The sequence below is a fragment of the Danio rerio genome, chromosome 19 (genome assembly GCF_049306965.1).
Source record: "Danio rerio strain Tuebingen ecotype United States chromosome 19, GRCz12tu, whole genome shotgun sequence".
Classification (NCBI taxonomy): domain Eukaryota; kingdom Metazoa; phylum Chordata; class Actinopteri; order Cypriniformes; family Danionidae; genus Danio; species Danio rerio.
Genome location: NC_133194.1, coordinates 7,899,323 through 8,016,556, shown reverse-complemented (window position 1 = coordinate 8,016,556; position 117,234 = coordinate 7,899,323). Strand labels below are relative to the sequence as shown.

The 117,234-nt window shown below is 36.9% G+C and overlaps 6 protein-coding genes and 2 long non-coding RNA genes across 13 annotated transcripts; 1 reads left to right on the top strand and 7 right to left on the bottom strand.

Moving 5' to 3' along the window:
* Nucleotides 1-5,198: 5,198 nt before the first annotated feature.
* flot1a (flotillin 1a) lies at nt 5,199-24,354 on the bottom strand. 2 transcript variants are annotated; one of them, XM_005159441.5, is made up of 13 exons: nt 24,189-24,354; nt 22,536-22,585; nt 22,375-22,450; nt 22,191-22,281; nt 20,369-20,512; nt 17,196-17,315; nt 15,189-15,284; nt 14,946-15,098; nt 13,241-13,422; nt 12,172-12,217; nt 10,219-10,356; nt 9,914-10,078; nt 5,199-7,609 (listed from the first exon to the last, which is right to left on the bottom strand). In XM_005159441.5, the coding sequence occupies exons 2-13, from the start codon at nt 22,576-22,578 to the stop codon at nt 7,592-7,594; spliced, it is 1,272 nt and encodes a 423-aa protein (XP_005159498.1). In that variant the 5' UTR covers nt 22,579-22,585; nt 24,189-24,354; the 3' UTR covers nt 5,199-7,591. The 2 variants fall into 2 exon arrangements, with proteins under 2 accessions (XP_005159498.1, NP_570988.1); NM_130913.1 differs by having other exon boundaries at nt 7,304-7,366; nt 24,189-24,246.
* Nucleotides 24,355-27,341: 2,987 nt separating this feature from the next.
* On the bottom strand, nt 27,342-34,314 carry si:ch73-367f21.6. Its single transcript, XM_017352375.4, has 2 exons — nt 34,054-34,314; nt 27,342-30,273 (listed from the first exon to the last, which is right to left on the bottom strand). Exon 2 carries the CDS (start codon nt 30,266-30,268, stop codon nt 28,802-28,804), a length of 1,467 nt encoding a protein of 488 aa, XP_017207864.1. The 5' UTR covers nt 30,269-30,273; nt 34,054-34,314; the 3' UTR covers nt 27,342-28,801.
* Nucleotides 34,315-39,255: 4,941 nt separating this feature from the next.
* Nucleotides 39,256-52,179, bottom strand: si:ch73-367f21.4. Its single transcript, XM_073931824.1, has 3 exons — nt 52,041-52,179; nt 47,033-48,525; nt 39,256-41,136 (listed from the first exon to the last, which is right to left on the bottom strand). Exons 2-3 carry the CDS (start codon nt 48,507-48,509, stop codon nt 39,575-39,577), a joined length of 3,039 nt encoding a protein of 1,012 aa, XP_073787925.1. The 5' UTR covers nt 48,510-48,525; nt 52,041-52,179; the 3' UTR covers nt 39,256-39,574.
* LOC100004582 (uncharacterized) lies at nt 51,151-107,748 on the top strand. Of its 4 annotated transcripts, none has more exons than XM_073931455.1 (9): nt 51,151-51,542; nt 83,399-83,457; nt 89,536-89,556; nt 89,962-90,237; nt 90,588-90,884; nt 93,400-93,687; nt 96,142-96,320; nt 103,119-103,211; nt 105,851-107,748. In XM_073931455.1, exons 2-9 carry the CDS (start codon nt 83,412-83,414, stop codon nt 106,253-106,255), a joined length of 1,605 nt encoding a protein of 534 aa, XP_073787556.1. In that variant the 5' UTR covers nt 51,151-51,542; nt 83,399-83,411; the 3' UTR covers nt 106,256-107,748. The 4 variants fall into 4 exon arrangements, 3 of the variants coding, with proteins under 3 accessions (XP_073787556.1, XP_073787555.1, XP_001343843.5); XM_073931454.1 differs by lacking the exon at nt 51,151-51,542 and adding an exon at nt 70,773-71,638; XR_012394884.1 differs by lacking the exons at nt 51,151-51,542; nt 105,851-107,748 and adding exons at nt 80,555-80,690; nt 103,686-104,419 and having other exon boundaries at nt 103,119-103,555.
* On the bottom strand, nt 54,322-58,133 carry si:ch1073-127d16.1. Its single transcript, XM_021468269.3, has 2 exons — nt 57,927-58,133; nt 54,322-55,763 (listed from the first exon to the last, which is right to left on the bottom strand). Exon 2 carries the CDS (start codon nt 55,746-55,748, stop codon nt 54,384-54,386), a length of 1,365 nt encoding a protein of 454 aa, XP_021323944.1. The 5' UTR covers nt 55,749-55,763; nt 57,927-58,133; the 3' UTR covers nt 54,322-54,383.
* Nucleotides 60,460-70,724, bottom strand: zgc:162972. The gene is made up of 2 exons (XM_021468205.3): nt 69,532-70,724; nt 60,460-62,759 (listed from the first exon to the last, which is right to left on the bottom strand). The coding sequence occupies exons 1-2, from the start codon at nt 70,588-70,590 to the stop codon at nt 61,365-61,367; spliced, it is 2,454 nt and encodes an 817-aa protein (XP_021323880.1). The 5' UTR covers nt 70,591-70,724; the 3' UTR covers nt 60,460-61,364.
* Nucleotides 74,904-77,097, bottom strand: LOC137488562 (uncharacterized). Of its 2 annotated transcripts, none has more exons than XR_012394885.1 (2): nt 76,510-77,097; nt 74,904-76,350 (listed from the first exon to the last, which is right to left on the bottom strand). It is a non-coding gene; the product is annotated as an uncharacterized lncRNA (long non-coding RNA). The 2 variants fall into 2 exon arrangements; XR_012394886.1 differs by having other exon boundaries at nt 74,904-76,334.
* On the bottom strand, nt 91,061-99,405 carry LOC141379003 (uncharacterized). The gene is made up of 3 exons (XR_012394887.1): nt 97,232-99,405; nt 94,858-97,101; nt 91,061-94,473 (listed from the first exon to the last, which is right to left on the bottom strand). It is a non-coding gene; the product is annotated as an uncharacterized lncRNA (long non-coding RNA).
* Nucleotides 107,749-117,234: the final 9,486 nt, after the last annotated feature.

Below are 117,234 nucleotides of genomic sequence, written 5' to 3'. Positions count from 1 at the left end.
GTTTGGGATTATATTCTGTATTAGGGCGTGCGAGAGATCTGCAGAGTGGATGGCAACGTCAACAGCCTCAAGCCTGGTTTTTACTTCTGCGTCAAGTGATCGGCGTGACCCATGGTGCATGCAACGCGTGTAGCTGTGCATTCATACTTGTGTGCGCTGTTTCTGTTGCACTGCAATTTGCTTCCGAAATGCTAGTTGGCAGTAGGTGTTTATGTTCCTTTGTGTCGAGTTTCTTCGCTGGGGTTTGGTTTTTTCTGAATGTTTTTTTAATGTACAAGTGGTTCAAACTCGCTCATTTTGAGGCAGGAACCAGCGGATGTGCAACAACTTTAACCATAAGGCAGTGGTTCTCAAATTTTTTTCATCAAGTACCACCTCAGAAAAAAATTGCCTCTTCAAGTACCACCATAATGAGCAGTATTGAAATATAGTAGCGTAGTAGGCCCAGTAAAGCAGCTACAACTCTGCACAGTTTAAAAAAAATGTGGCAGATTACCTTAGAAATATAGGCTATATGTCATATATGGCTTATTATGTACATAATTTTTGATACATTTTTAAATGTGTGTAGCATGTACATCACATATTTAATTCCTCCGCGTACTACTAGAAGGAAGCCTGCGTACCAATAGTGGTACACGTACCACAGTTTGAGAACCACTGCCATAAGGTAAACGCAAAGCAACAGCCTCCATCCGGAGCTCCTTGTAAACACTCGCTCCAGCGGATTTGCTCGTCTCTTGGTCCCGCCCACACTTGTCTGCGCTTTCATGCTGACCAATCACAGAGCTTGCGCTATGCGTAGTTACATTTTTGAAGAGGTGCGCGTCAGCGAGGGCTTTGCAACCACACGTAGGCTGAGCTTTAGCATACGCTTGACACTGAAGTATAAATCTGCCGTAAGGTATCAAGAAATTTGTGCTGCCCATTACATTACAAACCACAGGAGAGGGTGAATTCCTCAGCAGGATAGCGCCACTTCTCATACCTCAGCCTCAACATCAAAATTCCTGAAAGCAAAGAAGGTGTTTCTGGATTGGCCAGCCCAATCACCAGACATGAACATTGTTGAGTATGTCTGAGGTAAGATGATGGAGGAGGCATTGAAGATGAATCCAAAGGAACTTGATGAACTCTGGGAGTCCTGCAAGATGCTTTCTTTGCCATTCCAGATGACTAATAATAAGTTATTTGAGTCATTGCAGAGATGTATGGATGCAGTCCTCCAAGCTCATGGGAGTCGGACACAATATTAATTATTTCTCCACAGCAGCATGACTTTATATTTTATACTGGACATTATTTCTGTTAAGTGACAAGACTTTTGTCTAAGCAAAGTCAGACCTTACTGTCCTAATTAAATAATAAAAAATCAAGGCATGATCATATTTTATTTTGGTAAAATAAGCGTAATCTAGAGGCCTTCGACTTTCATATAAGCCACTTCTGATACCAAATGATCAACTAGAAGTCAAGTTATTATATACTGTTCCTAAAACTTAGATAGGCGACAAGACTTTTATCAGGTGGTGTTTAACATCATCAGAAATGTCTTTTTTTAATCCTAAGTCGTCAAGTCATTTTATATTTTCATGATCCTCCCTAAAATGAGTCTTTCGTTTTGTTAAGAAAGAAAGGGCGGGAAAAAATTGGTTACCAGGTACTATTTAGTAGTGTTTTTTAAAAAAAAAAAGAAACTTTAATACCAATTATTATATTAACTGTTCTTTTATATGCAAATATTCTCATCATCATTATCAATTGGGAGTTATTCTATACGTGTGTGCGCGTGTGTGTATATAGAGACGACGTGTTCATTCATAAAAGGGAAGGATTGTCTTTCTGGTCCAGCCGAGATATGATTTTTACAAAATGTATTAAAAAGGCAACGTTAGAGCTCAGAGTACGGGATGTTAACATATTGCTAAACCATCCAATCGCTGACCTCCGGGTGTCCAGGAAGCAGCCAGATGATTGGCCGGTCCTTCATGTATAATCCTTGTTGTATCCATATATGTCTTTTGGAGAGAAAAAAATAACACGGTTCTCAGATATTATTATTCTTATTATTATTAATGTTACTTCTGTCACTCCTAATACTTATTAACTACTCTTTAAGAAGACTCTTTGCTGTATAGATCAACACTCATTCATCTGACGTAACTGTTTCTCCTAATATGAACAATAACAACAATAAAAAACAGATAAACATGCTTTTTCTCTGGGATATGTAATGTGTTTGGAGTTTAAAAAGATGTTGTATCAGTTAGTTAATGCATGCCTTGTTGATTTGGTGTTTGTTTTTGTTGTTATCAGGCAGATTGTGAGGAATTTAAGCAGATTGTGAGGAGCTTTTGCTTATGTGGAGAACTAGTTAGTCAAGGAAGAAGACATCGGGATCGTGTACATCGAAAAGGGTAAGTTAACAAGTGATTATAATTATGCTTTCAAATGTTTATTTACAGTTGAAGTCAGAATTATTAGCCCTTTTGTATATATATATATATATATATATATATATATATATATATATATATATATATATATATATATATATATTTATCAATTTCTGTCATTATATATATATATATATATATTTATCAATTTCTATATATATATATATTTATCAATTTTTTTTCAACACATTTCTAAACAATAGTTTTATTAACTCATTTCTAATAGCTGGTTCATTTTATCTTTGCCATATTTTTACTAGACATCTTTCAACATAATAATATTCAGCTTTAGGTGACATTTAAAGTCTTAACTGGGTTAATTAGGCAAGTCAGTGTAATTAGGCAAGTCATTGTATAACAATGGTTTGTTTTGTAGGCAATCGGGAAAAAAAAGCTTAAAAGTGCAGTATGTAAGTCTGACACCCAGTGGTTGAACTAGGTATTGCACTCCTGGATCAAACCCATTTTCACTCAGCGGTTCCTCAACGAGTCCACACAAGCGCAGGTTGCCAGATTTAAGTATGTCTGACTATTGAGCCTAAAGGCTGATTTGAACCATTTTCTAACTAAAAGCAATATTTTGGAATATTTTCCATATTAAAAAGATTTTTTTGTCCAAACCAACACCTGAAATTTCTATTTTAGAAACAGCTTTTATTTCTCATAGGCGAACAATGATCACCTCAGGTACACATCATGTGCTTATTCAGCGTTAATCAATAATAATGTGATTTTCTATGATATTTATTGCCGTACTACTGAAAGCAGCAGCAGATAGTTCACAGATCTTGAAAAATAAAATAAACCATTTGAAATTGAACTTTAGAACTGTGACTCAGTGCAAGCCAACACAAATCAGCGCGTCAGTATCTACATTTAATAATGTTAAAAAGGTTTCATTTGTATTAGTTAGATTACAAACTTTATATATTCGTTGGAGTGCAGTGAGTGCATTATTCTGTGCTTCTGAATTGCTGCATTTAAATTTCCATCGTGTTTCGTCTGATGCAAACAGCTTAATTGCATATCTTTGCAAATCTCATCATGTAGCACAGGGGTTCTCAACCTTTTTCACTTCAAGGCCCACCTTTTTCTCTGAATTATTTTTTAAAGGCCCAAACTGATTGTCTAGAGAAAATGTTTATTTTAAATCTTTATTTATTAATAAAACATTTATTTTGCCTTCTATTGTTCTCTTATATTTCTACATCATTGTATAAAAAATTGAAACATTGTGCATGTGTATAAATATATATAATATAAAATATAAATCTTAATAGTTAAAAAAAAAAAAGAACAGAGGTTCAAAGCTCCTGAATTCTTTACTTCAGCAAAGGAACCTGACAGGACTACAGGAGATGGCAAAAAAAAAACTGCTGATGCTTTGAATTAGACTGACTTCTATTCATCTATTGATCTATATCCATTAAAATAAACAACCTAACCATAAATGTAAAATACAGTAAAAAATCTGTTGAAACACATCGATCTGAAGGTGGCCTGGCTTGTAGCTGGACATTATTGGCCTGTATGGACACGTGTCAGTTATAAAACTCTCGCAAGACGTTAATTTGGACAACTATGCGGATATTTTAAAGTGTTTACAAAGAGAGAGCATGCACAGTTTATGAAGCAAAAGAATTGTGCGACTTTCATACAGTATGAGTCGCAGACGTGAGGCACGTGCGAGCTGGTGATTATAACTCGAATCATCATAACCTTTTGCGTGAGTTTGCTTTATACAACTCAGAACATACAGTCCCAGTTGACGCGCAGCGGTTGGAAATTTAAGATAATATTAAGCTATCTCACAGCCCACCTGCAGGATCGCTGAAGCTCACCGGTTGAGAGTCCCTGATGCAGTATGTTTTTAGAACACGGAGGTTACAGTGGCCCAATCCTAATTCTATTTTTGTATACCTTCCCCTTGTTTCAGGCAGGATCAAGAAAATAAAAATGACAACGCTTTAGGATTAAAAAAAAGAAATCTCTGACGATGTTTTACACCACCTGATGCAAGTCTTGTCGCCTATGCAAGTTTTTGGAACAACAAATTATAACTAAACTTCTAGTTGATCATTTGGAATAAGAAATGTCTTATTTAAAAGACAAAGGCCTATAGACTACGTTTATTTAACCTGCGTCTCATTTCAGAGGTTGCTACTGTCCACCGGAGGTCGCATTTCAGTCACAAACTCATGCTTAGAGAGCCATCATGACTGAATGAATGAAATATGCTGTTTTCCACCGAGGCAACCCGGGGTGCTGAGATAATATTGGCTAAACTGGCATTGGGTGGGTTAAAGAAAACAAAACAAAGAGACATTCTGGCACACACATTATTAAAGCAGAATATCTGACTTCAGCATTACTTTTCAGATAAACAAGAATGCTCACTTGGCATGTTTTTTAAATATCTGCCAACATATTATGGTATTTTTATGCCTTAGAAGATTCAAAAACTTACATACAGCACCTGTAAGGGGGCTAATAGTATTGATCTTAAAATGGTGTTTAAATTTTTTTTAATCTGCTTTCATTCTAGCTAAAAAAAACTTTCTTTAGAAGGAAAATAAGAAATACTGTAAAAAATCCTTACTCTGTTATACATCATTTGGGAAATATTTGACAAAAGAAAGAAAATTAATAATGACTTTAACATTAACCTTCATAGCTCCAAACTCTACGAAAATGATGCTTGCGTTTAGTTTTTTAGGTTGACAGAGTGAGACCGAACAGATATGACTTTAGTTAAATGTTTATTTTAGTAGAGAGAGAGTTTACTTTAAGGCATTTATAGAAGCACAAATAGACAGTAAAGCAGTTTTGGTTTGTTAGTCTTTGCATGCATGTTGAAACTGCAACATTTCACATGAGTGATTGATATTAGTATATAGATACTGTATAAAATAGAAAAAAGCATCTATTGACAAATATAGGTTTTCTTACCCGCAACCTTATCCTACATAGTGTCTAATGCCCAAGCTAGAATACTAATAATCTATCCAAACATTACGGTATATGCTTAAAGGGATAGTTCACACAAAAATGAAACATCTGTTATCCCTTTATGGAGTTCTTTCTTCTGTTGAACACAAAAGAAGATAATTTGAAGAATGTTAGAAGTCTGTGACCATTAACTTCAATAGTAATAAAGGTTACAGATTTCCAACATTTTTCAAAATATCTTCTTTTAAGTCAAATGGAAAAAAGCACCTTTGGAAGAATTTGAGTAAAAGGGGAATGAAGTGAACTATCCCTTTAACAAACATCTTACCACAAATAGTAAATAAACAGGCCTTCATATTTAGCGTTCATAAGATGCATCAGAAATATCAGCCATAATAATCCATTAATCATGAAGAGTGTAAAAATGTGTGTCGTAAATGTGGGGTTAGTTCAGTTTGCGTTACGTAACAACATCTAGTAAACACCGTAACTGTGTATACATCGTAATAATGTTAGTAAATATTAAATGTAATGAACATATTATGACGTGTTTTATGAAATGTGCATTAAAAAAACAATATATTGTACTGACATTTAAACACTTAAAAAACAACATTCACAACAATCATGATGTAATCAAAGATTTACATAGTATAACCAATATTGAATACTGTATAATTAAAAACAAATCATCAACTAGAATCATATTTAATAAAAAGTATTGAACGTAATATCTCTTTTTATGTAATATTCAAGCCATTTTACATGGGTAGTTCACACAAAAATTCAAAATTGTCATTATTTTTTAACTCTTTACTTGTTATAAACCTTCTTTCATCTGTTAAACACAAAAAAAGATACTTTGAAGAATGTTAAAAACCTGTAACCATTGACTTCTATAGTATTTATTTTTCCTACAATTGAAGTCAATGGTTACCGGTTTTCCGCTTTTATCAAAATACGTCATCATGTTTATAATAATAATAATAATAATAAAACATTTTATTTAGGAATGCGCTGTTGTTAAACTCAAAGCCCTTCATATCAGTGTTTCTCAACCACGTTCCTGGAGGACCACCAGCACTGCATGCTTTGATGTCTCCTTTGTCTGTCACACCCATTACAGGTCTTTCAATCTCTACTAATGAGCTGAAGATCTGAATCAGGTGTGTTTGGTTAAGGACACATGGGGAAATGTGCAGATCTGGTGGTCATCCAGGAACGTGGTTGAGAAACACTGCTCTATATAACCACTCGTAAATAATGAGCAAATTTGAACTGTTGGGTGAACTATCCCTTTAAATAGTCTTTATCTAAATCCTCCGATGAACACAGATAAATAGAACAAACATGTTTCCCTGGTAAATCTAGTCCTAAAAAATTTGCTACATGGCCACAATATCATCAACATGGCCTTCTTTAGGACGAAACAGTACAGATTTCTATATTCAGACTCTTCAGTCAAGCGTGAAAACACTTCAAACGACAGCACAGAGCATTAAAATGACAGATCTGTCAAATAAATAGAATAATTACCGACCTACAGTTCTTCTAGACATATAAAGACACTCGATTGTTCGATATAATATGAATAAACACTTCAAACACTGGCAGTATCTTCAGAGTACTATTTGAACCTATAATAATGTAGTCGTGTCTAACAAATATAGCTAAAACACACACCGCTGAGGTAAAGTGAAAGTATTACACTCACAGAAACAGAAACGTGTTTCCCTTCAAGTTGCTTTGGCTTTTCCCATGGAAAGCTCAGCTATGATAACAGCTCTGAATGCACTGGCCACATGTAAAAGCACTCTATAGGGAAAAACGACTGGTGAATGTGATAAAAGCTGCGTCGACTAATGGCTTTCAGTGGATACTTGGACTTCACTGTCTTATTATGATTGCATTACAAAATATAAAGAACAGCTTTCTTCCCTGGAGGTTTTGATTTCAATGCACTTTGGGTTTTGGCAGCAAGGCAAAGACAGACAGGAAGTGGAGAGAGAGAGAAACATGGGAAACAATAGAGATATAGTGGAAGATAGGAATGATGAAGGTAGAAATGGACTTATTGAAAGAGGAGGAAGTTGGAGAAAACGAACATGAAGGAAAATGTGAGAAGTCAGAGAAAAATGTAAAAGATTTCTGAAGCATGCATACAGTATTCATGTCGGAGAACTGCTTCAGCCGGTTCGGGCCACCTAAAGAGAAAGAGAAATGCGGAGTCAGTAAATATATATATTTATGCACAAACTACATATTAATTAAATTAGGGACGGGCAGTATGACCAACATTTTAATTAATGGGATGTGAAAGTTTGTATCATGGTAACAATATTGTTCACGATGAAGTTTTTTTTTTTTAAAATAAAGGTAGTTATTCCAGAAAATGGAAAGAAAGGCTTTATGTACAGGGTTTAAACGGTCATGGAAAACCTGGGGTCTTTTCTTCGTACCGCGCTTAAATGATCTAAGATGATTTGGCAGATCCTGGATCTTTTAATCTTGATAAGTGATCTCTGGCTAATTTGGTTCTTCAAATAAGTTTGTGAATCAGATTAAAATATCTGGATAAACTGATCTGAGATCACTGCATGTGTTGTGAAGGACAGATATATTGATCCACAAAATTATGATCAGGAATGCAACAATTGGCTGACGGCACGGCAGCGTTATGACATCATCTAATTATTATTGAATTATCCATGTGAGTAAAATTACATCAAATTCATAGTAAATGATTTGAATGAATTTTCCACATTTGTGGTGAGCTGCAGGTTTTGCACTTTCATGTGTGGAGTGATTTAAGCAATTTATTTAGCTTTACATTTAGAGCTAATTTTCTTTATTAAAGTAGCCTAAGCCTATTCAAGTTTCTTAATTGGCATAAGGAATAACTGGCTGTTTAATTTAATTGAGCATCAAAAATAGCATTTTAATATTGGTAAAGGTGTCTGCAACATTTAAGAACCATTAAATCACCATCATATTATCTGTTAAAACATGTGCATGACTGCATAAATTATTTTCCTAAAAAAAAAAAAAACAGGTTTGAGCTACCAGACCTGTTGCTATGACTAAAATTCTGAGTTTTGAAGAACGAAACGATCCTGGATTGTTTCAAATCATCAATAACCAAATCCAGCTAACTGAGTAATCAATGTATTAAGAATGGACCCCCGGAAAAGTCTTAGAAAAACAGATAAACCAAACCCAGAAAGTTGTGGAAATTAGTTTACAAATATATAATTGAATACAAATCTATTCTATCCTTGGTCAAAAACGTGCTCTCACATTATTAGTGCTGTGTAAGCATAATCTAAATTAGTTTTACATAGATATAAATAGAAATTTTAACTAAATAGTTGCATGTTTTATTATATTGACGTAAAAAATTTGAACATTCATTGTTTTTCTTATTATTTACAATGTATACGTAGAAATTACATGACACATTAGATCCTAGCAATTTACTTGAAAGTCCTAGATAAGTCACCGAATTTTAGTAACAAAATTGTGTATGAACCCTGTATCTAACACATCAGCTTGAATATTAAAGAAAAGAAGTGGAGTTGATCTCCTTTGCTAATTTTGTATTTTGTTTTGGACCTTATAAATATAGTAAACAAAATATGACTTTACATGAAACAACAAATGCCACTGTGTGTAACATTTCAGTTTTTATAAACATTCCTTAAGTAACATCTTCTTACAATATCAAATATATGTAACTGGAAAAAAAAGGTATACATGAAAATATAAATATGTAAACACTAAGGAAATATCTTTTCCTTAAAAAAAAATAAAATCGTGTATAAATATATAGAAACTAAGCGAGCACTTCTTGTTGAAAACATGGAGTGTCTTTCTAAGCCTCACGCATGGCACACGTGCATTAGCCACGCCCACTTATTTACATTTTATGTTTCTATCCACATTTATTTACAAGCACTGTATGATGTTACATAAACCAAAGGTTAAGCAGCCATCTTGGTACTGTTTTTATACTGTTTTATGATTACTTTGTTTTTGTTTTTTTATGTACTGCTTGACCCATAATGTTTTTTAGCCAACTATATTAACCTTGTTCTTCACATGCGAGTAGGAGCAGCCATTGAAATATTTTTGACTCAAGACTTCTAGTTCAACTCCATTGATTTTTTTAACATTAAAAACAGCTTGTTATGCTGCTTGTGCTTGATGGTGCAAACTGATCTTTCAACATTATATTATTCTACTTTTTATCTAGCCTTGAACACACTTGTTTGTAGAACAAGTAGTTTGACCGTTTTCTGCCATTTATTATGCCTAGTCCATTTCTACCTTAGGCAACTGAATCAAAAGTTCTAAGTTCTAAAACAATCGCAAAAACAAGCGCACTTCCACAATGAAGAATAAGGTCAATAGTGTAAACAATATAGTATCAACATATTCACACTCCAGTACAGTCACTTGTATTAAAACTACTTTAGTGTATAATTTGAAATAATAATAATGATTTTGACCTGGGAGATGTTAACGCCGGTCAGTTTCTCGATGGTTTCAGGCAGTTTGGTCATGATGTCGAGGACTTCGCCTGTCAGTTTAGCAGCACCAATCTCTGAACCTCCGCTGGAGACCATAGTCACCTTATTTGTAGCTGACAGAGGCTTACTGATCTCATCAGCCATCTAATGAAGAGAAAACATACAATTTACCATTAATACAGGACATCAACTCAATCAACTGCTTTCTGCTTATGTTGACTTGCAAAACGTTTCTATATTGCCTCCACACATGCAGAGAAGTCAACTCAAATATTGCGTCTTACCATTGGAAGTTTCTCCAGCAGCATGTCCACCATTGCACCTTCTTTGTAGTGCTGGAAGGCTTCAGCTTTCTTTGCCATCTGCTCTGCTTCAGCACGACCTTTAGCCTCCACAGCGTACGCTTCTGCCTCTCCTCTCACCTGACCACAGTAAATTGAGTTCATATCTGAATTTACCCCAGAATATCATCATCTGCCTTTATTTTCTCACTTTCCACTTGTTTGAGTTCCTTCTTTTGTTGAACACCAGATTATTTTGAAGAATGCTGGAAACTAGTATCCATTGACTTCCATTGTACTTCCAGTGGCTAACTTGTTCCAACAATCATCAAGATATCTTTGTGTTCAAAAGAAGAAACTCAAAACTCTGAACACTTGAGTAAATAGTGAGTAAACTTTTATTTTGGGGTAAACTAACCCTTAAAGTTAAAAACATATTTATTTACTTAAGTTTTTCGTCTTGTTCATAATTATTTGTCATACATACACTGCAAAAATCCTTTTCTTCAATTTTTTTTGTCTTGTTTTTAGTCCAAATATCTAAATAGTCTTCAATCTAGAAGCATTTTCTAGACCAGCACAAGTTAGGCTGCATTTACACTGCAGATCTTGATGGTCAATTCCGATTTTGTGACTGTATCCGATTTGTTTGCTGACCTGCTTACATCATCTTTCAACACACGGCAGAGACGCAATGATCAGGAAAAAAAAAAGCAGGCGCTGACTAACAGCTGATAATTAAAGAGTCTATAATAAATATAATATAATGTCTATGGCATGATTTATGCATGTGATGTATGCACTAGTTTATATTGGTTACGTGGCGGACACTGCTCTCTCTCGCTCTCGTTAACATGCTTATACCTGTGCTATACAACAATATAAAAGCTGTTTTAGTCCTCGTGTATGAGATTTAAGGTTTGCGTCTCTGCTGAGGTCTGTTCTGAAATGAAAGTGTCAGACTTGACGTCACTCGCTACGGTTTTTAATGACGTGCGACTCTCATTGACAGGTGAAAATCCGTTCTACCTGCTTACACTGCAGACACGAGAACACAGATCTGATTCATATTGGATAAATTTCCACATATGAACAAGGCTTGAATCTGATTTGAGTAAATTGGAGTCCATGTGATTTGTTCCTGCTTACATGTACATGGGCCATATCAGATCTGTGCCACATGGGAGAAAACAAATCGGAGTTTATTCACTCGAACAGTGCAGTGAAAATGCGGCCTTATTGTCTTGTTTTCAGAAATAATATGCCAAAATTAAGTAGGTTTTTCCTTTAATTCCTAGGCCTTGGTGACCACATATGTGGACAGCACATGTGAGTTCTTAAGTGACTATTTAAAATATTTAGAATGTTTTATATTTTGTTACAGACATACAGTGTCATCCTTCATTTTGCAGCATATGAAATGTCCCAAACACTATTTTTAACTGTCCAAAATGGGGAAAAAATTTTTTTTTTACTCTCTGAAAGTCAAAATATGTTCAAAAATGTTCCATGTTAAACATGCATTACAAAACAGGCAGGAAAAAGTGTTTTATGTAAATCCGGACCACAAATCCACATATTTGGACATCATTTTTCTCTTAAAGTACATCACATCAAAAGATGATACTTAGGTTTTATTCTGAGTAGGTTCCAATAAGCCCATATAGCAAAGAAAAATAAAAATGCATGTAAAAAAAACACCTTTGGCCTTAAGACGTTAAAACAAGCAAAGTAATTGTGTTTTTCCTTTTGATATGAGATTATTTAGCTTGTTTTATGCAAAAAAAAAACCCTACTTAATTTTGGCATATTATTTCTGAAAACAAGAAGATGCTTTTTGCTTGCGTAGAAAATTCTTCTTGATCAAATACTTTTTTAGAAATTTGGACTAGAAACAAGACAAAAAATGTAAGAAAAGCATGCTGTTCTGAATGACAAATATGATAAATCGCTTACTCTGATGGATTCAGCCTCTGCTTCTGCCTCCATGATGAGCTGAAGGCTGTTGAAGAGCATTAAATGGTCAAGTTAGTGTCAGGGTAGTGTAATGGGCTGTTGAATTATTAGAAAATAATGCACATTGGAATCAACTGTTTCCCTCATACTGCGTTAATGTTACGGCAATCACAGGCATTGATCTAATTCTGTATTTTAAGACATTTGTCTGGTTTTTGTCTACGAAACAACTGTGTGTAGGAAAGTTTCTTAGGCCATGCCCTCACGTACATGGGTACTTTTTTTTTTTTTTAAGTTTTCCCCGCTTTAGTTTAAAAAAGAATCCACATGAGAACACAAAAATGCTCTGTGATGCATGTTAAGGGCACACCGAAACCAAAAGGCAGAGATAATGACACTTTTAGTCTGGTTAAGTTTTTGTCGCTAGTAGATTCTATATACAAGACAACGCAAACTTGAGAACAGAAGTGGATTTTCATTTGTGCCTTGGTGCATTTGCCACGTATTTGCAACATTTTAATTTTCTGCATTTGCTATGAACCTAGCCGAGTTGCCCTTTTAGAAAGGAAAAAAGAGCGTACACGCTGATGTGATGAGGTAAAAACTCCAGTTATAGTGTCCACATGACCACACTGTACCTGGAGTTTCAGAATGTCTTCACCCTTAGCTGGAGTTTTCATAAAATTTTTGTTTTAGTCACACGTTTTCGTGCAGAGAAACAGCAAAACTGTGGAAAAAGATGCGTTTTTGAAAATACCCATGTTCGTGTGGACAGGGCCTTACACTTCTCATGCAAATCCTTGTGTTTTGATTAGATCTGTGACTTTTGTAGGCGGTACCGTAACCTAAAATAATAGAAATTGTTAGGTGTAGTGGTGATGTAACTGTAATGCAGTTTAGTTGTGCGTTTGTTATATAAAATAATCACAATTAGCATGATGACACTGGTGCAAAATTGTTAGTGTCATATCTATCTATGACGATTTGAGGAAATGTTGGCGTTTGTTTAAATTCACTTTCATTTTCTATTTTAAGTAAACGTAAGAAGTTGAACTGGTGCGTATCTCACCGCTCGGCTTCAGCCAGTTTCTCCAGGCGGTATCGCTCGGCCTCGGCGGGCTTCTTGACTTTGGCCTCCAGCTCCTTCTCTTTGCGTGAGATCTCCTGCTCCTGCAGCGTGATTTGTTGCGATCGCTCCACCACCAGCACCTGCATCTTCTCCTCCTCGATCCGCTGCTTTGTCTTCGCCACCTAGACAAAAGTACAGCACAGTGTTTTTGCAGTGGATTGTGAACACGTAAATTTCAAGTAGATGTAAATTTCACTAATTTTGTAGGTTATTTCCAGACTTTATGAATAAGTAGTTCATCAGACATGAGGATCTAATCCTAAATTATACATGTTCTTTAAATACTGTTGTTTTATTGTTAGCGGTTGTGCGAGTTTTCTGATCACCAGAAGGTTAAGCAAAGGGCTTAGATCTCGACCATGCGAAAAAGTAGTGAAGTCGTGAATAAATGACATAAAAGGTAGTTGAGAGAAACATGTGGAAGATTTGAAGGAACAAAACACGCTATTATCAGACGGAGCATCATCAGTATTTATTTTTTAGAGCAGTGGTCACCAAACTTGTTCCTGGAGGGCCGGTGTCCTACAGATTTTAGCTCCAACCCTAATTAAACACACCTGAACAAGCTAATCAAGGTCCTGCTAGGTATACTTGAAACATCCAGGCAGGTGTGTTGAGGCAAGGTTGGAGCTAAACCCTGCAGGGACACCGGCCCTCCAGGACCAGGATTGGTGACCCCTGTTTTAGAGTAAAATATTGATTTCATTTTAGTCTCTTAGATGCGCTGTGGTTGTGTGTGAGACCATGTTGGACACAAATATATGCAACAAGCATAGGTGAAGTGACATATTTGTCCTATTTTCTCTATTTTATAAATATGATATCTGCATATTCTTTGTGTCTTTGTGATTTTTTGTTTTGTAGAACAGGCTGTATGTCCATATATGTGAACTTAATTTCCGGAGCTATCATCATAACGTACACATGAAAACTCACAGCATGTTCACGAATCACGACAATCCGTTAAAATAAAAGTCTAGTTTAATTTTACTTTTTAAAGGGTTAGTTCGTGCAAAAATGTCTTTTTCTTATGTTGAAGATATTTTGAAAAATGTTGGAAACCTGTAACCATTGACTTCCATAGTATTTGGAGTGTTAGTATGAGTATTTTCAGTTTACTTCAGGTTATCTTCTTTTGTGTTCCTCAGAAAAAACTCATAAAGATCTGGAACCACTTAAGGGAATGTAAATAGAGTATTTTTTCGTTTTTTGTGAACTAACTCTTTGAGTAAAAAAAAAACTTAAAACATTTTATAGGGTTCCTAAAATTTCAATTTTGTTGACTTTTATATCATTTGTTGTTTACAATAAAGTGGACATGACTTTTTTTTTTTTATAATTATTTTTTCGGGATTTTCATCTTTATTTTTGATAGTACAGTAGAGAGAATTGACAGGAAGCATGGGGAGCAGAGAAAGGGGAAGCATAGGACCGCGAGGCGGAATCGAACCCGGGTCGCCGCTGGACATGACTTTTGATTACTAAATATATTTTAGTACAAAGTGAAAATGGAGCAACGGTATCCAAAAGAAATCAAATAATAATAATCAAATGAATTCCATAGAGCCCTACTAATATGTGTTTTAAGGACTAGAAGGTCTATTAGATCATAAAGGGCTACCAAAAGTCTTTTCTGTGTTTTTACCTGGAGCTGATAGGCCATTTCAGATTCCGCTTTTTTGGTGAAGACCTCAATGTCGTAGATGGCCTTCTTCAGCTCGTAGTCTCTCTGCGCTTTAGCCATCTCGATCTCATTCATGTACTGAGCAGACACCTTCTCCTGCATAGCATGAGCCTCCTATAAGAGAAAGTGAGAAATGAAGAGGTATAATCAAATACTTATGAGGTGATATTTAGAAAGTAGCCTGTATTTAGAGGAAAGTCTCACCCTGATTACTGCATCTCTTTTGTTCTTAGCTTCACCGATACGAGCATCCTTCTGCACTTGTGCAGTACGGGCCTTTCCCAAAGAGTGCAGGTAATCCTGAACAACAACAAAAAAAGACTTGATTCAACACATCTCGTGGTTTTAAGCCATTTAAAGGATTATTTCACCCAGAAATGACAATGTCTTCTCTCCTGTTGTTTAATAGTATGGTTAGCTAAGCATAAACAATTGAATCGAATTAGACCATTAGCATCTCACTCAATAATAAAAAGAGTTTCGATCATTTTCCTGTTTAAAGCTTGACCCTGTACTTTTTATTTTCTGTCTGTCTTAGTGTATGATGAATCTACAGACAGGTCAAGCTTTAAATGGGAGAATTATTAAAACTTTTTTTTTTAGCTAGAAGCTAATGGTCTAATCTGATTCAATGATAAAGGATTGTTTCATTATATTCATCTTCTTTCATGTTGTTTAATAATATGGTCTGCACCACGCTCTTGCTTTGTTTAGGTTGTTGGCAGCTTATTTCAAGTATATTAAATAGTTTGGTTTTATTTTACATTCTTCATTAAGCAAAACTCAAGGCATTCCCCACTGTGTAAAAACCATTTACTACCTCCACCCTCTTTAAAGTCTTCAATCACCTTTAAGTCATTAATTATTCAATTTTCAACCATTAAAGAGTCATATTACTTCCATATACATATTGGACAATATTGATCATGAGATGTATCACATCCTCAAAAAGACATCACCGTCATTAAAGAAAAAGGATAGATTGTTCAGAAAACTCACATACAAAATCATGTAATCATCAGTTATTCTATTTCACCATCACCCAAACTGTATAACAATGAAAAATCCAACAACTAAAATCATCAAAATATACAGTCATTGTTTTCTACATTGTAAATTAAAGATCTGAAACCTTTGTGGTTTTCTTTCCTGAAAAAAACAAGTAAAATAAAAACCCATTAATATGAAATATTTATATGAGTGCAGATCACTACTACTTCCATTCCGACTCCTATTACCTTCGTTCCTCTTCAGAACACAAATTAATATACTTTAGATGAATCCTGGAGCTCTCTGACCCTACACAGACAGCAGTAATACTAGGCTAGAGTGCAGAAAGAAACTAAAAACCTTGTCGAAACATTTCATGTGACTTCGGTGATCCAGCTGTAATCATATGAAGCTCCAAGAACACTTTTGTGTGCTCAAAAACTGCAAATATGACTTTGTTCTCCTCCAGGGCCGGAGTGGGACTCCTTTTCAGCCCTGGAGTTTCAAGCTTCAGACCGGCCCACCTCAGTTCACGACTGACTATATTGAAATAAGGTCATTTCCAATTCAGTTGCTAATTAAACTATCACGTCTTTTTTGAGAAAACAGCTGCTTTAGAACTTCAAATGTTCAACAACCCTGACAGTATTTTATGTCTTAACAATAAAAATGCAAAAACAAATTACTCAGACGAGGATCAAACCCGGGTTGGTGGTGTTGAAACCTAACGTGCTAACCACTCGACCACAACAGTTACATGACAATCAACCTGCAGGCTGCATGTTGATCACGAGGCTGCGAGAAAATAGATAAAAAGAGCAGAGCTGCGGTAAAATATTGAATAAGAAGACTGTGGTCAAGTAAATAAATACATTCATTTAAAAGTGTGACTGCTGTAAGCAACAGATTCTGGAGCTAGGGACACCGGCCCTCGCGGCCAAAAAATGGACCGGCCCACCGGGAATTCTCCCGATCCTCCCGATTAGCCAATCCGGGCCTGTTCGCCTCTATCTGTCGCATTTGGTCAGGGTGTAAGTTTACTACAGGAATGAGGGAGCTCTAAGATTTGATCTAAAATATCTTAAATTTTGTTACAATGATGAATGAAAGTTGTGGTATTGAAACGACATAAGGGTAATTTGTAATTGTTCATTTTTAGGTGAACTAACCCTTCAAATACTGAAATTGATAAACACGGTGACACAAATAGGGCTAACAGACCTGGTCATCGTGAACGTCTTTGAGTGTGTAGCTGACCACACTGATGCCCATGTTCACCAGGTCAGATGAAGCCACCTTGAACACCTGCTCGGAGAACTTCTTGCGGTCTTTGTAGATCTCCTAAAGATGTCAAAGAAGTGTTAAAGTACTCAAGAAATCAAACTAAACATGATTTTGTTAGCTCACATTGCCAGATTTTTGTTGAACAATTAATCTCTTCATGTCATTAAGAAAAAAAACAGTTTGCCCTTCTAATCTTTAATTAAAATCTGAAAATGCACTTCCTGTTTGTTTTCAGTTTAATTTTTTAGATTAAGTGATTTTGAGGTAATGGGCATGGCTTACACACTTAACCACGCCCCTTCAACTGTCAGTTTTGACAATAAAAAAATGGTGACAAGGTGGCGTCTGTTAGGTTGTAATAATTCTTTCAAAACCCTGTTGCTGATCTTTCCTTTTTTTTTTTCCTTTTGTTTTTTATTCGTTTTAACAAAACGGAACAAACAGATCAGCAGAGGCATCACATACAACTTTTTCATTCTTCTTATACAGTCGTTTTATAGTACAGGTTACTCTCCCATTTGCCCCCACCCCAACCCACCTGTAAAAGGTACTGTATTATAAGCATAAACACCAACATAGTTTCCTTCAAGTCCATATGATTCAGCCTTTTACAATCTGTAATGTGCGGTCCAAACTAAATATTACACATATATAATATACATATACATGTACATATATTGAAAAAAATAAAGTAATAATAAAAATAAAAATATAAATAAGGGGAGGGGGGTTCGAACTCATTGCAAAGCATTTTCTAGCAAATTATATATTTTCTGTATTCTTATATATAAACAATTTTGACCAATTTTTATAACATTTATCCATGTTTAGTTTTAAAGAAAAGGTGAGTTTCTCCATTTCAAACATATTATCTACAATTGTTATCCACTCATCCTTTGTTGGTGGAATCTCTTCCAACCATTTCTTGGTTATTACTTTTTTACTAGCAACTAATAGTATTATGAGAAGGTATTTGTCTTGTGCATTAAAATCGGTTTGTATGTTTCGTAAATATATAGTACCAAAGCTATGATCAATCTTAAAACCCAGTATTGATTCAATTTCAGTGACCACCATTAACCAATAAGATTGGATTGCTGGACAATTCCAGAATATATGATAATAATCAGCCATAAAATTGTTACATCGTCTCCAGCAACGTGGAAGTTACCATTCTGTGAGTTGCTGATCTTTCTGAATGAAACGTTTACTTTACTACATCCATTCAGTCCAAGCCACGCCCACTGTTTTCTTTTTTAATATTCTGTTTCCCTAGTAACTGCATCACAATACAGAAAAAAAATAACAATCGCAGCGTCCGGTTCATGCGAACTTTAAAGTCACTACACTGAATAATGTTTATAATAATTCAGTGAATTTATTGGAGAACCAGTAACTGCACCATAGTTGTGGCAGAACTGGAAGATATACATTTACACTGCATTAAATGACTAATGTAGACATGTATTCATGGAATATAATTACAGTTAATTATTGTTATAATTATTATAAAGCTATAACATATCGTGAAAGAGCAGGGGTGTAACCCCGGTGTCCTGGCCAAAGTCCCTCTATCCGATCATGGCCTCCCAATCATCCCCTTCAACCGAATTGGCTCTATCACTGTCTCTCCACTCCTCCAACAGCTGGTGTGGTGAGCGCACTGGCGCCGTTGTCCTGTGGCTGCCGTCGCACCATCCAAGTGGATGCTGCACACTGGTGGTGGTGTGGAGAGACCCCCATCATGATTGTGAAGCGCTTCGGGTGTATGGCCATACACAATAAATGCGCTATATAAATACACATTACATTACATATGGATTTGTATTCATAATTAATGCATTCAGGCTAGTGTTTATCATAGAAACCACTTAGTTACTGGTTAGGTTGTAACAACATGGTAATGGGATGATATATGCACATTTTAACCTATGATTATGATCACCTAAAGATTTATATACAAAAACTTCTTTCAATACGAGTTTTCTAAATATGAATAATGTGAATATTATATCTCAGATTTGTGAAATGTTGATCTGGTTGACATGTTTGTGATGTTCTGACAAAGCGCCACAAAAGTAAGCTTACTGTTTTTGTTTACTTTTCACTCAAAATGTTAAGACCTTTAAACCATACCTGTCAACACTTCAGTTTTTTTCCGCGAGTCTCCTGTATTTCACACTCATCTTCTGCCACTCTGCCGTTTTGTTATTTCTTCCAGAAAACTCCCATAATTACATTTCAACCTTTTGGTACTCCTCAACTTTGGTATAATCCCGCTGCTAGAGCATGGTCAATGGTTCATTTAGTAACACCACAAACCCGCAACAGCCCCCGCCTACACCTTTATTACTTGGATACTACCATCACGTCTATTCTCCCATCCCAATTACATTTATCATGATGACCATCAATATCGACTGATACAGAATATTTTATTGTGATATTTTTATCACCTTTACACAGGAAAAATATTGAAACTTTTTTTTTTTTAACGAAATGCTAATGGTCTAATCCAATTCAATCATTTATGCTAAGCGAAGCTAAAAGTGCTCTAGTCAGACCTGGAGATCAGCTGAATGGATACAAAAATGGCAAAACTCAACTAAACTCAAATAAAACAATCTGCCTTTAAACTTGATATGAATAAAGATTTTACATTGATCATGATAATCATTGATATTGACTGCTACAAAATTTATATATATATATATTTTGTGTTCAAAAGTATATGAAACATGCAATACAGATTTTGAACTTTTTCTTTATTATATACAAACAAATAAAACTTGTTGCACGCATATACATTTAGGTTCTATTAAAATATATTTATAATATTAAAATAAAATACAAATAAATAATAATATACAAAAGGAATTAGGAGAAGGAAAGAGAGAGATCAGGGAAAGTTCTACTCCAAAAATAACGAAGGGTTTATTTTTTAATGTGATCTAAAATAGCTTGCCAAGTACGATAAAACATATCAGTACTTTCTTTTTGAAACAAAATATTTTATAGTGATGTTTTATTTGGCTGTATTACCCATTCCAAATACGCAGAGTGCCATATTTTTGCATGATGAGCACTGTTTGCACACTGTATGCATTTACCTCCACAGTGAGGTGAGCAATGATGGCTCTCTGGTGGCCCTCCAGCGTTTCCAAGGCGATGTGGGCAATTTCACTGTCTGACTTGCCCAAAAACATCTGACACGCTGCAGCCAACATCTGCTTATTCTGTCCTTGAATCTTCATCTGAGGGAGAGAAACAATTCTGTTTGTCCATATAAAAATCAAGAACATCTGACTATCTACAGAAAGATTAAAGAAACACTCCACTTTTTTCATAAATAGACTCATTTTACATCTCCCCTAGAGTTAAACATTTCAGTTTTACCATTTTTGAATCCATTCAGCCAATTTCCAGAGCACTTTTAGCTTAGCTCATTGAATCAGATTAGTCCATTAGCATCTCGCTCAAAAAGAAAAAGTTAATTTTCCAGCTTGACCCTTTACTTTTCGATTTTCGTTGGTCTTGGTACATGATAGAACTACTGAAGATAGTACAGAAGCTTCAAATAGGAGAATTATCCAAACTTTTTTTTTTTGTGAGCCAGATGCTAATGTTCTAATCCGAATCAATGATTTATTAGCTAAGACAATGTAACCCCGCCAGTCCTACGCTACCCAACCCACTCCGAGCTGGTATCGAACCGGCGACCTTCCGCATGGGAGTCGCGTGCTCTAACAAGGAGGCTAGAGACCATGGCCTCTAGTGTCAGTCGCTAGAGCACCTTTACAGGTCAGAGGAGTGAGGTTTACCTGCACAGTACACACTAGCTGGCCTCCGTTACACTCACCCCCGTTAAGGCTGATTTATACTTCTGCGTCAAACACCGGCGTATGCTACAGTGCTGACGCATAGCCCTTCGCCGTGGCCGTCACTGACGTGCACCTCTCAAAAAATGTAACTACACGTCGCAACGATGCGTAGCGCAAGCTCTGTGATTGGTCGGCTTGGTAGCGCTGACGAGTCGGGGCGGGACCGGGAGCTGCACAAATGCCGCGAACCCAATGTAGCGATTGTTTACAAGTGTGAAGTCCCGTGAAGGAGCTCGGGATGGAAAGTTTTGTTTTGTGTTTACCTCATAGTTAAAGTTGTTGCTCGTCCGCCAGTTCCTGCCTCAAAATGAGCGAGTTTGAGCCACTTGTACATCCCGGAAGTGTTCAGGAAAAGCAAAAAAGCAGCGAAGAAACTCGACACAGGAACATTTACACCTCACTGCCAACTAGCGTTTCGGAAGTGTTAATGCAGACCAACAGAGACAGCGCGCAGAAGTATAAATGCACAGCCACGCGCGTTGCATGCGCCGTGGGTTACGCCGGTCACTTGACGCAGAAGTATAAACCAGGCTTAAACCTCACTCCCATCCGGGTCACGGCACCAATGTAACCCCACCGGTCCTACACCGCCCAACCCGCTCCGAGCTGGTATCGAACCGGTGACCTTCCGCATGGGAGTCGGTTGCTCTAACAAGGAGACTAAAGACCATGGCCTCTAGCGTCTGTCGCTAGAGCACCTTTAGAGGTCAGAGGAGTGAGGTTTACCTGCACAGCACACACTAGCCTCCGTTACTCTAAGCTAAAAGTGCTACCACCAGATCAAAAGTAAGACTAAATAGATAAAAAAATGCTAAAACTCAACTGTTTAACTCTAGGTGACCTGTAAATGAGCCTATTTCAAATATATATATATATATATATATATATATATATATATATATATATATATATATATATATATATATATATATATATATATAATAAAAGACAATCTGGGACATTTTAAATAAACAAAAGAACATTTCGAATTTCCTAAACTTTAGATTATGTTTGCAGCCTATTTGAGAGTGTGTGCATGTTAATTATTAACCTGTGCGATTCCAGTGACGGAGATGGGCACTCCATGACGTGTGTACACTTTGTCGCTTTTTACATTCAGCGTCAGAGTATTCAGAGAGATCCTGAGATCGAAAAGAAAGATAGAAAAAGATCATACTCGTTATGAAAACCATGCATGCAATAATATACAAACAGACACACAGAGAGGATCATACCTTTGAATCTGCTGGACGCATGGAAAAACAAACACTCTCCCACCAGAGATCATGACTGGTGGAGAACGGCAGAAACCTGAAATTGAAGTCACGTCATGCAGGTTAAGATGTTTTTATGTTCTCTACTGGATATATAGACACATGGTGATATTTAGTCTTACCTGACACCACCATTGCCTCATTGGGACCGCAGGTATAAAACATTTTTAGACTGTTGAGAAAACAGAAAGATGAAAACAGCAGAATACAGTTACAATCACTAGGGAACTATACAGTTGAAGTCAGAATTATTAGCCCCCTTGTTTATTTTTTCCCCCAATTTCTGTTCAACAGAGAGAAGATTTCTTCAACACATTATTAATAACTGATTTATTTTATCTTTGTCATGATGACAGTAAATAATATGACTAGATATTTTTCAAGACACTTCTATACCGCTTAAAGTGACATTTAAAGGCTTAACTAGGTTAATCAGGTTAACTAGGCAGGTTAGGATAATTAGGCAAGTTATTGTATACCGATGGTTTGTTCTGTAGACTATCAGGAAAAAAATAGCTTAAATGGGCTAATAATTTTGTCCTTAAAATGGCTTTTAAAAAATTTAAAACTGCTTTTATTCTAGCCGAAATAAAACAAATTATAAAAACAAATGTATTAATATTATTAAACAACAAATACATGACAATAGAACAAACAAAACAATGCCACAGTGATAGAAGGTAAATAATACTAACAAAAAATAACAGTACAAAAAATAAAAGAAATAAAACAAACACAAAAAACAAGAGTATAAATAATGAAATAAAATTCTTACAATAACAAACAAGCAGGACCTTTACATTAATCAAAAAAATGAAGTAAACAGAGCACAAATGGACAGTTTTAATGGCTTTTCTATGAGCAATATGTTGAATACTACAAAAGCCATTTATCAGTTCTTTATAAAACAAAGTGAAGCAGGGTTTTTTCTTTGAAAATTTTCGCTTATGATTACAAAAAACAAAATTCATAGATTAATAACAAAAACATTATTTAGATTATCATAATTAAAATATGCAAACATTACGTTTTCAAAACGCAAATTAAAATTAAATAATAATTTTTTTATAAAGACAGAAGCATCATACCAAAGTTTAACATAACCACAGTTTCCAAATGCAAAGAACAAAAAAAGCAATTTATATCAATCAATATCCTTTTAAAATTCGCATTCCTCCTCAATCCCTGTCATACATTTAGCAAAGCTTAAGTAGCTTTATCGATCGCTGCTTCTCGGAAATGGTGGGCTTGCCTTGATAATTAAGTTAAGCATAAACGGAAGAGGAATACAAATACAAGAAACATACAAGAAATACCTGCCAGAGCACTAAATGTGACAGATGAAAAATTAAGTGCATTTCTACTAATTTGATATCAAATACACAACCGTTAATTATAATTTATTTCGTAGATTCTTTGAATGAAAAAAAAATGCATTTTTACGTATTATATCGTCTCTCTAGTCTCACGGGCTGGGCGCATTGGGAGGTGCCTCCATAATTATATTAGAGCTATAATATTCATATTTTTTAAACGTTGCCTAATATCGTACCCTACTGAAAGAACAAAAGCAAAATGTATTTTCTTTGTCGAATAAAAGCCAAAACTTGAAAAACAACGAACAAATAAACAGTATTTCGCCTATAAATTCGCTATATTGAATAGCAGTCAATGGAATTCATCCAGTGTTTACATCCAGCGCGTCACGACAGCGTAAAAGCTCTTGAAGAATAATCAGTTGAAAAAGAAAAATATCTGTGAGGAAAAAATCTTACCGTTGGCTGAATGATTAGTAAATATCAGTAGGGTTATTTATAACACGATTGCTGTTTTTTTCTTAACGGTGCAAGACAAGAGACGCAGTAATCCAGCAGCCTGTAACCATTAGCAGCGTATGATGATGATGGTGGAGGCGCCCCGCCCGGATCACACACTGGCGCCATCTCACGGTCAGAGATAAACCTTTCTTATTGTGGGCTGCAAAATAGTGATAATATATCTTAAAGCACTTGCCTTATCTTAAAGAACTTGCCTCAACACACGTGCCTGGAAGTTTTTATGTATGGCTAGTAAAAACTTGATTAGGGGTAGGATTGGAGCTGGGACATGTCTGAGAAAACTTTTGATGCCCCCTGTCTTAAAGGATGACTTCACCCAAAAATCTAAATTCTGTCATCATTTACTCAGCCCTTTACTTGTGTCAAACCTTTATGAGTGCCGTTCTTCAGTTGGACACAAAAGAAGATATTTGGAAAAATATTGGAAACCTGTAACCATTGACCTCCACAGTATTTGAAACCACTTGAGGAGAGTAAATAGTGAGAATAAATTTTCACTTTTTTGTAATCTTTTCCTTTTAAAGATCAGTTTATATCTAGAATAAGAAAATACATTATTTATTCATGCCTTTGCCATCCAAGATGTGATTTCGTTCTTTAATGGGAAAACATTCCAGTGTTTTTCTGTATTATGTGAACTGTGGTGCTGAGTGGTTTAAACTTACAAATTGCAGTTTGCCAAAAACATTTTATTGTTGTTTTATTTACTTGAAAACAATAGCTAGCCGTTGGCACCAGACTAACTAGCAAAACAACAAGCTAGGTAGTTAACGTTAGCTCATCTTAAGCTTTTATAACTGTACAGTGTTCTTTCATCAGAGAAGCATATGACTCATTATTTACATAAATGTTTGTCGTTTAAAGTCAAAATCAAGTAATGTGTATGAGTCAGCATAACGTGAACTTACCTGATATAAAATGAGAACTGCATAGTCGAGCATTTTCAATTAGGTCCTCACTCCATTCAGCTCTTTTAATGGCTGTTAGCTGAAGACGTCTGCGGTTGGCATTAAAAGCAGTGTAGGTAGGTGATATGTGATAAAATCGATAAAATTTTCTATTTTTTGATTTTCGATTTTGGCATTCTACTGCACAACACGACATGTTTTCTGTTTGTCTTTTGCAACCGGTATGCGCAGTTGAACCCTTGTGACGTCATGCGTGATGTAGGCTGGTAATTCATCTATAGGAAAGACAAATGGGGAAATAAACACTGTTAACATGAGGTGTGTTTCAATCAGCTTCCAAGCTCCCGAGGTCGTTCATCAGTAGGACATGTGCACAAATTCGACCACTAGTAAGGGCACTGATGGGCTCGGTTCACTACACACTTGGACACACTGAGTGTGACATGAGAACATACTCATTGGACAAAATAAAACATATATTTTATATAAATATAAACAACAGCAGCTAATAATTTTCTAAAATAAATTTTAACATGTTATTCAAAGTAGATTAGTTGTATTATTTGACATACCAGCAACCATTGTTGAACCAATTCAACCATTAAACATTTATAAATGTTTGCTAAATTGTTGCTAACCTATCTATGTTTGTTCATTCATTACTTTTCTTTTCGGCTTAGTCTCTATATTTATCAGGGGTCACAGCGGAATGAACCGCCAACTTATCCAGCACGTTTTACACAGCGAATGCCCTTCCCATTGCAACCCATCACTGGGAAACACCCATACACTCTCATTCACACTCATACACTACGGACAACTTAGCTTACCCAATTCACCTATAGCGCATGTCTTTGGACTGTGGGGGAAACCGGAGCACCCAGAAGAAACTCACGTAAACACGGGGAGAACATGCAAACTCCACACAGAAACGCCAACTGACCCAGCAGGACTTGAACCAGCGACCTAAATCAAAATAATATTTCACAAATTTTTATTCATATTTTTCCCTTAAATAATCACAGAATGAGCAAAAGCTAGGTGGTAACACGGGTCATCCACTGAATGAAACCTTTCGTCTTTTCCTTATACATTATACATACATACAGAGAATGAATGGGAAGCTACATCATGGCGAGTTGCATTCCACTATGTTTTCTGACACAATATAAACAAAGCGCACAATGTAAATCAATGCAAATCACCAAAGTAAAGCTGATTATTTAATAGCCGTATCTCTCTCTTGCACTTTTTCTCTGTAAAAGAAACCACAGTATCAGATTTAAACAGTAACATAACAGTCGTGTTTTGGATAGCAGCATATGACATATACATACACTCAGAAAATTGTTTTGTTGATAGTTCAAAAGTATTTACTAAAAGTGAGTTGAAACAACACAAATCTTGAGCAACTTTAAAACTCATTTTAATTTGTAAAAACTAGTATGTTAACATGATCGCTTTATGTTGTCCCAACACAAATCGATTGTGTGTAACTGTAGAAATGTAAATGTAATCATCCATTCACTGAGGGTGACTTGGCGTGTGCGGAGTGACAGAATCACAGATATTAAGGCATCTATATGATGTAATACGATGTATTATGTTTGCTGTTAATTTACACCAATATGACTAGATTAGATAGTGTATTGCAGTATATCAGTAGCTGTAACATTACAGCAATGCAGTTTATTTTTTTGTTTACCCCAATAGCCTGGTGGTTATTGCGTCAACACATAGCGCTATCCATGTTCACAGTGACCCGAGTTTGAGTCCCAACTCAAAGTTCTTTGCATCCCTTGCATCTCATCTCTCTGTCCTATAAAATCAAATTTAAACATAATAAATAATAATACAAATATAATAATATTAAATGTACAAAAAATATAATAATAATAATAAAATAATATAACATACAACCTAGTACACCTTTAGAAGCACACTTTGTGAAAACGGCATATATTTTTGCATATAGAATGCAAGACAGGGGTCAACATTAACATGCACACCACATTTACTGACAAAAAAAGGCAAGATTTTGAAATTTAATAACAATTTTTTATTTAGCATCTGTACAATTTAAGATCAGGACCAACAACGTAAACCACATCACATTTACTGTCCTACAGATATTAAGCCATTGATGGATGATGACCGCATTTAAAATGTGCAAACAACTGTAAATACAAACATGACCTTTATTTGGTTCTAATGAATAAACAGTTAATCAAATCCATTTTTCTTAGTGTTCATAAATATGCATAAAGTTTATACCATAAATACATTATCCACATACTGTAAAATCCACAACACTTGCATGCTAGCCTTCAGTAGAGTCAAAAACGGTGTCCTTCTCCTTTATCAACACAGCTCTAATATTGTCCATTTGCTGTATTTATAACGTATGGGATCAAATTCCCGCCTGAAGTAACAAGGTCATGGATAGAAAAATAATGCACAGAAATCAATATATTGACATCGCTTGTAAAATTATAATTGGCAATGGCCAAGTCAATCACCTGATCTGAATCCGATTGAGCATGAATTTCACTTGCTGAAGACCAGAGCATCACCAGTGATAAAACCCAGCATCTGGTGATGTCCATGCGTTCTAGACTTCAGGCTGTAATTGACTGCAAAGGATTTGCAACCAAATATTACATTTTACATTTAGTCATTTAGCAGACGCTTTTATCCAAAGCGACTTACAAATGAGGACAAGGAAGCAATTTATACAACTTTAAGAGCAACAATGAATAAGTGCTAAATAGTGAAAGTTTGATTCATGATTATTATTCTGTCCCATTACTTTTGGTCCCTTGACAAATGGGAGGCACCTATGCAAACTGTTGTATTTTCTACAGCGTTCACCTGATTTGGACGTAAATTCCCTCGAATTAAAGCTGACAGTCTGCAGTTAAAGCACATCTTTGTTTTACTTTAAATCTATTTTATTTTAATCTATTTTGTTGGCGTACAGAGCTAAAAATGTTATAGTTGTGTCAATGTCTTAATATTCATGTACTTGACTGTAGGCTTAAAATACATTAGCTACAGTTATAGCTATATATATATATATATATATATATATATATATATATATATATATATATATATATTGCGTACATAATTTTTCCGTATGGGACTGTATGGGTCCCAATAAATTTGTACTCTTGATTTATACTTCTGCGTCGAGTGATCGGCATGACCAATGGCACCTGCCTTGCGCATAGTCATGCATATATACTTCTGCGTGCTGTTTGTGTTGCTTTGCAAGAGCACTTCCAAAACGCTAGCTTTGTTACAAATATTACACTCAATACGTAACGATCCTTGTTGCGTAAACTTAGTTTAACACTTATGTAAGTGGGTAAAAACTATATTGCAACTTGGAACGAGTTCAAATACATTTTTATGAAACTACGAAGTGTCGTTGAATGAAGAATATGAACAGAGCTGTGTTCAACTGTGCGCATACACTAACATCCGGGAAAAAAGTAGAGTTTGGGCTTGCAACTCCGAATTTAACAGCATTTTTTTTTAAACAGCATGCAAATTATATAAATATCCTCCATTGAGCACAGGTAATGTGAAGTTTCATGCACCTAGTGTGTTCTTATGTAACTTCTTCGAGGCCTTATTTCATTCTAAAACTACTTCCACTTCAGGTTCAGGCTTCTCTTCAGTGTGAACTTTAATGTGGGATACGAGCCCCGGTTTCTCTCTGAAACTCTGTTGGCATGTGTACGGCTTCTCTCCGGTATGAACTGTCATGTGCCTTTCAAGTTTGTGTTTCACTGTAAAACTCTTTCCACACTGTTGGCAGGTGTAAAGCTTTTCTCCGGTGTGAATTCTCATGTGAATGTCCAGGCTTTGCTTCATCGTGAAACTCTTTTTACAGTGATGGCAATCGAACGGCTTTTCTCCAGAGTGGATTTTCTTGTGCCTCTCCAGTTTTGTTTTCTCTATAAAACTCTTTCCACACTGAGGGCAAGTGAAAGGTTTTTCTCCGGTGTGAATCTTAATGTGACCCCTAAGTGTACTTTGTTGCCTGAAACTCTTTCCACACTCATCGCAAGCAAAAGGTTTCTCTCCGGTGTGAGTCCTAATGTGAATCTGAAGGCTTTTTTGTTCATTATAACTCTTTCCACACTGAGGGCAGGTGTAACGCTTTTCTCCGGTGTGAAGTCTCATGTGGCTTTCAAGGTTTTGTTTCCCTCTAAATCTCCTTCCGCAATGAGAGCAGACGAAAGGCTTTTCTCCGGTGTGAATTCTCATGTGACTTTCAAGTGTCTTGTTCTCTGAGAAACTTTTTCCACACTGTTGGCAGGAGAAAGGCTTTTCTCCAGTGTGAATTCTCACGTGACTTTTAAGATCTTGTTTCACTCTGAAACTTCTTCCACACTCGGGGCAGGCGAAAGGCTTTTCTCCAGTGTGAATTCTCATGTGCCTTTCTAGGTTTTGTTTCTCTGTGAAACTCTTTCCACACTCTTGGCATGTGTAAGGTTTCTCTCCGGTGTGAATTTTGATGTGGTTTTCAAGGCAAAATTTTACCCTGAAACTCTTTCCACACTCAGGGCAGGAGTAAGGCTTTTCTCCAGTGTGAATCGTCAAGTGCTTGTCGAGGGTTTGTTTCTCTGTGAAACGCTTCCCACATTCTTGGCATGTGTAAGGTTTCTCCCCGGTGTGAATCCTCATGTGGCCCTCCAGGCTATGCTTTATTCTGAATTTTTTTCCACAGTCAGGGCAGATAAATGGCTTTTCTCCGGTGTGAATTTTCAAATGAGTTTCAAGGCTTTGTTTCACTGTGAAACACTTATCACACTCCGGACAAGTGAAGGGGTGATCTCCAGTATGAATCTTCATGTGATTTTTAAGATACCGCCTTTGTGTGAAACTCTTTCCACACACTACACAATTAAAATTTTGATCCCCAGTGTGAATCACTGTGTGACTTTCAAGGCTTTGGTTTGTTGTTAAAATCTCTCCACGCTGTTTGCAGGTGAAAGGCTCTCCAGACTCTCCAGTGTGAATCTTTAGGCTCGGTTGTTCAGTGAAATGCATCCCAGACTCATGATTGGGTGCACAGTCTTCTTCTTTTATATCCATTTGATCTAAGCGTTAACATATAAGAGCAATTACAATTAAGGTTAGATAACTGAGGTAATTGTTTAATAATAATTCAAAGGCAGATTTTTACTGGGCGACAACACAGCCTTGTTTTAAAAATGTATTTCACCCTATCCTTGAAAAACAACATCTGATATGTTTGACACAGAGTGGGAAATTTAAGTATCTTAAAATAATATCTCAAAATACTGCACCATCTAAAGGCGTACATGGTGCATTTTTGCTGTGGTATGAGCTTGTAAGCATTTTTCTTATTGGGAGAAGTTGTGTGAAAATCTTGTATGCTTGTATGGTCGTGGCTTGTACCGTGTGAAAGTTACAAACGTGTAAAAAAAATTTGGGAGCTGTCGGCTAAAATTCCTGAGGTGTGAAACGAGCCTACCTATCTGAAGGTGACCAATCAGAAGTAAAAACTAGCTGAACAGCGAGTGTGGTATCATGTCAACCATGACAGATTTGTCAGAGATGATAATTTACAGCAGACCAGGTTATAATTCACTTCATAAGGTTTTGCTGTGGAAATTCAAGCGATTGCTTTATATATGGCATTGTCCTAAAATTTTGTCTTTTATCAATTCTATCATTTTTGGCATACTGAGAAGCGGGGGTGGGGGTGACCGGTATTGAAGAGCGGCTGAAGGCGACTATAACGTGTGTCTTTAGATTAGGGGGAAACTGAAAGCCCAGAGGCCACTGAGCCACCTTGCCGGTCCACAAAAGCCACATTTCTTCTCTCACACTTAAAGAGAGCATGCCAGTGCAAGCCAGGGCCAGTCGTATGTCCACAGTCACTTTCAGGGACTCATCAGGCCAAAGCAGGGCTTCCTCTGGGCAAGCAGCCAGCCTTTTTTGGCCTGCCAAATACCTTGAACTAAAGAGGGCCCGCTGGGGCAGAGTGAAAGCAAAGGCGAAGTTTGCTTGAGTCTGGTAAAGATGGTCAGCCATCATTTTACTAGTTTTTCGATCTCATGTGAGTACATGTGCCCAAAGACACAGCAGCCAGTAACTATCAGTTGTCGAGAGTATTTCTCAGGTTTAAAAGGTGTTTTTGAGCATGAAGGTGCTCATCTAGATAGCGAGCTATTGGACAAACAGTGGAAACACGACATAATTCCAGCCTCACTGCTCAAGCTCCTGGACTATTGGCCTGGCCCAGCCAGATAAAAGCCCTGGTTTGCACTGACAGTGGAAATGTGGCTAATGAGAGCCATTATCTACCAATGGCAAAAACATGGAACAGTAGAGAATCTTCCCAGATGTGGCTGGCCAACCAAAATTAACCCAAGAGCAAAGTCAAAAACTTTTCCAATAGGTCACAAAAGACCCCACAACAACATTCAAAGAGCTGCAGGCCTTACTTGCCCCAGTTAAGGTGAGTGTTCATGACTCCACCATAAGAAAAAGACTGGGAAAAACGAAAACCATTGCTGAGCAAAAATAACATAATGCCTGGTCTCATTTTTGCCAGAAAACATCTTGATGATCAAGACTTTTGGGAAAATACTTTGTGAACTGATGAGAGAAAAGTTGAACTTTTAAGATGGTATGTGTCACATGATGTGTGGCGTAAAAGTCAATTCAATTCAATTCAATTCAGCTTTATTTGTATAGCGCTTTTACAATGTAGATTGTGTCAAAGCAGCTTCACATAAATGGTCATAGTAACTGGAACAGTGTGGTTCAGGTTTTAGTGTTTAAGTTCAGTTCAGTTCAGTTTAGCTCAGTTCATTGTGATTTAATCATTACTGAGAGTTCAAACACTGAAGAGCCAATTCATCGATGCGTAGCTCTACCAATCCTGAACCATGCGAGGCAGTGGCGACAGCGGAGAGGGAAAAAAAACTTCACCTGATGGGAGTGAAGAAAAAAAACCTTGAGGGAACCAGACTCAGTTGGGCACGACCATTTTAATTTCTCCGCTGGCCAAAAGTCTTGTGCAGAGCTTCATTCGCCGTGGTTTAGGCAGGAAGATGGCAAGTCAAGGGCATCGATTTAATTTTGATATTGGTGGGGATCTAATTTAAAGGCATTTCTGACCAAAAAGTCTTCTAATAAAGACTTACGTTTACTGAGGGTTTACTTGTGCAGAATCACTTAGCTCCGCATCTGAACACATGTTTGCAAATATACACCATTATATGCATGTACCTTAAGCTAAAAAATGACGTAATTTTTTTGTTCGTTTTCTGAGAGCATAAATAAAACAGCACGTTCTATTTCATGGTATTAAAACATTATTAAATGAATTAAATAATTAAGAAATTATTAAGAGAATTAGAATTAATCTAATTAAGAATTAGAAATAACATTGAATCAAGCATGTCTCATGCTGCAAATGTAGATGATTTTATGATTTGTCAATCACACTGTCAATATGTGTTTGGGGGAGGTAGCACTTGAGTAAAGATTATAGATGTTTCAGTACATACGCGTTAATGACAGTTGACGGAGCATTATATTATTTAGGAGATGATTCAATTATTGGTGGCGAACTTTCAATAATCAGTGGATATTGGTGAGGACACGTCTACTCGGCCTTGCTAATTGTCACCCTTGGTAAAAGTAACAGCATTTCAGAAAAAAAACAACAACATACCAACAGTAAAATGTGGTGGTGGTGTGATGGTCTGGGGCTGTTTTGCTGCTTCAGGACCTGGGGTCCTTTCTTCATACCTTGCTTAAATTATCTAAGATGATTTGGCAGATATCCGGGATCTTTTAATCTTCATAAATGATCTCTTAAGGTCTTAATTTGGTTCTTCAAACAGGTTTGTGAATCAGATTAAAATGTCTGGATGAACCGATCTGAGATCACTGCATGTGTTGTAAAGGACAGATATATTGATCCGCAAAATCATGATCAGTAATGCAACGATTGGCTGATGGCACAGCAGCGTAATGACATCATCTGATTAATATTCAATTATCCATGTGAGCAAAATTACATCAAATTCGTAGTAATTTGTTAAATATGATACACAACAATTTTCCACATTTGTTGCGTTCTGCAGGTTTTACACTTTCGCTGTGTCGAGTTAGCAATTTATTTAGTTTCAGATTTAGAGCCAATTTTCTTTATTATAGTAGCCTATGCCTATTCATGTTTCTTAATTGGCGTAAGGAATAACTGGCTGTTTAATTAAATTTAGCATCAAAAATTGCGTTTTGATATAAGTAAAGGTGTTTGCAACTTTTACGAAGCATTAAACCACCGGCATATTATGTCAAAACATGTGCATGACTGCATAAATTATTATTCCTAACAAAAAAAAAAAACAGTAGAATAACATGAGCTTGATATTTTTAATAAGTGGTAAACACATCAGTTATTACACTTTTATACCTTCTATTTTTATTCTTAGTTTTTAATTGTTTCCTTGTTTTTCGTTTAAATCAAGAACAAAAATTCCAAGCTGGCCAAATTAGCATACACAATTAAATCATACCTGCCATCATTTGCCTGCGGGGTGGGGGTTCTTCTGTGTAAGAAAAGTTAGGACCCGAGGGGGTTGTGGGTTTCGGGCAGCAGCGATCGGATACGAGTTGACGACCGGGAGACTATTATTGGCGAATGTACCAAAAAGATGAGAACTGGGAGAGGGAGGGGGGAATTACCGGAGTTTTCGCCGAGAATTAACGGGAGAGTGACGGGAGATGGGTGTAAAATATGAGAAAAACGGGAGTGTTGGCAGGTAGAACGCAACTAATCTACAGTCATAACATAAGTCACATATTTTAAAAGGCAATTAAAGTGCAGAACTCACCTTCACAACAGCTGAAGACAGTTGGGTCTCTTAAAGCTTTATTTTTCTAAAATATCTGCGAAAAACGTCGTTGCACGTCACCGCGAAGATTTGTAACTGAAATTGGATGTGACGCGCAAATGAGTCGCGCGTGTCAGACAGCAACGATGCTGCGCGCTCCTTTCTGTGTGACAGACAATGGACAGCTCTCCGCCAGATGTTTCAATTCTCTTCAGATGAGTATATTATTATGAGTAGACTCAGTTTTTCTTCCTCTTCTTTGGAGTTTGGCAGCTAGCATCCATAAGCTGCTTTACTGCCATCTGCCGTTTTCACTTAGTCTTCGTTCTTATATATATCTTCCTTGACCTTATACTTTCCATTATATTTTTAAAATGATATTCTCCTATGTCAATTTCACAAAGCTGATCTTTAAACTCATGTATCCTTCCACCTGCCATTTATTACATAATTCAGTAGGACACTTTCCGATAAAATCTTATTTAGTCTATGACCAATCCTCAATCTACCGGTGATGACTTCTTCTCTCCTTTTATTTGCTTTCTATACCAGTTTTATTTTGGATCATATTTAAATGCATTCCTTTGATTTATCTTAATGATTTTTGGAGTAGGCTACAGTAACTAAAAACTACATAACTAAAAGGGATAAAGATGTTTATATTCATTATTAAAAACAGTTAAACATTTAGCCTGTTTTTCTAAAAGGTAAAATTGATTTATTTTTAAATTTCATTAAAAAAAACACCCCATAATACTTTAGATCATGTTCAGTAAAACTGGTATTTGTTAGAAAAAAATAGTAGCCTAATGTACAAAAGAAAACTGCTATATATTATTAACAAAAATGACTGCACTTTTTATTTATTATTTTTTATTAAAGAAAGGATGGAATACAACTATAAATGATTTACATTTCAGATACAATACCACAGTTACAGTAAGTTTAACAGTAAAAGTGTGGTAAATGTAGGTGATTAGTGGATTGAAAAGCCTTCCGTGTCAGTGTTGAGAATGTCCATGCTGCTTCAGGCTTTAAAGAGAACCTATCATGCCCGTTTCTGCAAGATGTAAAATGAGTCTCTGATGTACAGTGTGTGTGTGACGTTTCAGTACCCCACAAGTTATGTTTTATAACTCTTTGAAGCAGCCCCTTTCAGTCTTTGATCCTAATACTGCCATTTTGGTGACTGTCGCTTTAAACTTAAATGGAATTGTGCTGCCAGCATACCGGGGTGGAGCTACAAAGAACTATGGGTCACCAAAGCAGCAGATTCAAAAACAAGACTAATATCATATGCTAATGAGGTAAAGATCCTCACTAATCGGCGGGGCTTACACCCTCTCATGACACTACAAAGGGAGAATGTCAATTAGGTTGTTTTAGAGCCTGTTTTATGAAGTGTGATTATAAAAAAAAAATGAATAAATGTTTACATGAGAAGCTGGTTGTATTCACTGACTGCTGCAATACAACTGGGTTTAAATAAAAATGTTTGCATAATAAAGGGTCTCCTTAATTTACAAACCCAAACTCGAAAAAAGTTGGGACAGTATGGAAAACAGAAAAAAATTGTGATTTCTAAATTTACATCGACTTCTATTTCACTGCAGACAATACAACAAACATTATTTAATGTGTTGCTCATGAATTTTATAGTTTTTTTCCAAAATAAACACATTCCATGTTCCAATTTTGGTTCTTGCAACATTGTAAAAATTTAGAACAGTAGAGAATTTACCACTTTGTAATGTTGCCATTCCTTTTCACAACATTTAAAATACATTGAGAGACCTGCAAACAAGATAAGGATGGCCAACAGAGTCTTCATTGTCACATTTTGTGCTTCAAAATACACCCTACATTCTCTATTGGGGACAGGTTAGGAATGCAGGCAGGCCAGTAAAGTATTCTCTTTAGCCAGGACTAATGTGTGCAGAATGTGGTTTTGAATTGTCTTGTTGAAATATGCATGGGCGTCCCTGGAAAAGAAGGCAGCATATTGTGCTCCAAAATCTCTATGTACTTTTCAGCATTAATGGTGCCATCAGAAACGTGGAAGTTAGTTTTGCCAAGGGCACTTGACCATTACAAACCATGGCTTTTGGACTTGTTGCTGGTAACAGTAGCCGCATTTCCACTATCGGGCCAGTGCGAGCCAGGGCTTTAATCGGGCCGGGCCGGGCCAATAGCCCGGGAGGTTGAGAAATGAGGCCGAAATCATGTCGCGTTTCCACTGACGGGCTAGTAGCTCACAGCGCGTCACGCAAACACCGCCCCCAGAACGTCCCCGAATCAAACGTCACACAACCCGCCCACTCCAGCGGGAATGAGGCAGATAAAGCACACCATAGAATCATCACGAAACGAAACCATTAAAATGAAGACATCCGAAACAAACAAATGACACGTTACTGTTCAGCAGTACATGAAATGTCTATACGCACAGACCTGTGTATTTCCATTCATTACATTTGTTTACTCGCCGACCAACTGGCATTGTGCTTCGACTGCTCTCGCCGAACGCAGGGACCCATCACAGAGAGCGCACACATCCATAATATAAAGCCACAGAAATTCTCCTTTATAACTCGATATGGCATGTATTTTATAACATCCTCGTTTTGATAGAAGTCGTGTTAAGTGTTTCAGCATAAGAGCGAGTAGCCTTATATAATATAGCCATATTTGTTGCGCTCGGCAGCTATTCACTAAAGCTCTTTATTTAAAGTTTCATTTATAAATTTAACCACGTCATATAAAAACATAAACAGTTGTTTGAGTATATAGAACACATTTTGTGTGTGGGCTTTCCCCCATATGCGTTTAAAGCAGCGAGCGCTGCGCATGACTGGGTGACAGAAAAAAAGGTATAGGAGATTCTGCTTTCACTCACCCAAATAATGCTCCGTTTGCGCGATTTGATTTATATCATCGTATCCAAATACTTATAAAATAATTTTATAAAATTATTTTATAAAATAACTTATAAAACTTATAAATAATATTTCAAACCTTCTCCGGTGTTAATTGTTTTTATAAAATATCGAAAATCTTTTTTTTTTTTTCAGACAGGTCTTTGTAAAATGAAAGTTATAGGCTATATGCTTTAAAACGGCTCGATTTATGTATTGTATATAGGCTACCTACATATAGCTAGCTTTTGTTTATTTTATATTGGTTTATTTATTTAATGTGATTTTATATTTATCCGATATTTGTAATTCTTTAAATTATATTTCATTATAGCTTAGGCTATTTTATCAAGATATGACACTATATTGTTTAAAGTCTACGAAAGTGGGCACGTATTTTGTTAAGTTTTATGTCCTTCTGTTGTAATTATATTGTGTATTATCTCCAAAATAAAGAAAGAAAAAAGCCGCTCGCGGCATAACAGAGCTGTGAAGGAGCGCTCTTGCCTAGTCTCACACACACATACAGGCATTAAACGCGCACAAACAAACATTTTAAACTTGACAAAAACTCTCGAAAACCTTTACTGTCTGCTGTGTCTTTAATATGGTGTATTGATTATTATGCGTTATTGAAACAAAGCAGGACGCAGCAAAAAACGTCACTATAAATTAAAACTACTTTATTATTTTATGCAGCAGCCTTACATTTAAAAGCGAAACATAAGGGTGATCATACGCAAAAAGACCCCAGACTATAAGGCTAGATGTTTTCTTTCCCTTATTTCTTTATTTGTTTGGCGCATGTACTCATGTGCGATCAGAAAACTGCCCGCCTCTTCTTTCACTCCGCCCCGAAGCCCCAGCTGGCCCTCCTTGGCCCAAGGTATTCGGCGGGCCGAAAAAGGCCGGCCGCTGGCCCCAAGAAAGCCCCGCTTTGGCCCGATTAGGCCCCGGAAGTGACAGTGGAAACCCCACTGGCCTTGGCTCGCCCTGGCTCGCTCGCTTTAGGCGCGATAGTGGAAACGCGGCTAGTCTGGATGATCCTTTTCTTCTTTGGTCTGGAGCACACAGTGTCCATTACTAAAAATAATACCTGAAATATGAATTAATCTGACCACAGTACATGTTTCCACTGTGTGATGGGCTACCAGATGCCTCCAAGCCCAGAGAAGTCAACATTGGATACTGTTAACATAGGGCTTCCTTTTGGCACCAGTATGGTTTTATCTAGCATTTGTGAATGTAACTATGTATTGTGGTACTTGACAAAGTAGTCCTGAGCTCATGTGGTGATATCGTTTATAGATGAATGAAGATTCTTGATGCAGTGCCACCTGAGGTATCGGAGATCAAAGTTGTTCAGCTTAGGTTTGCGCCCTTGTCCTTTATGCATTGAAATTCTTCAGGATTTCTCGAATTTTTTATTCATGTCATGCACTATTGAAGGGAAAATAACCAAATGTCTTCCAGCCTTTCTTAGTCTTTCTTGTTTCTTTCTTCAATAATTTCCTCACATATTTGTTGACAAACTAGCGATCCTTGGGATAATGAAAGATTTGGATGATGCTTTTGTACAAAATCATAATTACAATCACCTGTTGACATCACCAGTTACAAATCACAACATTAATTAACCAATTTACCTGATTACTAGCCCTAAACTGCCCCTGACTCAACTTTCTTTCGAATGTTTTGTTGGTCTGAATGACAGAAAAGAATATTTACAAATGAAATGAAGTTGACCAGACAAAACATGAAATAATTTGTTCATATTGTCTGCAATGAAATAGAAGTCAAAGTAAATTTTGAGATTATTACTTTGTTTTATTTGCGTTTTTCATACTGTCCCAACTTTTTTTGATTTGGGGTTGTATATATTACATTGTTATTTTAAATAATGTTTATTACACCAATAGCTTTTATCTTACATTTTATTGAGCTGGAGCTTAGCGTCTTCATTTGTTATATTGCGTCATCTTCTTCAGGTGTTTGTGTAATTTTGGAGGTTGGCAGACTAACTTTAAAATACATTCCTGCCACTGGACTGGAGTGTGGAGCACAATATGGTAGGAATGTGAAATAGACTACATTGCTGGCTACATCTGGAACTTCTGGACATGACAAACTGTTTCTAAAAAACAACTCTTGGAGCTAAATATGAAACAGCTTGAAAATAGCTAGAAAATGCCCTCAACAAATGCATAGATGAAAACCTGCAATTCCTCATCTTAGCAATAGAGGAAGAATAAAAACGCAGAGTTGGTTATCTGTCACTTATAAATAATCAAATATTTTAATTGAATCTGTCATTTTAAGTGTTTATTGCAAGGGCTTATAACTTCTAGAGAGAAACAAGGTAGACACTGGATAAGGATGAAACTATGAAGTGTCGTTAAATGGAGAATATTAGGAACTGTTCAACTGTGCAAATACACTAACATCCGGGCACAAAAAAGTATAGTTTGAGCTTGCAACTCATAGTGTTTTTTTTTAACAACATGCAAATATATACATATCCCTCATTGAGCACAGGCAATGTGAAGTTTTTATTTTTTATTTACTGCGCCCAGTGTGTTCATATGAAACCTTTTCAAAGCCTTGTTTCATTCTAAAACTACTTCCACGCCAGGAGCAGGCTTCTCTTCAGTGTGAACTCTCATGTGGGAAACAAGCTTCTGTTTCACTCTGAAACTCTTCCCACACTGAGAACAAGTGAAAGGGTTTTGTCCAGTGTGAATTCTGTTGTGAATGTCGAGGGACTGTTTCTCTCTGAAACCCTTTCCACACTGTAGGCACGTGTAAGGCTTCTCTCCGGTATGAACTTTCATGTGGGATATGAGCCTCTGTTTCAATGCAAAACTCTTTCCACACTGTTGGCAGGTGTAAAGCTTTTCTCCGGTGTGAATTCTCATGTGAATGTCCAGGCTTTGCTTCATCGTGAAACTCTTTTTACAGTGATGGCAAGTGTAAGGCTTTTCTCCAGAGTGAATTTTCTTGTGCCTCTCCAGTTTCGTTTTCTCTATAAAACTCTTCCCGCACTGAGGGCAAGTGAAAGGTTTCTCTCCAGTGTGAATCCTAATGTGACCCTTAAGGATTCTTTGTTGCCTGAAACTCTTTCCACACTGATCGCAAGCGAAAGGTTTCTCTCCGGTGTGAGACCTAATGTGATTCTCAAGGCTTTTTTGTTCATTATAACTCTTTCCACACTGAGGGCAGGTGTAACGCTTTTCTCCAGTATGAAGTCTTATGTGGCTTTCAAGGTTTTGTTTGCCCCTGAATCTCTTTCCGCAATGAGAGCAGACGAAAGGCTTTTCTCCAGTGTGAATTCTCATGTGACTTGTAAGTTTCTTGTTCTCTGAAAAACTTTTTCCACACTGTTGGCAGGAGAAAGGCTTTTCTCCAGTGTGAATTCTTACATGAATTTTAAGATCTTTACTAACTCGGAAACTTTTTCCACAGTGAGAGCAAGTGAAAGGCTTTTCTCCAGTGTGAATTCTCATGTGCCTTTTAAGGTTTTGTTTCTCTGTGAAACTCTTTCCACACTCTTGGCATGTGTAAGGTTTCTCTCCAGTATGAATTTTGATGTGATTTTCAAGGCAATTTTTCACTCTGAAACTCTTTCCACACTCAGGGCAGGAGTAAGGCTTTTCTCCAGTGTGAATCGTCAAGTGCTTTTCAAGACTTTGTTTCTCTCTAAAACTCTTTCCACACACTTGGCACGGGTAAGGTTTCTCTCCTGTGTGAATCCTCATGTGGCCCTCCAGGCTATGCTTTATTCTGAAATTCTTTCCACAGTAAGGGCAGATGAATGGCTTTTCCCCAGTGTGAATTTTCAAGTGAGTTTCAAGGCTTTGTTTCACTGTGAAACACTTATCACACTCGGGACAAGTGAAGGGGTGATCTCCGGAGTGAATCTTCATGTGATTTTTAAGATACCGCATTTGTGTAAAACTCTTTCCACACTCTGAACAAATAAAAGTTTGTTCTCCGTTGTGAATCATTGTGTGACATTCATGGCTTTGGTTTGTTGTAAAAATCTCTCCACACTGTTTGCAGGTGAAAGGCTCTCCAGACTCTCCAGTGTGAATCTTTAGGCTCGGTTGGTCTGTGAAATGCATCCTAGACTGATGATTGGGTGCACAGTCTTCTTTTATATCCATTTGATCTAAAGGAAACATTAACAGATAAGAGCAAGCATGATTAAGGTTAGAAAACAACTCTTGTTCCGCGAGGGAAGAAATAGAAATGCTATGTGAAAAACTTCCACTATTGGGATTTCGATTAGTAGTGATTACTAAAATTACTTTAACTTGTATTTTGTTGTAGATAATACAATAAACATTATTTAATGTGTTTCTCAAGACTTTTTTTATTAACACGTATCCCAATTTTGGTTCTTGCAACACATTGAAAAAGTTGGACCAGTAAAGCATTTACCACTTTGTAATGTTGCAATTCCTTTTCACAACACTTTAAAGGCATTTAGGGTTTTAGGACACCACGTGATGAAGTGTTTTGAGTTTAATTTTGTCCTATACTTCCTGCAAACATGTCTTGAGGTGTGCAACAGTACACAGTCTTCATTGTCACATTTTGTGCTTCAAAATGTGCCACACATTCTCTATTGGAGAAAGGTCGTGACTGCAGACAGGCAAGTCAAGTACCTGTATCCTCTTCCTTCGCAGCCAGAACTTTGTAATGTGTGCAGAATGTGGTTTTTCATTGTCTTGTTGAAATATGCATGGGCGTTCCTGCAAAAGGCAGCATATTGTGTTCAGCATTAATGGTGCAATCACAGAAGGGCAAGTTCTTTGCCAAGGGCACTTGACCATGACAGATCCTGGCTTTTGGACTTGTTGCTGGTAATGGTCTGGTAGGGATGGCTGACGTGAAACTGACATTTCGACGGTGTCGAGATCTCGAAGTGCAAGTGTTTCGAAACACTGCACCCAAGCATGATCCGAAACACTCAAGTCACGTGACTAAAGTGTTTCGAAACACCTGGTCACGTGACTAAAGTGATTTAAAGCATCGATCAATTTAGAAGCATTACGAGACCTGGCGAATCTGCATTTGACTACCAGGGTCAGGAGCATCTTCTGTCTGATATGGCCTAGTGGACTGTGCGTGTGCACGCTGATACTGTTCTTCAAATGACTTTTGGGTTCAAATGCCGACTTGTACAAATACTCTGAAATCATGGTTTTATGTATGTTAATCATGTTTCTGTTTCATGGTGTAGTCTAAATAGGATACAGCTGCGGATACGCCATTAATTTGGCATAATTTTTGTAACACTGTACAACAATAATTCATATTTTTACAGTACTGTGATGGTTGGGTTTAGGGTTTGGGTAAACGTTACTAAAATACAATAAATAGGAAATTTAATGAATAAAATAAATGATTCTTGTTAACTTCTTGCCAACTGTGTCTGATCTAGCAACAACCCTGTTTCATGACCAAAACAAGACAAATTTATTTATTCGGATGTTGATACAAGAATAAAGCATTACCAACTGGTATAAAAGCATTTCAAGCTGTTTCAAATGAAGCTGTTTCAGTGCAATACATTAAAAGATGACCACTAGGTGTTATCGTAGAGTGGGGTTTCGAAACATTTCGAAGCTTCGACACATTTGCTTCGACTGTTTCAGGGTTTCATAAAGCCTCGCTTTGCCCACCACTACGGTCTGGATGATCCTTTTGTTCTTTGAAAATGAAGCACACAGCATCCTTTTATTCCAAAAAATATCTAAACACACTTATTCATCTGACTACAGTTTCCACTGTGTTAGTGGCCATCCCAAATGTCTCAGAGTCCAGAAAAGTCGACGGCACTTCTGGGCAGTAGACATAACAGAGCTTCCTTTTGACACAGAACTGTTTTAACTAGCATTTGTGGATAAGTAGCCCTGAGTCCATGTGGTGATATTGCTTATAGATGAATAGATGATTGTTAATGCTGTGCCGCTTTAGGGATTGGCAATTACAGTTGTTTAGCTTAGGCTTGTGCCCTTCTCCTTTACGCATTGAACTTCCTCCAGATTCCTTGAATCTTTTAATTATGTTATGTATTGTTGATGGTGAAACGTTTTATTAATTTTCACATGTATTTGTTGGCAAACTGGGGATTCTCTGCCCATCTTTGCTCCTAAAAGACTAGACTTTGGATGCTGCTTTTGTACTAAATCATAATTACAATCACCTGTTGACATCACCTTCAATCACATCATTATTTAACCAATTTATTTGATTACTAGCCCTATACTGCTTGTCTCAACTTTCTTTGGAGAGTGTTGCATGTCTGAATGACAGGAAATGATGTATATTTACAAATGAAATGAAGTTGAACAGACAAGACATGAAATAATTTGTTAATATTGTCTGCAATGAAATACAAGTCTAAGTAAATTTGAAAATCACTACTTTCTGTTTGATTTGCATTTTACATAGTATCCCAATCTTTTCAGATTTGGGTTTATTTATATATATATATATATATATATATATATATATATATATATATATATATATATATATATATATATATATATATACACACACACTTTGCAGGTATATATATGAATTGCCATACATGTGGGTTCAGCTGTTGGGAATACAAATTGTAGTATTACACAGTATATAGACATCAAAAATTCCTATAAGGTAGCGTGCCAGTCAGTTTTCATGAAGGGTGCTGGATTTGGATAGAGCATGCTTTAGGTCTAAGTATCCAAGAAAGAGTTCACAGGTTGCAAACCATTTTTCTTTGGAATTAGACCTGATAAATCTGAGCCTTTCCAAGTGGATAACGGAGGCCATATCCATTAACCAGATTCGAAAAGAAGCAGGTAAAGATTTCCAGTTTTTTAGTATTACTTGGCCACAGTCATGGCTACAGTAAGGCTTTGTTATAGATGTTTTGGAAGGGCGAGGGAGTGTTCTGAAACACCAAACATAGCAAGGTCTTGTGTCCGCTTGGAGGGAAATATTATAAAAAATGTTTGTTCAAAAATTAAACAAAGTTATGCAAAACCATGGGGTTGTATATTAACTAATATTTTTGATAGGTGGTAAACACATATGTTATCGCTTTATACATTTAATCTTCCCTAGTTTTGTATTGTTTGCTTTTAATTTAAGCGTCATTTTTTTAGTTTTGCATTGAATCAAGAACAAATATTCCAAACTGGGCTCTGTCATGAATGAATTAACATACACATTTAATCTACATTTATTTAACATAAGTCACAGAATATTGAGGCCATATTAAAGTGCAGAACTCACCTTTACAACAGCTGAAGACGGCTGGGTCTCTTAAAGCTTAATTTTTCTGAAATATCGGCGATAAACGTCGTTGCACGTCACCGCGAAGATTTGCTGCTGAGATTGGATGTGACGCGCAAATGAATCGCGCGTCAAAACAACAGTACTGCGCGCTCCTGTCTGTGTGACTGACAATGGACAGCTCTCAGCCAGATGTTTCACTTCTCTTTAGATGAGTTTATTATTATGAGTGGACTCAGTTGTTCTTCTTCTTTGGCGTTTATAGGCAACTGGCATCTATAAAAAGCTGCTTTACTGCCATCTGCTGTTTTCACTTAGTCTAATATTCGCCCTTTCAGTCCAGTCTGAACTAACTAAATACAAATGATCTTTCTTGGCCTTCACTTACAAGCTTATAAAAACACAAAATAATAACCGAGTAGGATAAAGATGTAAATTCATGTTTGCCACCCAAAACAGTAAAACCTTTAACCGCTTATCTTTTAAAAGTTAATGTTTTGTTGTTGTTTGGATGAAAAATAAGCCTTTCCCCCCTCCAGAGTACTTGGATCATGTTTAATAAAACTATGATCAACCTTGGTAGCATAATAAAAAAGTCATATTCTTTCTATAGTACTTGTTAGAAAAGAAATTGTTAGTCTAAATGTAGTATCTTAGTAAAAATGAAAATTGCTATATCTTAATAACAAACTCCTTTTTTTCATTTATTTATTATTATCTATTAAAGGAAAGGTGGAATACAATTCATTATTGTTTGTTTAGACTTTATTAATCTCAAAGGGGAATTCACATCACATCAAAGCTTTCCATATTATAAGATAAATTACATATATAAAAAGGCAATAATATTAATAAAGTTATATTCAAACTGCACACCTTAGTTTCAAAGAACGAGTAGACACTAGTCCATATCTACAGTATTAATGCTATTACAATTCAGCATAATTCATCTAGTATGACTTTGGTTATACAATCTGAGCATTGTTGGTAAAAAGGACTTCCTGTATTGTTCCCTGTGCTGAATTAATCTTGAGCTAAAAGAGCTTGCACAGGCTTGGACTGTATTAAAAAGGGGATGACAATGACGTGGTATGACGTGGTATAAATGAAGATACAATACCACATTTTAGTAACAATATCAGTCACAGTAAATGTGTGGTAAATGTTGGTGATTGGAAAGCCTTCTGACTCTGTCAATGTTGAGGATGTCCATGCGGTTTCATCAGGCTGTACCAATTATGTCCGTTTCTACCAGATGTATAATAAGTCTCAGATGTCCCTAGAGTCTGTGTGAGGTTTCAGCTCAAAATACCACACAAGTAATGTTTTATAACTCTTTCAAGCACCCTTTTTAGCTTTAATCCTGATACTGCCATTGTGGTGACTGTTGCTTCAAAAGGGTCATGTAACGCCCCTCTTTCAATTCAAGTCTTCAGAATTTTTTCCAAAACGCTTCATGATGGGCGTGAAGCGCTGTGAGCAGAGGGGGGAGTGGGTGTGGTCGGCAGAGCAGGGGAAAGGAGGAGAGCGAACAGCTGTCAGTTGGCTCACAAAATCAGACTAAAACAATCAGACACAACATGTGAGACGCATGATTTTATAGTTTATAAAGTGAAAATGCAAAGAAATAAACAGTAAGCGATTTAATGCCTTGCTACATATATGATAGGCTATTCATAATTTCATATAATATATATATACATACTCAGTAAGAGCCGAAGGAAAACGAATGAAGTAATAAATATACACATAACTAGGCATGGGATGATAACCGTTTTCAAGGTGTACCGCTGTTTGGATGAGTCAGGGTTTTAAAAGTCAAAATTTTCTGCAATACTCTTTTTTAAGATGTGTACAATATTTTATTTACATCTTTAGCTACAGTAAAAACAGTGGCTCCAGCAGAAAAGATGTCGTTTTAACTTGTACAAAAATCAGTTTTTTAAAACAAATGAAGACAGAAGTCAATAAATCATTTAACCTGACACTTTTACTATTCCAAAACATTTGAAATGTTTCTCAAAATAAAATATATTGTGTTCAAAAGGGAATAAATGTTTTGTTTTTAACCCAGACATTTAAAAAAATATATATATTAGAGCAGTGATCACAATACCACGAAACCATGACATTATCCAACGTTATCACACCGTCAGAAAAGGAAGTTGGAGGGGGTCGGAAACAGGGTGGCAGGCCAGATAGACCATCAGGCCACCAAGAAATGTCCCAGTGCTCCCTATGGCCAGTCCATACAGCTCAGATTGCACTGCACCAGGTCAAACCCCTTTCAATATGGTAGGAATGTGAAACAGGCTACACTGCTAACTACATACAGAACTTATGGACACTATAAACTATTTCTAATAAAAAAATTCCTGGAACTAAAGTTGAAAATTGCAAGAAAATACAGGCAACAAATGCGAAGATGAAAACCTAAGTAAGTTGTTATCTGCCACTCATAAATATAAAATTTTAACTGAATCAGTCATGTTAACCGTTTAATGGCTTATAACTTCTAGAGAGAAACAAAGTAGACACTGGATACGGATAAAACTATGAAGTGTCGATAAATGGAGAATATTAGGAACTGTTCAACTGCACGCATACACTAACATCAGGGCGCAAAAAAGTATAGTTTGGGTTTGCAACTCTGAAATGAACAGCATGCAAATTATACTTGTATCCCACATTGAGCACAACAATGTGAAGTTTCAGTTTTTATTCCATGTGCCCAGCTTGTTCTCGTGCAACTTTTGATACCTTTTTTCATTCTAAAACTACTTCCACGCCAGCAGCAGGCTTCTCTTCAGTGTGAACTTTCATGTGGGATACGAGCTTTCGTTTCTCTCTGAAACACTTTCCACACTGTTGGCATGTGTACGGCTTCTCCCCGGTATGAATTGTCATGTGGCTGTCAAATTTCTGTTTTACTGCAAAACTCTTCTTACACTGTTGGCAGGTGTAAAGCTTTTCTCCGGTGTGAATTCTCATGTGAATGTCCAGGCTTTGCTTCATCGTGAAACTCTTTTTACAGTGATGGCAATCGAACGGCTTTTCTCCAGAGTGGATTTTCTTGTGCCTCTCCAGTTTTGTTCTCTCTATAAAACTCTTCCCGCACTGAGGGCAAGTGAAAGGTTTCTCTCCGGTGTGAATCTTAATGTGACCTCTAAGGGTACTTTGTTGTGTGAAGGTCTTTCCACACTGATCGCAAGCGAAAGGTTTCTCTCCGGTGTGAGTCCTAATGTGATTCTCAAGGCTTTTTTGTTCATTATAACTCTTTCCACACTGAGGGCAGCTGTAAGGCTTGTCTCCAGTGTGAAGTCTCATGTGGCTCTTAAGGTTTTGTTTCCTTCTGAAATTCTTTCCGCATTGAGAGCAGGTGAAAGGCTTTTCTCCAGTGTGAATTCTCATGTGACTTTCAAGTGTCTTGTTCTCTGAGAAACTTTTTCCACACTGTTGGCAGGAGAAAGGCTTTTCTCCAGTGTGAATTCTCACATGACTTTTTAGATCTTGTTTCACTCTGAAACTCCTTCCACACTCGGGGCAGGAGTACGGCTTTTCTCCAGTGTGAATTCTCATGTGCCTTTTGAGGTTTTGTTTTACTGCGAAACTGATTCCACAATCTTGGCATGTGTAAGGTTTCTCTCCAGTGTGAGTTTTGATGTGATTTTCAAGGCACTTTTTCACCCTGAAATTCCTTCCACACTCAGGGCAGGAGTAAGGCTTTTCTCCAGTGTGAATCGTCAAGTGCTTATCGAGGATTTGTTTCTCTCTGAAATTCTTTCCACACTCTCGGCATTTGTAAGGTTTCTCTCCTGTGTGAATCCTCATGTGGCCCTCCAGGCTATGTTTTATTCTGAATTTTTTCCCGCAGTCAGGGCAGGTGAATGGCTTTTCTCCAGTGTGAATTTTCAAGTGACTTTCAAGACTGTGTTTCATTGTGAAACACTTATCACACTCGGGACAAGTGAATGGGTGATCTCCGGTGTGGATCTTCCTGTGATTTTTAAGATACCGCATTTGAGTGAAACTCTTTCCACACTCTGAACAAATAAAAATGTGTTCTCCGGTGTGAATCACTTTGTGACTTTCAAGGCTTTGGTTTGTTGTAAAAATCTCTCCACACTGTTTGCAGGTGAAAGACTCTCCAGACTCTCCAGTGTGAATCTTTAGGCTCGATTGTTCGGTGGAATGCATCCCAGACTGATAATCGGTGGCACAGTCTTCTTCTTCTTCTTTTATATCCATTTGATCTAAAGTAAAACTTTAAAAAAATAGAGAAAGCACGATTAAGGTTAGATAACTAAGGTAATGGTTTAATAATAATTAAATAGTAGACAGAAGAGATTTTTACTGGGTAAGAACAAATTTATGTTTTTAAATTGCATTTCACCCTAACCTTGATTAGTAAAATCTGTTATGCACAGCCAGCTATTGCTCCGACATTGGACAAGTCAAAAACTCATCCAAGAGGTCACAAACGACCACACAACAACATCCAAAGAACTGCAGGGCTCACTTGCCTCAGTTAATGTGAGTGTTCATGACTCCATCATATCCATATGGACAATGAATAGGACAATGAATCAAAGCACACCAGAAAGTATACTTATGAATCACCGGAACAGAACCCTATTGAAATGTATTGACATGAAAAAGGTGGCTCATGCTCGCAAACCAAAAAATGTGGCTGAATTATGACAATTATGCAAAAATAAGTAGGCAATATTTAGCGCTGTAACTCCTAGGGTTGCACAGTTTACCGGTACTATAGTATTACAGTAATATTATAACTCCAAAATACTGGTGGTGCCATGGTAGTTTGTAAACGGTAGTATAGTCATTAACGGTCTATCTACAATACATAATGTTGCATGTGGAAAAGTCACTTAAATGCTCATAAGCACAATATACAATATTATTTGAGTAGAAAACTGTAGAATTCACACCTTTTATTGTAGCATCAGTGTTTCCTCTAGGATTTTTTCCAGCTGTGATAAGATTTATCAACTACCTGTGGCGTTATTTCAATGACAAATGTCATGAGCGCAGTATTACAAGTCCAGATCGCTTTGCTTGCGCGCCGATTTCCTCTGCTTGTGCACAAAACTTCTTGCATGCCCCCTCAAATATACGCTGCTATAGTGCAGATCTTCTTGTGCGCTCTCAAATAAACACTGCTAAAGTGCGATTTAGTGCGTTTATGTAACAAGTATGTCTCCAACATTTATTAGATTTGCTAGGAATATTTATGAATGTCTCTTATAGACCTACAGAGCGGTATTAATGCGTCCTAATGTAAAGTGAAACAGCTATACAACGTGTTTGCTGGCCTCACGCATCACGCACCTGTCAGTCAGCCAGCGAGTCAATCAGTCAGCACGTAACTTAAAGGGTTCAACAAACAACGCACAGCACTAGTACGGTTACAGAAAAGTTTGCACTGTTATAAAATGTTTTAATACGTGTTGGTGCGATTACCACCCTCTATTAAAAAAAAAAAACACAACTGAATGTTTGGAAAGAGAGCTGTAATGTAGTCGTGGCAGGATCAATTTTGGCGTGGCATCCAGCCATGGAAGAATCAATGTAGCAGAAACCATGAGCCTATTGCATGTTTTCTGACGCTTCAGTTCTAATCAGAATCAGTTAAAATGTGTTCCTGTCAATATGATTTAGTAGCTATAACAACCGCAACAATCTCTTAAAAAGAGCGACTCACAAAGTAAAATTTTGAATTACAATGAATTCTTACCTGATAAGAAAAAAAAAAAAAAAAAACAAAAGAGGAAAATCCCAAAAGAGCAACAAGAAACAAAACTCTTTTGATCACTTCATATAGCCTAATTTGCCCTTTTTGTAACAAATTTAGTTCGCTATAATTTGTATCTTTATTTTAATGTATTTTTTTGTTGGTCAGTTATCTACAAAATAAACAACTAATGCATTTTAGGTGAAGTTATGTGCAAATACTTTTTTCAACAATAAGGGAATTATGAATTCAATTCAGGTAGGCCCATTATAACATGAAATACAATATTTCTTTATTTTTTTTATAGACTTAAACTATGAATTACAGTATCGGTATTAAAATCGGTATACAGTATTGGTATTATAATACTTCAGCTGGTATAGTATCGTCATTGGAATTATTGGTATCGCAACAACCCTAGTAACTGCTGCTAAGGCTAGTAATAATAACTAGTTATTTAGGTTTATACATTGTTTTTCACACAGGCCTATGAAATTTTGTTTTTCGTTTTCCCCTTAATAATAACCTTTTCAACATTTTAAAACTGCATTATGTGTTTCCTAGTGTTATCTTTGAATTTGAATTTGTTTGATGATCTGAAACATTAAAAAGTGTGACAACCAAGCAAAAAAGGTGCCTCTCCTGTCAGCTAAGAACAGGAAACTGAGGCTACAATTCGCACAGGCTCACCAATAGGACAATAGAAGATTGGAAAAATGTTGTCTGGTCTGATAAGTCTCAATTTCTGCTGCAACATTCACATGGTAGGGACATAATCTGGCGTCAACAACATGAAAGCTTGGAGATGGATCCATCCTGCCTTTTATCCACGGCTTAGGCTGGTGGTGTAATGGTGTGGGGGATATTTTCTTGGCACACTTTGTGCCCATTAGGACCAATTAAGCATTGTGTCAACGCCACAGCCTTCCTGAGTATTGTTGCTGACCATGTCCATCTCTTTATGACCACAGTGTACCCATCTTCTAATGGCTACTTCCAGCAGGATAGCATGCCGTGCCATAAAGCGTAAATCATCTCAGACTGGTTTCTTGAACAGGACAATGAGTTCACTGTACTCAAATAGCCGCCAGTCACCAGATCTCAATCCAATAAAGCACCTTTGGGATGCGGTGGAACAGGAGATTTGCATCATGAATGTGCAGCCGACAAATCGGTAGCAGCTGCAGCGTGATGCTATCATCCCAGATAGCAAGCTGACGTTGAATCATTATCGATTATTGGTTATAAGCGTCATTATCAGTCATCAATCAAATTTCAACGGTAAATCAGCATTCATTATTTGATCGGTACGTCGAAAGACTATTACATTGAGGATAAAACATTGATTTAATGCTGAAAAGAAATTGAAGACTCAACATCTAGGCTACACAACACATACGGTCGAAATCATAACATTGGTTTAATGTTGAAACTTGATAAGAGGACTGCGCGAGTCAGCGTGTCATGCGCGTGCTCATCATTTGAATTAAATAACGGACACAAGGCAACGGACAGAATTGTAATCTGAGGTAAGTACATTATATTCGACGTCTTATTTGTCGTTTTCCCTAGATTTTATGCTAAATGTAACTTTAGATGTTTAATATGGACCACAATCTCTGAGGAAAATATCCGGTACCTTGTTGAATCTATGCCACGATGGATTAAGGGAGTTCTGAAAGCAAAAGTGGGTCCAACCCGGTAGTAAGGTGTACCTAATAAAGTGGCCGGGAACGGTATGTCAGTGTCGCATTGTGCAGTACACTGCAAACACTTTTAAACTATTTTAACACTAACATTTTGATAGACCGTAAACACATCAGTTATTGTAACTTTATACCTTCTATCTTTCTTAGTTTTATATTGTTTGCGTTTAATTTAAGCGTCGTTTTTGGTTTAGAATTTAATCAAAAACAAAAATTGTAAAATGGGCTTTTTCCATATATAAACACAACGTTAAACAACTAATCTACACTCACTTAACATAAGTCACAGGTTATTAAAGAGATATTAAAGGAAGAACTCACCCTCACAACAGCTGAAGACGGTTGGGTCCCTTAAAGCTTTATTTTTCTGAAATATCGGCGATAAACGTCGTTGCACGTCGCCGCAAAGATTCGTTACTGAGATTAGATGTTATGCGCAAATGAATCATGTCAGAAAAAGCAATAATACTGCGAGTTTTCTGTCCGTGTGACACACAATAGAAAGCTCTCAGCCAGATATTTCAGTCCTTATGACGAGTGGACTGTTTTCTTCTTCTTCTGGAGTTAACTGTAGCTGACATCCATTAGTTGCATTACTGCCATCTGCTGTTTTCACTTAGTCTTCGTGCTCTGTTATTTTATTCTCCCTTCAAGTCCAGCAGTCCTCCTTAAATATCTAATAAATAAATTATTGAATACAATTCAACATAGATTGTCCACATTTTAAATACAAAACCACAGTTACAGTAGGTGTAACAGTAAATATGTAGTAAATGTTGGTGTTTAGTGGATTGAAATACCTTCTGTGTCAGTGTTGAGAATGTCCATGCTGCTTCATCGGGCTTTAAAGGGAAAATATTATGCCCATTTCTAGTAGTAGTAGTAGTAAAGTTTATTGTCCTTGACAGGAAATTTGTTATGGCCATTGCCATATTGCTGCAGACATTCACTAAAAACAAGCAGTAAAAACAATACAAAATACAGCAGTTGCAAAATTTATAATGCTTATTTAGATAGACTCTTGTTAAATAAACCCACTGAAACAGGTACAAAGGATTTCTTATAAGGGTTTAACCTACACTTTGGGACTCTATCTCCTACCAGAGGGAAGCAGTTTGTAATATGAAAACAAAAAATTAGTTGGATCATTCAAAATCCTTTCCATCTGTTTGAGGACACAATTCTCATATAAAACTTGAGGATTAAAATATTCATCGTGCCCAACAATTTTCCATCATATCTTTAAGATGTAAAATGTGTCTCTGATGTCCCTAGTGTGTGTGTGATGTCAAAATACCTCACAAACAATGTTTATAACTCTTTGAAGCGACCCCTTTTAGTCTTTGATCCTGATGGTGCCATTTTGGTGACTCTCGCTTTGAATTCAAATGAGGTTGTGCTCCCTGTCCACTTTTCAAAAGAGGGCGGAGCTAAAAAGGCCACCAGAAGCTGGTTAAATTCGCAGACTGTTGCCACAAAAGTGTTTAAACTGTGATTTTCACATAACAGGTCTCCTTTAAACTCCAAATCAGAAAAAGTTAGGACAGTATGAAAAACACAAATTAAAAAGAAAGTAGTGATTTCTAAATTCAAGCTGACTTGTATTCTATTGCAGACAATACAACGAACATTATTTGATGTTTTCCTCAAGATTTGTGTTTTATTTCCTAAATTAAACACATATTCCAAATTTGGTTCTTGCAACACATTTTTTTAAAAGTTAGCACAGTACAGTTTTCAGTGTGGATGTTATTACATATTGTGGTACTTGACAAAGTAGTCCTGGCCCATGTGGTGATATCGCTTATCCGCTTGTTAAGTCGTGACATATCGGTAACAAATAGAATACTCTTTCTGGATCCAAGCCGCTACTCATTTGAATTGAGAAAATATTTGTTTATGGCCACTTTTTAGTCCTATCACGCATTAAAGTGAATTTAATATACAATCATCGTCTTTCACTGAATGTGTCAGGAATATCGAAAACAAAACCAACTTAACTCCACTCCTTCAGCGCCCCTCACAGAGCATGATCCACGCTGGCATTTCCTTCCTTATTTTTTTGGGTTTTGAAAAGGGCAAAAATTCCACCACCCAGTCCAAACTTTTAGGAAACCGGGTGTCAGATTTGCACAATCCATATGCAAAACACTATGGCCTGTTTCCCTCACTCGAAAGCTTGCCAGAGCCCCTGCACGTAACTACGGTTGCTAAGCCACGATTGGTGGGTGCCAATTTTTGGGTGTGGCTTATAGCGAAGGGTCAATTCCTGGAGCTAAAGATGGAACAGCTTGAAAACAGCAAGAAAATACAGGCAATAAATGCGAAGATGAAAACCTGCAAGTCCTCATCTTAGCAATAGAGAAAGAATGAAAGGCAGAGTTAGTTATATGTCACTTATAAATAATCAAATAATTTAATTGAATCAGTCATTCTAACTGTTTATTGCAATGGCTTATAATTATTAGAGTGAAACACTGGACTGGACAAGAAGGAAACTAAAAAGTGACGTTAAATGGAGAATATTCTGAAAGTGTTTTATGGTGTTTTTTTTAAACAACATTCAAATTATATTCATATTCCACATTAAGCAAAGGCAACGTGACATTTCAGTTTTTATTTCAGATATCCAGTGTGTTCTTGTGTAACTTTTGAGGCCTTGTTTCATTCTAAAACTACTTCCACGCCAAGTGCAGGCTTCTCTTCAGTGTGAACTGTCATGTGGGATAAGAGCTTCTGTTTCTCTGTAAAACTCTTTCCACACTGTTGGCAGGTGTAAAGCTTTTCTCCGGTGTGAATCCTCATGTGAATGTCCAGGCTTTGCTTCAACGTAAAACTCTTTTTACAGTGCTGGCAAGTGTAAGCCTTTTCTCCAGAGTGAATTTTCTTGTGCCTCTCCAGTTTTGTTTTCTCTATAAAACTCTTCCCGCACTGAGGGCAAGTGAAAGGTTTCTCTCCGGTGTGAATCTTAATGTGACCCTTTAGAGTACTTTGTTGTGTGAAACTCTTTCCACACTGATCGCAAGCGAAAGGTTTCTCTCCGGTGTGAGTCCTAATGTGAATCTGAAGGCTTTTTTGTTGGTTGTAACTCTTTCCACACTGAGGGCAGGTGTAAGGCTGGTTTCCGGTGTGAAGTCTCATGTGACTTTCAAGGTTTTGTTTCCCTCTGAAATTCTTTCCGCAATGAGAGCAGACGAAAGGCTTTTCTCCAGTGTGAATTCTCATGTGATTTTCAAGTTTCTTGTTCTCTGAGAAACTTTTTCCACACTGTTGGCAGGAGAAAGGCTTTTCTCCAGTGTGAATTCTTAAATGAATTTTAAGATCTTGTTTCACTCTGAAACTTCTTCCACACTCAGGGCAGGCGAAAGGCTTTTCTCCAGTGTGAATTCTTATGTGCCTTTCTAGGTTTTGTTTCTCTGTGAAACTCTTTCCACACTCTTGGCATGTGTAAGGTTTCTCTCCGGTGTGAATTTTGATGTGGTTTTCAAGGCAATTTTTCACCCTGAAACTCTTTCCACACTCAGGGCAGGAGTAAGGCTTTTCTCCAGTGTGAATCGTCAAGTGCTTATCGAGGATTTGTTTCTCTCTGAAACTCCTCCCACACACTTGACATGTGTAAGGTTTCTCTCCAGTGTGAATCCTTAAGTGACCGTCCAGGCTTTGCTTTAATCTGAACTTTTTTCCGCAGTCAGGGCAGGTGAATGGCTTTTCCCCAGTGTGAATTTTCAAGTGAGTTTCAAGGCTGTGTTTCATTGTGAAACACTTATCACACTCCGGACAAGTGAAAGGATGAGCTCCGGTGTGAATCTTCATGTGATTTTTAAGATACCGCTTGAGTGTAAAACTCTTTCCACACTCTGCACAAATAAAAGTTTGTTTTTCTGAGTGATTCACTTTGTGACTTTCAAGGCTTTGGATCGGTGTGAAAATATCTCCAGTTTGAATCTTTAGGCTCGGTTGTTCGGTGAAATATGGCCCAGACTGAGAGTCATGAGAGACACAGTCTTCTTCTTCTTCTTTTATATCCATTTGATCTAAAGTAAACTTTAACAGATAAAAGAAAGCATGATTAAGGTTAGATAACTAAAGTAATGGTTTAACAATGATTTAATAGCAGACAGAACAGATTTTGACTTTGCAACAACACAGCCTTGTTTTTTTTTAAAAAATGTATTTTACCCTATCTTTGAAAAATAAAATCTGTTATGTTTGTGTTTAACATGTGGTGAGAAAAAAAAAAAGGCACAGCGGGCTATGGCTCCGTCAGTGGAAAAGCGACATGATTTTAGCCTCACTGCTCAAGCTCCCAGGCTATTGCCCTGGCTCACACTGGCCTGACAGTGGAAAATGCGGCCAATGAGAGTCATTATCTACAAATGGCAAAAACATGCAACAGTAAAGCCCAATCCCAATTCTACCCCTTAGCCCTTCCCCTTCCCCTTACCCCTCGTTTTGCATGTGCACGCCAAGGAGTAGTGGTGTCCCAATTCTCTTTACATTGAAGTCGTGGGTTTAAGGGGAATGGGCGAATAGCCCTTTGAACGAAAATTTTCCAGGACCACACTCTAAACCAAGGGGTAAGACAATTTTCCAGAATACACTAGCCACAGCGACAGCGTTGCTGAACCCGGAAGTAAAGAGATTTACAAATTAGTATTTTTTGTCATTATTACACATTTTTACGACAAACGTTTTAAAATGTTCATAACTTTGCTGACGTCACACTTAAAAAAAAAATCCTTAAAAAAAAATGTTAAATTCCGCAATCTATAATCCCTAATAATAACTTCTGTACAGCAGTTACACAACATTCAGACACTCGAATACCCTGTCAGTAATGTCTAGAGGCTGAGAATGAGCTTTTTTCAGTGTCTGCTGTAATGTTAATGTTGTTTTTGGTGTGTTTACATAAATGAATATGGCCTCTGTGTAAATAGACAGTATAGTTACGATCTTATTGCCACATTAGACCGTTATGATAACATAATATATGCCTTCAGTGATTTTCTGAAAATAAATATCAAAAAAATAAAAAAATAAAAAAATATATATATAAATAAAAACAACTGGAATAACTACAGCAGTTGTGATCGTCTGATCTCACATGAAGCATGAGATCGCGAGGGCAAATGATGATGTGTGCAGGTGCTGTCCCAATTCTTAGGGGTAAATTTTAAAACCCTTTCCCTTAACCGTCGATTGTAAGGGCCAAGGGTAAAAGGTAGGGGTACAAAAATAGAATTGGAATTGGGCCTAAATAACCTTCTCAAAAATGGCTGGCCAACCAAAATTATCCCAAGAGCAAAGTCGAAAACTTATCTAAGTTCACAAACAACCCCACAACAACATTCAAAGAACTAGAGCCCTCTCTTGCCTCGATTAATGTAGGTGTTCATGACTCCACCATAAGAAAAAGACTGGGCAAGACGAAAACTGTTGAATATTTGCTATAAGCATCAGTAACAGTCGTCAATCAAATTTCGAAATTTAATAAACATTCATTATTTCGGTGTGAAGGTTATTACATCGAGGATAAAACATTTATTTAATGTTGAAATGAAGTTGAGTCTTCAACATCTAGGCTACACAACGCATCTGGTCGAAATCATAACATTGGTTCGATGTTGAAACTTGAACTTGGTTCTTCTGCACGAGTACGTTGTACGCATGCTCATCATTTAAACTAAACAGGACGGAACGGTAAATTAAGGTAAGTACGTTATATTTAACGATTATGTGTCGTTTTCCCCAGAATTTATGCTAAATGTAACTTTAGTTGTTTAATATGGATCAAAATCTCTGATGAATATTTCCAATGCCTTGTTGAATCTATGCCACAAATGATTAAGGCAGTTCTGAAGGCAAAAGTGTCTCCAACCCAGTACTAGTAAAGTGTACCTAATAAAGTGGCCGGTGAGCGTATCAGTGTCCTCTTGCATTGTGCAGTACACTGCAAACACTTTGAAACTATTTCAACACTAACATTTTGATAGGCCGTAAACACATCAGTTATTGCTTTTTTATAACCATCTATTTTTCCTTAGTTTGAATTATTTGCTTTTAATTTAAGCATTGTTTTTCGTTTTGCATTAAATCAAGGAAAATTGTAAAATGGGTTCTGTCATATATAAATACACAACTAATCTACATTCACCCAACATATTAAAGTCACACAATATTGAAAGCATATTAAAGTGCAGAGCTCACCTTCACAACAGCTGAAGACGGTTGGGTCTCTTAAAGCTTTATTTTTCTAAAATGTCGGCGATAAACGTCGTTGCACGTCGCCGCGATTTGCTACTAAGATTGGATGTGACGCGCAAATGAATCATGTCAGAAAAGCAATAATACTGCGAGCTTTCTGTCTGTGTGACTGACAATAGACAGCTCTCAGCCAGATATTTCACTCCTTACGACGACTCGGGTGGACTGTTTTCTTCTTCTGGAGTTAACTGTGGCTGGCATCCATAAGTTGCATTACTGCCATCTGCTGTTTTCACTTAGTCTTCGTTTTCTATATTATAGAGTGGAGGAACTATGACGTCAATTTGTATGCAAAAACCCGGAAGCGAGTTAGCATTTTAGCACTTCCGGTTCCCTCGTCCCAAAGTCAATGGGTTTTTTGAATGGGGTTTCAGTAAAATCGCTCAAATAAGGTCCGTGGCCAACACCAACTCAATATACTTTCACGTTTTGTTCTACGACATAAAACACATCAGTTACAGCACACTCATCAACTTTTAAATCGATTATGCTTCTTTAAAAAGACGGTTGCTATCAAGTTGCTAAATGAGACTACAGGCGGCGTCGGGGGCATTATACGTCATCGAGCTGATCTGGTCTGGAGCGCAGCTCGCTTGGGCGTTTGGATTTGTCTGTGATTTAAGTATTTTCAGAATAGTATTTTATAGTTTGTTGTATTATTCTAATTGAGAATTCAGATTGTGTGTAGATAATTCCTTCACATGTAAAGGCTGTCAAAAAAGATTCATTTGTTGATCATTCATTTTAATTAAACGATAATATGAAGATACTGCTCAGTTTCTTTCCTGCTCTCAGTAATGCAAACGTGTGAATAAATGTGTAAAAATACATGCATGTTAACTGTCATTTTAACGTGATCAAGTGATTTCTCGTCTTTTTTTCTTCATCAACACATTTAACTCTGCCATAACTGCAATATTTACACTCCATAAAACGTATAGCAGATGTGACTGTATTGGGCTGTTTTTCGCTGTACTTCGTGACACAAAAGGAATATTAAATGTTGTTCTGTGTCCATAATGATGAAACCTGCAGGCATTTGATAGACTTGTTCCTCCTCACGCCGTCGTCTGTTAAGGTAAGCGGGCTGTGTGCACGCGAGCGATACACTTATTTAAATATGTCTCATAATAATACTATATAGGCACATTTATACACATTTTTTAAACTTTTAGAACAACCGCAAAGCAAAGCAAAGCATGTATTTCCCACGTAAAAACGATCCAAAAGGCACAAAGGTCTATGTGTGTTTGCGTATTTATTAGTTTATAATATATAGCGTGGATTACAATATAATATACTGAGAGATTAACTCTTTGTCATGGACGTTATTTCTAAAAATAAGCTTGATAAGTCGTCTGTAGTAGGGTGGCGCTGACGTCACTGACGAGCGCCCCGAGGGCGCTGTAGTCCGTTTATAGCCTAATGTTAGCTTTTCAAGTCTTGCGTTTGCATTTAAGATCCAAAAGTGCTCAATGTTATATTTTCGTGTGACAATTATCCGGCTGAACAAAACGTGTAAGTGTAATGAACAGTGTTTGAACACAGAGCGTATTATTCGCAATCTTCGAAAACCCTATGGGAAAATCCTATAGGGATTTTCACGAGGGAACCAGTTTTATGCTAGCAGCCGATTAGCCTACAAAGTGACGTCATAGTTCCTCCACTCTATATTCTCCCTTCCAAGTCTAGTCCTTTTTAAATAACTAAAAAATAAAAAATATATAAATAAAACATATATATATATATATATATATATATATATATATATATATATATATATATATATATATATAAAAGAAATGATTGAATACAATTGGTCATAAATTGTCTACATTTTAAAAACAATACCACAGTTACAGTAGGCGTAACAGTAAATGTGTAGTAAATGTTGGTGCTTAGTGGATTGAAATGCCTTCTAACTGTGTCAGTGTTGAGAATGTCCATGCTTCTTCATCAGGGTTTAAAGGGAACCAATTATGCCCATTTCTACAAGATGTAAAATGAGTCTCTGATGTCCCTACAGTGTGTGTGTGATGTTTCAGTTCAAAATACCTCACAAAAAAATGTTTTATAAATCTTTAAAGCGACCACTTTTAGTCTTTGATCCTGATGGTGCCATTTTGGTGACTGTCGCTTTAAATTCAATTGAGATTGTGCTCCCTGTCCACTTTTCATAAGAGGGCGGAGCTAGACTGATGCCACAACAGTGTTTAAACTGTGATTTTTCAATAATAGGTCTCCTTTAAACTACAACCCCAAATCAGAAACGTTAGAACGGAATGGAAAGTGAAAATAAAAAAAGAAATGAGTGATTTCTAAATTCACGTTGACTTGTATTCTATTGCAGAAAATACAACAAACATAATTTAATGTGTTCCTCAAGATTTTATTGTGTTTTTTTCCTAAGTAAACACTTATTCCAATTTTGGTTCTTGCAACACATTTTATAAAGTTAGAACAGTAAAGCATTTACCACTTTTTAATGTTGTCCTTCCTTTTCACAACACTTAAAAATACAATTAGGGACTAAAAAAAAACACTAGGTGTCTGTGATGATGTGAGATGACTGTAAACAAGTCTTGAGGTGGCCAACAGTACAGGGTCTGCGTTGTCGTATTTTGCGGTTCAAAAATGCACCACACATTTTCTATTGGAGACAGGTCGGGACTGCAGACAGGCCATTCAAGTACCTTTATCCTCCTGGGAACCCCTGATTTGGGGTTGTTTATATTACATCGTTATCTTAAATAATATTTATTAAACCAGCAGCTTTTATTTTGCTCCGTATATAAAGCTGGAGCATAGCGTATTGAACTTTAAAATACATTCCTGCCACCTACTGGACTGGAGTGTGGAGCGCATTATTGTAGGAATGTAAAATAGGCTACATTGCTGACCACATCTGGAACTTCTGAACATAAGAATTTATTTCTAAGGAACAGTTGCTGGAGCTTAAGATGGAACAGCTTGAAAACAGCAAGAAAATACAGGCAACAAATGCGAAGATGAAAACCTGCAAGTCCTTATCTTAGCAATAGAGGAAGAATAAAAAGCAGAGTTAGTTAGTTATCTGTCACTTATAAATAATCAAATAATTTAATTATATCAGTCATTCTAACTGTTTATTGCAAGGGCTTATAATTTCTAGAGACAAACAACGTATACACTGTATAAGGATGAAACTGAAGTGATGTTAAATGGAGAATATTCTGAAAGTGTTATCTGTGCTCATACTGTACACTAACAACTCTGAATTGAAGCGTGTTCCATAGAATTGTTTTAATACATGCAAATTATATTCATATCCCACATTGAGCACAGGGAATGTGAAGTTTCAGCTTCCCCAGAATGTTCTTGTGTAACTTTTGAGGCCTTGTTTCATTCTAAAACTACTTCCACGCCAAGTGCAGGCTTCTCTTCAGTGTGAACTGTCATGTGGGATACGAGCTTCTGTTTCACTCTGAAACTCTTTCCACACTGTTGGCAGGAGTACGGTTTCTCTCTGGTATGAAGTTTCATGTGAATGTCCAGGCTTTGCTTTAACGTAAAACTCTTTTTACAGTGCTGGCAATCGTAAGGCTTTTCTCCAGAGTGAATTTTCTTGTGCCTCTCCAGTTTTGTTTTCTCTATAAAACTCTTCCCGCACTGAGGGCAAGTAAAAGGTTTCTCTCCGGTGTGAATCCTAATGTGACCCTTAAGGTTACTTTGATGAGTAAAACTCTTTCCACACTGATCGCAAGCAAAAGGTTTCTCTCCGGTGTGAGTCCTAATGTGAATGTCAAGGCTTTTTTGTTGGTTATAACTCTTTCCACACTGAGGGCAGGTGTAAGGCTTGCTTCCGGTGTGAAGTCTCATGTGGCTCTCAAGGTTTTGTTTCCCTCTGAAATTCTTTCCGCAATGAGAGCAGACGAAAGGCTTTTCTCCAGTGTGAATTCTCATGTGACTTTCAAGCTTCTTGTTCTCGGTGAAGCTTTTTCCACACTGTTGGCAGGAGAAAGGTTTTTCTCCAGTGTGAATTCTCACATGAATTTTAAGATCTTGTTTCACTCTGAAACTCCTTCCACACTCAGGGCAGGAGTAAGGCTTTTCTCCAGTGTGAATTCTCATGTGCCTTTCTAGGTTTTGTTTTATTGCAAAACTCTTTCCACACTCTTGGCATGTGTAAGGTTTCTCTCCAGTATGAGTTTTGATGTGGTTTTCAAGGCACTTTTTTACTCTGAAACTCTTTCCACACTCAGGGCAGGAGTAAGGCTTTTCTCCAGTGTGAATCGTCAAGTGCGTGTCGAGGATTTGTTTCTCTCTGAAACTCTTCCCACAATTTTGACATGTGTAAGGTTTCTCTCCGGTGTGAATCCTCATGTGGCCCTCCAGGCTTTGCTTTAATCTGAATTTTTTTCCGCAGTCAGGGCAGGTGAATGGCTTTTCCCCAGTGTGAATTTTTAAGTGACTTTCAAGGCTGTGTTTCATTGTGAAACACTTATCACACTCCGGACAAGTGAAGGGGTGATCTCCAGCGTGAATCTTCATGTGATTTTTAAGATACCGCATTTGAGTGAAACTCTTTCCACACTCTGAACAAAAATAATGTTGTTCTCCGGTGTGAATCACTTTGTGACTTTCAAGACTTTGGTTTGTTGTGAAAATCTCTCCACACTGTTTGCAGGTGAAGGCCGTCTCTCCCGTTTTAATCTTTAGGCTCGATTGTTCTGTGATATGCGTCCCAGACTGAGAGACGCAGTCTTCTTCTTTTATATCCATTTGATCTAAAGTAAACTTTAACAGATAAGAGAAAGCATGATTAAGGTTAGATAACTAAAGTGATGGTTTAACAATGACTTAATAGCAGACAGAACAGACTTTTACTGAGCAACAACACAACATTGTTTTTTAAATGTATTTCACCCTACCATTGAAAAATATAATCTGTTAAGTTTGTTTTTAACAGAAAAAGAAAAGCACAGAAAGCTATTGCTCCGACAGTGGAAACAGGACATGATTTCGGCCTCACTGCTCAAGCTCCTAGACTACTGACTTGGCCCGGCCTGTTGAAAGCACTGGCTCACACTAGCATGACTGTAAATAGAGAGTCATTATCTACAAATGACAAAAACATGGAACAGTAAAGAACTTTCAGATGATTTCAGTAAATCATTTGGTTATTAGTTATAAGCGTCAGTAACAGTCCTCAATAAAATTCTGACATTGAATCAACATTCATATTTTGGTCGGAAGGTTATTACATCCAGGATAAAATGTTGATTTAATGTAAAAATAAAGTTAAGTCTTAAACATATAGGCTACACGACGCATTTGGTCGAAATATAACATTGGTTTGATGTTGAACTTAATAGAACTCAAACTATGTTCTTCTTTACAAGTCTGCGTGTCGTGTGTGCGTGCTCATCATTTGAATTAAAGGCCGCCTAGGTTACCCCTTTTTCCAGATTTAATACAAGTGTTTTGTGTCTCCAGAATGTGTTTGTAAAGTTTCAGCTCAAAACACCCATCAGATTATTTATTATAGCTTTCCAAAGTTTCTATTTTACAGCTCTTAGCATCAGGTAGCGTTTTTTGTGAACTGGGCCTTTAAAGGGTCACGAAACACCAAAACATTTTTTGAGCTGTTGACAGTCGTATTTGTGTCCCACACTGCTAAAAACACTATTAGGACACTAAAAACGTGAAAATTAGTTGTTTTTGCGTTATTTCGAGCAGACTCATACTTCCGGTTTGAAACTAATTTTTGAAGCTGCGTCACGGCCATGAGATCTTAGCGTGTATTCAGGTGTGTAGACTGGACGTCTGTACCTGGGAGTTCCTTATTACGTCTCTGAGTGTGCTGCATTCATTCTTATGAAAGACTTGGTTCAAACCAATTAGCGTGCTCTATTATGTATGCGGTGCAACTTCATTAATATGCAAGACTGTTTTTAACAGTTACAGTGTTCAGACGGCAGAGAGACGCTGTGTTGTGTTGCCAAGCAGAAGAACATGAATTGTTTGGAGTTATGGGTTGTCAGTGTTGCTTTTATAATTTGCTGCAGTGAAGGTTTTGTTTTAATTTTTCCTCTATGAGATTGCAGCTGGACTCACGTGTGGATTACAGTGCACGCGACGCGCCATAGCAATACGTGTCTAAGGAACATTGTTTACCCGAGAGCTTTTCTCATATGGAAATGGTGAAATCCGGAATTGCCGCTCGTCTCCTTTTAATAAAGTTGCGGATCCAGTTTGTGTTGATTGTCCTGTCGCTACAAATTTGGTAAGTGAGCGATCAGTGGTCTTTGTTTGTTTATTCAAAGGCAAAGTTAGTTCGTATTGTCAGCAGTACTCTTTCAGTGTTTAAAGACGGACCTTACTCAAATGATTTCTAAGTTAATAAAGTTTACCTTACGTTAACATCACTACAATATTATGGACTAAAACCGAGTGTAAACGTGTGAGCACCACCACCAAACTTTAGGACACTTTTTTTCCAGACTTTTTCCAAAGTAGAGGTGTGAAAACACCCCGCTGAAACAAGGGGGTTTCATGGGCCTTTAAGGCTAGTCCTCCATGCCCACCGTTTCCACGTGCCTGTCAGCGTGCCTCCCTCGGCTTCTTCAGACAACAGACAGACATGAAGGAAGAAGATCTCACGTAATGTTGTGAAAAATACTACAGTAAGAACTTTCCTAATGAATATTTGATGCATTTGTTGTGGAGTTACACTGATGAGTCACACACAATGTTGTTACAAAGTTCAAGCACACACACAGATATACACACACACACACACACACACACACACAGCGCAAACACACACAGACAGCACGCACGTTTAGCATTGCACTGTTTTTGCATGCAAATGTGACAGAATACATGTTATTATATGTCAATAAGCACATTTTAACTAATTTGGCAGTTTGCTTAGGGTCATGGTCTGTTTGAAAACCCATTTGTGGCCAAGTTTTAATTTCCTGGCTGGCGTCTTGAGATGTTGCTTCAGTATTTCTACATAATGTTCTTTCTTCATGATGCAATCTGTGCTGTGAAGTGGACCAGTCCCTCCTGCAGCAAAACAGCCCCACAACATGATGCTGCCGCCCCCATACTTCACAGTTGGGATGGTGTTCCTAGGCTTGTAAGCTTTCCACTTTGTCCTCCAAATGTAAAACTGGTCATTATGGCCAAAAAGGTTCAATAATATTTTCATCAGCCCACAGGACATGTCCCTAAACATTATTCTTTTCCCAGTGTAATTTAGCAAATTGTAATCTGGCTTTTTTGTTGATTGTGGCTTGTTGATTTTCCCATGTTGTCACACAAGGAAGCAGTGTGTTTGAGGTTTTCCTTAAATACTATTCTACAGTTGTGCCTTCAAATAACTCAAATGTTGGCAATTAGCCAATCAAAAACTTCCAAAACCTTGAAACCATTATCTCAGCATTTTCAGAGGCATAATAGTCTTATTGTATGTAAACTTGACTTTCAAGAAAAGATAACAATTTCTAAAAAAAAATATTTCTCTCATTATTCTGCTATTAAGCATAACAGAAACAAATGTGATAATCCTAACTTTACCTAAAAGAGAAAAACTTACATCTGAAAACATTAACATTTGACTTTTTTTTAATGATTGTGCCTTTTTATACAGTGTATGTAAAATTCTGGTTTCAACTGTATGTCTGTCCAAACAGCTGTCCAAAGTAGATACTTCACCATAGGTGCCCTTTAAATAACGGACACAAGGCAACGGACAGAACGGTAATCATTTTCCCTAAAATTTATGTTTAATGTAACTTTAGATGTTTAATATGGACCAAAATCTCTGAGGAATATTTTCAGTAAATCTATGCCACAAAGGATTAAGGCAGTTCTGAAAGCAAAAGTGGGTCCAACCCGGTAGGCTAACAGTAAACTGTACCTAATAAAGTGGCCGGGGAGCGTATGTAGTGTCCTCTTGCATTGTGCAGTACACTGCTAACACTTGGAAACTACTTTGACACTTACATTTTTGATAGGCGGTAAACACATCAGTTATTATAGGTTTATACCTTCTATCTTTCCATAGTTTTGTATTGTTTGCTTTTAATCTAAGCGTTACTTTTCGTTTTGCATTTAAATCAAGAACAAAAAAATGAAGTTAAAATGGGCTCTGTCACATATAAATACATAACATTAAGCAACTAATCTACATTTTCTTAACATAAGTAACAGGTTATTAAAGAAATATTAAAGTGCAGAACTCACCTTCACAATAGCTGAAGACGAAAGCTTTATTTTTCTGAAATATCGGTGATAAACATTGCTGCACGTCACCGCGAAGATTTGCTACTGAGATTGGATGTGACGCGCAAATGAATCATGTCAGAAAGCAACGATACTGCGCGCTCCCGTCTGTGTGACTGACAATAGACAACCCTCAGCCAGATATTTTAATCGACGAGTGGACTGGACTGTTTTCTTCTTCTTCTAGAGTTAACTGTAGCACATCCATAAGTTGCATTACTGCCATCTGTTGTTTTCACTTCAATGTTATATTCTCCCTTAAAGTCCAGTCCTTTTTATTAACTAAATAAAAAATACTTATTTTATATAATTGTTTATTAAAAATATGGAATACAGTGTATCATAAAATGTAAAAATTTCAAATACAATACCACAGTTACAGTAGGTGTAACAGTACATGTGTGGTAAATGTGTGTAATTAGTAGATTTAAATACATTCTAATTGTGTCAGTGTTGAGAATGTCCATGCTGTTTTATCAGGCTTTAAAAAGGTGCCTACTATGCTCATTTCTACAAGATGTAAAAAAATGAGTCGCTGATGTCCCTAGAGTGTGTGTGTGACGTTTCAGTTCAAAATACACCACAAACAATGTTTTATAACTCTTTGAAGCGACTCCTTTTAGTCTTTGATCCTAATTGTACCATTTTGGTGACTCTCGCTTTAAATTCAAATGAGATTGTGCTCCCAGTCCACTTTTTAAAAGAGGGCGGAGATACAAAGGCCACCAGAAGCTGGTTAAATTTGCAGACTGTTGCCACAAAAGTGTTTAAACTCTAACCCCAGATCAGAAAAGTTAGGACAGTATGAAAAGTGAAAATTAAAAAAGAAATGAGTGATTTCTAAATTCACGTTGACTTGTATTCTATTGCAGACAATACAACAAACATTATTTAATTTGTTCCTCATGATTTTATTGCGTTTTTTCCAAATTAAACTCATTCCAATTTTGGTTCTTGCAACACATTTAAAAAAAATTGGAGGAGTAAAGCATTTACCACTTTGTAATGTTGCCATTCCTTTTCACAACACTTAAAAGATGTTTTAAGACACAAGATGATGATGTTTGATGACTGCAAACAAGTCTAAAGGTGGCCAAAAGTACAGGGTCTGCGTTGTCGTATTTTGCAATTTAAAACGCACCACACATTTTCTATTAGAAACAGGTCGGCACTGCAGGCAGGCCAGTCAAGTACCTGTATCCTCTTCAGCCAGGACATTGTAATATGTGCAGAATGTGGTTTTGCATTCTTGTCTTGTTGAATTATGCCTGGGCGTCCCTGCAAAAGAAGACAGCATATTGTGCTCCAATATTTCTATTTTCAGCATTCATGGTGCCATCAAAGAAGTGCAAGTTACCTTTGCCAAGAGCACTTGATCATAGCAGACCCTGGCTTTTGGACTGGTAACGGTTTGGATGCTCCTTTTCTTTTTTGGTTCGGAGTACACAGTGTCCATTTCTCCTCAAAAAAAAAAAAAACCTGAAATACCAAGTCATCTGACCACAGTTTACGTTTCCACTGTGTGATGATCCATCCCAGATGCCTCCAAGCCCAGAGAAGTTGACAGCACTTCTGGACACTGTTAACATAGGGCTTCCTTTTGGCACAGTACAGTTTTCACTGGCATTTGTGAATGTAACTACATATTGTGGTACTTGACAAAGATTTGACAAAGTAGTCCTGAGCCCATGTGGTCATATCGCTTATAGATAAATGAAGATTCTTGTTGAATTGAAGGTATGAATGACAGGAAAGATATATTTACAAATGAAATGAAGTTGACCAAACGAAACATGAAATATTTTCTGTTCATATTGTCTGCAATGAAATAGAAGTCAAAGTAAACTTATAAATCACTACTTTCTTTTTTTTGCGTTTTCCACATTGTCATAACATTTTCTGCTTTGGGGTTGTTTATATTACATCGTTATATTAAATAATATTTATTAGACTAATAGCTTTTATCTTGCACCTTATATTAAGCTGGAGCTTAGCGTCTTCAACTTTAAAATACATTCCTGCCACCTACTGGACTGGAGTGTTGAGCGCATTATTGTAGAGATGTGAAATAGGCTACATTGCTGACTACATCTGAAACTCCTGAACATAAGAATCTTTTTCTAAGAAACAGTTCCTGGAGCTAAATATGGAACAGCTTGAAAACAGCAAGAAAATACAGGCAACAAATGCGAAGATGAAAACCTGCAAGGCATCTTAGCAACAAAGGAAGAATGAAAGGCAGAGCTAGTTAGTTATCTGTCACTTATAAATAATCAAATAATTGAATTGAATCAGTCATGTTAACTGTTTATTGCAATGGCTTATAATATCTAAAGAGTAACAAAGTATACACTGGATAAGGATGAAACTATGAAGTGATGTTAAATGAAGAATATTCTGAAAGTGTTTTCTGTGCACATACACTAATGCTGTGCTCACACCAGACGCAGAAGAAGCATTAAGGGTGAGTGGTTTACATGTTAAGTCAATGCAAAGTCGTGAATAGATATACGGCAGCGTGATACGCACAACTGAGGCAGCGTGAATGGCGTGAGTTGAGCATCTTGCGCGATTGACACGGTTAACGCGTGTTTTGTGCAAATGGCGAGTTCAAAAATGTGAACTTCAGCAGACATTCGTACCGCGTTAACCAATCAGGAGCTTGCTCTTGTGGGGGTATGATTATGATGTAGTGCCTGTTGTTGGTGTCCAGGGATAAAATCCTCCTGCCGACACCTGTTCATCAAAATGGGATCGGCTCATTCAGAAGCACTGCTGAAAGGTATAGTTTTTTTGATGAGTTCACAGAGCTGGGTGCACCTCAGAATGCATATAGTGGACTCAGGCACAGCTCCAAACAAATCAACGCTGTTTTTCATTCTTCCTAAAGCACATAAACACAGCAACTCTCTCAATGAAATCCATGTTAGCCATTTAGCAACAAATGTAGAGTCACAAGGCAGACAGAAGCCCAGCCCATGAAGCGAATCTGCATCGGTTATGAAGTGAATTTGACGTGCGAATGAAGCGAATTTGATGCGGGAATGAATCAAGTAAACTCAAAATGTTCACGCGTCTATTTACACCCGAATATCGAAATTTATTCGTGCATACCGCGTCTGATGTAAACACAGCATAACAACTCTGAATTTAACTGTGTTTCATGGTATTTGTTTAAATATTCCACATCGAGTACAGGGAATGTGAAGTTTCAGCTTTTCTTTCATGTCCCCAGTGTGTTCTCGTGTAACTTTTGAAAGGCCTTGTTTCATTCTAAAACTATTTCTATGCCAAGTGCAGGCTTCACTTCAGTGTGAACTGTCATGTGGGATATGAGCTTCTGTTTCAATCTGAAACTCTTTCCACACTGAGAGCAAGTGAAAGGGTTTTGTCCAGTGTGAATTCTAGTGTGAACGTCAAGACACTGTTTTTCTCTGAAACACTTTCCACACTGTTGGCATCTGTAAGGCTTCTCTCCCGTATGAATTTTCATGTGCCTTTCAAGTTTGTGTTTCTCTGTAAAACTCTTTCCACACTGTTGGCAGGTGTAAAGCTTTTCTCCAGTGTGAATCCTCATGTGAATGTCCAGGCTTTGCTTCAATGTAAAACTCTTTTTACAGTGCTGGCAAATGTACGGCTTTTCTCCAGAGTGAATTTTCTTGTGCCTCTCCAGTTTTGTTTTCTCTATAAAACTCTTTCCACACTGAGAGCAAGTGAAGGGTTTCTCTCCAGTGTGAATCCTAATGTGACCCTTAAGGGTACTTTGTTGTGTGAAACTCTTTCCACACTGATGACAAGGGAAAGGTTTCTCTCCGGTGTGAGTCCTAATGTGAATCTCAAGGCTTTTTTGTTGGTTATAACTCTTTCCACACTGAGGGCAGGTGTAAGGCTTGTTTCCGGTATGAAGCCTTATGTGGCTTTCAAGGTTTTGTTTCCCTCTGAAATTCTTTCCGCAATGAGAGCAGACGAAAGGCTTTTCTCCAGTGTGAATTCTCATGTGACTTTCAAGTTTCTTGTTCTCTGAGAAACTTTTTCCACACTGTTGGCAGGAGAAAGGCTTTTCTCCAGTGTGAATTCTCACATGAATTTTAAGATCTTGTTTCACTCTGAAACTTCTTCCACACTCAGGGCAGGCGAAAGGCTTTTCTCCAGTGTGAATTCTCATGTGCCTTTCTAGGTTTTGTTTCTCTGTGAAACTCTTTCCACACTCCTGGCACATGTAAGGTTTCTCTCCGGTGTGAATTTTGATGTGGTTTTCAAGGCATTTTTTCACTCTGAAACTCTTTCCACACTCAGGGCAGGAGTAAGGCTTTTCTCCAGTGTGAATTCTCATGTGAATGTCCAGGCTTTGTTTCAATGTGTATCGTCAAGTGCTTTTCAAGGTTTTGTTTCTCTGTGAAACTCTTCCCACATTCTTGGCATGTGTAAGGTTTCTCTCCAGTGTGAATCCTCACATGACCGTCCAGGCTATGCTTCATTCTGAAATTCTTACCACAGTAAGGGCAGATGAATGGCTTTTCTCCAGTGTGAATTTTCAAGTGAGTTTCAAGGCTTTGTTTCACCGTAAAACACTTATCACACTCTGGACAAGTGAAAGGATGAGCTCCAATGTGAATCTTCATGTGATTTTTAAGATACCGCTTTAGTGTGAAACTCTTTCCACACTCTGCACAAATATAAGTTTGTTCTCCGGTGTGAATCACTGTGTGACATTCGAGGCTTTGGTTAGTTGTGAAAATCTCTCCACGCTGTTTGCAGATGAAAGGCAACTCTCCAATCTTTAGGCTCGGTTGTTCTGTAAAATACATCCCAGACTGATGACTGGGTGCACAGTCTTCTTCTTTTATATCCATTTGATCTAAAGTAAACTTTAACAGATAAGAGCAAGCATGATTAAGGTTAGATAACTAAAGTAATGGTTAGATAATCATTTAATAGCAGACAGAACAGACTTTTACTGGGCACCAACACAACCTTGTTTTTGAAATGTATTTCACCCTATTCTTAAACAACTAAATCTGATATGTTTGTGTTTAACATGTGGTGAGAAAGTAAAAGGCATGCAAAAATGCAACAAGTTTACTCGCAGAGATATATGCAAGCATATATAGTAGAGAACAACCTACAATTTCCTAACTTTCAAGGTCAATGCTTTAACACAACACCACAACAATCTGACACATGTGGTTCATTCATTTAATTCATTCTGCTTATCCGGGGCCAGTTCGTGGGGGCAGCAGTCTCATGTGGGAAACCCAGCCTCCCCTCCAGGGGGATTCCAAGGTGTTCCCAGGCCAACCAAGAGACGTAGTCCCTCTAGCATGTCCTGGGTCTTCCCTGAAGCCTCCTCCTGGTGAGACAAGCCTGGAACACCTCCCTAGGTATGTGTTCAGAAGGCACCTGAAATGGATACTCAAGCCACCTCAGCTGGCTTCTCTCAATGTGGAGTAGCAGCAGCTCTACTCCAAGCTCCTCCTGGGTGACAGAGCTCCTCGCCCTATCTATTACGGTGTGCCCTGCCACTCTGTGACGGAAAATCATTTCGGCCGCTTGTATATGAGATCTTGCCATTTCGGTCATGACCCAAAGTTCATGACCATAGGTGAGAGTAGGATTGTAGATTGACTGGTACATCAGGAGCTTTGCCTTTCGACTCTCAGCTTCTTTACCACAACGCACCAGCATAGTGATCGTATTACTGCTGCACCGATCTGCCAGTCAATCTCACGTTTCTTCCCTCTCTTGTGAACAAAACCCCAAGATACTTGAAAATGCCCACCAGTATAGACCTTCAGCATGCACTAGGACAGTTTGCTGCTGAGTGTGACATGGCCAGCATGAGAATAAGCACCTACAAGTCCAAGGCCATGGTGCCCCACCAAAAATAGGTGGCTTGCCATCACCAGGTTGGAGGAAATTCCACCTGAGAGATGGTTACAAGAAATCTGCAAAGATGAGTAGGCCAAAATTCCTCCACAGCGTAGCAGCTGCTAAGTCTGGCCTAACCTTATTAGGTTTAGGGGGCAAACACTTTTTTTTTTTTTTTTTTACAAAGGGGTATGTTGTTTGTATTTTGTTTTCCCATAATAATAAAATCCTTCATTTTAAAACTGCATGGTCATGAAAAACCTGGAAAAGTCATGAAATTTTGACATGGCATTGTCCAGGCCTGGAAAAGTTTTGGAAAAGCAGAAAAAAATTGTAGGATTTTGTAGAGAAGTGAATCTCGAATAATATATAACATAGATCATATAAAATATAGTAAAGATAAAAGTGAATTATTGTTTTCAGGTATTCACTATTGAGGTATTGAATAACCAACACTGCATAGTCTACATTGTATTTTATTTAATCTTTATTAAAGTTACAATAAATTTCTTGATGTTTTAAAATTTGAAATATTGAAATGTTTACACAGTCACAGGCCTTAAAGTGACAGTTCACTCAAAGATTAAAATGTACGGATTATTTACTCACACTTCACTTGTTTCAATACTATAGGAGTTATTAAATTATATTATTTTTGTGTTCATTTAAAAAAAAGAAAACTGAAATGTTTAAAACAAGTGTAACGGGTGTAATGAAAATGGTAAGTAATTTTTGGGTGAACTATCTCTTTAAAATGCATGCAGATGATAAACATTTACTCCATTAATGATTAAACTATGTATGAATCTATAATCCCAACATTGCATATCCTGCAATGTGAGTATTGCGGATGCACACATTGCAATATTGATGCTGAAATTATATATTGTGCAGCCCTAACTTGAATATAGGTAGTTGTCTTTACTTCTTTTCTGTCCTCTCACATTGTTTGTGCTGTGTAAGCATTATCTAAATCTGTTTTACATAGATATAATAACAAATTTAAGAGATTGTTGAGTGTTCTGTGATATGCTGTAATAAATATGGACGTCATCGTTTTCTTATTATTTACCATGTATATGTAGACATTACATGAAACATTATGCCATGAAAATGTACTTAAAAGTTCTGGAAAAGTCATAGAATTGTAGGAGTAAAAATGTGTTTAAGTAAGGGGCAAATACTTTTTCACACCAGTCCTGTTAAGACATTTGAAACTATTTTAATGTTTTTGAAAGGCGGTAAACACATAAGTTATTATAGCTTTACACCCGCTATTTTTACTTAGTTTTGTATTGTTTGCTTTTAATTTGAGCTTCGTTTTTCATTTTGCATTGAATCAAGAACATTTAAAATGGGCTGTCATATATTAATAAATAACATTACACAACTACTCTGCATTCACTTAAGTCACAGATAATTAAAGTGCAGAACTCACCTTCACAACAGCTGAAGACAGTTGGGTCTCTTAAATCTTTATTTTTTTTTTAAATATCGGCGATAAACGTCGATGCACGTCACCGCGAAGATTTGCTACTGAGATTGGATGTGACGCGCAAATGAATCGCGCGTGTCAGAAAGCAACGATACTGCGCGCTCCTGCCTGTGTGACAGACAATAGACAGCTCTCAGCCAGATGTTTCACTCCTAGATGAGTATAATATGATGAGAGGACTCAGTTTTTTTTCCTCATCATCCTCATTGGGATTTAACAGGAGCTCGCTTACTAGATGTTACATTACTGCCATCTCCTGGAGTTCCTTCACAATACTTCACATCCTCATCAGCAAGGCCGGGCAGAATCTGCTGTCAAGTCTCGATGGAATACAGCTGCAGATACTCACATCAAATAGCATACTTTTTGTGACGCTCTACAACAATAAATGATATGTTTTACATGACTGAGGGTGTTTTAGGGTTGGGGTAGGTGTTAATAAAATATAGTTTAAAGGGTTATTTGATAACCAATATGAATACATTCATTGATTCCTTTTCTTTTCGGCTTTGTCGCTTTATTAATCTGGGGTCGGCACAGCAGAATGAACCACCACAATACGAATAATACTTAATAAAATAACTGTTTTTACATTACCGTGAGGGTTGGATTTAGCGTTAGAGACATTAATAAAATAAAATTTATGAGTAATTTAATAAATAACGCTAGTTAACTTTTAGCTGCAGCTGTATTAACCACTATTTCAGGGCTCGAAATTAACTTTTTAAAAACTTTTTTACACTGGCTAACCTTATCCCAACTTTAAAATATTGTAGGACAACACACCAAAAAGGAATGAGCAACAACACTAATAGGACTAACAAACTAACTCATGCTGCAGTTACTAATTTATATAAACACACACATTCCAAAATGAATGTCCAATAAAATGACATTTCTAACGATCTTGTTGCCACATAACACAAGTTTCTATTACAAAGAGTCCAACTGTTACATTATGAAAAATAAAACAATGTTTTGCCAAAATGGTCACAATTTAGAGCCCTGCATTTGCTTATGGGTTCCTATTATGACCCTTTTACAAGATAAAAAAAATATTTGGTGTCTCCTAAATGGCGGTGAAGTTTCAGCTCAAAATACTCATCACATCATTTATTATACCCTGTTAAATATGTACATTTTTTGGTCAAGTTTTAGCTTTTGTGCGCCTGTGCCTTTAAATCCAAATTAGCTGATTCTCTCCGACAGCTTCAAGATGTCCTCAGATAAACACAGCACAACAATTCAAACACTGATGAAACGGATACCCACAGTCACAAATACCAAAGTTAAGATGTTTAATGGTTATTTGATGTGGAGTTTATTCAGCCGTTCTGCAAAGATCAAAGTGCCACACATAAATGCCATTTCGAAGTTAACATGTTGTTTTGTAGATCTATTTGGGGCAAATGTGACACGATGCCTAAAGTGCAAGTAAATATATGTTGCTGTATGGTAATCCATTGTGGCTAACATAACTGACACAAAAAACAATTTAAAATCCAGAAACTGAGACTCTTGTTGTTGTCTTTGAAACTCTGGGAGAACTGGGGAATTCAACAGTGCAACTGGGTTTTAATGCATGTTGCCAAATTGAGTTAAAAAAATGCTTCGAGGTTTAAATATTTTGTCAATAGGGCGAGGGGATGTGCTGGCAACTTGACAAAACATGGACAGTTTGGCCATTCAAATTATGGTAGTATCCCAAAAGAAATGACAAAACGGGAGGGTGGCAGGAGCTGATTGTGAAATACGGGAAAAACAAAAGTGTTGGCAGGTATGGTAATTGGAGCATTCTCGTTTATAGCTGTACTGACACTATGCAGCTATGGTACAGTACGGTACGCTTTTATGGCCGTTTTCACAGTCAAAAGGTAGCTAAAAACGAACCGGTCCAAACCACTTTTTGGGTACCTTTTCGGAAAGGTACTTAGCACAACAAAGGGGTACCAAAAGGCATTCCAAGACACGCAGCTGAACGCTATTGGTTTATAGACATACGTCACTCACTCATCCAACAAGCCAGAAGAATGAAAACAAAGGACCTACCATTTTTAAAAACACAGCCGAGACATTACACCGCAATAATATATGAGCAATTCCATGCAAATGTCAACCTTGGCATGAAAAACATTACGCATTCGCCAAAAAAGCTAAACCGTTTCTGCGTTTTTGGTGTAGGCTTGTATTTTACAGTTCTTTAAAAATACTCAAAAACGTATCGGTCAATGTTTTCAAACAACTATATATGATTTACAAAAGTCACACAAGCGGCAATTTCACACCCGTCATGATTGATGTGCAGTTATGATCAAATCCTGTTCATAGAAGTAATGACCATATATACACAAGTATTTATGTGTGTAAAGCATCTGTTTTGTGAGTAAGGCTTCTCATATGATATGTGAACAACGTGTACAGCTTTACTTTGACATTTCCTCGAGCAAAAATGACGTCGACTGAACCCCACGCCCAACCAAATGGCAGTGGAAACGCAAGCCTGATAAAGGTGACCCGTACCGTACCACTCAGTGGAAGCAGGCCATTGGTGTTGGAGCATAACTCTGCAGGGACAACGGCCCTCTAAGCTAGTCTCTTTTCTTTTCGGCCATGCTGATAAATGTTTCATGCAGTTCGTGGATCAAACAGGTAGGTCTGTTTTGTTCTGCCTTTGGCCTGTTTACTGGTTAATGCACCCCTGCCCAAACTCAATCCTGGAGGGCCGGTGTCCTGCAAAGTTTAGTTGTAACTTATAACCCCAATCAGACACACCTGGGCTAGCTAATCAAGCTTCTACTAGGTTTTCTAGAAACATCAATGCAGCTGTGTTAGGGAAAGTTGAAGCTAAAATTTGGAGGACACCGGCCCTCCAGGACCAAGTTTGGGCACCCCTGGATGAATGGTATGTGAAAATACATTTTTTTTGTCAAGCAAATGAATATTGTAGAATCTTCCGTTTATCGCTCAGCCCTGTTAACCACACACAAGCTTCTCTTCAGTTTCAATCCTGATGTGATTCTAAAGGTTTTGCTAAACTCTTTCCACACTGAAAGCACATGAAGGAGCTCTCTCCACTGTTCACACTCACAACATGTTTATAAATGCTTCTGGCGGTGAAAGCCTTTCCGCACAGTTGGCAGGTGAAACTCCTCCCTCGGCTGTGAATCTTCATGTGTCTTGCGAGGCCTTGCTTCAGCCTGAAACTCTTTTCACACTGCGGGCAGGCGAACGGCGTCTCTCCGGTGTGAGTCCTGATGTGACACACAAGCTTATATTTGCTGTTGAAACTCTTCTCGCACTTTATGCATGGGTACGGCTTTTCTCCGGTGTGTGTCCTCATGTGATGGCGAAGGTTGCTGTTCATCCTAAATCTCTTCCCACAGAGAGAGCATATGAAAGGCTTACACTTTACTTACACTTTACATTGAGCTGGAGTTTGGCGTCTTCATTTGTTGTGCTGTGTCGTTTTCTTCTGGTGTTTGTTTATTCCTGGAGGGTAGCAGACAAACTTTAAAATACATTCCTGCCACCTGCTGGACTGGAGTGTAAACATATGGTAGGAATGTGAAATAGGCTACATTTCTGACTACATCCGGAACATCTGGACATATTAAACTTTTTCTAAAAAACAATTTCTGGAACAAAGTTGGAACTGCTTGAAAACAGCGGGAAAATACAGGCAACAAATGTGAAGATGAAAACCTGCCAGTCCTCATCTTAGCAAGCAAGAAAGAATAACAGTCAGAGTAAGTTGGTTATCTGTAAATAATCAAATTATTTAAGTTAATAAGTAATTTTAACTGTTATAGCAACGGCAAAAGCATTTTGGTGGTTGAAATCAGGCAAATTAATTAATTTTTGACAGCATTAAACATGTTGTGAGTTATCCTACTTACTTATAATCAGCAGTGCAATACAGCTTTCATTCACCAAGCTTGTTTGCACAAAAATGACAATAGCACCATAAGAACATCAGGGCAATATTACAATCTGTACAGCACAGAATCCTGTGGCAAATACTACAGAAATATGAAAATAATACTATACACTACTACAAGAATACTACAAGAGTATTGCATACTCTACAACAAAATCCTGTGGTAAAAACTTCAGAAGTTTGAAAGTAATATCACACATTACTAAAAGAATACTACTGGAGTATTGCAACAAAATCCTTTGGTAAATACTATAGAAATGTAAAAGTAATACAACATGTAACCCAGGTTACTGCAGTCCTTAGTAAGCCCTTTAACCAAGTAAATTAATAAAAAACAATAACTGGAGCACATGTAAAATAATTTTATTTGTGTTTTTTAATACGATGTTATTTAAAAATAAAAATAATAATAATCAATCACAGCTCAGAGCGGGTTGGATGGTGTAGGACCGGCGGGGTTATGTTGGTGCCGTGACCCGGATGGGAGTGAGGTTTGGGGGGAGGTGGGGTGTAGTGTAACAGGCCAGCTAGTGACTGCTGTGCAGGTAAACCTTACTCCTCTGACCTCTAAAGATGCTCTAGCGACAGATAGAGGCCATGGTCTATAGGCTCCTTGTTAGAGCAACTGACTCCCATGCGGAAGGTCGCTGTGGTGTAAGACCGGCGGGGTTACACACACACTACCACAAGAATACTACAGGAATATTGCAAACTGTACAACTGAATCCTGTGGTAAATACTTCAGCAGTATGAAAGTAATACCACAAGAATACTACAGAAGTATTACATACTGTACCACAGAATCCTGTGGTAGAATGTCCCAAAAACTAACAAAGTACTTCACAATTACCACATATTTTTTGTGCTGTACTTTTGATGGTTTACCTGAAACACTGCATGTAATTTTTGTAAGGGTTATTTGCAGAATTTCTCATTATTTACTTTGGGAGAAAAAATGATTTAAGATTTATCCTTACATTTGTTGAAGATAAAAATGTGTTGCATTATAAATCTGTTACTCCACATGGTAAACCCAACTCTTTAAAGGGAATTAGGAGGACATAGCAATGAGCTCTTTTGAATGGAATGCAGTGTGGACACCCTAGACGTTGCATTGCTGCCATCTCCTGGAGTTATGCAACTACAGCTGTAATCTCTTCTATTTCTTAGGAAGCTACACACATTTCCTCTATATACATTCCAGTTTGTTCTTTACTCCGCCTTCAGCTGGTCTTATATTTTCCATTTTTTTAAATTGTGTACTGTTTTTTAGTTAAATTTTTTCTGAAAGTGTCTGTTCTGTTTTCAGTGTTTGACGTTGATCAGAATCAAGTTTGATGCTACGTTATAATAAATTTGCCCATTCTTAATCTGTACATAGATATTTTCTCCCTCCTTTTCTCTCAGTCTTTGTTTCTACAGCATTTACTATAACCAAAAAGGCCCCATGTGTCTTCCTTTTGATTATTGATCACTGACTCTGCCAAACTAAATGCCTATTCTGGCTTTGAATGTCTGATGTTTGTATCTATTATAGAGCAGTTCTGGCGTTGTGGATGTGACATTTGCAGTAAAAATTCAATATATAAATTCACAGAGAAAGTCTATGTTAACATAATATTAAAGCATCTGTTAATATTTTCCAAAACAGCTAACCACAGAGTTATACAATTAGAAAACTATCAATCTGTAAACAACTTTTAGGTTTTAAATAAGGAAAATAATCATGCGTTATGGATGTGACCCAAAAAGTTAGCGAGTTTACCTCATACCTTGTAAAAACTCAGTGAATTAAACTGCACAACACAAAATAAATAATGCTGATATAAAGAATAAACTTAAACACAAAAAAAACAGAAACAGTTTTAACATTTTGATGAAAACTTAATTTTTTTCATGGCAAGGTTGACATTTGCATGGAATTACTCTATAATTTTTTTTTCAAGCTAGTTTTTCAAGTTTGTCAATCCTTTTATTTCCCATTTTAATGAAAATGTTGTACTGTTCTAAGTAATTCCTGAGTAAATCACTATTACGAAAAGCTGAATATTGATGATTACTGGTGTAACTTAACCAAATCAGAGACTAAATCCCTACAAATAAAAGCTTATGGCCAGTTTGACCATTGTTTCAGTGCACTTCAGCTGATCATCGTTAACTAAAAACTCATATATATATATATATATATATATATATATATATACATACAGTTGAAGTCATTCTAAATTATTCGGCCCTTGTTCATTTTTTCCCCAATTTCTGTCACTCAGAGAGATTTTTTCAACACATTTTTAAACATAATAGTTTTAACAATTCATTTCTAATAACTGATTTATTTTATCTTTGTCATAATGACAGTACAGAATATTTTACTTTTTTCAAGACACTTCTATACAGCTTAAAGTGACATATAATGGCTTAACCAGGTTAATTAGGTTAACTAGGCAGGTTAGGGTAATTAGGCAAGTTATTGTATAATAATGGTTTGTTGTAGACTATCGGAAAAATATAGCTTTAAGGGGCTAATAATTTTGACCTTATTTTATTCTAGCTGAAATTAAACAAATAAGACTTTCTCCAGAAGAAAAAATATTATCAGACATACTGTGAAAATTCCCCTGCTCTGTTAAACATCATTTGGAAAATATTTAAAAAGAAAATCAAAATCAAAGGTGGGCTAATAATTCTAACTTCAACTGTAAATACATTTTTAAATTGATAAATTATGGCAGTAAATCGTGGAATAACCTAGTTATTAGGCCTACAAATAGAGTACATGTCTGGATTCTTAATTATTTTACGTTGATTGTCTGTTAGTTAGTCACGAAATTACCAAATATTACCAATACGTTACTGTTACTTCGTGTGTGGGTTTTGCTGGAAGCCCAGATGAGTGAGATTTTCCGGGAATTGACGACAGCATCCGAACAAAGCCGATCATAAATTGCCTTTAAAACGGAATCAGCCGAAGCCTCCAGATAACGCCGATTTGTAAAACAGAAGTGTCTTTCTTTGGCAGATTGGGGGCGATGAAGAAGGGTTGGAAAATAGCAAGGAAGAGCAAGATCGTCCTTTAAAACCATCTTTTATTGTAAAGCATCTTTTTTACTTCTTTTTGGATTTACATGCAAAGGTAGGCTAATCTCAGCACTTCTTTATAAGATTTCTGAATGCTTTCACTTATGTGAAGAGGATCAATAGGGTTAAATGATGAAGGAGCGCTCCTTTTAACTTTATATTCTAATACAGGATTATTAACAAAGGATTTGGGGCGTTCCAAGGCAAGAAACAGTTCGCGTCGGGACATCTTAAAAATTTTAACAGCATTGTCTTATTTATTAAATAGGCTACTGCAAAGAGATGTCAAACAATTAGCCTACAATCTCACATTCACGTGCAGATTTGACAAATTAGGCTATATGGGCACGAAATATCCAATGCTCGAAATACTTGCTTGTTTTAAATCAAATTGTTAATGAATCCTGCACCTTGGTTGTAGGCTATACCCTGTCAGGGAAATCGAAGTGGTAACACGAGAAAATATTGATTCATAGTTCATTGTCGAATGATGCAGCTTCCTCCTGAATGGGACATCAAATACTGTCTCTGGCCATGACATACAGCTCTCAGGGGCTGACTTTATTAACGCCAGTGTGCCGAGCGCTGCTGAAGCGGAATAAAAACGCAATGTTTCACGACGCACCGCTTGATTTACGTAACAGAACCGACAGTCGTTTTTCATTACGGTATTAGGATGTCTGTTCATTGTCTTACTAAATGAGACAGCACGTTTTTATCTGGCGTGTTCTCATTTTTGTGCTTGTTGACGCTAATGTGTTGCGTAAGAGAACACGAATGAATGGTGATATGTGTGAATAGGAATCCTCACTTTGCTAAATGGGTCGTTTTAACGGGACAGGTCCAGCAGAGGAGTGCGGCACACCCTTGTCGCATCAGCGGGCCTCTATATGGTTAATAGCGAAGGAAAAGGCGGCTAAACAATCGCGCCCTCACGACACAAAAACACGGATATTCTGAACGCCACGGTGACTTTCGCCTTTATACTGACGGAATTTTTTATGAAAGATGATTTAATTGGTCGTTAAATTGGTTCAGTGCTATTCTGAATCATCTGACTGAGTCAGCGATTTAAAAGACTGAAACAAGACCACTCATTACCGTCACATTACCCCGCTTGTAATTCATTCAGCATTTTTTTGCGAGCTGATGCCAGTTTCACTCCATTTCAGCATGAGAAATGGCTGTGGCTTCATTTGAAGTGGTTTTATAAAACAAGCTGATTTCTTATTAAATATGCGGTGTTATGAATCGATTGTTAAGTGGAAGTAGAGCATGGGGATATGTCGGGTAAACGAGAACTATTGCAGATAATGTGTTGGCTAATCGTTTTGTCAACATTATTAGCTTACTGTTAAACAATGAAGTCAATCAGTTGAAATATTGCAGCCACAGTAGGGCATGGAGATGCAGATACCCATATAATCAATATATGCAACATACATATTTGACTTATACACTGTAAAAAATCCAGGTTGTCTTAAATTTTTAAGTTGAATCAAATTAATCTTATGAGTCCATTGAACTTATATTATGTTAAACTGACTTAAAATAGCTTTCATAACTTAGAAAATTAATTTTGAGCATGATTAACAAGTTACAATGACCAAAAAAACATATGCTATATGCATAACATGCATACCAATTTTTTACAGTGAAGCCTACAAGTTCATATTTTGATTTGACATTTATAAAATATGTCATATATACACCATCTTGGAATATTGCACAAATTACCTCTTACATGTGACAGTTTGATTAACAAATAGGCCATATGTAGGCTATATGTTCAGTTATATTAGCTAATTTTAAAAAATTTTTAATTATGGGCATCACTTTGGCGCAGTGGGTAGCACGATCACCTCACAGCAAGAAGGTCACTGGTTCGAGCCTCGGCTGGGTCAGTTGGCATTTCTGTGTGGAGTTTGCATGTTCTCCCCATGTTTGCGAGGATTTCCTCCGGGTGCTCCAGTTTCCCCCACCAGTCCAAAGACATGGTATAGGTGAATTGGGTAAGCTAAATTGTCTGTTGTGTATGTGTGTGAATGAGTGTGTATAGATGTATATAGGCTAATTAAATCCAATAGGCCTATATTTGAACATTTGTGTGCATATTTCTAATTTCAATGGTTGAAATAATATATACTGTATAAATATTTGCAACATTTCAAAATTTATGGTATCTATTTTATGTGAAATTCCAATATGAACTCATATATGTTGCTTGCATATATTCTTATATATCAGATTTCAGTATAGAGATGGATTTGAGCTCTGAATAGTCTTGGTTTTTTGGCAGAAATGGCAGAGTCAGCTGCCCTTAATCTGGCCAAGCAGCTCTGCCAGAAACTGAATATCACGGCCACTATAGCTTCTGTAAAAGAGGCAGACAAGCAATCACCTCCTTTAATCAGATCTACAGTTTCGGCTCTGTAAATTAGACTGTCAGGATGTTTGACCTAAAAGCAATATCTGATCTCTTTTGACGTACATGGGTGGATTCAATTGGCACTAATGTTTCAGGATTAGCTCCATTTGATGAAGTCTTAGATTCATCTTGTAACATTAATTTATATTAAAGTTTTCCTGAATATAATTGAACCAATTGGTTTCCTATAATGCAGAGGCCAACATTATAGATAAATATATATGATAAATTGGCATATTAGTAAATCAAATGTTTTACAGGATGTGCCATATTATAGGTGATCTTTTTAATTTTTGTATATTGGAATTTTGATTGTACTGTTTTGTTGTTTGCAGATATCCAGCCAAAATGGGCATCACACATCTGGCAGTCATTAGCACCCTCATGTGCTCAGGTAATTCACTGAAAAAAACAATGCAATCTCGCAACAATTCATAACTTTTTGATATAGTAGCTAATTTGTACGACCTCTTTGGTAAATTTTTTAGTACAATTTTCTAATCTCTCTATGAGAGGTAGGGTTGGGAATGAATAAAATTGACCTCCATTAGAAATCATACATTTTCATAAGAATGAAATTGTATGGATTTGTGCAAATGAGCAATTTTTATGACAGTAAGTAAAATATTCATGTCAAATTGAGCTTTATTGTCATTCCACTACATGTGTGGACAAACAGTGGAATAAAGTGCCATGTCTCTTGTTTATGTGCTACATAAATAAACATAACCATAAATATGAACACAACACTAGACATAAGAGCTATTTTTAACTTATACACAACTAATATACTGGAGCAGTAATCTATACTAACTACTAACAATGTACATACTACAAACATAGGCTCATTCTGAAAACGTAGCCCTATATACATTTCTGGAGATCGCAAATTATGTAGCCAGAAGTACATATGGCTGCATTTCGTCTTTAAAACCTTGGATGGCTTCCCCGCTGTTACTGGTTTGTCCAGTAGCTCGCCATGTACATTGGCGGACTTGAGACTCAGAGAGGAGTTGACTGTGATGACAGGGTTCGAGTCTGGTGAATGGTTCCAGAAAGCGCGTAAAACAAAACCAGAAGCCAAAAAATGAAATTAAAAAGTAGAAACAGGGTGAGGATGTGGTAAAATCTGAAAACGTGGTAAAAATCAGGCGAGGGCTTTTCTTTTTCTGGATTGCTTTTAAAACTGTCGGTTGGGTTTAGGGAAGTGGCTGGGCGGGTCAATCTGTGTTTTTGAAAACACTATTGGTTGGGTTTAGGAAAGGAGGAGGGTGGGTCAGTCGACTTTCAGTGGATTTATATGAGAACAGCAGGCATTAATGGCACTCATAAGGAAAATTTAAGATACACAGCGGGCTCTGGTGGATTCGCGAAAACAAAAACTGCAAAAAACATACCTCCTGGGATGTATTTGGTGCTCTTCAGAAATTTATGTAGTTTTCAGAATTAGCCTGGGTTGGATACTACACGTACTTAAATATACACATAACCTACGACGCACTATACAAGTACTTTTACATATAACATCATTTTATTGTGCGAGATCTTGTGCAAAAGAGGTATTTTAAGGTTGGACATTTAAAAGCAATGTAAACATTGCTTTTCTTATCAAGCTCTTGTAAGATGGAGTTTAAGCCAAGTGTCCAGGGCATATAGAAAGAGAAAATGTTTCTGTGGTTGGTTTGTCAAACCCACTCACTCAGTGATTGAAAGAAAGTGTCTGGGAAAGTGTCAGAAAGATGTGAGATTGTGTTTTTTGCAGGTGGTTTGTCAAGCCTACTCACCTGTGCAAAGAACACTCAGAATTGCATAATTCTAATATTATGCGGGTGGCACAGTGGCTCAGTGGTTAGCACTGTTGCCTCACAGCAAGAAGGTCGCTGGTTCAAGTCTCGGCTGGACCAGTTGGCATTTCTGTGTGGAGTTTGTATGTTCTCCCCATGTTCGCGTGGGCTCCGGCTGCTCCCCAACAGTCTAAAGACATGCGCTATAGGTGAATTGGGTAAACTAAATTGACCATGTGTATGTGAAATATGAGTGTGTATAGGTATTTCCCAGTACTGGGTTGCATCTGGAACAGCATCCGCTGCTTAAAACATATGCTTGAATAGATGACGGTTCATTCCGCTGTGGTGACCCCTGATTAATATGGGACTAAGCTGAAGAAAAATGAATGTATGAATATTATTATGTGATAATATAGAATAATAATAAAAAAACACTTTCTCACGGTATCTGGCTAGAAAAACATTTCTGATGAAGTCATACACAAATAAGTGTAGAGACAGCAGACACAAGCCTTTGCTTTTTATTTGCATAGTTTTCTTAATCGCTTTCTTTCACGAGGGCAACATTTGCAGCATCGTTTATCTTAAGATGTTGGGCTGAAAGTGCACAGTTGGCAGTTTGACATGGCAGCATTCCTAGTCCTTTCATATTGTTAGTGCTGCAGAGAAGGCAGACCTGCACGCTGTCGTCCCTGATAAAACTCATTCACTATTAACTCAAGGTGTATTTTTGTTGCCTGCAAAGAAGGCATGTATTTTTAAAGCCTGTATATTCAGGTTTGTGGTGCTTTAAGAGCATACATATTCTTCGGTGTTTGTCTTTTTAGTCAATTATGCTTTGTTCACCCCAAAATTCAAACATTGTCAGCATTTATTAACCCCCTTATTGGTCTAAACTGGTTTGAGTTTCTTTTTTCTGTTGATCAGAAAAGAAGATATCTTAAGTACGGAAGCCCTGACCCACAAGGTGTAAATAAAAAAAGCAATCTTGGTGGTGAGAAAAAAAGAAAAAGAAAACTCATGTCATTATAAGGAGATATTATGTCGTTATAAGGATATATTATGTTGTTATAAGGAGATATTATGTTGTTATAAGGAGAAATTATGTCATTATAACGAGATATTATGAGATTAATGAGAAAGACATAATTATGTCAAAATAACGACTTAATTATGTCGAATTAACGACCTCATGAAGTCGTTATTTCGACATAATTATGTCATTATAACGAGGTATTATGTCGTTATAACGAGATATTATCTCGTTATAATGACATAGTATCTGGGTTGAATGAGATTATAACGAGAAATTATGTCGTTGTAATGAGATATTATCTCGTTATAACGAGATATTATGTCGTTATAACAAATATCTCGTTATAATGACATAATCCCTCGATATAACGACATATCTCGTTATAACGACATAATAACTCATTATAACAACATAATATCTCGTTATAACGACATAATATCTCATTATAATGTCATTATAACAACAAAATATCTCGTTATAACAATATAATATCTCGTTATAACGTCATAATGTCTCGTTAAAACGACCTAAGCTTTCTTTCTTTTTTTTCCTCACCACCAAAATTGCTTTATTTTTTTTAACACCTTGCGGTTCAGGGCTTCCATACTTAAGGAAGGCTTAGCCATTGATCTCCAAAGTAATTTCGTCCTACTATGGATGTGAAATGCTGCTGATTTTCAACATTCTTCAAAATATCTTATTTTTTTGTTCAACAGAAGAAAGAAACTGCTTTAAGGCGGAGTACATTTTTACATTTGTTTGAACCATCCCCTCAAGACTGAATCAGTTCTACATTCATTTGTTAATCTAAAATTTTGTTTACATAAATGTAATACTATTTATATATTTCGAGAGAGAGAGAGAGAGAGAGAGAGAGAGAGAGCAGGAGACCCATCTCCTTGTCATTCTCCTTCATAACTGCTGATTTCCAACTCAAAGGTGATTCGGTTAGTTAAAGCTATAAGGGCAAATACATCGTCATATAGGTAAGCTAAATTTGATCTAATAGAAATTTGATCTGTCGCTTGAGCAAGAAGATGCTTTCATGTGGCCTGTGTCTTTCTGAACAGTTTAGAGTGTCATAATAGTGTGTTCTGTTATCATTTGTTTTCTAAAACCTAATGTTATCTGATATTATAAATCTCCCAATTAAAGTAAAATGATCAAGAGACACTCAATGTTTTCCTAATGGATTTATATTGATTGTTGACTGCATGAATGAAATCCAAAATGGACTTTTCTTACTTAGAGTTTGTCTTGTTTCTAGTCCTAATATCTAAAACAAGAAGCATTTTCTAAATAAATAAAAAGTATTGTTTTGATTTCAAAAACAGTAAAATTAAATTTATATTGAATATAAAATATAATATATATTTATATTGGTCAATTCTATATAAATCTCCAACAATTGGTCCAAAATACAGCTGCTACAGTAGACTTCTTACTGGCACTCTTAAGTTTGAGCACATTACCCCATCTTACTCTTACTGCACTGGTTGCTGGTATGTTGAAGAATAGAGTTAAAAATTGTACTCCTTGTTTTTAAGGTTGTAAATAGTCAGGCATTTTCTTAAGACTGTTAACATTTCTGCTAGATGTTTAAGGTCATCAAGTCAGAAATTATTAAAAGTTCCCAGATCAAAGTTAAAGAAAAAAGTAGAGCTGGTCTTTTCCACTGTGGGCCCCAAATTGTGGAACAGCCTACCTCTCTCTATTAAAATAATTTCTACTGAATCCGTGTTCAGGGGGAAATTGAAACGTCCCCTTTTAGAAAAGGCTTTTAAATACTGGATGGAGCTAAGCTTGCTATTTTTTGTTTCATGTTGTATTGTATGTTCTTTTATTCCTTTAATCTTATTTGATCATTTTTAACTTAAGTCGTGTACAGCACCATGGTCAACAACTGTTGTTATATTGCGCTTTATAAGCAAAGTAAGTCTGAGTCCAGTGGTGTAAAATAACAAATTAGAAATATTCTAATTACTGTAATCGAGTAATTTTTCTCAGAAATTGTAATTGACTAAGTAGTTTTACAAATGTATACTTTTGATTTCCCTTGAGTACATTTTTAGTGCAGTATCGGTACTTTTACTCCACTAAATTCCCTTAACCTACAGTCACTTCTTTAGTATTTCCTGTCTATGAGGATTAGAAAAATCAGTCCTGTGATTCCTGTCCAATCAAATCGCACATAGAAGGTAAATCGCCTCATAATGAACTACCTCAAGACATGGGTGATTTAAAATTGCAGCAACTGTTTGAAAGTATTAAAAGTGTACAAGAAGATGTCCAAAGTCTTTACACACATTGACCCAGAGACTGTTTAGAAGCATGTCACTGATGAAAAGATGACGGATGTTTACTGTATGATGACCGAAATGGCCTTAAACACCCAGCAGACACAAGACGTCAACATGACGTCAGATTGACATTGTATTCCAATGTCGTGGGGACATTGCATTTGGTTTGGAAATGAAAATCGGGTTGATTTTAGAACTCAACGTTAGGCCGATGACGTCATTGCCCAACCTAAAAGCAACCAAATATCACTGTCTAATTATGTTACAGCTTGACGTTGTGTGGACGTTACCACTATGACGTCTATCAGACGTTGGACTTATCTGGCCATACCTGACTAATAAATATCAGCATTTGACATCAATATGACGTTGGTTTAAGATGATGGTTTGACATTGGATTTTGGTCACTTTCTAACACAACTTAAAATCAACCAAATATTAACGTCATTTGATGTTGTTATTGGACATCAAAAAAACTTTGTCCTTAGATGCTGGCTAGACATTGAATTTTTTCATCACCTGACATTACATCCTAAACCTAACCTAATATTAACGTCTTATGGCATTGTGTGTCTGCTGGGCATTAACTAAATGCACTACAGAATGTTACGTTTACACACATTCACAAATTACATGTAAATGCATCAGCATTACCCAGTGTAATACTCGCTACTCACTACTCTTGAGTACTTTTGAAAGGACTACTTTTTACACATTCTTCACTTGCACTACATTTTTAGGCAAGTATTTATACTTTTACTTAAGTATGCTTTTTCAGTGCACTTTCCTTCACTGTCTAAGTCAAAAAATTAAGTAGGATTTCCTTAAAACAAGCAAAAAAATCTGTCAATGGGGTCAGTAAAATTAATCTTATTTCAAAGTGAAAGCAAGATAATTTTGCTTACCACAATGGCAGATTATTTGTAAGGGGTCTGGCTGCAGACCTGGTGCAGTGCAATCTGGGCTGCATCCAATGCTTTTTAATGGGCTCACCTAACCCCACCCCTAACCCTACCCGAAACGATGACGTCACTAGCTCCATTTGAGTGCATTGTGTTTGACATTGCATCGCTGAGTCATGCAGTCTCAGCTTGCATCATAAAGGCCGCATCCAGATACTATTGGATTATTTAGTTAGTTTTAATGAAAAACCTACTTAATTCTGACTTATTATTTCTGAAAACAAAACAATATTTCTTCTTGTCAAGAAGATGCTTCTTGATTTAAGAATTTTTAGATATTAGAACAAGCAACAAGACAAAAACTCCAAATGAGAAAGCATTTGTTTTGCAGCACATTGCTTCCGTCTCACTTGTATTTACTCTTTTTCCCCCCCCCTTTTTTTACAGTTTGGTCATCAACTATTAAAGGTAAGGTTTCAAATCTTCTCAATTTTCAGTAGTCAAATGCAAAGGTCACACAAGGTTCATTATTAGTTAAAGTATTTATTATTAGCTAATGTATTTATTAACATAAACTAATTATGTACAATGCTTGTAGAGCATTCCCTAATCAGTTCAACATTTACTAATGCATTATTAACATGCACATCCATACTTGTTAATAATAACTAATGCTCTGTGAGTTAACATGAGCTAACAATAAACAACTGTATTTTCATTAACTGTAATAAATGTATTGTTCATTGTTTGTTCATGTTAGTAAATGAATTAACTAACATAACCTATTACAAACTTATAGTAAAGTGTTACTAGTGTAAATTAAATTGTTTGTCCACAGCATCTAAAATCTTTTTTTTCCTCATCACTGTGTAGCTAAAGATGAACACCGCGTTGCTTTCTTTGGAGAGGACGTGCATATTCCCTTGTCGGCTTTAGACACAGCAGTGGTGGTGTTCAAGCCAAAAACACAGCCAGTGCTAGAGAAGGTTTACCTGCAGAACGGGGTCATTCAGGACACAAGAGTCAAACTGAACAAACACCTCAACCACCTGATCCTGGAGGATGTGGGCGAGGAGGACGAGGGCACTTACATGGTGAAGAACTCTGCAGTGCCAGCCGATGTCAAACGAATCGCGCTTATTGTCAGAGGTAGGTTATATCATCAATATTAAAAATATAAGATATAAAGAAGGGTGGCATGGTGGCTCAGTGGTTAGCACTGTTGCCTCACAGCAAGAAGGTCACTGGTTTAAGTTCCGACTGGGCCTGTTGGCATGTCTGTGTGGAGTTTTCATGTTGTTCCCGGGTTAGCGTGGGTTTCCTCCGGGTGCTCTGGTTTCCCCACAGGCCAAAGACATGTGCTATAGTTGAGTTGAAAAAACTAAATTGGCTATAGAGTATGAGTGTGTGTGTGTGTTTCCCAGTACATTACTTGCTACGTTACATATCAAATGAATAAATAGATTTAAAATTTTGATCTTCGCTGTATTTTCTTCCAGACTGCGCATTAGAGACTGTGGTGAAATTCGGGGAGACGTATCACATTCCGATCAGCCCTACGATCGGTCCCTACACCCTTCAGTTCAGGCCTGGAGTTACACTTGAGCAGACCACAGAAGAGCCCCCTGTGCTTCTCATCAACCAGACCGGTGTCAAATCGGAGGAATACGAGAACCGGCTCACTGTGGGGGAGAAGAGGGTCAGCCTGCATGTAGTCACAGGAGCCGATGAGGGCAGCTACACCATCGTGGACATGGACGGGAAAGTCAGAATGAGGGCCTGCCTTAACGTGAAAGGTAAAAAAACGTCATTTTTTAACGCGTTAGGTTTTTATCTTAATTATAAATTGTATTATGTTTAGTTTTACACCCTTTGATAAAAGAGAAAGGCTTGTCTCAATGTTTGAAATGATGGAAGGAATAAAAAGGCAAGGACTGTACAAAAGAAAGTGAAGGAAATACAAAGAATAAAGGTTTAAAAATAGGACATGAAGGTCTGTCGATGAGCATTATAGGGTAGTTTGGTTGGTTTGTTCAACATGTCAGCTCTTGTTTGGTTCACGTTGGTGGAAGTTGGTGATTTAGCATGAAGCAAGCTTTAATGAAAATGAAAGGAGACAGTTATTTTATAGGCTCCATTTTGTTAAGAAATAGGCATACAGTGAAGATGACGGGCTTATAAATATTTAGCTACATATTGCCTCAACATTTCTGGTGTCTGTTAATATCAAAATGAAAATACGGCAGTTTCTTATATCATGTTCTCATTTTATTATTAACCAGTTAAGCTCTGGGGCTATTTGGGGTAATTCCGCCTGAATTTGGCCTTCTGATTTATAAAGCTTCCCATCCCCACATGCAGAGGTGTAAATACAAAAGTTTGGTATCATTTGAAAGGAAACCCTTTGAAATTTCATACATTACAGTTGAAATTGAAAACAATTGTTGTATATATTGTCTGTGTTATAATAAACACAAAAAAGGTGCTTTTTTATAAACTGAAGTTTGGAAATGTGTAACTCAGGCCTCGAGTGTTCTAGCACCCTGGAAACAATTTTATTTCTTTCCAGCAGGTGTCAGCAAACACAGGAAAAAATATATATTTTTTATAATAATGTATGTGAGAGTTATTCTATCCCAACTGCAAGGAGGAAAAAATGCAAATTTTTTTTTATTTCCGACCGGTGGGGGGGTTGGTGGTGGTGGGGGGGAGTCGCGCGCTAACTGGTGGGGGTGGGGGCGGTTTGGGGGGCACTTCAGATAATTTTGGAAGGGCACTTTCTATCCAAGACTAAAAAGGGCATGTGCACTGCACAGGTTGAGCCCTATGTGTGCACGTGCCTGATTACAATACTCATTTTGTTTTACTTAAAAAGCCAAGAAAAGTACACTAGTTTCCAGTGTATTGTATAAAAAAATTAACACTAAAATCTCACAGCTTCTGGTAGCCCATGTACAAACTGGGGAACACATAAAATCCTACAGTTTGAAAATAAACATACATGTGAAGTTAATAAAGATAAATTGGCCATTTCAAATAAACATATTTATTTGTGTAGTAAACTTAAATAAACCATCCTAATTATCTCGGTGCTGAAAAAAATGCGAGACTGTGGTCTGTAACGCGGATCGAGTGCTTTTATAAGATGACAAAAGCCTGCATCTCCAATCACCGAAAACGGCTGCAAATCTTTAGCAATAAACACCCGCACTGCCTTTGTTATTTTGATGTGTCTCTCGGAACCAGTTGGGTAGATTCAGCGAGGAATTGTTGCTATTTTGAGGACTTTTACCTTCTCTGTTATTCTGCCTTCAGACAGTGATATTGCTGGGTGACGGCGCTGCAGATGTGCAGTCATGGTTATATGTGTAAAACAATGCTTGCGTTAATTTTTTGTTCACCGTTTTTTCTTGTATTGTCATTATGCTTACTGGCAAAATCGAAATGTCCTCACATCACAGATTTGAAAGACGTTGGCGCTTTCTCGTACTGTTGCCTCACTTCACTGGTCTTTCCTTGTACTGTTGCCTGTCAGCCGCACTTCATCGCCGCTCACAATGTTCAAGTGTGGAATGATGGTCAAGCGCCCCCTAACTTTAGAGCATAGTGATTGGATATTTACTCGCAGGGAGGAGTTTCCTCATCTCAGCTCATGGATTGAGAGGCACACACAGTCAATTCGGGGAGATATAAAATGCACACAAATTTTTTAAACACAAAACCGAGAAAACCGCAATTCACAGACACGTATTGAACCGTGGAGGTCGTACCGTACAGTTCAATATTATATTGAGAACCGTGGCATCTCTAATAAATACCTATTTATTAATTAATTTATTTGCTAAAAGGTTTGCTTACAGTGAAACTTTTGCAATGAAAAGAAATGGATGGGCTGATCATATTGCACTTGCATTTCTACGAGTTTCCCTTTCTGATGCAAAATTGATGAGAGGAGAGTTTTTAAATAAATCATGCAACATAACTTACAGCATAGCCAGTTAGCCAGACTTGTATTTCTGCCATTATTTAAACACAAAAAGCATGTCTTGGCACATATTGTAGTAGTGTTGTTATTATCCTGTTTGCAGCTTAGTTTGCTCTGCTTTATGCACTGCTTTCAACATTATGGAAACAATCTGCTGCATCTGTATTCTCAATTTCTGCATTGTCAGCTGGAGAATGTTACACTCCCATTAGGGCTTTTATGGCATTACAATCTTGCTCTAAATTTGAAAGACTAGCAAAGCTTACACTGCAAACTTAACAATAATGGCTTGCATTTTTAACTATTGCTTCTTTTTCGTATGACAGACCACCAGATCTTTCAGAACTTGAATTACGGTGGAACGCTAAATATCAAGCTTCATCTAGACCACACCAAGGTCAAAATGGTCTACATCCCAGACTCTGGCCACAAAGAGCGTCTTATCCTGGACCAAGGGGAGCTGACGGTGCCGCTGGACTCCGCTCTGGAGGGTCGGGTGTCTGTGGAAGGCTCCATGTTCTACTTGAAGAAGGTCAAAGTCAGCGACAATGGTGTCTTTCGAGTGATGGACTTTTCAGGCTTTCGCATAACTGACGTCTACCTTCATGTGGAGCGTGAGTAGAGAAGTTATAGAGTAGAGAAGGGTTAGTTCACCCAAAACTGAAAATTCTCTCATTGTTTACTCTCTTTTCACTCATCACAAACCTGTTTGATTTACTTTGTTTGTTTGTAAAATTGTTGGAAACCTGTAATAATTGACTTACATAGAATTTGTTTTTCATACTATAGAAGTCAACCCAGCAGGCACAGAACGTCAACATGACTTCAGATTGATGTTGTACCCTAATGTCATGGGGACGTTGCATTTTGTTTGGAAATGAAAATCGGTCTGACAGCAGTGTCCAACGTCCAACCTAAAATTAACCAAATATCAACGTCTAATGATGTTACAGCTTGACGTTGTGGGGACGTTACCACTATGACGTCTATTAGACAATGAATTTTAGTTGCCAAACCTGATGAATAAATGTCAGTATTTGACATCAATATGATGTTGGATTAAGATGTTGGCTCGATGTTGGAGTTTGGTCACTTCCCAACACAACCTAAAATCAACCAGAAATCCACGTCTAATGATGTTTTAGCTTAACATTGTGTGGACGTTACCACTATGAAGTCTAGCAGATGTTGGATTTTGGTTGCCATATCTGAAGAATAAATGTCAGTATTTGACATCAGTATGACGTTGGTTTAAGGTGTTGGCGCGACATTGGAGTTTAGTAATTTCTCAACACAACCTAAAATCAACCTAATATCAACGTCTAATTATGTTTTAGCTTGACGTTGTGTGGACGTTACCACTATGACGTCTATCAGACATTGGATTTTGGTTGCCATACCTGGCGAATAAATGTCAGTATTTGATGTCAATATGATGTTGGATTAAGATGTTGGCTTGACGTTAGAGTTTGGTCACTATCCAACACAACCTATAATCAACCAGATATCAACGTCTAATGATGTTACAGCTTGACGTTGTGGGGACGTTACCAATATGACGTCTATTAGACGTTGAATTTTGGTTGCCATACCTGACGAATAAATGTCAGTATTTGACATCAGTATGACGTTGGTTTAAGGTGTTGGCGCGACATTGGAGTTTGGTAATTTTCCAACACAACCTAAAATCAACCTAATAACAACGTCTAATTATGTTTTAGCTTGACGTTGTGTGGACGTTACCACTATGACGTCTATCAGACATTGGATTTTGGTTGCCATACCTGACGAATAAATGTCAGTATTTGACGTCAATATGATGTTGGATTAAGATGTTGGCTCAACGTTAGAGCTTAGTCACTATCCAACACAACCTAAAATCAACCAGATATCAACGTCTAATGATGTTACAGCTTGACGTTGTGGGTACGTTACCGCTATGATGTTTATCAGACATTGAATTTTGGTGGCCATACCTGACGAATAAATGTCAATATTTGACATGAGTATGACGTTGGTTTAAGATGTTAGCTCGACGTTGGAGTTTGGTTATTTCCCAACACAACCTAAAATCAACCTAATATCAACGTCTAATGATGTTTTAGCTTGACATTGTGTGGACGATACTACTATGTCAGTATTTGACATAAGTATGACGTTGGTTAAAGATGTTGGCTCGACGTTTGGTAACTTCCTAATATTAGACATTGATATTTTGTTGATTTTAGGTTGAACGTTGGACAATGACGTCAGCTTAACGTTGAGTTCTGACATCACATTAAATGGGACTGGCGCAATAATTTAGTGTGCAGTTTATAAGCTAATCGTGAAAGTTTTAGGGGGGCTGAGTAGAAATATATGGGGGCTACAGCTCCTGACGCTGGCTAGACCTTGAATTTTGGTCACCTGACATCAAAACCTAAATCTAACCTAATATTAATGTCTTATGATGTTGTGTGTCTGCTGGGCAATATCTAAATGCACTACAGAATGTTGCGTTTAAACACATCCACAAATTACATGTAAACACATCAGGTTTTTACAGCATAATACTCACTATACTCTTGAGTACTTTTAAAAGGGCTACTTTTTACTCATACTTTAAGTAGTATTTACAACAGATACTTTTACTATTTATACTACATTTATACTTATAAGTATACATAATAATATATACATCATAAGTATGATTTTTCAGTTCTCTTTCCATCACTCCGTCACCAAATATAAAATCTATAAACATTGTTTGCTGATCAGTGTTCAGTATATGACCAGTAAATGAGGATAAAAACCTAAATTAAATATGAAAAAAAATTCAAAACGAATAGTTTCTTCAGAATTATATAGTCATATATATTTTTAATCTTTTTCTGAACATTTTAAATTGTTTTGGGTGAATTAACTTACAAAGAACGATGTGACAGAGATTCATTTGTGTTTCAAATATTAGTCTTTTTCTATGGATTTTGAGTGACATTAAGACAACTAAATCATGTCTGAATTTTCATTCTTGGGCAATCTCTCCACATTAAAGATTGTTCCCTGTCTATGACCTTCTTCTGTTACAGCCTATAAGCTTCCCCAGCTGTATGTGGCGATCCTCTCCTTGCTGGCTCTGCTGGCATTTCTGCTGCTGGTGTGTTTGCTGTCTTGCCTGATCAAGGTTCACCGCCGGGCAGAGAGAGCACGTAAGATCACCCTAATCGCTCAGCAGGCCGGAAAAGGCGACGGAGACGCGTTCAGACAGGTAAACCAATCAACCCCTGACACCCTAGACAAGCAAAAGTGAATTAGTGTTCACTTAAAGTGCTAAGATTCAATAAAAGCACACATAGATGAGGATGCACTGTATTTGAAAAGAGCACTAAAGGCTGTAAGATGGACTACCATTCAAAAGTTCGGGATTAGAAAGATTACTAAGAAAGGCTGCAGTAAATAGTTAAAAAAAATAAAATAAAATAGGAACATATTTGTATAAATGCTGTTATTTTCTGTTAGTTATTCTGACCTATTTCTATTCTATTTCTATTCTGACCTATTTCTAACAAAAATGCTCTAGATTAAAGTATTTGTACGCTACTCTACAGCAGGAATAAAAACAAATTCTCAGTGCTTGTGTAATCGAGGCCAGCTAGCGAAGTGCTATGCAGGTAAACATCACTCCTCTGACCTGAAGATGCTAGAGTCCATGGTCTTTAGACTCTTTGTTTGAGCAACCAACTCCTATGCAAAGAATCGCTGGTTCTATCTCAGCTCAGAGCGGGTTGGGTGCAGGACCGGTGGGTTACACGTGGGGGCTCGTCCAGGATGAGAGTAAGGTTTAGGGGGGTGAGTGTAGCGACAGACACACTTGCCTTTTCTGTTTATTTTTCTGTAACAGGTTATTTTTAATTGTGACTATAATGATAATACTATTTCTACTTTATTTACTGTCAAGTAAACAACATAGGCTCATTCTGAACATTTCTGGAGATCACAAATTATGTATCCAGAAGTACGTATGGCTGCAATTCATTTTTAAAGTGTGTCTGTCGCTAGAGCATCTTTTGAGGTCAGAGGAGTGAGGTTTACCTGCATTGCACTTCACTAGCTGGCTTCCGTTACACTCACCCCCCAAACCTCACTCTCATCCTGGACGAGCCCCCACGTGTAACCCACTGGTCCTGCACGCCGTTCCTTTTCGCACTACCAGCTGACCACTTACCTCCATGTGGACAGCTTTCCCGCTGTTACCACTTTGTCCAGTTATCTTGCCATGTACATCGGTGGACTTGAGACGCTGAGAGTAGTTGACCACTTTTTTGGGGTTTGAGTCTAGTAGAGAACGTCTCCAGAAAGCGGGTAAGATGAATTAAAATAAAATAAAATAAGTACATAACAGGGTGAGAATGTGGTAAGGTCTAAAAAACAATGTTAAAAATCGCTTATTTTTCTGGATTGTTTTTCAAAACACTGTCGGTTAAGTGTAGGGAAGTGGGTGGGTGGGCCAATCTGTGCTTTTGAATACACTATAGGCCTTTTTAATGAACGGCCAAACTCACATCCGGTACAGCAATAGTTGCGTATTGATACTCTCGGCCAGCCGCCGGAGCAATATATGAACGGAGTCAGATACACTCGTATCTGTCAAATACCTTAGATACAGATATGCTAGTTTTCACTACCTCTTGATTTACCTCAGTGGATGTTTATCATCTTGTGGACTGACATTCTATCGCTCCACACTCTAAGCTTAATAAACAATGATCATGCCGAATGGGGATTGGGGGGGATGTTTTAGGGGTTGGGGTGTTGCGCATGAAAGTAAAGACTGGTGGGGTTTGGTGGGGGGAGTTCGTGGACACCACCCTAGGTCACCTCTATAGACGCACAAGCCCTGGGTTCAAGGAAGAAGGAGGGTGGGTCAGTCGATCGGTCAGTCAATGAGTCGGTCGACAGTGGCCTCTGGTGGATTTACACAAGAAGTGCAGGCGCAAACGGCACTCACAAGAGCAATTTGAGATCTGAAAAAGCATACACATGGCCTCTGGTGCATTCGCTAAAACAAAAAGAGCAAAAAAACGTTGCTCCTGGGATATATTTTGCGATCTCCAGAAATGTATATTGTGGTACGTTTTCAGAATGAGGCTAGGTTGCTAGGTTTTGGTCACCATAAGAATAATGAAAAAAATATAATAAAAAGTGTTAATAAAATAAAAACAACCCTAATATTTTGGAATGGTAGTTAATCTCATGATGAAACAGGATATAATGGTAATAAACCATTAAATGTTTCATTAAATATGAGTGGTCAATGTTTGTTGTCTATTTTCTGTACATTGATAATGAAGTTCCTTAGGCTATCTGTTAATTTTATGTTTACCTATACTACTTCTTGGTCATTTGTAGTCTGCCCATTCCCTCTTTTTTTAACAATATGTGTGTTGTCACATCCTCAAGAACACCTTCCAGCTCTTAGAATCTTTTCAGATGTATTTCCAGCAGCAAAGCAATCCAGTCCTGCCAGTTACCTTTCATAACCCATCAGTCAATACAAATATAATCTGTCTGTGTGTCTGTGCAGTGCAAAGTGAGACCGAATGTGTGTGTTTTTCACATTTATTTCTGAAAGAGGTTTTTGTGGTGGTTAGCTTAACACTTCATCTGCGTTGCATTTCTCCTCTCTAAAGGATCGTCTGATGGAGTCCCTTATGGGTGAGAGAGCTTTGAGTTCTGGTGTCGTATTTTCCTATATAGTGCTAAGTTGATGAATCTGTATCGGTGTTGTGATTCGGGGCCTTCTGTCACTCTTTTAGTGACTGTGTTTCTGTCCATTATTCCTTTCCGTTTTCCTCTCAGATCTCCTGAGATGCGTAACTTCAGGTGTATTGCACTGATTTGAAGTCTTAATATGAATAGGTATAAAGGTACATATACACCTGTGTGGTAAAGCTTCTGCCGTGCTTAAACACACACATGCACATATGCAATGTATGTATATGGTGAGGTAAATATGACTGTATGTGTATGTGTGTATATGTGTGCTGACTTCTGTTTATATGCCGCTGTGTGAATGTGTACATATGGCTGGCAGCGATTAATGGAGTCATAAAGTGTGTAGTGTTTGAATTATGTCACATTTTCTTTAACATTTAATCGGTTTTGCTTTGTAAATAAAGTGTGTGATACTGTATATACAAGGCTGTGCTCAATATGGAATGCTAGCATGCTAAGCTGTGTATACTTTTGATTCACGTTTTAGCTGCATCTTAATCTGAAACAACTGATGTCAGGTCAGAAATGAAAACGTGTTTAACGTTTTCAATCCAAAAACTTTGTTAAAAGTACACTGTAAATAATAAAAAATTAATAATAATTCCTTCATGTTGTCCCGACACAAATCGATTAAGTAACCTAATCATTTTTACAAATTTAAGTGGGTTGAACTTCAAATAATTAAGATGTCCCAGAATACCTTACGAATTTTGTTGTTTCAGCTCATTTTAAATATGTTATTTACATTTTAAATATGTAAATCCTTTTTTTGGAGTGTATAGTTTACTCGAAATTGAATTATTTAATGAGATAACCGATAATTTACAAGATAATTACCAGCAAACAAATCTAGAACATAAATATATTTGACACACATTCTCTATTTACTTACATTCCTTTGGTTTTATTCCCTGCTTTATCAGTGGTCACCACAGTGGAATGAACCACCAATTATTCTCTAAACAAATTCTTTAAACAACAACAGAAAAAGAATCTCAGAGATTTGAAATCACTTGAGAGTGAGTAAACGCTTCGTAACATTTCATTTTTGAGGGAAGCATCTCTTAAAATCAATTTAAAAAATACATAGACATTTTTCAAAATTCCCACAAGATTTTCAATTAGAGAATGAAAATCAGTTTTAAATCGCTTTTATGTTAAATTTGTTCGGGATTAACATCACTTCTTTAGTTCTTTCAGACTAAACTTTTTCAGGAATTTCAATACAAAAGGAAAAAAAGGTTTTTGTTTTGTTTTTGTTACATTAATATTGGATTAATATCCCTTTCCAGCCATATCCTATACAGTTTTGTTGTCTGATTGGTGGTCGTTTCAAACTAAAATGGTCCTGTGGTCCACTACAGTGGACATGCTGTAAAATTTAAAATAAAAACAAAATATAAAAACTCTAAATTGTAGAATTTTTTTTAACCCAAAGGTTAAAAAAGAAAAAGATTTTTTTTCTTTGGGTGTCAGGAGGATATGTATGATGTGCACAGGTTAGTCACTTTTAATAAACCCTACAGCATTAAAAAAAAAGTCTTTCTGTAATGCTTTCCTCTGTGTGGCTTCTAGGTGGCGCTGTGGGATCATTTTTGTTGTGGAAGGAAGCTGATTTTCTATCCTTTTTTATTCTCTTACAGTATTTAAACTTTAAAAACAAATAAAGTAAAATAAACTTGCTCACCAGACTTTTTCAAGGGTTTCATCATTAATGGTCTTGTCCTCTAAATGCAGCTAAACGGGTTCCTTTGTGGTGTTGGTTTACCATATTAATAATTTACACACTCGAGATGTATGTTGTGTAACCTGATCATGGTCCTCTGACTCCTGTGCGGCCCCTCACACACTTTGGTACTGTGAAGCTAATCTGTCAGTGTAAATGCATTTGATTGAAGACAGAAAAGTCCTCATTAGATGACTATAATTAAAGGGATAGTTCACCAAAACATGAAAATGACCTCGTTATTTATTCTTTCTCATGTGGTTTTAACCCTTTATGGGTTTCTTTATTCTCTTGAACACAAAAGAAGATATTTTGATGATATTTTTTTCTGTCTTTATAGTATGAACCTGTGGAAGTCAGTACCCGACAGCTAACAGCATTCTTCAAAATATCTGATTTTATGTTTACCAGAGGAAGGAAACTCAAATAGGTTTTAAACAAACAAAGGATGAGTAAATAGTGACAGAATTTTCATTTTTTGGTGAACTATTATTCATAACATTTGCTGTATTCTACTAACTACTATGCTATATTGTACTAACAATATCTTATATGTTACTAACATTGTTCTTATCTACCATGCTACTGTATGCTGCTATATACTACTAACATTATCTTTATCTACTATGCTATATGCTACTAACATGCTTTATGCTATTTAGCTACTATGCTATATGCTACTAAAACGATCTTTATCTACTATGCTATATGCTACAAACATGCTATATGCTACTAAAATCATCTTTCTCTTCTATGCTATGCTACTAAACACCTTTTTCTACTATGCTATATGCTACTAACATTATCTTATCTACTATGCTTTATGCTAATAGAATTATCTTTATCTACTCTGCTATAGACTAACATTATTTTTTTGGCAACTATGTTATGTGCTACTAACATTATACTATGCTATGCTACTAACAGCTTATCTTATCTGCTATGCTACTAACATCATATCTATGCTATATTCTACTAATATTATCTTCGGCTACTATGCTATATGCTACTAATATGCTATATGCTACTAAAATTATCTTTATCTACTATGCTAAATGTTGCTAACATGTTATATGCTACTTACATTATCTTTGGCTGCTATGCTATATGCTACAAACATTATCTTATCTACTATGCTATATTATTTTTGGCTACTATGCTATATGCTACTAAAATTATCTTTATTTGCTATATGCTACTATTTAGTACACAATATGCTATAAGTTTAATATGTCACATACTAGCCAGCAATTAATCATCTGCCAGCTGCTAATATTATTGAAACTGTAGTTATTAAATAAACTTCCTTCTAACCCTTCTCAATGTAAGCTTTCAGAATTGTCACAGAATTTAAATGTTTTGGGGTGAACTATCCCTTTAAGGCTATTATTATTAAAACTGTATAGTTATTAAATTCTTTAGTCATAACGTTTTCTCAATGTACGATTTCAAAATCTTTCTGCTTTACACTCCATGTCAAAATGCTGCACACAGCAGCAATGTCAAGTTTATTATGCTAGCATGCTAATCTGAACACAGCCACTTAGACTCCAGCTATTAATCATCTGCCAGCCATTGAAATTCACCTTGTCCATGTGTTTGTCATCGTGTTTACCCTCAAAGCCTTATGGGTAAGTGTGTGTCTCAGGGTTTTTACTAATATATTCCCATACTGTATATATGGTTTGACACTGTGAACGGCCAGAGAGTGTTGTTGTGCTTTAAACAAGCAACAACATGCCATCTAATTGAAATCAGATTCAGATACATTTGCATCATCTGTTTTCACAATGTTACAGTATACAGTATAAGCCATGTGTGCGCAGAATATTTATTCTGGATCTGCTGATTTCTCTGGCTGTTTTCACACTCGGTTTGACTGGTTAGTCTGAAGTTCATTTCCACCTCCTGTCCCTGCCTTCGCACAACATTTCAACATCGCAGTATTTTGGCTGTAAAATGCGATCCGTTTGCATCAGCGGCGCGATGTGAGCACCAACAGCAGATGTCTGCCACTGTAGCCAGATAACAGCTCAGGAGAGGGACAACAAGCCATAATGGAAACGCAATATTCACCTCATTTGTTGCATTCATATTTTAGTGCCTTTGATTTATTTTTCTAGCAGGTTTTTTTTTTGCGTCTGTCATAACAACAAAAGCGCTGAATGTTACTTGCTACAGGCAATTTCTGCAGGCAAACAGGAGTGACAGATGCATTATTAAAGGAATGCAGGTAAACTGGGACACTTTTTTCCTCATATTGAGAGGATTGTCAAAATAGGCACCAATTTATTTGAGTTCACTTCAGCATCAGTAGCAGTTTACTTCTGGAAATAACAGACCATTCTCCACATTTAACGTACATCTGACTTTATCTGACGTACGACGAAAGGTTTCCTGGTTCAAGAATAGCTTTAATGCCAAAAAAATTCAGATTGGTGTTAAATGGACTTTGGTTTAAACTGCAAACTGTTGTGCGAAAAAGCCATTTTGCTGATTATTGTACTGTCGTGGAGCCACATGAGTGGTCTGTTTGTTTCTGACTTGTGTATTTGTGTTTTCCAGGTGGTTCATGAAGCTTATACTAGATTTGCGGAGGAGTCTACTGTGCAATCCACATGGGAGAACAACACAGAGAGCACTGAAGTTGAAATCAAAGTAGGAAAGGTTTTTCTTTACTTGTTTGCCACTAACATAATCTTTAGACTTTATCATGCTATATGCTAACATTGTCTACTATGTCATATGCTACTAACAACATTATCTATAGCTACTTTGTTATATGCTAACATCATCTTTAGCTACTATGTTATATCTACTAACATTATCTTTGGGTGTTATATGCTACTAACATTATATTTATCTACTATGTTATGTCTACATTCTTGTATATGTCTATTTCTGTATTCATGTCTATGTCTACTATGCAATATGCTACTATCTTTATCTTTAGCCAGTATGCTATCCCTGCTGAAAAAAAACAAACAGCCTAAACCAGGGATGTCCAAACTCTGTCCTGGAGGCACCTCGAACTTGCCTCGACACACCTACAAGGATGTTTCTAGAAAACCTAGTAAGAGTTTGATTAGCTGTCCAGGTGTGTCTGATCGGGGTTGGAACTAAACTTTGCAGGACACCGGCCCTCCATAACCAAGTTTGGACTTGTCTGGCCTAAACTATCCTAGACTGGTAGTTTTAGCTGGTTGTTCAGCCTGGTTTCAGAGGGGTTTCAGCCATTTCCATACTGGTTTCCAGCCATTTCCAGTCTGGTCTTAGCTGATCAGGCTGGGAAATGACCAGCTAAAACCAGCTTGACCCTCCTGGTTTAAGCTGGACATAGCTGGTTTTGACTGGGCTCCCAGCCTGGTTAAGCTGCTCAAGCTGGTTTTAGCTGGTCATTTTCCAGCTTGACCAGCTAAAACCAGGCTGAAAATGGCTGGAAACCAGCATGTAAATGGCCAAAACTACTACTTACATTATCTTTATCTATCTACTATGCTATGATAATAACATTATCTTTATCTACTTTGCTATTAACTACTAACATTATCTTAAGTTACTATGCTATGATAATAACACCTTTATCTTCTATGCTATTAGCTACTAACATTACAACTATTATATATGCTGCTAACACTATCTTTAGCTACTTTGCTACATTCTACTAACATTATATTTATCTACATTAACATTATCAGCTTTTGGCTGCAACATGTATACTGACATTAATTTATATGCTACTAACATGCTCTTGCTACTATGCTGTATGCTGCTAACATTATCTTCAGGTACTATGTAATGTATGTGCTATCAATATTAGATTCAGATCATCCTAAAATTAAAAAAAATCAATAAAATAAACTTACAGTAAAAAAAATATATATATGAAAACACTGAATAACACAGAATGAATTATTGTTCTTCTCACCACCAGGATTTTATCCTGCATTCCCAATAAATGGCAGAAAGCCTGTTTACCAAACTTTTATCACCAACATCAGTTTTCTCATGTTGTCTGTTTATATTTAATTTGTCTTAATACAGCAACACATTGAACCTGCTGATTCCCATCTTAATGATAATTTCTTTCCAAATTATAACTTGTGTGTATAGGTTGAATGAAAACTATCGAAAATAGGTTGTTATAAATTTTTTTTTTTAAATATAACATACATATTAGATGACGACTTATTTCAGTCAGTTAGACTTAGTCAGTTAGTAAGCAACATTTGTGTTTTTCATCTGAAGTAGTAGCACTAAAATTAAAATCAACTAAAACTTAAATGTAAATAAACCCAAATATAGTATTATTAAAATAAAACCAATAGCAAAAAATAATGTAATACAAACTGAAATTGAAAGTAAAAATAATTGTAGAAGATCATTTATAAAACTGTTTAATATTGTGCCAGCTGTATTGTAAAATGTTGTTTTCTGTTTACATTTACATCAAGGACTTTTGTTGGATTTCTAGTTTCTGTTTTGTTTATTAGATGGCTACTTATTATGATCACCTGTGTCTTGTTTGGTTTCTGTTTGCCCTGTTTTTAAGCCTTCTGTTGGTTCAGGGTTAAAAGCATGACTATTACTTATTATCGAATATTACCTTTCATGTAGTGTGTTGTGGAGATGTTCGGAAATGTTAATTGTTTGTTTGAGTTTTAAAGATCTAAGGGTTAGAAGAAATTAGAAAATTCAGATACGGTTTCCATTATGCACTAAATAAGGTAGTAGAAAGAAGGAGTTTGGAGAGAACCAGACCAGAACAGTTTGAGACTGAGAAATTAGGTGACGTGAAATGTATGTTATGAGAAATGAAAATTATTTTTTGCATATATAAATGCACGTAAGCCTTTTGTAGGAGACCAAAACAAAATCAGAGATCTCTAAAATAGCATAATAATGGCACAAACAGAAAGCTGTAATGTTCTCTCTCACATCAGAGTTTGTTTTTGTTCCATTACCTTCTTTGATTTGTGGTTTAATATAGTAAACGGCTTAAATTAGATCCATCTCTTTCTTTCCTCCTCTTTTTGCCTGCCAAGCCATAACAAGTATATAAATAATACAACAATAAATCCAATCCAAATGGGTTTGCTTTTACGTTTTCATGAACACAATATTTTTAAAAAGTCTAAAGAATTGTTGTGTGAGTTATTAAATTCAATTCAACATATGTCAAACTGAATAAATAAATAAAGAATTCTCATTTAGTTTACTCATTTTTAGCAGTGTATGACTAGTATGGATATATGATACTACTTTGTGGATAAAACTTACAGTAACTTTGCTTTTAGGGCCTCGAGGTGTCGAAACCAGGTCAGTACCATGCCCTCCAATCTGACAAAAACTTCCTGGATATGAACGACTCAGGTGTGGAGTTCAACTCGTCTGCGCTCCCTCTGGACAGCGACACCGATGTACCCGACAATTTCGCCTCTCACAAGCTCCTCATCGAGTCTGACACTCTCGCTGGCGTCCCGCCGGCCATTTCTGAGGGCGACCACAGCTCCACTCGCACCCCTGATTCCATCCTGAGCGCCAGCCCTGCCACCCAGCCCAAATCCGGGGCTAAAACGGAGGTCGACTTGATTGGCGCAACCACACCTGAGGGAGTGAAGGATCTGGATGCAAACACGAGCAAAGATGCTTCGCCACATTCCGAGAAAGTCGTGGATCCAAGTAACGGAACCGCAACCTGAGAAGTGAAAAATGAAATCGCACATCATTTATACCAATGCAGCCACTGTTCATTTGCAACATCTCACCGTTTGCATTTGCAAAACTGACACTTCATCACTTGCTTGAATTCATCTGATGCTAAACTAATGGGTTGTTGATTAGGATAAAACACTGATCCAGAAGATATGCAAAAGAAGAAAACAACACTCGCAAAAAAAAGGAAAAAAAATGAAGAACAAGATCGGTCCTGCACTATGCATGTCTTTGAATTACCGATGAGTTCTTGATTAGTTTTAAAGCTAGATTAGTGTGACCATAAAGTGCATGTTAAGACACACACACACACAGACTTGAAGACTTACTTACTTTTTAAAAACTTTTACAAACTCTATCCAAGTGAATCTGAAGTGGATTGTACCATAAATGGGGGTATACCTTGCATATTTTTTCAAACAGTTGATCTACCAAATGCCAAATGAACATTTCGAGAACATCTCCGTCACTTATCATCAAGCTGGATTCATTTCAAGATCATTCTGAATGCATCCCTCTTTCCTTTTTGACCGTTTGCAGCCACCGGCAGCTTTTGAAGGGCTGTCATGATAATCCCTGCCAATGGTTAACTAAACACCTTGATGAATCAGGTCCGCATGGATGACAGGTATCTGATACGCTGGCTTTACACTGTAAATAGGATCAGCTGTGGCTGAGGGTTTTTTGGCTCTGAGGAACTCCGGCTGAAGGAAACGGCTTGTCTCAGCAGTTTCAGATGCTGACTCCGCTCGGGTTTCCTCACAACTCGGGCCTTTCCGGTGATCTCTTTTCCTTCTCATCTTTTATTCTTACTCTTTTGAACCTATTTTAGGAGCTTGGAGCTTTGTGAGACTTGCTGAATTTTGCATATTGAGAATCCCGATGAATGATTTGCAATAAGAAGCAGATTAGTGAAATGAGAGGAGGGAACTGAGGATAGGAAGACAAAAAAACAAATCTATATTTTGTAAGGTTTGAATCATTTCTGGCAGTAAACCTAAATCTGCATTGAACACATCCTGGTTCAGATTACACAATAATAGTTTGGAACAATCCGTTTCATGTCGGGTGTTAAAGGAAATTGAAAATGACAGTGGTTGTCATGATGCAAGAAATTATTGTTCTATCTCATCTGGACTGTCTGGGATGTGCACAATTATCACTGCAGATCTCCTTATTCAATTAGATTTGCAATTGCAATCTCTTGTTTTGATTAAATTTAAGATAGCTCTGCCTATTTCGATAACATCAGGCACATCATTATAAGACAAACAATGAGGCAGCTTGCAAGCTTCTTGTTCATAATTACAAATTAGGCGCTAAAAATCAGATCATCTGACAGTGACAAACTGGCATAAATATTGTGTAGTGCTAACCCAGCTAAACTGCTTTCCAAACATGACTGTATTGCTTCAACATTTTTAGTTTAATTAAACATAATTATTATTTTTACACTCAAAACATTCCTTTGATTTCAAAATTGCGACAATGTAAAAAAAAAAACTACTTATTTATTTCCTGGTACCGTAAACTCCAGACGAATATTCTCCATTGTGTTTATAGGTTTTAAATTGGATTCTATTAAACCTAATGAAGGAATATTTTCATAGTTCCTATAACTACTGTCAGATGTGTTTGTGCTTCAGCAGTTAAGAAAATAATTTTAGTTTTATAGGACTTTCCCAACCAAGGAACCTATTTACAAACTATAGGCAGAAATACCCGCTCTTTGGTGTGTATTGGAAGTGGGAACAATTTAGTTCTAGGAACGCCATTTGGGGAACTAAATTAGCTCATACTACAGAGCAGGATCTAATCTAGCTCAATAGTGATGTAGTGTATATTGATTGATTGATTGATTGATTGATTGAACGCATGCCATATGAGATAAAGTGTTACTAGACATACACATTCAGAAAGCTAACGCTAGCAGTATTAGCCTTTTTTTAAGTTCTTTATTATATGTAGCACTACAAGCTTTAATAGAGTAGGTGATTTAGTCCTCACTTTTAGTGTTTCAGTTGCAAACCTATATATCTACGTTTCATGTCCTTTGAACACACTACACACAGTGAATACACAGTTTGGGTAACACCTCCATTCTGTTGATGTTTTTGAATGTCGCACTTAAATGACGTTGTTGTCCCCTGGCTTATTCTTAATGCAGGAAAATGCATTCAGGGGAAATGTAGTAGATAATGTGGACTGGGCTGGTGGGTAGTATCTATAACAGAGTTCCTATTACTACCCTGTATAAGAGCTTTATTTATCCATTGATCCATGAAGAGCCTTTTCAGTTTGTAGAACTGTTTCTTTGCCCAAATGGCAGCATAACAAATCTTCAGATTAGTAAAGTGTTATTTGCACTGATGCCATGTATCCACCAAAGCATTTAGAGAGTAGAGTATAGCTGCTTTTCTAGTTTTGTGTCGAATGGTTCTAAGAACAGTCAGGTATGGTTCCAGTTGTATATCCACATGATCCTGGTATACAGCAGGGCATGATTACAAACAGTTAGTTGCCGAGCATCTAGGCACAGTCAAGGGGGTCACACATCGGATGCACTGCTCATTCGAATGTTATTTAAGATGAAACTATTCAGATGGCTCTCTGGCGCGACAGAAATATGAACAGTGTCCTAGGTTGTGGTTGGGCTCTGCGGACAGATGCCGACTTGCGCCGCCAGTGTGCGTACATCCGGCACATCCGATGTATGACCCCCCCTTAGATGACTGTTCTGTGCTGTACTGGTAGAGTGTGACATCACAAAACGTTTCCTGGCTAACACTTTTTTTTTTTGCTGGCTAAGCCAAAGCATGCTAGTTCTATTTTCGCTCATTTAGGAAGGTGAATATCAAATGTCCCAAAAACAGAATTATCAATTCATCGTTCATATTGCTGTTTTACAATACATCTGCATTACCAAGGCAAATGAACATAATGAACAGGGAGTCGTTGGGCCCAATAATGAAAAAGCCCTGTGCTGTGTGCCCAGAAACGGCATGCGCGAGTGACTCAAGCTATTCACACGTAAACATTTTGAGTTCATTCGCTTTATTTGCGTGTCAAATTCAGTTCACAATAGACACAGATTTGCATCATGGGCAGGGCTACATTAACTTTCTTGCTAAATGGCTAACATGGTTTTTATTGAGATAGTAGCTATGCTTTATGTGCTTTGAGAAGGCTGATAAACAGCATATATTCATTCGGCACCGTGTCTGAGTCCACTAGATGTGCTTCAGCGGTGCTTCAGACTGAGCCGAGCCCAGTTTGATTGTTGTCAGGTGTCAGCAGGAGGATTTCTCCTCAGAACATCAACAACAGGCTCTAAGTCATAATCACGCCCCTACAAAAGCAAGCTCCTGATTGGTTAACGTGTCACAAATATCTACTGAAGTTCAGATTTTACAACTCTAGCGTCATTTGTGCTGCCTCATTCGCACAAATTGCGCCGTAGGTTGTCTTTTCGCATTTTTGCATTGACTTAACAGACTTAACACTTACGCTTGATGATTTATCCGTGTCTGGTGTGAACACACCATTATGTAGCTTACATTTTCAATTGTTTTTAAATAGAGCACCATGTATTTAGAGAAATAAGACCGTATTTGCATCTGGCATTACCCTATTTAAGTGCCGTTTTCAACAATGTCATGTCAATGTTTTTACCCAGCTGTCCAATCATATTGGAGGAGGGCCGGGACATTACATCACACATTACATAATTGAACAACAATGGAGTAGAAGTAAATATTGCTGGTTTTAGAGTATCCAATTCTGTACCAGATGGCACCTCTGGACTACAGCAATATTAATATGAATAATAATGCTTGGAGCTGAATTTCGATCAACATGGATTTGGCTAAATGCTTAAGCACCAAAGTGCCAACAGCTGGCCTTGTTCGAAAGAGCACTTGGCATTTTCAGCTGGCTAAAAATGCTTTGGTGGACAAAATGGCCAAGAAAAGCTCTTTTAAAAACAGAAAGGTACATCAGAAATGGCATTTTGGTACATAATAGTAATATCACAGAGTAAAGATAAAACAATTCATGAACACAAACAATAATCCACCTGGAATCGGTGGAAACGCATGGCTTAAATACAAATTAGACAATAATAGAACAGATGTGTGGGATAAAAGGTAACTATTATATGGCGGGAAACAGAACAAAGGATGCATGTGATATTTAATTGAACACTTTTTAAATTCAACACCTTTTGTAGCCTAATTATAAGCATATGTAGATTTTTATCACTAACATTCTCATAGCATTCATTTATAATGGATAAATGTGTTAATGTAGGTTTATGACGCATGAAACGGATTTTAAAATGCAATATCAAAATGAGCTGTAGCTGGTGGGAGGAGTTTTATATAATAGGGCGTGGCTTGGTCTGCCGGAAAAAATTGCTACCTCATGTTTTGAAGAGGGAAGATGGTTAAAAAAGACAGGGTGTCTAAAAAAAGCACAATTAAGACAGAATTTCTGCAAATGTGAAATCGCAGCTAATGTAAATACAGCTGTTTGCTAAAAAAAAAAAAAAAATAGAAAATTGTGAAATTACGAAATAATTTCAGTCTTTTTGCTTTGATTAAACAACTGCATTCAGATGATTAAATGAATGATTGATGAATTGTAATTTTAATGCATTGTATGAAGGTTTTATATCGCATTGATACGTATTAGGCATATTTCACGATAAAGCCCCAGATTTTTGACTTTGAAATGATTCTTGTAGCATCCAGAGATTATATTATTAAGGTTTGTTGACTAAAATCACAGTTAGTGGGCCTTATGAAGCAATATTAGTGTAAAAGCATTAGACCTTATTCATGAAACACAAGCAAAACAGATATAACTGTGAATAAAATCATTCCTAGATGAATATTTATGTTAAACTCAACATTTTATGTAAGATTTACATAAATATTTTACAATAAGGTTTCATTAGTTGACATTAGTTCATGCTTTAACTAACGATAAATAATACAGCTGATGCAGTATTTGTTAATCATCATAAATATTTGTTAAAAATATAAATGTCAATCCTTTTTTGTCACAAGTTAGTTGAAAAAATACAATAAGAAAGTTATTAAAGGGGTGGTCCAGAGTGTATTTTTAAGACTTTAAAAATTTATGGAGTTGTGTTTATGGAGTGCACAGCTATGTGTGTTCATGCTTCATTTGTAAAAAATCATGTTATTATGTCATATATCCTACTTTGATTATATACAGCTACTCAGCTAACATGAAAACAACTGTCATATTTCCTAGTTCCTTTGAAAGCCCACCCTCAAGAGGCTCTGATTGGTCAGCTAACATAACGTGCTGTGATTTGGGGATCAGCTCCATGTTACTAAGAAGCATCTCTGCTATAACATTACAGCGCTTCTGGCCACACCCCTTCACTGCACAGAGTGTATGCACTTAACCTGAAGGGTTTGACATTATTAACCCAGATGTATTTTTTTGTAGTCCCCAAACTTCGTTCGCTGTAGGCTTTGCTAAGCTAACTCTAAAAAAAAACTTTTGCGCGTATTACATTTAGAGATGTTGTTTATATTTACACATCTACATTACACATCAACTAAAGTTTAAAACATGATATCGTAGTGGACCACCCCTTTAATACAAATTCTTACACATAATCCTTTTAAATAATATTAACACACTAAAAAATTCCATCTAAATATTTTTTTTTTAATCAAAAGAAATGTTCTAGTTATCCCGACTTACATCAGTCAAACTGACTTAAATTTGTGAGTTAAACTTTGTATAACTAAACAAAATTAGTTGAAACCTGATTAACTCATTAATATTAGTTAAAGTAGCATAAAACATTTGTTTCATGAATTTTTGTCTCAATATTTTTGACAGAGCAGATAACTTTCATTGTTGATCCAAGATAAATGCTTTAGAAGGTTTGTTTTTATTATTGTTAGTTCAGGTCAACTCATTTAAGTAATGTTAACAAATGAAACTTCATTGTTTGCTTGTGTTTCATATTACACACATACATAAACACAAACAGGGTCGGTGCGGCAGTGTGAACAAACACACACACTGTTAAAATAAAAGTTGACAACTTCAAATTGTAAACAACTTATTGTAAAGCCGCAGAGCTTTTTGAGTCAACTCAACTTAAATCAAGTCAAAAAGCTGTGCAGCCTTACAATTTTAAGTTGAGTCAACGCTTTTTACAGTGCACTTTTGTACATAATTATATTGCATGTCAAGTCTACGATCAATACTCTTTTTACTTAAAATAAAACTCATCTAAAGAAACGACTAACAAAACAAAACAAAAAAAACAGAATCCGAGTAAAAATGCTTTGACTGCTTTTTATCTTCGCACTCGGGAATGTTTTTTAAAATGCAATACGTAAGAACTATTTCACTGAGAATATATATTATTATTATTCTTGCTCTTTATGAATGATTCTCTCTATTCTCTCTATATATGCGCTGATGTCATAAATCTGCTGTATACAGGATTAACGCATAACAGAAGCATGCTCAACTAGAAGTTGCCTGCTAGAAATGAGATTTCATTGCATTGCTTTGTCTCTGATGAGAAGTATTCTTAATGTCGGTGTTATTTTAGCTGATATGAAGCAAATAAACATTGATGTCAAAGTTGATATTATGCAATTTACAGTCATAAATAACAACAAAAACAACAGTTTTAATCCTCAGGCACGTCTGAGCACAACAAAATTAAAACCGGTGAATCAAAGGAAATGGATGTCATTTAATTTCTAACTTGGTCGAAAAAAATTCTCAAATAGTCAGTGTAAGATGGTTGTACATAGAAATTAAAGAAACGCTTCATTCTTTTTTTTTTTTTTTTTTTTTTGGAAAATAGGCTGATTTAAAAACTCCCCAAGAGTTTAATTAAAATTTAATTTTACCATTTTTGAATCCAGTCAGATGATCTCTGCATCTGGCAGGAGCACTGTTAGCTTAGCTTAGCATAGATCATTCGGATTAAACCATTAGCATCTTGCTCAAAAAAGATTAAGGAGTTTTGATAATTTTCTTAATTTGACTGTTTTAAAATTATTTTGTGTACTAAGGCCAACAGAAAATTTAAAGTTGCATAATATCATTGTGCCTGCTGCAGCCATGGTACAGCAGCAAAGTTCCTTGTTTATTAAGGCCTACCTTATGCGTAGTCATGCTTTTGTACTTCTGCGTGCTGTTTGTGTTGATCTGCAATAACACTTCCGACACACTAGCTGGCAGTAGGTGTTTATGTTTCTCTGTGTCGAGTTTCTTTGTGGGAGTTTTGTTTTTTCTAAACGCTATGTACAAGTAGCTAAATCTCACTCATTCAGATGTCGGAGCTGGCAGACGTGCAACAACAATAATCATAAGGTAAACACAAAGCAAAAGTTTCCATTTGGAGCTCTTTGACAGGACTCGACACTTAAAGACTCGCTCCATTGGGCTCGTGGCTCTCAGCACCGCTTACACTTGTCAGTGCAACCAAACCGACCAATCAGAGTTTGCGCTATGCACTGTTGTGACGTGCAGTTACATTTTTTGAGAGGCACACACATCAACGTCGCACATCACACATCAAGGTTGTGCCAGACCATATGTGTGCGTTTGACGCAGAAGTATAAGGGGCCGATCACACCGAACGCACTTTTTGCGTTGAGAGCTGACTTTTTGAATGCTTTTCTAGTGGCCGCAGTAGTTTTGCGTGCTGGTTATGCACCCTGCTGCGCCTCAAGTTTTTGCCGTTGCGCATTGTGCGCTCACAATTGAAAAAAAGACAACTCTGAGCGGAAAAAGCGTGTTATGTCAGTCGCGTTTTTTTCATTCTCCAATCAAATAAAAGCAGAGGTGGGGTTTCCGTTGAGGTGACAGCAGTGTTTGTGTTGTCAAGACGACTAAAGAGACTTTTAAAGATAGAGGAAAGACTAGTAGTCGCTGTTTCGAGTTATCTAGAGCTGAATGACTTTACAAATGTATTAAATGTTACAATTATATCAACAACTCGCGCACAATTCAATTCACGATTCAGTCGTTGCCTAGCAACATAAAAAGCGCACCACACTTTTTCGTCTTGTCAACAAAAAGGCATTGCAGTGTGCCTCAGGTTTTTGGAACGTAAAAGCGTGTTCGTGTGATGGGCCAGCGTGATCTCACAAGGAAACGTAAGTATTTTACATTTTGTCCGTTTAGTGGCTAATTCATACAAGTCCGTACAAGTTCAGTCGTATGAAAATGTACGATTTTAAAGAGGAGGCGTGGCACCCAACCCCACCCCTAACCCTAACCGTCATTGGGTGATGAGCAAATCATACTAAATTGTACAAATTAGATCGTACAAATTCATATGAATTTACCAGTAAATCAAAAAGTTACGAATTGCGGTGAGATTGAGTTGGATTGGCCCCTAAATAAGCCTTTATGCCAGGAAGAGAGTAAAGGCTCGTACACACTGGGACGATTTTTGTTTGCATCTATCGTCAGCGTTTTTTCGAGATGTTTTTTCAGATTCCAACCCAAGTGGTTTTCACTGGAGTCAAAGAGCTTAGAATCATCAAGAGGCGACACTCAATAGAACGTCCCATTGCAACAGCAGCGCCCAGCAACAGCCTCGCGATTCCGCTATTCTGGAGTGAAAGCGATCAGCTGTCCATTGGATCTTATTGCTGTCACGATGGTTGCTTTGTTTTTTATTTATTTATTTAAGAAGTACATTAAAGCTGAGATACAACCTGAAAGACAACAATACAACACTTACTATCAACAATCATCATCACTTTTAATAGTTTATTTTACAGACTTATAATTTGCTGTTGTTCTATTGGAATTTTAATTCCAAAATGGACGCCGCATGACACTAGCGGCATCTAGTGGCTGTTTCCCAAATCGCACTAGAGTGTCGCCTCTTGGTGATTCTATGCTCTTTGCTGGCGTCGAGCAGAAGAGTATGCAGAATCACTCCTTGACAGTAGATGGCGCCACAGAACTTTAAGCTTCTGACACCCGCTTGTTACACAGAAGAAGAGAGAAAGTTTGACATGCTTGTTGTTAAAGTTACTGGCAATTCGAACAAGCATGAATGGTTCAAGTAGCAGCTCCAGCTCTAGCGATGAAGAACTGATTATTGTTCACCAGTGCAGTAAGCAGCTCCACGTTTATATAACCTCTGGGCATCTTCTTCAATGTGCACTCGCATTGACAGTTTTGCGCCTAAGCGCCTCCAAGTGCTGTTTACTGTAACTTCAGCAGCTCTGTGCACGTGATCAAAAGCGCCAATCTGATTGGTGGAGAAGGTTTTGATGTGGCATGTCAAAACAAAAAGACGAGCATGAGGCGTTTCTTAAAAGATTGTGCACAATCACATTGGCGCCTTTTATTTAGTCACCAGGCATAAAACGTCAACAGAAAACGTAAGGAAAAAACATCCCGGTGTGCACGGACCTTAAGAATAGGAGTAAGAGTATTGATTTAGAAAATAGCACATTTTTTATTTTGTGTTCATTTTATTTTCTGGTCTTAGTACATGATCTACATCACCAAACATTTTGGTAAGTTTTGAGCAAGATGCTAATGGTCTAATCTGATTCAATGATCTATGCTAAGCTAAGCTAAAAGTGCTCCTGCCAAACCCGGAGATCTGCTGAATGATTTAAAAATTGTGAAATTCAACTGTTTAACTCTAAGGGAGTTGTAAAATGAGCTTATCCCCTCCCCAAAAAAGGTGGAGTGTTTCTTTAAACTTGAACTGATGCGTTCGAAGTTCAGTGTGATTGATATCTACAAAGATCATTGCTGTCGACTGTGTTGAGATTTAGCATTTCTTTGTTGGTGAAATGAACTTGAATGGTTTGAGCCTGATAAAATCATAAGATTATGCACTTATTGCACTGAAAAGTGTCTTTTTCCTTGGTGGTATGTAACTAGCAATACAAGTCCATCTTTTAAGTCTGCTCAGGTTTGATCAAACATCGACAGAGATGCTGGCATCACATTATTACAGGAGCTTATTCAAGTGTGTGCTTTATTCATCGAGTAACACTGATTTAATTGCCAAATTGATCTTTTGTCAGCTCACATGTTGGAGTTCTCAGGAGACAGCTTTCTTAAAGTGCTTTATTCATCCCAGCTCTTGGAAAAAAATGTGATGCTTTGTGACATTATAACTTTTTTTGTAATCTTTCAGCATTTAAACCCATTTCTCCCGCTGATGCGTTTGATTTAAGACTTCCAGATAACTGACGCTCAATCAAAATTATGATTGTTAATAATACTTCACTGTCATGTACAAAGTGTGGTGCAGAGGATCTTGTTTCAGCTGCTTTGTTGATTTAGTTTTACACGTGGCTTCATAGTTGGACTTCAAGCACAGCTTTAGTTCAGTTTTGAGTTTTTGTTTGAATGAAAGATGAAAATAAAAAACTTTGAACTAAAATGTCATTGTTGGTGTATGTTTGATTTTTTTATCTATCTATCTATCTATCTATCTATCTATCTATCTATCTATCTATCTATCTATCTATCTATCTATCTATCTATCTATCTATCTATCTATCTATCTATCTATCTATCTATCTATCTATCTATCTATCTATCTATCTATATTGGTTCTACTATTTTAGAAATTAAATTATCATTATTAACTATATGATTGTTTTAGCAATAATAATAATAAATAATAAATAATAATGTAATTCCGTTGTTCAAAGCAAAGTTATTATAGTTTATGTAATTTAAATAAATAATTATTTTTGCGAAGGGGAATGTAATAAATATGCATATACAACATACATTATACTATAAATTATCAATAGATTATTCTTATTAACAAAAAACTAATCAACATGAAAATAAATGAAACAAAAATAAAAATCCAACTAAAATTAAGTAATAAAATAAAGCAACTGAAATAAATAAATTAATAAATAAAACTAATTGAGATGAGAAACATAAAAAGACGCAT

Coding starts and splice junctions, on each gene's coding strand:
- si:ch1073-127d16.1 (XM_021468269.3), bottom strand. CDS start 55,748: ATGGATATAAAAGAAGAAGAAGAAGACTGTGTCTCTCATGACTCTCAG.
- zgc:162972 (XM_021468205.3), bottom strand. CDS start 70,590: ATGAGAATTCACACTGGAGAAAAGCCTTACTCCTGCCCTGAGTGTGGA. Junction 62,760..69,531: donor TTGGCATAGAAATAGTTTTA/GAATGAAACAAG, acceptor TATCTGTTAAAG/TTTACTTTAGATCAAATGGA.
- LOC100004582 (XM_073931454.1), top strand. CDS start 71,439: ATGTGGTTCATTCATTTAATTCATTCTGCTTATCCGGGGCCAGTTCGT. Junction 89,557..89,961: donor TTGGTCATCAACTATTAAAG/GTAAGGTTTCAA, acceptor ATCACTGTGTAG/CTAAAGATGAACACCGCGTT. Junction 103,212..105,850: donor GCACTGAAGTTGAAATCAAA/GTAGGAAAGGTT, acceptor CTTTGCTTTTAG/GGCCTCGAGGTGTCGAAACC.
- flot1a (NM_130913.1), bottom strand. CDS start 22,578: ATGTTTTATACCTGCGGTCCCAATGAGGCAATGGTGGTGTCAG. Junction 20,513..22,190: donor CCGTCACTGGAATCGCACAG/GTTAATAATTAA, acceptor TCTCTCCCTCAG/ATGAAGATTCAAGGACAGAA. Junction 15,099..15,188: donor AAAGAGATGCAGTAATCAGG/GTGAGACTTTCC, acceptor TTTCTCTTATAG/GAGGCTCATGCTATGCAGGA.
- si:ch73-367f21.4 (XM_073931824.1), bottom strand. CDS start 48,509: ATGGATATAAAAGAAGAAGAAGAAGACTGTGCCACCGATTATCAGTCT. Junction 41,137..47,032: donor TGGCGTGGAAGTAGTTTTAG/AATGAAAAAAGG, acceptor TGTTTCCTTTAG/ATCAAATGGATATAAAAGAA.
- si:ch73-367f21.6 (XM_017352375.4), bottom strand. CDS start 30,268: ATGGATATAAAAGAAGAAGACTGTGCACCCAATCATGAGTCTGGGATG.